Genomic DNA, 144,179 nt, shown 5'->3' with positions numbered 1-144,179 from the left:
GCTGCTGGTTTGACAGCAGGGTTGTCTAGTTTGTTTTATCGTGAGAATATTGCTGAAGGTTTCCAGAATGGGCTGCGAGAAGCCATAAATTTATACACCAAGGATGAGGAAAAAGCAGAGGCCCTGGATTCCATTCAGCGCAACCTGAATTGCTGTGGGATAGAGAGTTACCGCGATTGGTTTACCTCACCCTGGTCTGTGGAGCAACAGGCACCTAATGGCTCTGTGCCCCTGAGCTGTTGCAGGACCAGAAAAGGTTGCCTGCATGCTCCGCTCCCTTCCAACGCCAGAGGCATTTACCACAATGGATGCTTCAGCAAGGTGCATGACTTTGTCAGCTACAATATGTTCTACATTGCCTCAGCTGCACTCGGTCTGGCCCTCATGCAGGTTGTGGGTATTATCCTTTCTTGCCTCCTGGCTGCACGTATCCTGCCTCATGCAGAATCACCCGGAGGGGCCATCCCACACTGAATATGGAGTCATGAAATCCTTCCTTCCGAGGCGCTGTAGTGTTTTTCCATCAAATCCACTTTGCAGGACCAAATTCTCCAACCTTACACATTGCCTCTGCATCTCAGACTCTTCTAGACTTCTGTTGCCCCTTCTAGCAGCTCCAGATCCTTCGGTGCTTCATTCTCATCCTCATCCCCATTCTTCATCCTTCTTATCCTTGTCACCATGGCAAGGAATCTACTTAATATCTCCCCTTCTTCTCTTTTCTTATAAGATAGAACAATGCTATTTTGTCCTTCAGAATTCTTTTTTTTTTTTCAATTAGCTTCTTTTTTAACTCCTTTAGTGAACAGAATTGGCAGCCCCTCTGTAATTCAGCTGGAATTTTTTTGGCTCACATCACAGATAATTAAGCTGTAAAGCTATTCTCAGTTGGATGCCTTTTTAAAGCCACTTCCTTGTATCAACAGTGCTGAGAAGAACAAAACCTCCATTTTTTTCTTGTGTCAGCCAGTGAAACTTTTGTGATAACAGTTTGCTAGGGAAGGGAGGTGGAGAGAATTGAGAAGATGACACAGATTTATGTCCTAAATTAGTCCCAGTATCATGATATGGATGTGGGGGAGGGGGGTTATAACTTATTATAATTCAGTCATAATATATTGTGATACATTCCTTAAAAAAATAATGCCATATGCACTTCTGCTTAGAAGCATATCCTATTGCTTCAATAGAGTTTGCTCTGAAGGAAATCCATAGGATTGCAGCCTAAGTGGCAACCGTCATACACCCATGAAAAATATCTGGGGCATCGTGTTGTAGGTCTTAATGCAACAACTGCTCCTGCTTTAAATTGTAGTCTCTCTGAGAAGTGGTTTATGCACATTATTTCAAAATGTGGTTATAGGGCTTAAGATGTTTAAGATAATTCTTCTAGCCTGTCCACCTGACATCTATTACTTTATACAGCTGTTATTACTATATATTAAGTATGTCAACATCACAGAGTTCAAAACCTGGGACTTTTTTTAATTAGCAAGTGAAAATATTTCTGTTTAGCAGCATTATATCTTCAGAGTTTTTCCTTTTATTTCTTCTCAGCCTGTCCCCATTCCTTGTAAGGCATATATTCATCATCATAATTGGACCCACAGGGAATACTTCTGGTGGCCAGCTAATAAAGTTGATAATTTGGCTACCCTCATCTTGAGCACATGGTTTTCCTTCAGTTAACTCTCCGAAGTTAAGCCTGTTCATGTGATATGTCATTTGCAAATATGGGTCTTTTTCCTTCCATAGGAGTGAATAAGAACCTTTGGGCACTAAAGTTGCTGATCTTATCAGAAGGGCACAAAGTTAGCCTCTTTCCTGGCAATTTTCACAGAGAGAAAAGGTGAAATATCCTTCAGAGCAAGGCCTTGCTATCTAAGAGAGGAGAAGAGGACTTTGAATCAATGCACTTTCTGGTTTTGTTATTTATAGGGATTCCTTTGTTTGATTCAGCTTCTTTTAAACTACATATTGTCAGATCAGTCAATGAGTAATAACTTCTCAATGACTGGGATGGCTACATTTATGCCTGGCTTTTCAAGTGGCTTGATTGTCACAGACGCTCATATTGTTCTATTCAATAACCAGGAACTTAGTCTTAGCCAGTTGTCATAGGTTTGGTTTAAACCAGTGTTTTTCAAACTTGGCCACTTTCAGATGTGTGGACTGCAACTCCCAGAATTCCCCAGCCAGTATGTCCACACATCTGAAAGTGGCCAAGTTTGAAAAACACTGGTTTAAACAGTTCCAGGGTAACTGCATTAAATTTGTAACCATTAAAATGACTGCCTAATAAAATAAAGTAATTTCTTCTATGGTTGTAAACTGAAATGATCACGCTGAGGAAGGAGAGCAAAAAGGTGTAGTAGTGTCATTCAATGAAAATATAGCATGTGAGTTGTCTGTTTTTAAGTTTCTTGTGTGGTTATGAAAATTGAAGTTAGCTTACAAGTACATTTGAAGGAATTTTTGTAATATCTAAGGTATTACATTTTTATTCTTGATTAGTGTAGGGCTGGTCAGCTTGCCATGTTTTACTGCATATGTCCAGCTAAATGGTAACTAAAACTTTAGCATATGTGGCAATTTTTTTAAAGTTGCATTTTCTTTTCTATTTCTATATAATTGTGTATTTTATGTTGTAACACAAGAAATCATAGCTATGCACTTTTTAAAGAAATCAGTGATTTTTGCAAAGAAAACAAGTTCTTTATGCAGGGGAAATAAATAAATCCCTGCAAATTGCAATTCTATTGAAAAATGGCTTGCCTTTTGTGTATAATAATTAATATTATCCAGGTAGGGTGACAACATTCAGAAGTTATCTTTGACATTCATTATATATGTTCAATTAATTCTAAGATTTAAATGAGGCTCAACGCTCATCTTACTATAAGGAACAGTACATTCGTGACCCTTGCACATCCTTCCACCACTATGTACAGAATTACATATCATACCATGTTTCATAATTGTGATTGCACACAGTTGAGTATAACAAATATTGCAATGTTTTATATTAAGGCTTGTCCAAAAAATAACATTTTCTTTTTCTCTGCATTGATTTAGTGCAGTCTTCATGATATGATATGAGCCAATAAAACACCGACATCTTGAATGTGACCATTTTACCAAAATTGGGTTCTCTGAGTAAACAGTGGTATTATGTTGAAATTGTGAGCAGAGTTGTCTCATAGTTGTGGAAAACAGCATAATTCTCATTCACGTAGCTGCTTTGCCATGCTCCGTTTCCATCCTGGAGCTGGCAGGGAAACATTCCACCCTAAATCTTGTCAAGAGCCAGTTTGGTGTAGTGGTTAAGGCACCAGGTTAGAAACTGGGAGACTGTGAGTTCCAGTCCTGCCTTAGGCACGAAACCAGCTGAATTGCTCTCTCAGTCCTAGGAAGGAGGCAATGGCAAACCACTTCTGAGAAGTGTTGCCAAGAAGACTGCATGGACTTATCCAGGCCATCACCAGGAGTCAAGACTGACTTGAAGGCACAAATAAATATATTGCTACTCCCCATCCCCCTATCAACCCCTACCATGCATTCAGAATGAGTATGTGCTATGCACCTGCCCCCACAGCTTTGATGTGCAACATTTCAAAGGCTGTGATTGGTCGTTCCCTTGGCAGAAATTCCAGCCCCCCCAACATTATCTACCACATGAAAACCCTTGTCCAACCCTCAGGTTACTCCTGTATTCCCAGATTTTTTTTTCTTTTTTCTTTCTTGTATTGTCAACTGATTTGTTTAATACCGTATAGCTATGGGTCAACTAAGTGGTAGCAAAGAGTTCAGATTTTTGCATCTTGGATGCCTTCTGAATGCTACTTTGGTGGGTTTATCATATGAAGAGGCAAACAAACCGCATGCATAATAACACAAAGAACCTTTTTTTCCCCCAGTCACACTTTCCTTGGGGTTTGTGAAACTGGGAACAGTATAGCCAATGTCAGATGTGTGCATGCTCTGCTCCTTGACCAGACCACTGCTGAATCAAGCCATTTACAAAAGAAAAAGAAAGGGGCTCTGGGCAACAGTCCCCATCTGAGCTGAAAGAGGACTGGGGTGGATGAAAAGGTCATGGGCTGGAGTGAAAGGGTTGGTTCCCCAGGGAACTGGCAGAACCAGTTGGAGCAACAGGATTGTCAGCATGCAGTGTGTCATCACTGGCTGCCTTCCCAATGGGCATCAACACATCCTACATTGTCCACACATAGTGCCTTTAGATGAAATATTAGGGAAAACAGCACTTCAAGGGCAGAGCACCTTAAGTTGTCCTCAGGCTGCCTCAGCTGTGGAAGGACACTGAGATACAGGTGGATGGATGAGTATATGCGCTCAGGAAAAGTTTAACAGGCTGTACAGGTAGTCCTCGCTTAATAACCATTCGTTTAGTGACTGTTCAAAATTACAACAGTGCTAAAAAAAATGACTAACAACTGGTGCTCAAAGTTACAACCGTCCCAGCACTCCTGCGGTCATGTGATCGCAATCTGGGCACTTGGCATCAGCTTGCACTTAAGACGGTTGCAGCGTCCCAGGGTCACATGATTGCTATTTGCGACGTTCCCAGGAGGCTTCTGACAAGCAAAGTCAATGGGGGAAGCTGGAGTCACTTAATGACCAAGTGATTTGTTTAACAACCAGTGCAAAAAAGGTCATGAAATTGGGTACAATTCACTTAACAACCGCTCCACTTAACAGCCAATTTTCTAGTCCCTATTGTGGTCATTAAGCAAGGACTACCAGTAATGTGTGCTGGAGCAAGGAGGACAGGTGAATTTGCTCCAAATAAATGACAGTGTAAAAACCCATTTTAATTGTTCCATAATTAGTTTCATTAGTTGCAAAACTAAGGTTAGATTGGCTTCTTCTTCCCCATCATATAAAATAATACATGCAATATTATGCTGTTCAGAATTTTTCTTCTCCTGCACCATTCCATTCACAGCCTTGCCATGCACAGTATTTCTGGAGAAAGAGGATGACTCTATTGACAGTCAACACTGAAGTCAAATGATGAGTGGAACTGGGTGCAATTGGTATTAAATACAAAACTATGCAGGGATCACTCATATTCTCCAACTTATATATATCCAAGTGGTATGCATGCACTTACCAAAAGCAATTCATTTACCCAATGAATTCAATGCATCTGCTAAGTACACATTGTGGGTTTGCTGTGTTGCAGAACTCTGGATGTTGTAGAGCAGGACTCCATGTTTCTTGGCAACCCTTTACTGTGTTTCTATTCAGCTAAAAACAAAGAAGCTTCCTGTGATTGGTGCAGGCATTTAGGCATTGTGTCTGCCATTGGAGAATATGGCTGGGTTCCCATATGACGCTAAGCCATAGTATGCTTTAATGATGGTGTTGTTGAACAAGCCAGAAAATATGCTGCTAGACCACAGCATGCAAAGCCAAAACTAAATATACCATGCTGTGGGTTACTATGATGTCTGAACCCAGTCACATTCCCTTCACCATGAAACAAATAGTACCATCTGGTGAGAAGTGAGGGGCAGCAATCAAATCTTGTAGCAGCAGAAAAAGGCAAATGGAATGGAAGAAAAAGTAGCCTAATCCATTTATTTCCTTTCCAAACCATTCCTAGATTTTTAATATTCTGATATTAAAATCCAGATTAGAATTCTCCATTCTGATGCAGTTTGAATGAAAGATGGACAAGTACTAGTGAATTTTCTTGAAAGGCCAATCTTTCTCAGAAATGTCTAATCAAATTACAGGTAGCATTCAACTTGCGACCACAACAGAGACCCGAAAATTTGTTGTTAAGAGGTGTGGTCATTAAGTGAGGCATACAACATTTTTTACAGTGGTCATTAAGTGAATCACGTGGTTCCCCACTGATTTTGCTTGTCAGAAGCTGGCTGGGAAGGTCGCAAATGGTGATCACATGACCCCCAGATGCTGCAACCATTGTAAATACATGCCAGTTGCCAAGCACCCAAATTTTGATCATGTGACTGCAGGGATGCTGTGATGGTCATAAGTGTGAAGATGGTCATAAGTGACATAAGTCACTTTTTTCAGCACCATCGTAACTTCAAACAGTCGCTAAATGAATAGTTGTAAGTCGAGGACTACCTGTATCACTTTTGCCTTTCTGTTTCTAGAATATGTGCTAATGCTGTTTCAGACTTGGCTTCAGAAGATATGGAGTTCAAAACTTGTTAATCAAACTACTGAAATGCATCACTGCTGAAACTCACTACATCAAGCCTTTCTGTGAGAATATTGATGGGATCATAATTCTGCCCCCACCCTACCCCCAGTGTGCTTGCATGTTATTAGCTCTTGCTGCTTTCTGTTCTCCCATTTGTAGGGAACTATACTTCTATTTATGTATAACTGATACTTGAATTTTACAGTTTCTTCCAATAGCAATATTCATTCTGATCGTTGCATGGCTCATTTCTGAGCACAAAAGCCAGATCAAGTTATCCTACAAAAACAATGCAAATTTTTTTTAAAAAAAAAATAAAAGCAGCACTCACTTAAAATAAAAATGTGGCATTCAGCAACTCAAATCCACCCCCAGTAGCTGAAAAAATAATGATAAATTTGCAATCATGGAGGATCAAACCCAGGCATTACATAGACAACAGGGGAAAAAACTTCCTTAAATTCTTGTTTGCCATTCCCACTGACTAAACTCTCTCTACAATAATCTTACTTTAGAACTATTATTGATTTACAGATTAAGCTTAGCTTTGTAATTTTTACCCTTTGTCTATTGATACTTTAGAACAGAGTTCCTCAACCTTGGCAACTTTAAGACGGATGGACTTCAACTCCCAGAATTCCCCAGCCAGCCTTGCTGGCTGGGGAATTCTGGGAATTGAAGTCCACCCATCTTAAAATTGCCAAGGTTGAGGAACCCCACTTTAGAATATCAATATCAGTTCCTATTGCATTTGCACCCTGCTTTTGGGCATCTAGTGGGCTGTTAATCCAATATGGCTTTTCTTGTAGTCTTATGTGGTCCAAAGCTTCGTTTTGGTTAGAAGCCCCTCCTTCTCAGCGGGGATATCTGCAGTGCTGTGGGGGGCAAAAAAGTCAGGGCAGCAGTCCAACTTCACAACTGAAGCCTTGTCTTCTTTCTGTTTGTGTTGCATGTGCAATGCATGCAAAAATGGGGTGGGGCTTCTCATTCATGGTTGTGGTTACCACGTTGACCCCTGACCACAAGGTGCCAATGGGGAATTTCATCCCCATAAGAACATTAACTTCAGAGGATGGATTTTCTTCAGAAAAGTAGAGAAAAATGTTTACAATCTCCTCTTTTTGTTTGCAGTGATCCTGTTTATAACGTTTCCCAATACTAGAAAGCAGAATTAAATGCACTGCTTCATAGGATTAAAATATGGAGGTAGACTTGTCTTTTTCTAAAGCCCAAGATGGCCATGAGTAAAATAAGGAAAATGAGAAGGGGTTTTCCTTCTTAAAGCTAGAGTTGCACTGAAGTAATAACATTAACAGAGAAAAATATGGGAATATAACATTTTTATAGCATTCCCTACAGTGCAACCAGTGCATATGTTTTAAAGAGAGATCAAGACTGTTTTAGTTATTTCTGTTGCTCAGCCATTCTGGTGCTTCAACCATTTCCCCACTAGTGATCATCTAGCATTCTGAAGTGACATAAACTCTGTCCTCAATACATTTGGGTTGTCATAACAATGAATGCATGACTCTAGTCACCAGTGGGAACCATTAATAAGTGAGGAAACAGTCCCCTTTGAATGTCACTAACTCACTGCAAATTTCCAGCCACTTTGCTTTTCTTCCTGACAGCATCAAGATCCTTCTGAATTACTAGCTCTCTAAACAGAAATGAATTCCCAGTGAAATAAGCAGATGCAACTGTAAACATCAGGGAGCTTCAGTAGCACCCGCATTAGTTCTTTTGTTCCAGCGAAGATGCCTTTTTTCTGCCTCTGACCTTTTTCAGGTGATCTAATCAAACTGTCATTTTCTCTGGTGTCACGGAGCACCATAGCTCATAGCCCTGAACACATATTTTTTTTAGAGTCTATAAATGTCCATGGATGACTGTATATTTCAGAAGGTAAAGATATGTGGAACAGCATGTTTCATTATGATCTGGGACAATGAATGACATGTTTGTTTTAAAGTTCATGTTCATCCTGTTGTTAAGCCAATAGTTATTTCTTGTTTATATAGATACTTTATATACTTTACCTATGCTGCCTATTCCCGAAGGCTCTGGGGGACTAATAATCAAAAACATCATGGAGCAACCCCCACCCGCCAAATAATAAATCCACCCATATAATAAACTAAATACATCATAATTATGCAAAAAGCAGAAATGTACAGAAACAGGCATCCACCTGATTCAAATCTACAATTACACCTCAGTATGATTGATCAGTAGAGCATCTGAGGATCCAGACAACTTATTAATTTATTTAGTCACTATGCTTGCATGATGCTCATTCCCAGAGGAATTGCAGGCACAATAAATGGTTTAACACCTCTGCCGAAGCCCCAAATATATACGAAATCGAAATCCATATAAATAAGCTGTGTGCACTGCAGGTCCCACCTTCATATTATAAAACACCCTCCTTCCTTCTGTACCAGCTGGGAGAGAAAAGTTTTGATAAGTTTCCTGAAGCACAGGAGCAATAAAACAGGCCAAAGCTGTACTGGGAGAGAGTTCCAGAGGTTGGGCACTGATGGAAAAAGCCCACTTCCAAAGCTCCATCAGATGACAGTCCCACAGGGACAGGACCTGGAGATAGATGACCCTATGAGGTCTTGTTGGATGGACAGATGACCACTGGAGGATACATTGTCTATATTGTGAGATTTGCCCCGTTCGACAGAGAAACTCTCGTGACACGTGTGGTTCACAAAGAAGGTTTACTCATGCGTAACGTAGTAGTCACAAGCAAAGCCAGGACTGGCTTGGTACAATTGCATCACTTGTTATATTCCCCCCTTCCCGCGCTTTTTCCCGCCTCGTGATCGCGTTGCGGCTGTGGGCAATTAGGCCCCCCAATGTCCCCCCTGATCGTTCATGATGGCAGGGTCGGTCAGAGTCCATTGTCCTTGATTGCCAGTCCCCCTCCGGCTGGGTTGGCCCCTCCTTGCTACGTGCAGACCCGCGGGTTCTGTGCTGCGTTGCGATCTTGTTTCGCTGCCCTGCGGCCCCGTTCCTTGCTTGCTCGCGCCGTTATCAGTTCGTAATTAAAAGCTTCCGCTGCGGTTTTCCTGTTTAGCTGGCCGCAGGTGGCTCGTTAATTAGCGGCGCTTTCGGTTCCTCTTTTCCCCGCTAGCTACCGCCGGTGGATTCCGCGTGGTCTGGTTGCGAGCTTCCCTGCAGCCCCGTGCTTCCCTGAAACCTCGTGCTGACCGAACCTGACATGCCGCCCCCCTGACGACAACTCCCCCCCTCGGTCCTATTTCGGCTTCCCGGGGTATTTACTGTAAAAGTCCCGCACTAGGTCCGGCGCCCTTATGTGGGCTTTACTCACCCATTCGCTGTGGGACTTGGGGAAATGTTTCCATTGCACTAGGAGCTGGGTCTGCCCCTTGTGCCTCCGGGCGTCCAGTATCCGGTTGATTTCGAAATGCTGCTCCCCCCCGACCATGATGGGTGGTGGTACTCCCTCCGCCTTGTGCCAGGCGTTCCCCGGCTGGTGCAACTTTAGCAGGCTGCAATGGAACACCGGGTGGATCTTCCCGAGGCTTTTCGGGAGCGTCAGCCTGACGGTCACCGGATTGATGATCTCCGAAATGGGGAACGGCCCCACAAACCTCGGGCTGAGTTTTTTCGATGCCTGGTGCGTCTTTAGGTTCTTGGTTGACAGATACACCTGGTCCCCCACTTTCCACTTTTCCTCGGGGAGCCTCTTGCGGTCCGCGTGCTTCTTGTAGTCGGCTTTGGCTCTTTGCAATGCCGCGTGCGCCGCTCGCCGGGTCTCGTCGATTTGGGCGAACCAGGCGTCCAGGGAGTTGATCTGGGATCCCGGCTGAGGCAGCTCCGGCATGGGGACGAATTCTCTCCCGGTGGCTACTTTGAACGGAGAGAACCCGGTGCTCTTGTGGACGGCGTTGTTGTATGCCACCTCCGCGAATGGTAGTAGCTCCGCCCAATCGTCCTGTTGGTGCCCCACGTAGCAGCGCAGGTACTGTTCGAGCACCCCGTTCAGGCGTTCCGTGGCTCCGTCCGTCTGCGGGTGCGCCGCGGAGGATAGGGCTTGTTTCGTCCCCACCCGCTTCAGGAACTCCCGCCAGAACCGCGCGATGAAGTTGCCGCCCCGATCGCTGACGATACGTCGAGGTGCGCCGTGGAGTCGGTAGACATGTTGCACGAACAGTTTCGCCAGCCCCTCGGCCGTGGGGACTCGCCGGCACGCTACAAAGTGCGCTTGTTTGGAGAATAAGTCCGTGACCACCCAAATGGCGGTCTTCCCCTTACTCTCCGGGAGCTCCACTATGAAGTCCATGGCGACCTCTTGCCAAGGGCCGTCGGGTTCCGCTACCGGCTGGAGTAGGCCTCTAGGTTTGCCTTTGGCTCCTTTCGCCGTTGCGCACACCGGGCAACCCCCGAGTACGCCTCCACGTCCTTCCGGAGCGTGGGCCACCAAAACTGCCGCCGGATTAAGTGGAGTGTCTTTACGAAGCCGTAATGCCCCGCGCTCCGGCTGTCGTGGGCTCTCTCCATGACCTCCCGTCGGCAACCCTCGGGCACGTACAGCTTTCCTTCGTGCCACCACAACCCCTCTTGGCCGGTTAGCGCCTCTCGGTTCTGCTTGAGCCAACCGTCCCGCTCCGCTGCCTCCGCGAACCCTTGCCTTACTTCAGACGCCGCGTCCCGTCGCTCCCCCTTGGTCTGGCTTCGGGTCACCGCCTTTGCAGCCAGCCTGCTGGCGGGGATGACGGAGTCCACGATCTCCTCCCGTAGGCTGGCGTGTTGGGGCATGCGAGACAGTCCATCCGCTAAGAAGTTGCGCTTCCCGGGGATGTGTTTCAGTGTGAACCTGAACCTCCCGAAGTATTGGGACCACCGTGCCTGTTTGGGGGATAGCTTACGCGGGGTCTTCAGGGCCTCGAGGTTCTTATGGTCCGTCCACACCTCGAACGGTTCAGTTGCCCCCTCCAGTAGATGCCTCCACGTGGCCAGCGCCCACTTGACCGCGTACGCCTCTTTCTCCCACACCATCCACCTCCTCTCCGTCTCGGTGAATTTGCGGGAGGCGTAGGCGCACGGGTGGATGGCCCCTCCGGGCTGGGTTGGAGCAGGACTGCTCCCGTTGCCACGTCTGATGCATCCACTTGGATTATAAACCGCCGGTCTGGGTCGGGATGGCGCAGGATCGGCTCCGCGGTGAACCGCTGTTTTAGTTCCTCAAACGCCCCCTGGCATTCTGCAGTCCACGCGAGTGCCATGCTGGGCTTGGGGGTTTCCCAGTGCCCTTGGTTTTTAGCAGGTCGGTTAGGGGAAGGGCGATTTGGGCGAAGTTCGGGATGAACTGACGATAGAAGTTCGCAAACCCTAGGAAGCTTTGGAGTTGCCTCCGGGTTCGCGGCGCTTCCCAACCCAGGACATCCCTTACTTTCGCCGGGTCCATCTCAATTCCCCGGCTGGATATTCGGTAGCCGAGGTAGTCTAGTTGCTCTCGATGGAACTCGCATTTCGAGAGCTTTGCGTACAGCTGTGCCTTCAGCAGTCTCTGGAGCACCGTGCGCACCAGGCTCACGTGCTCCGCCAGGGTCTCGGTGTAGATGAGGATGTCGTCCAGGTAGACCAGGACGCCCCGGTAGAGTAGGTCGTGCAGCACCTCATTAATTAGCTGCATAAATACCCCCGGGGCCCCTTTTAATCCGAACGGCATCACGGAAAACTGGTAGCTTCCGAGCGGGGTGTTGAACGCCGTCTTCCACTCATCTTTTGCGCGGATCCTAACTCTGAAGTAGGCTTCGCGCAAGTCCAGTTTTGTGAACACCCTCCCCTTCGACAGATGCGACATCAAGTCCTTCATCAGGGGGAGGGGTATTTGTACTCCGTGCTGATTGCGTTCAGCCCCCGGTAGTCTACGCACATACGGAGCGAGCCGTCCTTCTTCTCCCGGAATAACACCGGGGCCGCTAATGGTGACTTCGCTGGTTGGATGAATCCCCGTGCTAGGTTCTTGTCTATGAACTCGCGCAGGGCTCCCATCTCCCTCCTCGACAGGGAGTACATTTTTGGCTTAGGCAGGGTCGCTCCTGGCTCTAGCTCGATGGCGCAATCACTGGGCCGGTGTGGTGGGAGCTGGTCAGACTCCTTCTCCCCGAACGCTGCCGCCAGGTCTCGATACTGCCTCGGGATTCCGCCGCCCGTCGGGGGTTCCCCGGGTCCGGCCCCTCGCTTTGCGGTTGCCTCGCCAGTCGCCGCTGCCTCCCCTCGCCTCGGGATCGTGGCGGGTCTCCGGGGTCCCGGCGCTGCTGCTGCTGCTGCTGCTGTTGCTGTCGCCGCCCGGGTCTCGGGCCCCATCTGCTCTCGCCCCGTCTCCCGGTGTCCCGGACCCTCCGCTTGTCCGCCGGTGGTTGCGGCTGCCTCCGTCTCCACGGCTCGGTCCCCTCTGCTCTCGCCCCTCGCCGGTCTGTCGACCCCGAACCGCACTGCCTCCGCCGTCCAGTCGACTCGTGGGTTCCGCCGCCGCAGCCACGCCAAGCCGAGTACCACCGCGTAGTCGGCCACCGGGACCACCACGAACCTCAGTTCTTCCCGGTGACTCCCGATCGTCATCTGGACCGGCTCGGTGTAATACTGAGCTGGTCCCCCCCCTGCCAGCGTGCCATCTAACTGGCTGAATGAAATGGGCTCCCGGAGGCGCCTCAGCTGTAGCCCGAGCCCCGAGACCACCGCTGGGTGCATCAAGCAGTGGGTGCAGCCCGAGTCCAGTAGCGCCCGTAGCTGCGCCTCCCCTCCGGATCTCACCCCCGGACGTGTATCCTCACCCGGAACGGTGGGCAGTCCTCGTCTCCTATTGGGTCCGCGCGCCTCGACTCCCCTGCTCGCACTGGGACGCCGTTCAGTGCGAGCGCGCCTCGTTTCCCGCCGGCTCCGAGTCCTCTCCGGAGGATGCTGTCTCCGGGGTCGACCACCCCCCGCGTCCTTTCTCAGTCACCGCCGCCACTGCCCCCTTCCGCGGTCGGTCACCGGTCCTTTTCCCGTTCGCACGCGGGGTTTTGACTTCGGGCCGTGGTGGGGCGCCTTCCCGCTCCGTCGGGCACTGCGCCACTCGGTGGCCTCTGCCTCCGCATCGGAAACACAGATTCGGGGCTCTGGTCGCCTCTCGCCTCCCGGTGGACTGCCGTCGACCGCTCCGTCTCTCCTCGGGGTCCTCTCCCTCGGCCGGTCCCTCGTCTGGTCCCGTCGTCTTGTGCTCTGTTGGATCTGCCGCCACGCCGATTCCGCCGTTCCGGCCAGCCAGATCCAATCCTTCACTGTGGCCGGGTCGTCCCGCCCCAGTGCCCGTTCCAGGATCTCTGGGTTGAGTCCCCTCTTAAAATACTTCACCTTCAGGGACTCCGGCCAGTCCGCGAGCTTCTCGGCCAACCTCCGGAACTCCAGGGCATATTCCGATACCGATTTGCCCCGCTGCCTGAATTGTAGGATGTCGTCCTCCGCCCGCTTGGCGCTCAATGTGTCCTCGAATCTGTCCCGGAGCGCCTGCATGAAGTCCGGGAAACTCCGTAGTTCCGCCGCGTTGGCATCGTACAGCCCGATCACCCAGCTGGCGGCTTGGCCATCTAGCAGCTCGGCCACGTAGGATACCCTGTCCTCGTCTCTAGCGAATAGGTGACCACCCCTCTGCATGAACCCCCTGACGTGCGTCAGAAAGTGCGGCAGCTGTTCGGGGTCCCCTGAGAACTTCCCAGTGATACCTCGAAGTCTCAGGGCGTCTGCCGCCCGTTGGTCCTCCGACCGGGGCGCCGTGGGTGGTGCCGGCGGGGGTGTCGGACCGCCCCCCTGTCGCTCGCCTCCTCGTTTACCGCCGGTGGCCCCACTCTCTGCAGTAGGGTCTGGAGCATCGCCTCCACGGCGTCTAGGCGTCGCTCGACTCTCTCCTCTAGTCGGGCGAATTTCTCGCTCCACTCACGGTCCCGGAACCCCGAACCCCGGGTCATCGTAACGCCCGAATCGTCTGGTCCTTGATTCACGCCCATCGACCACCGCTCGGATGGAGTGCGCCCGGCCCTGGCCGCTGCCCCGTCGCTCCCGGGCGGCTCCGACCGCCCTTCCGCGAGCCTGGATCCCTCGCGCTCCAGCTGACCCACGGATTCCTCGTCGCTGGTCATGCCTGTATTGAGAAAGAAAACGCTCCTCGGTGGTACCGGGTAGCGCTGACGGTGAGTCCTGGCTTTATGTGAGATTTGCCCCGTTCGACAGAGAAACTCTCGTGACACGTGTGGTTCACAAAGAAGGTTTACTCATGCGTAACGTAGTAGTCACAAGCAAAGCCAGGACTGGCTTGGTACAATTGCATCACTTGTTATATTCCCCCTTCCCGCGCTTTTTCCCGCCTCGTGATCGCGTTGCGGCTGTGGGCAATTAGGCCCCCCAATGTCCCCCCTGATCGTTCATGATGGCAGGGTCAGTCAGAGTCCATTGTCCTTGATTGCCAGTCCCCCTCCGGCTGGGTTGGCCCCTCCTTGCTACGTGCAGACCCGCGGGTTCTGTGCTGCGTTGCGATCTTGTTTCGCTGCCCTGCGGCCCCGTTCCTTGCTTGCTCGCGCCGTTATCAGTTCGTAATTAAAAGCTTCCGCTGCGGTTTTCCTGTTTAGCTGGCCGCAGGTGGCTCGTTAATTAGCGGCGCTTTCGGTTCCTCTTTTCCCCGCTAGCTACCGCCGGTGGATTCCGCGTGGTCTGGTTGCGAGCTTCCCTGCAGCCCCGTGCTTCCCTGAAACCTCGTGCTGACCGAACCTGACATATATAACCAGGATCTGATCCATTTAAGGTTTTAAAGTTGACAGCCACACCTTGAATCACAGTAATTCTTCATAGGTAATAAGCTAGTATGAATATTCTAGGTATTTTCAGACCAGGAATGTCTCAAAGTGTAAATTTACGATGCAAATAATGATCAAAATTATTCTTCCACCTCATCATCTTTTTGCCTTTAGTGCAAGAAATACAGTGGAGCGATGGCCAAAAATGCAACCAAGCCCCTGTCTTGTTGTCAAAGCGATCACATGATAGATTTCTATTTGTGCCTATAATGGATGTTTTATTTGGTCCTTTGTATTCCACAAAACAGTTGAAGTCAAAATACATGCCTAATGATAAAACTGAAAACCAGGAAAGTTTTCAAATATTTTATTAATCTGATGAACAGGAGCATCCGGGGGGAGGGGGGGCAAGATGGAAACCCCAAGTATGTGACCGAGGCTAGGTAATCTTGATTTTTTTACCCCACTGCACAGACACCTCTATTGATTAATAATTTCTTTTAAGTTAACATTTCTATGACTGTTCTTAATAAGCTGTGTTTACTCTGTGTGTGTGTCGGCGGGTGTTGGTAAAACTCCTGTATGATTTAGTAACCAGTGGCAAAGAAGAACGTTCTTTGCAAGTAATGTTTCTTGTAAAATACAAAAATGTACATACATAAAATACGTAAATGACAAGCATATGGAACTGACTTTCTCTCCCTGATTATTTCTAGAAAAAAATCCGTATTTAGCATATAAGCATATGCTACAACCATCTTGAAAACTTCCTAAACCTCTGTGTTTCCTCTGTCTCATTTATTTCTGAAATACACAGAGACATACATAGATACAATTAAACTAGAGTTAATTTGTTAGGCAGATAAAATGTAGTATAAATCATCACTGCCATGATCATCCAATTTGGTCTTTAAAGCCATATGCTCTATGTTTCAGAACTCTTTAAATGTTTATATAATACATAGGTATGAGTTTAAACAATCATATTTATATGGATCTGTGCTCAGGATTTACTGGAACTGCTCACAGATACAAAATGTTGGGAAAAGTAGACCTGAATGTGCTCCATTTCTTAAATCAGCTGAAAATTGTAGCTGAAAATCAGTGGTTTGGTTTCCCACCATTGGGGTGGGGAATGACAAAAACTACAGTGTAGGACAATTATATTTGGGTTCCAAAGATCTGGATGACTAGTACAGATATATATTACCTCTGAGTGGTTGTCCAGATCTTTAACTGTAAATGTGGCTGAACATTGTTAAAAAAACAAAGCAAACTCCATAATTCCTTTCAAAACATAAGGGAAAAATCTTGATCCTGCCCACATGTGTAAGACATGCCTTTTGCATCATCATGTATTTCCCACATCACTTAAAATATAATTAGAAAAACAAGCTATTTAGCTGTCACGAGCCTTCTCTTCAAAGCAAGCACAATGGCAGAGTGCTTCATCTTTGTGGGGAAAAAAAAAAGGGAAGAGATAAAGTTTCATTATTTCAGTCATAGATCTGCCAATTCATGTCCATAATAACTCAACAAAATCTACCACAATCACCCACCAGATGCCCAACTATCTAACAAAGTCTTCACTGCCTTGTAAAATAACAGCTGGGAGGCAGTAAGGTATAGCTGTAAAGGCAGGGGAGTACTGAGGAAGGACTGTTTGGGAGCCCATATCCCTCTGTGCTGACCCTAAGCCACCTCTCCATACATGCACATACAGGCCAGATAGATTCCATATGGAGGTATCATGAAGCCAAGGCATGTAGGGCTTTACAGATCAAAACATGCACTAAGAATTGGACTTGGAAACTTCTCAGTAACCAGTGAAGAAACTGGAGAATACATGTTACGTTACTGTAATGGTTCACATTCACTAGTGTCCTGGCTGCTGCATTTTGCACCAGCCATAGTTTCTAAGTTGTGATAGTGCTGAAACTTATGGAAGTGTGTCAAGGGGAAAACAGCAGCTGCATCTCTGGCCAGGTAGAAGAAGATTGCTCACAGCTCTGGGTCTCCTCTCCTGTTTTGTAAGCTGCTGCTATTTTTTAAAAAAACATATTTTCTATGAAGAACCTACAGAGTGGAACACATTCACAGTAGGTAGATAATGCAAAACTGTGCAGATAACTGAGCAACTCCCATGTTTCACACCCAAGTGTTGCTAAGGCATGTGAGGTTATATAAGTGTTAAGATTGCTAATATCATGTTGGTTTGATATCAGTCCCCTGGACCTTGTTGGCTGTATGTGCCTTCCGCATGCCCTTGTGGCCTGTTGCATTTAAAAACACAAAGCCTTTATTCATGTGGTTCTTGAACTTTGGAGATGCATTTTATCCATGTTTTTGTGACATGCTATACAGGCAGTCCTCGATTTATGATCATTCATTTAATGACTGTTCGAAGTTATGATGGCACTGAAAAAGGTGACTTACAACTGGTCCTCGCACTTACAGCAGTTGCAGCATCCCAGGATCACATGATTGCCTTTTGCGACCTTCCAGGGGGCTTCTGACAAGCAAAGTCAATGGGGGAAGCTGGATTCGCTTAATGACTGTGTGATTTGCTTAACAACCATGGCAAAAAAGGTTGCAAAATTGGGTGTGACTCACTTAATGACTGCATTATTTAGCGATGGAAATTCTAGTCCCAATTGTGGTTGTAAGTCGAGGACTACTTGTAATGTTCCTGCAGTTCCTGCATTTAAGAAGCACCAGCAGGTATGAGACATCTGCAGGAGCTTGCAGCTTACATCAGTATTCTAAAAGTTAAAGACTCATTCAAGTCAAGCCCACTTCCTGGTGACTACATTACATGTTCATATAGTTTTCTTGGACGCTATACTTCTCAGTGTTGCATGCATAGCTCCCACCATTTGTTTTTCATCAGTTCAGCCTGCTCTTGTCAAAAAACAACATTCTAAAGGCCATCAAATGGCACTGTAAAAGTGCATTCGGTAGATTCCAGTCAGTGGATTTTTTAGACTTCTGGCTATGGATCTGCTCAGAGCATCCAACAATGCCACCATTCACCTTTAATTCCTCTTTTAATACGCTGGCCAGACTGTGTTTCCTTTGAAAGTCAAAGTGGAAGAGATTATAGGATCCACAGAAATAGGAAACCACTCCAGCTTTTTCTGCCAGAAAAAACAACCGTTGCTACCATCATCAGAACCCTTCTTATTCCAAGCTTACAGAAACAAACAATGAACAGGATTCCTCCCCAAAGCATGGGTTACAAGACAAATATCTCTAGCTTTGACATAACTCAGGATGGAGGAGCCTGTTTGACCTTGTGCTCTCTTCTTGAGTCCTTATGCAATAGTCCTTATTTGTTCTTTGTGTACCCTTTCTATGTTTTTGCTGTAGTCCAATATATTACAAATACATAATTACCAATTTACAATGCCTTCTTCTTTCAGAATCAACACCAATAAAAACCTGATATCAAGAACAGTTTGACTTAAAAACACACACACACACACACACAAGGACAATTGTTCCCTTGCTGTCTCCTAATCATTTTGTTTTTGACAGCAATACCCTATATTTAGTATATGGGTTCTTGGATAATGTTTGGACTATGGCAGTGGTTGTGATCTGGATGTAGCTGAAAGAGGTATGCAGAATTCAGAAAATGAGGTTCTTTCTAGAATCTGTTACTGTCAAGCAATTGTTCGAAGTTGCTGTACCAAAATGCAACTGGCCACTTTCTCACCTGGAGATGTCAGGAAATGAATCCAGGACCTTTTGCCTATAAAGCAGATGCTTTATCACTAAGTTATAATCCTGTGATTGATAAAAGGGAGCAGCTGAATTATTATTATTAATATTGATTAATATTGATTAATATTGATAAATGAAACAGTTATTAGCGTTATTAATAATAGTATTCAGGTTGATATTGTTAATAAACAGAACAGCTTTAGCAAGATTATTACTACTAGTAGAAATAAACAAATAATAATCACATTTATGCCTCTAAAGGGCTAATTATTGATTTTGTATGACTTGAGGAAGGTGAAGGAACTGCAAAAACAGGAAGAGGTGGATGTTAGCAAATGCAATGAATGATTCAGGGCAACGGACAATAGCAAATTGCTTGGTGGAAATGAGTTTCAAGGATCTCTTTTCAGGTATCTGAAAATACTCCATAAGAGTGAGTTTAGTAAAGTCACATTGAGAGGGGGACATTAGAGAAAGACATTCTTACTACTGAAGCATTACATTGTTATTTTTTCCTCTCTCTCTCAAAACCAACAAATGGCTTCAGATGGTGATTTGCACCAAAGTGCCTACAATAGAAGAAGCAATCATATTCATGTCAGGAAACTTTTGACACTGAAAAGGGAATGTTTATCTGACTCTTTGGCTGTCTCTTATTGAGAATGTATATTATTATTCAGCTGGAACTAATAATAAAACAAGAGCAAGAGTATTTATTGCTATACTTTCAACCTGTCTGTCTAAAGAAAGCCAGTTGAAAAGGGCAATTCTTATTTCATGCAAGAAAGCACCCTGAATCTTGACATCTGTGGTTGCATCTAGCAAAACAATTCTTATCTTTCATGCTAAACAGTGCAGTAAAAATATATTTGAAACTCATTTCAGTAGAATAAGGCTTAGAACTAATGGAAATAATCCAGTCTCTGTTTCTGTCAGTTACTGTGGTTTGTGGGCTATGCTTCTGATCCACAGAAATGTCAGAGCAGGTCAACAGATGGAGTAAATATTATTCGGTCTTCAGATGTGCAACTTGCTATTTGCAACCATACAAACCCTCCAGTTGTTAATTATTCTTTCAAACTTCAGGTGGAGTCTATAGGCTGAAATGCTTCCTGATGCCCAAATTTCTCTGCATTTCTTTAGGGAGAAATTCTCCAAAGAGAGAGATTTCTACATGTAAGTTTTTTCCCCCAGTTGAAAGAAAAGAACCTTTCCATTTCTACACGAAGGACATTTCTGCTGCCTCTTTGCACTTCACACTTTCACTCCTATTTGCCAGAGTAAATTACTCAATAATCTTATTTTAAAAAGAGAGGTAGTATTTTAGAGTCCATGTCACATGCAACTAACAAAGTAGTTAAGACTGTGGTTCTTTTCAGACTTAGAGGTGACCCCTTAAGGGTTTTGCAGCCTAAGCTATAAAAATCGAGATGTTCACTAAATGGCAGTCAAGATATGCTGGAAAAAAAATAACTTTTTACTGCTATGTAGTGATCAACCAGGACTTTGCTCTTTGGTTACAGTGCCTTTACTCACTAAGTTCATCTGAACTTTACTTCTCTAGAGAGCTCTGCTGCACAACTGGCTTTTTTGCTCAGGATAATTTGATTATAGTAATTAACCAGAAGGGATCAAGTTTCACTTTGCCAGAACAACCAGACTGTATTTAGCCCATCAAAAAGAAAGAGGGACTGTTTGCTTGATCAACAACATTTTTTCTCTCACCACAACATTACCCCTTTTGAGGTGGCCCTGGCAGGCTTTTCCTATTTCTTGAAAACTAATCTTTCATTTATCAGTATGCTTAATATTCTCTTCTTGACACCAAACTCTGTTTTCTTTCTACTCTCAGACAGCATTCATGTTTCCTACATGCTGAGAAATGGAAAAAACAGCTTGGAATGAGTTAAATTACAATTCATTGTGTAAAACGAGTTAAAGTGCATTTTGAAATTAACCTACTTTTTAAACTGATTATATTATTGAAGCAATATATATATATACACATATCCAAAATTAGCATAAAGTCATTAAACAGGAGCATTTGACAATGCTGCGTGTAAAATTATAACTGAGTAGTAAACTGGAGAGGAAATAGGATAAGGAATAGTGTAGGTACTATTTCTGAAGTGTTTTTCCCAACATTATACCACACAAATAACAACAACAATAAGAGTAAATGAGGGACCAATGAGTTAAATAGATATTTAATATCATCTAATGCAAGTAAGAATGACTGTTTAGTAATCATTCACATGACTGCAATGTTAAACATATAGCTTTCATTCTGCACCTTGTTCTATTTTCATATCCAGAACTCAAATTTGAGAAAAGATTAGTGGTGATAAATCTTCCAATATTCCCATATCACAATTAAAGGTCATACTCTAATAGCTCTTTTACATAGCTGTTGGGACTTTTTTAAATTCAAAACTGGAAAGAAGCACTTAGCTGTTAAAATATGTTCTGGTAAAATATAGAGGTTTGCTGAAGCCAGCCTGGCATTCTCTTGAGTACTTCTAATCCTTATTTTCATATCCCTCTCTCTCTCTCTCTCTCTCTCTCTCTCAGATTCCCAATCAACATTGCCTTTATCCTTCAGATACTTTATTTATTGATTGAACCCCCTCCCATTTTTCAGACAAAAGTTGTTAGTAATAATAAGAAAGTCCATAGCCACAAGTTCACAGTCTAAATAGTATGACACAACAGAAAATAAGGAAGGCAAGAAGTGTGAATGTATGTGTATATATGCATATATACATGCATATACATGTATATATGCATCCTGGATCATTGAGAGAAATGTTCATACTATCAGATTAATAAAGCAGAGGAAAAAAAGAAAACCTGCTAGAGTAATTTTTCAGCTCCTAGTCTGGCACTCATCACTGCAAATGGTTATGATTGATGTTCATTAAAGGAACCAAGAATGGATCACCTTAATATTTTGCTTTAAGTGGGCTTTCCAGCAGAATAGAAGTGCTTTTCCATCTTGCTATTCTGAGCTGTTGCAGTGTATTATCATCTAATTCAACCTCTCTTTTCTTTCCTTTCTAAACCATGTTCTTCCATTTGTTGCTAGCTTTTAAGGACTCTCAATCTTACAGTGCCTGATGAGTCTTTGGTCAAGTGGCATGACACAGAGAGAGATTTATTGATGTACAGCGTGAGAAGACCTCCTGCACAGAACCCATTGTCAAGGGCTGCTATCATTTCTTGAGTAATCAGGGCCATTTCTATAGTTGAAACTACCATACTGCCAATTTTCCTTTCATTCCTTTAAATGAGTTTTTTCCCCCCTCAGCAATATAAGCAAAATCACAGCTTAAGACCATCTATGCAGTTAGTGACCTATGTATACTATGATGTAAAATGTGCTTACTGGATTTGCTTCTTCTGGGGAGGCCGAGATGTCAACAGGATGGTCAAAAGTGAAATAGCGGTGAAGACCATTAAAGTTTTGTGCAAAACTGGTTTGAGATGGCTCTGTGAAGCTTAAAAGGACATGAGCCACACATGAAAAGAAGTGTATTGTGGAAGACTTCTCTTTTCCTTGTATTTATAACCATCCCCAGAATGAGAATGAGAACTTGGACAACTAAACATATGTGCATGTTTTCAAAATGATTCAGAAGAAGCGGTAGAGGGGTGGGGTGTCAAAATGGAAAGGTGGCGGATGCATTGACATGGGATAAGCCCTGCCCATTTGGTCTGCCATCTTGTCTATTTGGAACACGCCCACAGGTGCCCTTGACCTGGAGGTCAACAGAGGGAGGTAAAAAAAAGACAGCCACAACTGCAGAGAACTTCCCTCCTTTTTTACATGGGTTGCATACCCAATGCACATTAAAAAGGTGCGGGACTTTGATTACATGGTCATAGTTGCCATTGTGACTTTTTTTATTATCCTCGCAGATATAGTTCCTTATTCCAAATAATTTTTAAACTGCGCCTAGTTCTAATATTGATATATGTTGAATGAAAACTGAAAGTATGCATGTACATTTATACTTACATATTTTACCAGTCCAACTGACTTTAACATTTTTCTAAAAATTACTCTTTTTCATATGATTACTTAACTAGTATTTATGCCTATGGAAGCACTTCAGTTGTAAAATCAACCATCTGCATTTCATTAAAGCTATTCCTGGTCCATAAAACTGTTCTTAGGCTAGTCATCCATGCTAAACTACTCTCATCGATGTGTCTCAAGAGCTGTGTGTTTCTTCTTTTTTAAATCAACATATAGAAACAGCATAAATCAGCATATGAGAACTAATTAAAAGTAACTATTTGCAGAAGCTATTATTAAACAAAGCTTGATAGGGCACTGAATTCAATTACAATTTATTCAGCCCCATCTGGCATTCTTTATTAAATGCTTCTTATGATCTGTAGACATAGCTTATAATTTAACATTTAAAAACCTGATATGCTAATTAAGGACTCAAGGGAAACTACACTCAAGTGACAAAATAAAAAATAAAACCATTTTGATGGAATACTGTAGTATTATAGTATTCATATTTACTCAGAAGAAAGCACAGTTAGATGAATAGGTTTTATTTTCTTATTAATTTTGATGTCTTTCGCTATTATTGCATGGCGATGTCATGCTTGTTTTGCTCCTGGTTAAAGCATCGGCCTAGAATAATTTTATGTCATCTTATATAGAGCACTGTTCTGAAGATGTGGAGATATGATGCTGTGTATGTGTCCAAAGATTATTTTGAGATAAATACCATCAGTTCCATATTCATTGGCTAGTTTTGGCATGCAGACAAATTTTTAGAGCAACAAGAGATACCATGGTGCCATCCAGATGTTTTTGACTTAATTCCTATAGATCTTTGCCATTGGGTCTGCTAACTGAGGATGATATGACGGCAATAGATTATCTATTAATTCTGTATATAATTGTGGGTCCAAACAAAATCTTGGGCCAGATGGATTCCTTCATATTGCATAGAGCTCATGGAGAATAGAGCATGAATCAGGCTGGCTGAAAGGTTATTGTAGGTTGCACAGTTCCTCATTCAGTTTTATATATCAGCTCTTACTGTCTTGTACCCATAGAAGGGGTTAACCCAGATGCATTTCTGTGCTATTTCAAAGTGTCTTTCCCCCTTTTATGTTATGGTATTAATAGTTGGGGAAAGCCCAAAGTTTAATATGACATCCCAGGAAGTACCCAATGTGCTGTATGATGTCATATTAGGTCATATGAATGGCTACATTTATCCTGTGTATTAAATACATTGGGCTTATCTTAAGGTTGTAAATCGAATCCAAGTATCATACATATATAGGCAAATTCATGGCAAACAGTATACAGAGGAAAATTCACATACTGCATTAAGGTTGTATTAGTGACCTTTCTCAAGCCAGACTGCTCCTTAAATACCAGCAGACTTTGACTCAACTGGGCCTAATTAGGTCTAGCTTCCTCCAGCAGGTTACTCTTGAGTATTTATTTTTTAATTTGATTTGATTCCAGAGCCTGATTCCAAAGTGGCTCTGACTGGCTTGTAATACACCAAACAGAATAAAAATAACTTAATAAGAATAGACAGACAACAAAAAACAAAATGATGGATTCCACAGACAAACCAAAACATACCACAGCATCTAGTGGGGGGCTCTAGCCACCCTAACCCAATGCCTGGGAAACAGCCAGGTTTTCAAGGCCTTCCAGAATGCCATCAGGGTGGGAGGCATTCAGATCTCATTTAAGTTGAAGTAGCACAATTCAACGTTCTGTCTTCCCCTTCATAATGTGAGAACTCTGAATGTCAAGGATCCAGAATACATATCAGTAGATACACCATGTATGACTGATCTAAACCTTTTATTTTTCTAGGATCAGATGTACTTATAAATGTAAGGCTAGACAAATATAGAAACATCTATATTTAATCTGTAATTATTCTGAAATTCTAAAGAAAGTCATGTGTAGTTTCTGATGCTTTCCTTCTGGTGAGAATTGGAAATAGACAGGAACTAAAAATAGATTCTATGACAATTAGATTTTATGTTCCCAAGTTATGTGGCATAAAGAATAATCATTTATTTTTAAAAGTTCTCCATTAAAAAATCAGCTTAGCCACCAGAGGGATAACAAGAACAGTTTGTCTGAAGTGATGAGATGAATTTAATAAAATTTCAGTTCCAGTTAACTCTCATCCATTAATTATTGCAGTAAAAACAGCTGTTGGGGTTAACAATAGTATTGCAATTTTGTATGCCCTTAAAACTTAATATAATTGGTAAATAAAATAAGAGAATGTTTCTAAAAGAAGGCTTTCTGTTTCTATCCTGATGAGATTCAGGTTAGGATTGGTGGGACTCCAGATACAAAAGTTTGAGAACAATTGATCTAATCCAACCTCCTGATGTAATGCTAGAACATTCAAGATTCCTCCTGAATCTTGACACATGATCACCCAGTTTCTGGTTAAGCACTTCCTTAATAGAGTAGAATCAAGTATTGTTTGTCATTTGAATGTTTGCATTGTCAGGAAATTCCCTTCTAATATCTAATCAACTTTGTCATTTGAACTTGTTGATTTGGCTCCTTCCTTGTTGAGTTGTAATCCTGTTTATTCTGAAATATCCCACTGAATTTAAGATTTCTGACTACACTTGCATTTTAAACTAGTGATATTGACCCATGCTAGTTCAGTTCAGTTGCAAAATTCTGTGTACCTTATTTCTATATTATTGTGCTTAAGGTTGTAGACCTAGTCCTGACTAAGGTAGTTTTTAAACATACTTCCTTTGCTGGATTGGAATTGACATAATCTCAGTTTTGACAGAGGGGATGGTGGAATTTCATCTTCAGTTGAATGCCTTTATGGGCTGAAGCTTGAGTTCCCAGCTTATATAAAATTTAGACTTTATCCATAGCCTTGTATGGCTGATAGAGAATGAGAGGTCCAGTCACCCAGTGGTATCTATGACAGAAGGTAGACTTGAACCCAACACCTTGACAACTATACCATAGTGGCCTTGGAATTAAAATAGGATGTTTGTTTGTTTGTTTGTCAAGTGAGCAGCCATATAAATTTAGCAAACAACTCTGGGTAGCTAACAAATAACAGAAAAAACAATAAGAAAACCAATAAAAACAAATAAAACCCTAATTCAGTTGGAGCAATTCAACCAACATATAATAATAATAGCAAAGCCGGCAAGGTTGGGAGCTATATGAACTCAGGATAGGGGAGATTGTATGGTGTTCCATAGGACAAGCGCCATGACAAATGAAGGCATACTTCCTGGGTCTTATGACATGCCATTGTTTAATGGAAATGACATCATAACCACTTTCAGATAGGGTGATTTATAGATTTTGACAGCTTTCTTGATACATTAAAATCAACAGGAATTTTGCTGTTGACTTCAACAAGAGTAGAAATGTGCAGTCTTGTGCAGCCTGGATTTATGATATACACTCAGATATTCCTAGCCCATCCAATTTTAGCTGTTTTATACAGTATTAGAAATATAATAGGCACATACTAAAGCTGATCCAAGGTACTTTGCTGCCTGAAGTGAAGCGGATAACAACCTTCATCCTCTGTTTCACCTGCAGAAGCTAAAGCAACTAGCAATTGAATCTTACTTCAACATATCCGCCACTACATTTGAATGCCAGAGAACAGCTTGAGAATGCAAGGAAGATTGAACAAGGGTCCAACAGAAGGAACCGAACAGCAGGTTCTCACTACTTAGCTTCCACACCATTTACTACCTTAAGCCTTCCTAACTGTAGGGCAGCCCACCAACACATACACAGCTTTGTAGTGTCCATCCCTCAGATACTGAAGCTGAGGCAGAGATGAATAGCTCTTTCAAGTCATGAGTGAATGAGACTTTTGTTCAGATAATGAATTCTGTCACATGATCCTCCACTGAGGTGAACTCGCCTTAAAACATTTTTATGCCATTGTGTCTTTTCCCTGCAGGGAGACTCCAAGAAATGTTTAGGACTTCCCCCAGGGCTCTGCTGTGAAACACGCCTGGGAAGTAGAGGGCAGTTTTACTGAAAAAGAACAAAGTACAGGAAAAATAGGGAAAAAGGCATGTTTGTTCTTGGTGTAAGGTGGAGCACCAGAAAAAAAGTTCTGGGGCTGCCCAAGAACCAGTGTTTGGGTATTACAGTAGATATCTAGGGAGCATCAGAGCAGAGGTGTCTTCAAAATCAGGATGATTGAAATGAGCTTTGTGATGCATGCTCCACACTTTAGATATAGGCTATGGAAAACTTAGCTACCTCCACATATCCATTACCTTGGAAGGACTGGAGGAAAAAACCCTAGAGTTTAAACTCTAGAGGATAGAGGATGTCTATATCTGAAGAGGATCCAAATTTTCTGCACTGCAACACACAATCAATGGTTGGGTGGGTTTCATTTTTATCTGCAGTAATGCATATCTTAGTTATTTGATTTTCAGTTTGACACTTCGAATAATTTCATTGAAATTTGGTAAAGAATATTGCACAGTATACTGAATATGCTTTCCAGAAACTATGCTAGAACTTTCTAAGAGACCCATGTTGCAAAGTCCAAGGAAGGGCCTGGAGATGCCCCATTCTCCAGACCAACTTTTACAGGGCATGTTTTGTCATTATTCGCATCATGCCCAGCACCATTTGTGATAAACCATACTACTAATTACTATTATCTAAAGTTTTTTTTATTATTATTATTGATTATGTGCCATCAAGTTGTTGATTCTTAGCGACCACATGGATAAATTTTCTCCATGACAATCTATCCAAACCTGGGCCTTCAGGTCTGCCAATGGTATTATATAATTCTGAATACAAAACAGCAAACATGAATTGTACTGAGAATATTTATTTGCTTTCAGTGCTATTTTCAATAAATACTGGTATCATATTTATGTCTGAGGTAAAATAAATTAACAATCAAGAATCTAGACCTATAAATTTATGCAGCATTATTTCTTAACCATCGTACAGAAATGTTGTATTTTCTTCCGTGTTGCTTCAATAATATTAAAAACTTTTCCTTTGCTGAAAACTGGTAAAGAATGGTTATTGCATGCTAGATTTCCAATGTGCTTTTCGAAAATCACACTAGAGCTATTCTTAAGAACATCACATCAGCATTACAGGAAGAAATAGGCCATAAGGATGCACTTTGGGCCAATCAAGGTAAGCACTGTATGAAAACCACAATGCTTATTACATTCTTATTATCTTCTTAATGTATGGCCTGGAATAGCAAAGTGCTTGCAGGTATATATTGTCAAAGGGTTTCATGGCCAGCATACAATGGCTGGTGTGGGTCTTCCGGGCTGTGTGGCCGTGTTCTTGAAGTTTTGTTTCCTAACGTTTTGCCAGCACCCACAGAAGGGTCACATCACCCTGGGCACAGAGAGAACTGCTCCTGTCTGTGCTCCTGCACTCTGAAGATGCCGGACACAGGTGCTGGCGAAACGTTAGGAAACAAAACTTCCAGAACACGGCCACACAGCCCAGAAGACTCACACCAGCCACTGCTTGCAGGTATCTTCATCTTGAACAGATATGCCACTGAAACTGGGTTTTAATGGTGCACAAGTTTATGGTTTTATCTTTAAATGCTACACCTACATTTAAAGCTCAGGAGGTCATAAAGTGGTCTGCTACATTAGACTTCTCCACCTGACAGCTTAACACAGGCATGTGCTTCGTGGAAACTGCTTTAATCAGAAGCTGACCTGTAGTATCTACACTGGGGAAAAAAGGAAGAATAGAAGTACTGTATGGAGATAAAACCCAATTCTTTGCCACCATAGTAGTTATCAGCGGTTGATCTGGATTGTCTTTTCTTCCTTGTTTGCTTGGAATGGGCTCATACCAGAGGTGTTGGGGGGATGGGGAGCTGAAAAAAAAAGTCAAGGTGGCAGTTGCAAAAACAGTAATGAAGCCCTGCCCTTGTGTATGTGCAATGTCAGTTTATGTACAAAGAGTGGGACTTCAATTGTGCTGTGCAATCACCATCTCAATTTTTTTGATACCCCTCCCCCCCCATTAAGAGGGATCCACTGGATGATGGCCAGCTTGTGAAAGGTCCAAGCCACAATCCATACAGGTTGTTTAAGAGGCCTTCTACAGCCCACTTACACTCTTGCCCTACCTATGGTTGAGAACTTCCCCTGAATTTCAGCAATTGCTTGGCCTTAAGTTGCCGGTCTTTTCTTCCTCTCTGAAATACATCATTTTGACTCTCTTTAAGCACTTTTGAAGGCAATGCAGGTCCCATTCGTATGAAAAATGGGAAAAGAAGCAAAGAATGCTAAAGAGCTAGGAGGTGGGAAGGCAGCCATGGCAGATCTTTGCATGAGGCATTTCAAGCAACAATAGAGGCATTTTCAAGCATTTGACACATTTCAAACATTTTGGGGTAGGATTGTATCAATTGCTCCACTAAACTGACAGCTCTTCTTGATGTGATGACCAGTTTGTAAATCTAGAAGTTTTTGTCAACTCAAACTAGCAAATTTGAATAGTTAATTCCATTATTTAATTTCAGGATTTAATTATACACAGTATGCCAATTTTAACTTGATCTGTATGGAACCATAGCAATTGTAAATTTGAATCTCACTTTAGTAATGTCAAAAAATTGATTGGAATTTCTACCCAAAGCAATCTTATCCTTCCTTTCAACCCCTGCCTTTTCAGGCTTAGTGTAAGAACTGGCATTAATAGACTTCTATTAAATTTTATACAGGAAGGCTTTTTTTTTTTTTAAAAAAAAGAATTATTCTAATACAAACTCTTCACCATCCAGTTCAAGTTCTGTATCATGAAAAACCTGTCTAGAACTTGTACATTTGGCCACCTGAACTTCTACGATGGACAGAATTTCTCAAGTGGAAGGAGAAATTTCCCCAAATGTTTTTTGGAGGATGGAGCTCACCAGCCATGGTAACAGTACTTTGGCTTCAACTTTGCAACTTCCACACTGCTTCATCCCTACCTTGGTTTGGGGACAGTGGGACAGCCAAGTGAAAAAAGATGGCAGATTTCTGAAGGAACTTCATTGATCTCATTCATTTTTCCTATGCTCTGGTTTGTTCAACATCATGCTTCTGCATGTTTGTGCCGGCTTCTTTTCCTTAGCAGCATTCCAAGAACCAACCATTGAAACAAAATCATCACATGCTTGATGTGTCAAAAGTGTTTGTTTGGCTTGTGTTATGCTGTAGTGTAGGCAAGTCCTAAAAAAGATTTGAGTAACTACCATCTAAAATCTGTATCATTGCAGTAATTAACTCATCCATAACATTTTAGCAGCACTATTTGAATACTCTTCACATCTGTAAAGCTTTGTCTTAGAAAGTTTTAACCTGGGTTTACAAACCTCACTCTATTGACAAAAATATGCAGCTATAGGCAACCCTCTTCCCACACTTTGGAAAGATAATATCTGATTCAAAAACTCTCATTCACAATAAAATAGGCAATAAAAAAATAAACTCTTCATTTTCATCATCTCTTAGCACATAGAAACATAGTAATGATTAGGGTCCAGCTCTTGATTTCTTCTTTATGCTACTGTCGGGGATGGGAGGGAGCCATGAATACCCGTGAACCACAATTTCATCATTAAAAAACTATCATTTTTTTTAAAAAAAAAACCTTAGAGAGACAAACCACATTTTTACACCTGCTTTTTTAAAATGGAAGAATAAGTATCCTACACATTTACGTCTGTTGCTACTTTACATGGTAAGCTGGAATTTCAAGGCTGTAAGTGCTTTAAGAAACACTGTGTGACATGCGTTCAAGCACTTCAAATATTTGGACAGTTGTAGTAATCCGAAGTGACTTCTTGAAGCTACAGCTAATATCTCTTGTGCTTTATTGCATGTGTTTCCAAGCATAGAATAATTTGATTGGCTTATTATTATTGTCATATTTGCAAGCTATCAACATTGGCCAAGACACTACCCTGAATAACCGATCTGGAGTATTACAAACCGTATGGTCTGTGTTTCAGCACTCCATGCTCATGCAGTAGTTGACATTTGAGGGGTAACATGGTTCATACTACTGTAGGTGGACCATCAGGTTCAAGCTTTGCTCAACAGCAGTTCTGGATTGTTCATCAAAATTCTGCAGAATTCACTATTGCCAAGGGTTCATCAAAAGTTGCCAACATGATTTGTTTTGTGGAAGGTATAGAAATGATATCTCCAGTTTCTGTTGGAGAGTGAATTCTGTTGTCTAAAGAATCATCTATAAGGTTTGAGCCCTCTTCCTCATGATCTTCATACAGCGTATTAATGTGCAGAAGAGGATGCACAGGGTTGCAATTCAGGGCAGGCCCTGACTCTACCTTATTGGTCTGGGGCAGAGAGACTTTTGTTGCAGCACCAGAATTAGCTATATGGTTATGGGTACAGGTGAGGAAAACCCCTGTTGCAGGCACTGTCCTGCAGGTATCATGGGCATAAAGAGAATCTTTTCCAGGAAGGGAAGAATCTGAAAGAGAAGCAAAACACAAAATTAATTAACTGATTTTCATCTTTTCTCCAAGAACAAAAAGATAATTGATTAGGTGGGGGACTCTTCGTTTTGCTTCCACAACAACTCAGCGTGGTAAGTTGGATGAGAGCAACTGGTCCAAAGGCACCTAGTGAGTTTGGTGGATAAGGAGGGGCCTGAACATGGATGTCCTTCTACCCTCCAAGTTCTGGTTCAAAAGAGGTTTATTTTAGAAGAGAGCCATTGTGGTGTAGTAGTTTAAATGTTGAACTAGGAGTGGCAAGATCCAGGTTCTACTCCACCCTCAGCCATGGAAGTTACTAGGTGACTTTGGAACAGACGTTTTCTCTCAGCTCAGCATATGTCTCAGGACTGATGCTGGTAATGTGCATATAAATGATATCAAATAAAAAACTACAATTCCTATATTTTTACTCAAGGCCAAACTATACATGGCATTAAATGTGATCCTGTACTTATCATGCAAGTTTTATACAATTCCAATAACATCACCTAGAGAGGGATCACAATTAATCCCATGACACCTTAACTCAAATTTGAAATTCCTAACCTTCTAGCAAAAATATGTTATTTGTCCTCAAATCAGGCTCAGACCAGGACAGCAATTTTTAAAAGGGACCAAGAGGGAGATCCTGGAAGCTATAGGCTGGTCAGCTTAATATTTATTCTAGGGAAATTGATAAAAATGATAATCCAAGAAATATATATATATATATATATATATAAATACACACACACACACACACAGACGCACACACACACATACACATAAAGGAACAAGCCTTGTGGAAAGAAAATCTGAAGGCCTCTCCAAACTTTTCACAATTTTTGAGAATATAAAGATGCTCATAGATGGAGGTGATCTTGTTAACAGTGAATATTTGGATTTTCAGATGCATGGCATGAGTAAGTATCTTTATTGCAAGCCAGAATGAAGCTGTATTGATGAGTTAAATACTCTCAATTAGCATGAGGGTGGGTGCAGTCCCACTCTTATACCCCAAACAGTTTAAACCTGTTTGCTTCTTAATGGACTCCTTGCCCTGAGCTTCATGGCCTTGAAGCTCAGCAGTTGTGTTGTTGACACAACAGGTATTTCTGCTCAGAACCACCTGCTCTTGGTTCAGCTCCCTACTTTGTATATTGTACTATTCAGGATGATAAAAACCAAAAGTGATTTTGAAAAGCTTCAGAAGGATCTCTTTAAATAGGCAGGGCAAATGGTCGATTGAATGGCAAATAAGGTGTGATGGACTGGAATGGAGGAAGGGGGGTGAAAACGGTGCTCTTGTCTCCAGAGCAACGCTCTGGAGATAAGCGGAGAAAGCTGGCACATCCCTAAACATTCCAGAAGATAGTGAATAGCTGTGCCTGGAACTAGTGGTCAGTCTGAGAAGATTGATGTCAGGCCTAGCCCAAAGAACTCCTGGAGACCATGCAGGTTCAATCAGCCAGGTTTATTAGCCAGCGCCTGTTTACAGAAATCTTCTCAGACTGACCACTAGTTCCCAGGCACAGCTATTCACTATCTTCTGGAATGTTTAGGGATGCGCCAGCTTCCTCCGCTTATCTCCAGAGCGTTGCTCTGGAGACGAGAGCACCGTTTTCACCCCCCTTCCTCCATTCCAGTCCATCACATAAGGTCAATTGAAGCAAGTGTAAAATGATGCTTTATAAGTGGTGCACATTTCAACTATACACTGATGTCATCTAACTTGTCTGAACTAAACTTGAAAAAGAATTGGGGTCATAGTGGATATATCTATAAAGTTGATTCCATGTGCAATAGCTGCAAAAAAAGGCAAAGGGCAGGTTAGAGATCATCAGAAAAAGGATTGAAAATAAAAATTACAGTATTGTAATCCCTTATACATATACATGGTATGTTCGCACTTGGAATACTGTGTACAGTTGGGTCCCTGGGCTTGGAAATGAAAACAAAGCCAGAAAAGAAAAAAAAGGACAACCAACATTATAATAGGTCTCAACACTTTCAAAATGAGAAAAAAATAGGGTGTTTGGGACTCTTTAGCTTGGAAAAATGGTGATTGAGGGAAGATATGATTAAGATGTCTAAAATCATTCTTGCCATGGAGAAAATGGATAGAGAGAAGTTTTTCTCCTATTAAAATAAAGTCAGTGGCCACCTAGTGACACTGATTGGAAGGAAATGTAGAACAGACAAAAGAAAGCATGTCTGCACCAGCCCAGCCATAATGAATCTGTGTAATTCATTACCACTAGACATGATTATGGTCATTAACTTGGATAGCTTTAAAAGGTGGTTGAATAAATTCATGGTATTTGGGTCTGTTATGGACTACAAGTCTTGAAGATACACTGTAACCTTGAGGCTGGTGCTCCATGTTGTTAAATAGCAGGTGTGAGGGAATAATGCCAGGAAAGGGCTATGTCTCCCCCTCCTGCTTGAGAGGACCCCAGAAAGATCTGAATGCCCAATGTGAGGACTAAGATGGGCCTTGGACTGATCCTGCAGGGCTTTTTTCATGGTCTTCATCAGGATCATGGCAGATGGGAAGGAGAAAGGGATCTCTAAAGAAAATCCTTCATCTAAGGCTGGTATTTGCATTGGGAAGAAATTTCCATGGACATCAGTGAAGGATCATTTACACACACACAGACATCTCAAATACCAGCTTCAGAAAAGAGATTCTCTTTAGGTCCTCTGGGGGATTACAGTTCCCCAGAACATTTGCTGAAATCTCAGTTTCATTACAATTACAACCCCCCTGCATAATTAATGCAAAGACATATTTATGATCACATCATCCAACTTGTCTCTCATACAAGTCCTACCAGATCTTCACTGGCCCTCATGAATGAGTTTGTTCCTTTCTCATAGTCATGGGATGAGCTAGAGTAGATTTCATGGATTCATTTTTGTGAAAGCCCGCAGCATTTTCATTGATCATAGACTTTTGTCATTGCTGGCTAACTTGTAGGATGTTATATCTTTCCATATGGCTCACTGGCTATGTGACACAGTAATCTCTTAAAGAGTCTAGCTCTCTGTAATGTCCACGAGTGGCTACCATCTCAGTGTTAGAAAGCTTCCTTCCTATCTTTGTCTATCAATGCTCACTGATCCTTATTTCACTTTTTTGGGGTAGGAGGACACATAAGCTCTACTTCATCTTCCCTCTGTGTTCTTTCTAGTATTGGCTATTTTTAATTGCATTGGGGAAGAGGAGAGGAAAGACCATGGAAAGCCAGCTGACAATTGAAAGAACAGGGAGGCAAAACAAAGACACTAGCTGATTTGTTCTCCACTGCAAGAAAATGATCTCCATAATTGTGGTTGTGTGGTAATCATGGCTGTCTTGATCTGAGCACTTTTAGATAATGCTGGAAGGATGGAAATAAACGTTTAATTAAGAAGTGAATGTGGGAAACCTATTCAGATGCTGAATAGGTAGCACAAAGGAAGACAGAAAAATCTAGAAAGCTGTTTGGAGGATACTGTTTCATCATCAAAGTACTGACTAAGATATCCCACAGAAAATAAATGTGCAGAATTCTCCAAGATCTCTGGAGAAAGAATGCCAAAATAAGATAAAGCTATTATACCCCCATGAACATGTTTGTCAATTAAGGACTTCATCATAGGCCTCAATTATCTGAAATGGGTAGCTCCTGAAAAATCCTTTATTATGACGGCTCCCAAATGGTGACACTCCTTCTTTTCATTACTATTTTTAGGTACAGCTTATTGTACAGGTTATTCCAGGCTTTTTAACAGCAATAGATGGCTCTTCAGGAAAACTAATTCACTTTCATTTGGATAATTGTGTTAAAGATTGTAGAGTGACTCACAATTCTTTGGAAAATACTGCATGGTTTTGCTGGTTTTTTTTTTTCCTTTTTTCTTTTTAAAAGAAGTAGTAAGGAACCTGTGAATGCTGGACTACAGTGTTTTAAAAAAATACACAGAACAGTAAGTATTTAAATAAATGAAAATTTGTGATTTCATAACCAATAATATGAAACGGTCACAGCCAAACTGTTAAGAAAGATGATGTAGCATGATTAATAAAAGTAAACTAATAAAAGTAAATCAAAAAACAAGCTTTAAGAAAAGAAGACAGCGTAGATTACTTGCCCAAGTAGTCTCACTGAAGCTAATGAGGTTACTTAAAAGTCTCTGATTTGGCACAAAATCTTCAGGGAAGCTTCAAAATTATATTTCTATTACAGAGTTAAATTGCTTTAACTATGCACTCTCCTCAGAAGTTTAAGAGAAGCCATAGATTACTGTCAAACTTCATCTAGGTATTCAACATAGTGACACTGGCAAATATTTGAGTGTGGGCATTTTCTGAAATCCTATAGAGGTAGGATTTCAATGATTATTCCAAATACCTTGACACTTCTATGACAAGTAAAATCTGAATTATCACAAGCAATGATAATTTAAGCCATTTGAAAACTAGATCAATAGAATCCAGAGGTGAAATTTCTTCTTTGCCCCGTGTTCCTATGATATTCTTCTCAGTATCTTCCCTATAGTCCCTGCTAATATCCTGCATTTATTGTGATTTTGTTCCAATTCTGAGGTCCATGTATTTCAAACTGCAGGAAACTTCCCAAGAAGTTCAGATTTCATGAGAAAGATTTTATGAGAAAAAAATGAAATCAAAACTGAGTCGCTGATTAAGGGTCACAAGGCCAAATATATATGCTAGGTAAGTTTTAAATGCTAGAGAAGTTTTAAATATACTTATAAAAATTACAGGCTCACAAATGGCTCACACATTCTAAGCTTAAGAAGATGATCCTCAACTAACAATGGGCTCTACAAAGCTCTTGTTGACAAGTTTCAGGTTAGCAAACATCCCATTTGTAATGTGGCTGCCATACTATGTAGTCAATATTTCAGTTTGTAGCTGTCTTATTTTCCAGCGCTCTCTCTGCCTGATGCATGATTTCCAGCAGAGGTTACAGCTATCATGCAAGATATCAACAGTATGAAACGAGGAATCCCAGTCAACCCAACCACACCATAAACATTCCAAAATAAGGAGCAATTTTGTAAGCTGCAACTGTAATGGAAAAAGTAGATAAAAACATCTCTATACCTTTGAGAGAAGAAGTGACGCGGACTATGGCTTTCTCTTCCCGGTTTAAAAATCCACTCTCTTGGCTTTTGGATGTTGCCATAGAAGTAATGGGTGGAATTTCTTGCTTGGGTTTCTTATTACTCAGTATATATGGATGGACATCTAAGGAAAAATGACGTGTATGCTTCTTTTCATTACCTGCGTTGGACAGAGTACTAGATTCAGTTTTGTGAACTGAGGATGGTTGGGAATTTTTTGAGTTGGTCTCGAGCAAAGGTGCAATCAGACTATCAGTTGCTGTCTTCCGACGCACTGGTTTTGGCTTCTCAGGTTTGTTGTTCTCCACCTTCATAATAGCTAGTTGCTCCTTGAATGGCTGGGGAAGGGGATTGCTACTCGGGATCCACTTCATTTTCTTCCGAGGACGCTTGATGATCAGTGGCTCATTAGGGTCAATGTCTGTAGGGTTAATGCTGGGGTCTATTGTTTGTATTCCAGAATCACGCACAGTGGGGGTAACATCATGATTAGACTGGGCTAGAGCTGCCAGCAACTGACGCACAACGTTGTCATACATCAGATCGCTTTCGTTGGTAATGAAATCCAAGCGGTTCAGAGACTTGATGTGGTCGCGATTTTCATTGCAAAACATAGCCAGGATATTAATATCGCAGAACTGAGATTTCTGCCACTGTTTCTTGGTCTTTATTCCAACCTTGTTCAGCTTGTCAAATATGAAATTGGACTTGCGGAATATGAAAAGGTGAATTAGATTGATGAGAATGATCAAGTTCATGAAACAAAGGAGGACAATGTCCACTCCGGCAATTATGCGTTGCAGCTGCACAGAGGGTAGCTTGCAATTCACCCGAATGAGCAATTTGGAATTGCTTGTTTTGTCAGGAGGTTCTCCTAGGGCACACGTAAATTCATTTTGTTTCTGTGTGGCATAATAGGTGGACAAGTACGTGATGGGAATGATGCTTAAAAATATGATAAAGAGGTGCCTTGCCAGGTAAAGTTTGGCTAGGAAATTGCTACGCCCTCTGCGTTCCAGATATTTCTCAAACAGGTTTTGCTCTGGGCTCTTTTCCTTTTCCGCATTCTCAATGATTTCTCTTCTCTCACGTTCTGTTATCCCGGGACCTTTAGATTGGATTTGTTTTTCGATTTTTGGTGCGCGGCCTTCAGCTGCTCGGTGATAGCAGTTATCTATCTCCTGGAGCAAAAAGTTAAGTTCAGAAGTCAGTCTGGTGGAAGCCAGAAATTCCCATCCAAGGGCTGGAATGTACATAATGCCAGCAAACGCCAGCAAGGCGTATGGAAGGAATTTATGCTCAAACAAGGAAGGCCAGTGGCTCGCATTTACACCTGGCAATGCATCTCTTAGCTCTGTCCAACAGTATCCTCTGGCATACAAGGCTTGATCCCGGGTGAAGTTGTGTGGTGTGTAACAGTATATGGGCTCCTCTGTATAACAGAGAGAAAAGTCACTGCTGTGCATTTAACGTACAAAAGGAGCTCTGCAAAATAAATATTTTCATAAGCTATATCAATTTTTGTCTACCGCATGTTCAGCATGGCATCAAAACTGCCCTGTTTCCGTAGAGTTAAAATCTGCCTTCCCAAGGCATGAGATCAATGCAGAAAAATCTGTACACTCAAACATACAGTGACACCTGAAGTGGGAATGATGAATTACATTTGGAGAAATGGTTTTGGAGACTCGTTTTCATACTAATCATAATCAAATCTGGACAGCAAATCAACAAGAGAGCACCATGATGTAATAATTGGGGGATCATCCTATGAAACAAGTATTTCACATAAGTTCCTCCGTTCACCTCTGCATATTGAACATTAAAAAGAATGGCTATATTTTTAAAATCTCTAATTTGTGATTTCCTTTTTTCTTTTTATGAGACGAGAAGCAGGCTAAAAGCAAACTGGTTGGAGGGTTTTTTTCCTCACACCACTGAAACTCGGAAAGGATCAGCCTGTGAAAGTGTTATATTTTCTGCTGTGCTCTTAAGAAACTTTGGCTGCATAACAGTGCATTTAAAAAATGCAAAAATTGCAGTTGCATAGTTTCAACATATTTCAGATTTTTTTTTTAACTGCATGAGGATAGTTATAGGGCAAAATGGATGGTTTAAGCTTTGAACCACCCCATAATGATAGAGACTTTAGAGTTCTCTTGAAATTGCAAGCTTTGATCAAGTTTCTGGTGAATGAGGGGCAGAGACAGCGAGATAGGCCATCTCAGCAGAAAATCCCGTAACTATGATTATCAGCAGGAATCCCTAGAGGACATACTTCCTAGCTCCCTTCTCTTAAATGTTGTCATCTAGTGGGACCTAAGAGAAGTGTCTTCTCCGTAGTGGCCCTCTGCCCTATGCAACAGCCTCTCCTCTGAGATCTACCCTCTTAGCTTTCCAGAAAGCTGTGAAGACCTGCCATTGGATCAGGATGGGGGTTGAGCCCAGCAAATGTGGAAAAATCAGGCTTCCCACCATGGCACCATAACTTCACCATGAAGTTATGGTGCCATGGTGGGAAGCCTGATTTTTTTGTACAGTGTGGAATACTGTTTTACTTTTTTATGTTCTTATTGCTTACTGTTGTAAGCCACCCAGGGCTATTGTATATAATATAGGTGGCCATATGAGTTGAATAAATAAATAAATAAATAAATAAATTCTTAATTTTCTAAAGTATATCTCAATAGAGGAAGATTGGTATAAAGATTCATCTCCAAATATATGGATAATGAATATGTGATAATCTTAAGTAGAGAGAGCATATTCAATTCCCATTTAACAGATGTACTCAAATAATTTTTTGTTTGTTTCCTCAATGCATGTGAATGATTGCTACTAAGGAGGGGGAATACACTTCAAATTCAAACTGTTTTGAGATAGAAACACTCTATTTGAGTTTGAAATTATTTCATATTCAGTATGGGCTGTTTTGATCATTTTGGAAGTGTTTTACCTCAAAACGGAACCATTTCAAGCTTGAAACACTCCCCAAATGATTGGACCAGTTGACAAAACAGGGCATTTTAAATTCAAAACTATTTGAATTCAGAACGTTTTATATGTAATTAATTTGCTTCCCATTCAATAGGGAAAGATAAAACATTGTGGACTTCAAAGTACAGTTGAAAATATCTCATACTCAATGCCCCATATTATAATGAAAGGAATACTGCAGGGTTGTGTACAATTTATCCAGGACACAATCACAATCCAGGGCCTGTCATAATGAAAAGCAGTTTCCAGATCCTACATAATTATTGCTTAGAATAGAAATAATATGAATGGAATTCAGCAGAGTGAAATTTAATTTGCCCCAAATATCTACAATATGCTACTAAGTGGGAGTTTTGCATCTGAATGTTGCCATTTACAATTTTGCAAATATTCTCTTTCAAAATTTCTAAAAAATAAAAATTACAGCTAAACTATGCACAATGACATGATAATTTTGGGGCCAGGTATCTGTTTGGATGAACTTGTTTTGAATTTAAGAATACTCCTTAACTGACTAAATTATTTTCAGTCTCCTAAAAAGAAACTCTAGATGTTAACATATCAGTAGTTGTCTCTAGGGCTGCACAGTGAAACCGCTCATTGTCGAATGGGTATGGACCGCAATCACACATCCACAAATCAGGTTAAATTAAAGGGCATCATATGAAAATCACCACCTTTTATAAAAATACAGTCAAAAGCAATACATTCTATGATTTCCAGAAAGTCTGCCACAAAATACTTTTTGGGATGAGTTGTGTTAATGTCACACACACATTAATTGCTCCATGAAAATATCAGTCCTGAACTATCTAAGCAATAGATTTCAGGATTATCTTCAAGCTTAGCATTCAACACTAAGTCATCACAATCATTTGCAAAAAGAAATAAAGGTAAATGAATGCAATCTATAGAAACTCTTGCAACTAATAGGCTAGTGTCAGACATCCTGCGCCTTAAAATGAAAGAAACAGTAATTCACTGGTATTCAAAATCCAATCAGTCGGGTCAAATTCAGACTTAGTATAACACAGACTAGATTTATTTAATTCTACATGGATTATGGTAGGCATTACTAACTTGCCTCATGGATTTTTATAGTTCTACTCTAAGCAGGACTAAAATGGGGGATTGATCCCTATTTATCAGAGGTGTCCGCAGACTCCAAAACTTTTGTCAAAAGGATGCAAATGGCATCTTAGGTCATGATGCAAGTTCTGCCTCTTCTATAGGGACACAGGTTGTCATGACACACATGATAAAGGGGTGGGACTTGCATTGCAGTCATACAAGGCTGCCATTTATCCCCCTACAGCCCTCTCCTGCAGACCCCTCTACTAATTATGTAGCATTACTCTCCACCTTTTTAGACGGTATTATCCAGTAATAAATTAAGAATTAAACAAGAAAAGCAAAACTTGAGGGACTGAAAACTTGAAAGACTGGAGAGAGTGATAAGCCCAGTAAAATAAATACATCTGGCACATCTGGTGAGTGCCATATGAGTAAATTCTAACCTTAAAGCAGATCCCCTGCTTTAGGGTTTCTGCTGAACAGTGAAAAGGAGGCTAATTTTTTTTTTAAAGTAATAAATTAATTAATGAATAAAGAGCTTCAGCTTTTGCTTAACTGGGTTCTAAAGAGCATTTTAATTTAAACAGCAGATTCCAATTACAAAAGCAGTTTGCAATGAGGGGTGGAGAACTTCTGGCGAAGAAACAACCTTGAAACCTGACATTTGTATAGAAATAAAATACATTTTTCCTGCCCCAATAAAAATTACATGGGCAAAAAGTGGCATTAATTCATCACATTTTGTTGATGCAATTTGGGAGTATAAAATGAGACCACAACCTACAGGTGGTAAACCTGTCCCTGCTTTGTGTCTGTAGCAACAACTAGATTTTGCTGGTAAGTATCCACACATCTTTAAATATGAAGTTAGAGATTCAAAACCTATATAGGTTCCAGGTACAACAATCACATTGATTCAAATCCCTTTTCAACCCTTGCTTTTTCCACTATGTTTTGGCTCCACCTTCTAGTTCCCTGGGTTGAATACTAAATTTATATGTAAATCTAAGTACATGCAACTGAAATAACTCATTTAATTATTGGTTGTCACTATGTGGACTTCCCTCCCCTTCCTGCTGTTTCTGAGATTGTAAGGTCCTCACTCTTTGCACATGGATATCAGCATAAAATACCACACCGATCCTAATAATTCCCAAATATTAACGTGACATGACCTGTCAAAAGTCAGGCAGAAAATTTTGAACATTCTGAACTTTCATTCATGTATGAACTGTACATATAATCTTACTAACCTAAATTATACTTGAAGAAAACAAAACCATGAATAGGTAAATCAAGAAAATATAGCATGCTAAGCAACGCCAAACTATTTTACTGACAATTTTGATTATTCAGAATTGTTCCTTTCCTTATTTTTAATTCATTGAGCAACTATGTTTGTTTGTGGTGAAACCATTCTCTCTATTCTCACTGTTTATACATCTGCTACATACCTCTGTATGTGTGTATAGATCCAGGGGGGTCTGCAGGGAGAGTCAAAAATATCAAGATGGTGGTTGTGTTGCAAAGGGATGGGACTTTGACCAGAGTTGCAGCCGCCAAGAAATGGCCCTGTGCAGATCTCACCACTAGCTGACCTAGCTCCAGAAATCTTAGAAGGGTTATTAAGTTCTGTTACATAGCCATTGGTTGGGGGTTAGGGTTATAGTTTTATTTTCCTTTTCACTCTTTCTCTCTCTTTGTTTTTAGTTAATATTAAGTTAGTTTACCTAAGATGGTTATTTTATTTATTTATATTTCAAATTTGTCACCGCTCATCCCTTTCTTCCTTTTGATTATCCTCCTTAAAGTTTCCTGTGAAAATGATAGCTGATTTTTGACCGTAAAGAAATGTTATACTTCATATGATTACACCTTTGGAATAAAGCTTACAGGAACATCAGGAAAGGCAAGAATTAATTATGATATAGTTACAAGCAATTAAGTTGGCCATAGGGTTGTTTCCCATTAAGGAGTGAATTGGATTGATTTCATCTTGCCTGAAATGGCATCTTCTCCAGTATAGTCAAGAGTTTTACAGCTTTTATGGCTTATGGTGCAGCAGCTGGCAGCACTGAGCCTGCCTTGGCCAATTCTTAAAAAAAAAAAGAGAGAGAGCTAAACTGGGTTGCTCCTGAATAGTACTTGGATGGGAAACTAGGAAATCCCACATGGCTGAAAAAATCTTGGAATGAAACAGCAACATACTTCTATATTGCTGTGAAGAAAACTACACTGATATAGCCATGAAGTCTCACTGGGAGATGAGATGAAGTCGAGATTTTTAAAAATTAGGGTTTATATGGCAAGGATCCAGAGTAAGCAAGTATGTATTTCTTGGGTCTAAAGATATTCTATAGCAGTGTTTCTCAACCTTAGCAACTTTCAGATATGTGGACGTCAACTCCCAGAATTCCCCAGCCAGCCATTACATAATGCTGAACTTGGGTATGGTTTGATCTTTGCAACATGAACATAGAGCTTTTGCATGCAAATAAGAGACTTCATGTATACCCCCCCCAAGTAACAGTGCTCTGTTGTTTATCATCCACCTATAGTTGGTCATGCAGAAATGCTCCTGTTAGATCATGACTGTAATACACCACATGGTTACAGCAATTAGATACAAGCTTCCCAGCACTCTTAGGCCAAATGCAGTTCACAAAAATAAGAATACAACCCGGCACATGAATTCTTTGATTTTTTTTTTTTTATTCAATGAAAAGTAGCTATTCCTTTGTTACTGCAAATATTTTTTAAAAATCCCAGATCCTCTTCTTTCTGAAAAATAAATTAAAAGTTGGTTAATACAGTTCAAATAATGTTTGTATTTGTCTGCTACAAAATAGACCCTTATCGCTTAAACAAATGTGGGCCCACCACTTATTTATCAAAGCAGCAGGTCCCTTCACATAATTGTTATTAAATAAGTAGATAAATGAAGGACTTTAGTGATCATCCCATTGGCATAAACATAGTAGTGGTTAGATATTTTTGAGAAACAATGATGCAAGGTATGTGATTAGTCCCTTGGACTTGGGAACCACTACCTAGTTTCAGCCATGAAATTTTGTCTGGCTGAATACTGATGGTTTGGGTTGCTTGATATCCTCCCAGTTAGAATCAGAGAGTTTAAGCATTGGACTACATCATGCAGTCCAATTCCTCACCTACTGCAGGAATCCACTATCACAGCATCTCTAACTGATGGCCACGTAGCCTAAACATCTCCAGGAAAGAAGAGTCTACCACCTCTCAAGGAAGTTTGTTCCATTGTAGAACAACTATTACCATTAGCATTTTTTTCCTGAGGTCCAACTGAATGGAATGTCTAACAGACTGTGGGAAAGCCCAGGAGGAAGCAGGACTGTTGCAAAGAGACCTCTCAGCCCAGGGCAAGGGTGAAGTATGAGAAAGAGACTCAGACCAACTCCATCTTAATTATGCCAGGTCTAAGTTGAGTAAAAAACTGCTTCCATAGGCTTTCCAGATTCTGTTGGAGGACCCTACAGGCAATAAAGACCTTTTGAGAAATCCAGGTGGTTCTTGTTTGCTAAGTTGGCCAGCCTCACAGGGCTTGACATCAATTTCTCTGTAGTTTAAATGCATTGTCTCTTGCCCTGTCTTCTAGAATAATTCTGAATAGTTGTGTCCTGTCTTCTACCTACAGATATTAGAAGACAACTATATCTCCTCACAGTCTTCTCTCCTGCAGGTTAATCATACCTAGTGCCTCCAACTGTTCCTCATAGGTTTTTCCACAAAGGCCCATAATAATCATGTATGCTCTTCTCTGGACATAGTTTAATTGATCAATGCCCTTCCTAATATGCCATGCCCAGAACTGGATGCAATATTCAATGCAATAAGGAAACAATTAAACAATGCAAAACAGAGAGGAACTATGACTTTTCTTGATCTTCTTGAACTATGCTATCTTAGGATTGCTATCTTAGGATTCTTGTGGAATCTACCCATCAGCTTTTTCACTAGCCTTCTAAGAAGCCAGTAACCTGTTTTTCCATGCCACATGCAGAAAAAAAAGGAAAGCCCTTTCTCCATGGTCAAAATGGTACTAGCCTCTTAGCAGGCTATTAAGAAAGTCTACTTTTTACCAAGTGAGAAGGGTTCTACTCACTCAACGAACTCTTTCCCTTGTCTCTTATAGTAGCAAGGCAAATTGTCAAATGCCACTGACCCACTTGTATTGCTTGTTTCATCCTATGTCCCCAGATCAAATATTTTGGATCATCCTTTGGCTACTGATTTAAATATGAATTATGATTAACCTCTCTGATCTCATGGCCTGTAGTACAGATTCTTCTCTTCTTCCAGGCTTTCCCAAGAAATTAATCACATTCACACATTATTAAAAACTAGAGTTGCTGGTTAATTGTGAAGAAGCAATGTGCTAGAACGTGCAGCCTACCTGCTCTGCTTCTCTCTGCATGAACAGATACTAGTAACTCAGAAGCCATAGTCTATTATGACATCTACTTTTGAAATTGTGGTTGATTACTCCCCAAATAATTGAGGAGTATAAGTTAGAGTTTACTGTTGGCCATGCTCACTATTTTGGCTTGCTTGGAAGAAATTAAATAGGCTTCTGGATCTGGCGATCATAATAAACTATCACTTCCTGGTTAGTTTTACCCACTGCATGAAATGGGAAGCAAATGCCCATGTGCATAAACAGGCAACCCATTCATCAGTACATAATGTGCAAAGTCTGCCAATATCTGGTCCCAATTCCAATACTGTCTATGGTTCAGAACTGGCAGTACTCCATACACCAAACACTTCCATATGTGAGTTAGACTCACAGAGCCAATCCAGTTTCTAGACAGGCAATCTGCCTGTGTCCTTATAACTGCATCCTCCAGTCTGCTTGGCTTCCAGATATGTGGATTTCTACTTCTACAATCCTGAGTCTGTATAGCCATGGCTGGAGGATGCTCAGGTTGTGAAAAGCTGCTCCATTGTATTAAGATGTACAAAAACATAGAGGTGGTATATAAAATCAGTAAATAAAACATATGTACATCCCATATTCAGGATGAAGGATTCAAGATTTTTTAGTTCCTAGGAAGACAAATCAGATCCCTTCAAATATTAAGAGGCTACCACATTTTCCCCTTTCAACATACCTGTCCCATAGCTCATCAGAGCAGGTACCACAGCCCTGAGACAATATGAGATCCTCTTATACTGTTGGGGGTGGGGGTAGAGGTGGAAAACCACATTCTTCACTGACTGGGGCCTATGCCAGTGACATAATCCTGAGCATTTTTTATAATGGGAAGGAATTAGCCCAATTGGAGGATATTTTTTTTATTTAAGTCACCCATTGTTTCCCTTTTCAAGCTCCCCCACCCACCAAGATTGTAAATGGTGGTTCTGCCTAGGCTGCAGATGGGGTAATGGCGGCCACATGCAGTCTGCAGGTTGCCTACCCCCTGCTGTAAAGAATCCAGTAAAAGGATGACAGAATTTTTGCAATACCCTTAGCCTGAACTAGGCTTCTTACTGCTCTTAATTAAAAGAAACAAAAGATACATAGATCAGAACAGATTTGGAATCTGGCATGCAAGTTGCTTGATTCCATTAATTGTCCAGGCAGAGGACTCTAGCCTGTTCTTGCAATCTGCTTTCTCCATCTTCTTCCCTCCTCACTGATTAAACAAACTCACACATTCTGAAAGCAACTCTATCTTTCAGTTCATACAAGTAGTACTTATTACTGGATAAAAGGTAGGGTCTCCTTCACGTTGTGCTTGACTTTTTGTGATTCCATTGGCAACTCCATGTAATTTTTTGGCTGCAATATGGGAATAGTTTGCTATTTCCTTTTTCAGAGGTTTTTTTTTTTTTTTTTTTAACATCCCTGGATTTTCCAACAGTCTCCAAATCAAGTACTAGCCAGGTCTGATCCCGCTTAGCTCTCCTCAAGATCAGTCATGGACAAAGACCCTATCTCATGTATTTTTCTTTCCATATGTTAGTGAAAGGGTAGAAGAGACATACTATTTTGAAGTGGGTACTCTATAACAAAGTTAAGAATTTGAAGTTAACAAAAGTGACTGCCAGAGGATCCTGTCCAACTAGAATTCTGTAAGCTAAGATTTCTATCACCTAACATTGTGGATACTCTGAGGCAATGCCTCCAAGCACCAGAAAAACAGGTAATTTCTATTTGGAATGCAACAGCTTAAAAAGGCAGCAGATGGAATAACATTTTGGAAATGTGTTTGTCATAGTATCTGGGATAGGCACTGACAGGGGGGGATTAGTCATTCTTCTTTGGCTGGAGTCAAGGAGAGGGGAAGGGTGAGATTTCTGTAGAGCACAAAGACAGTTTGTTCTTGAACCAGAAAATGGGACAGAAAGTAGGCTCTTCTCTGCAAAAATCCAATGGAATTAAGGCAGGAACAGACAACCTGCTGCCTCCATACAGCCCCCCTCCCCCACCTAATACCCCTTTTGTGGCCTATGGAACTTCCCAGATTGCATGAGGCTGAACATCTTAGACCTTTTTTTCTTTTTTAGCTTGGGAGATTTGGAGGCTTTTGAAAGGGCAAAATAAATTTTACGTGACTAGCAAGATTTTAAGACATCCACAGTACCTGTAAAAATCTCAAACCTAATCCCAAACCTTACCAAGTTGGGCTGATTTTTTCTTTCTTTCTTTGGGGGGATTAAGGAACAATATAGTAACCTTCAGCCTCATCAATTTTAACTTTTATTCCTCCCCCCAAAAAAGAACAACAAAAACCCTGGGTTTGAAAACATTGGTCCTACCCACTCTGGTGGCTTCATAACATCATTAGCCATACTTCCTCTTGACTCCAAGAAGAGGAGAAGGAAATATGGTCCTTCAGGCCAAAGAAAGTCTCACTCAAATCTCCCTTGTGAATAGGAATCCACTACAGGGTTAGTGCTATGCAACTTGTGTATTTATAAATAAAATGTATCATGGAAATAGCATAGTCTCCAGTATCATAGAATTTAGGCTCTTCTGTGCAATCCCCTATGGTCAATCCAGAAATCCAGATTAAAGCATTACTGACAAATGTCCAGCTTCTGCTTGAGCATGTCCAGGAAAAGGGTTCACCACCTCTTCAACTGCTGAACAGATTCTATTGAACCTCTCCTCTGGTGAAGAGACAGACAGAATCCTGACCCCCTGTGCATTATTTCTTTCCTAATTCCAGTGGGTTAGAAAGAAGACCAAGATTGGGAAAGCATGAGGAACATGGCTTTTAGAATTCTTTCCAACCCCATTATCAGCAACAGCCCTAGTGGCTTCTATCTTTTCTTCTGTGTAATGAATACATTTCCTCAATTTTTCCTAGTAGGACTTAATTTCTAGTTTTTTGTAGTTATGGCATGGCGTTGAATTTACATACAGTTTGTGATCAATTACAGTTCCAAAACACTTTTCTCATATATTATCACCAAGCCAGGTATCCACAATCCAAAACTTGTGCATTAAATTTCTTTTTCCCAAATTATACATTTTTCATACATCTGTATCAACCCATCAAGGTAATCTTCAATCTTGTTTTTTATGACCTTCCACTCTTTTTGTATTCCTTTTTTCATTAGCTTCATTCAATCTTATTATTGTTGTGAAATTACTGCAATCTGCTTTCTTGAAGTCCCAGGTACATATTTGACTACCTTCAACTTTCCCTCAAAATCAATACTTATAATATTTAATGGATATTTTAAATTTATTTTTGGAAATGATCATGAACACGTTCTGTTTTGCTGGGTGGTCTGTAGTAGACACTATTTCCCCCCCATTTATTTCAACCCAGTAGCACCAAGTTCATATTGAACTTCTGTACAGATGTAGCTTTTTAAACATGGACACATATTATGCCTACAGTATTAAATAATATTTGCCTTTCAGTAATTAGCATTTAATCTTATCTTGTTTATTTCCCATACTCTGAGCTTTATTATACAGGTAATGAAGGCCATAAACTTTAAGAGTAAGTGTGCTTCCTGGTGGTTTGGGAAACACAGAACCTTTTTTTCAAGGAAGCTTATATTTCAATAAATGCTTCCTCCTGAAATTTTAACTGCTCAAAAGATGGGGCTATTTAATAGCCTAAATAGTGAACCTAATCTGGATTAGAGGCTAAATCCTATCATTAAAAGGTAAAAACTGCCAACAAAAGTATCTGTATTAAAAAGTGCTAAAGAAAAAACTTCTAGTGGTCTTGCACCAAGATCCAAGAAGTAAGTAAGTAAGTAATTTATTTAGGTAGGTAGGTATGATCAAATGCTAGGCATGGCAGTGGTTTTTGGATTTAGCCAGCAGAATTTCTAACCTTTCTGTTCTTCCTGAATAACCTTCAAATATCAAGTAGTATTTGCCACACCACTTGAAAACTTACAGGTCAAGCAAAAAAAGCCGGAAGACCTATCAGGTATGCAAAAACATCTGTGTAATTCTTCGCATTTCTGTTCATGTTAAGAATATGGGAATACAGGTGCACTAAATTGAAGTGGTTATACCAATGCTCTGTTATTGCCCAAAGGACCACAATGATAGAATATTTTAAATAATGGTAATGTTTTGAATGCAAATGACTGTGTTTTGAATTCAAAATGCCCTGTTTTGAATGCAAGACAGTTGCTTTTAGAATGAAATGAGCTCTTTTGATCACTTGGGTAATATTTCAAATTCAAAAGTTCAACACAGACCTTTCAATGCTCAAAATGGGGAGCACCAAACTGGAAACAATATGAACTTGAATTCTTTTCCAGTGCTTTATTTCTGAATGTAAATGTTTAGACGTTTTCAAATTTATTCCATTGAAGGGGAAAAAAAAAAACACACACATAGGATTTAAGAACCATAGATATATTCAAATTAAATATGTTCAAGTTATAATCTTCCTGAACTTTTCTTTGTGGGGCAAGTAGATTGATGGTGGTTAATTTCCTGTCCCCCCCCCTTTTTTTAAAAAAAGCAGTTGCATAGATCCAGAATCTAATTTTAGCATATGAAAGCTGCAACTTTCATTTGACATGGCATCAGCTCACTCTGATCATGTCACTATCCTTTCTCTTCCTTTTATTATTTCAGACTAAATTGATGCTGCACCATTAAGCACAACCTTCATCTTGTTCAAACAGCAAATCATCTTTCAGCTAAGACTGAGACTGAGAAAGAACACTGCATGACACTTGAAGATATTTTAGAAATAGGCATGAGTTACTAGAACTCACTTACATGCATATTGGAAAGATTTATGTATCTGTAGATTTCTGGGAACCAAGAATAGCAAAATACTGACAAACACCGAAACTGTGAAATTCTACCTACCTACCTACCTACCTACCTACCTACCTACCTACCTATCTACCAATCACACACTTGCTTACACTCAAATATGCACAAACTCAATTTGGAAATACTTCATTATTAAAATAGATTATTTTTTATTATTGCTCGATGGCTACTATAAAGTACCCACCCAATATTGCTAATAGAAAATTGGGCAGTGTTGGTTAACTGTAGCTTAATCTAAAGATTACTCATTTTTGGATGGGGGAGGGAACTATTAGATCCGCATCCTGTCTTTCCTGCATTTTACTCAGAATGTGGTTATTGTCCTGTGAGGCAGGACTATAGCTGGAGAAAAGCTCAAGGCAATAACCTTTGCAGAGCCTGGGAAAGAGGATGATGATTTGTGAAGTATTTACAAGCGGCCACTAGGGATGGGATGTATGAGACATATACAGGTAGTCCTTGTTTAGCAATCATAATTGGAACTGGAAATTTGGTTGTTAAGCAAAGTGGTCATGAAGTGAAATTGCGAGTGTGCTTATGATCTTCCTTCAGCTTTTCTTTGCTTTACAGACCTGCAAAGGTCATAAATGCGAGGATTGGTCACAAAGTTACTTTTTCATCACTGTACTAACTTTGAACGATCGTTAAATGAGGCAGTCGGTAAACAAGGTCCACTTGTACAAAGAGGGCAGGCTGTGCGTGCCATTGTAACTTTTTTGAAACTCTTGTAGACACTGCCTGCTAGGGGTCTGACAAATAATGAGGTCTGGTAACTATTTACCAACCAGGAATGTACAAAACTACAAGCAACAAAACATGGATAACAAGGATCACCTGCATACAGGATAAGCCTACATAAAGCTTAACAGTAAATATAGTCCAAAAATATTACCAGGTTACAAGTGAATATAATATATGAGTCTGTTCAAAAAGCGTACCATATAATCAACTTTTAATTGTGCAAGAACCTATCAGAAAGTACAGGTGGTCCTCACTTAACAACTGCGATTAGGACTGGCAACTCCATCGCTAAGCAACACAGTTGTAAAGTGAAGTGTCACATGACCATGCCCAACTTATGGCAGTTCATCAGTTCTGGATGCAGTCATTAAGCGAATCACCACAGATCATTAAGCGTGATATCACACGACTGTGACTTACTACTTCCTGCTGGCTTCCCTATGGATTTTGTTTGTCGGAAGCCGGCTGTGAAGGTCACAAATGGCAATCACGTGACTGCAGGACTGCTTGCCAAGCATCCAAATTGCGATCATGTGACTGTGGGGATGCTGCAGCCATCATAAGTTCGAGGACTGGTTGTAAAACTACTTTTTCAGTGCCGTTGTAAGTTTGAACGGTCACTGAAAGTGGCAGTTGTTAACCGAGGACTACCTGTAAAACAAAACCAATAAAGTTGACTGATCAGTCATATCACTTACTCTTGTCTCCACTATTTTCTTCATGAGAATGGAAGAGGGCTGAGCTAAGGAACTGCTAAGAGATACAAAAAGACGGCATTCATGAGCTTTCTCTGCTGTAATGAGGCCATTTCAAACACATGCAATAAGAAAGTGGAAGGCAAAACATGCGGATTGATCTAAGCGTAGTTTATTTAGTTTGTCCATCTTAAAAAAATAAAACAAAACTATACTGCCAGGACACATTTAGAGAAAAGGATCTATACTAAAAAGAACTGCGTGCCTATGCAATCTTTTCTGGATCTCAAATACAAGATAACAGCTTAACATTATGCAAGTGGTTTCGTTTTCATATCTATCCTTCTGCTTCTTCGAATGCTGTAATTCCAAAATTACTTACCAATGGCAGAGATAATAACAATCTGTCCTTTCACTTGGATGTTGCAGCTGCTAGGAAATGAAACCCTGCTTTAAAGCATGATGAATAATTTACCATAATGAGCCCCACAAATCCAGATAGAAATGGTCAGAAATGGAAGTAGGGAGCTGAAATGTAACATTTTAATGGTCTCATGCCCAAGCTCAACCACTTTCTGTTCTTTTCTTTTTTTTAAAGGTAAAATGGTAAAAGTCTGGCAAAGTTGCCAGATCTCATGAGATTTCCAGTGAGAACAGTAACTTCTTTGATAATGGGCAATTGTGGTCCCTGCAGGCATTTCCTACACTAGAAAAAGAAAAATCCTTTTCTGTTGATTTGGGGAGTAATTATTTCTTTAATCCAGCTATTAAGGTTGCTTCATAAGGCCATTCTGCAATTTCCCTGTTGCTACTTTATCACCCTCTAATTCCTGAAAGGCTGAAATCAGAGTTTGGGTTTTCTCTGCATCCTCTTTCTCTACAGCAGTCTTTGCCAATATATTCATGTGGCGGAACTGCACTTCCCCAAATTCCCAGCTGAGTTCTTCCAAGACTTATCAGAATAACTATTAAGATTAACGGGAGATAAAGGCAACTTATAAGACTCTCCCTAATGGAAACCAGTTGCCTTTTAGGGTGTTTAACTTGATCTGGATTGTGCTTTGTTTTTTTCTCTTCTTGTTAAAAGGCCCTATAAACAAAGATGGGTACATTATACCTGGTACCAAAAAGACATGGTTTGTCAGCACTTACACAACCCTCCATAGAGCCCTTTGCAATAGGGCTTTCCAACAACATAGAATATTACAGTGAGCTAATTGAACAACTAGATGTCAACTCTATGAGGTATTAGGAAATTTTACCCGACTTAATCATTCCAGCATTTAAGGGCAAAAACTCATCTCTTCAACCAATCTTTTAACTATTCATTGATTTTAAGGATATTGTCCTTAATTTGAATTGTACTCATTTTATTGTCAAGTTTTACAGTTTCTATCTTAATTGTTGTGAATTCCTTTGGGTGCTTATATAAGCAGAAAGGCAAATTATAGACCCAAAGGTTGATTGATTGAATCAATCAGTCAATCTGCTGGTGACCTGTTTGTAGCCTGAAAAATCTTAGCATTATTTATTATTTTTATCCTACCTTTTAAGGACCCAACTCTGGTGGCAACCTTGGCTGAACTCAAAAAACAACCAAACAACACAAACCCTATGACTGAAGTTAAAAAAATTAGATATAAGCAATGATAAACCATTTCCATAATGTTGCCAAGAAAGCAATAGGAATGTATCCAGGCTCTCTCCATGAGCTGCTCTTGGCTCAAAGGTGTTTTTTTTCTTTAACTCATGGTGGTCTTGTAAACAGGATGATAGAAATCTACTTGTCCAATGGCTTTTTGTGGACTTTACTGCTGGGACGGAATTGGAGGGTGGATTTTTCACCAACTCAAACATTGTGCTCATTCCTTATTTAGTTGCTCCTCCCCCATTTATACTGATTATCTAAAAACATTCACTGAAATGTCATTAGCTGCCCCAATCTCTGAGGGTACAGTTAGCATTTAGAAAAGTTCGAATTGCTTTCTTCTTGGTTATCTAACACTGCAGTCCTAATTATGCCCATCAAGAATAATGCGTCGTATTCCCAGTGATATTGCTAGATAATTTAAGATCCTATAAGCACCATGTTCTTACAGAAAAGAAGTACATAAGAGCATCTGTAATTGTATACCTGTCCATCCAGAAAGCAATAAGCAACACTGTCTTCTTAAGCCAGAAGAAGAGAATGCTGGGGACAGCAATGTCACTCTAGTGGGAATGTTTCTGCTTAAGCTGTTTAAACAATGCAATCTTAGAAAACCAGAAGCCCTATTAATCAGTCAGATTTATTCCAAGATAAATACATATAATACTGCTTTTGTTTGAATGGATGACTAGAGAAACATCTCTGAATTTGTATCTCAAATCAGATTACAACTTTTTCTTCAGCCAGAAGTTCTCTCTGCTACATCCAGGGAGCAAAGAGTAGAGCTTACCAACACTTCATGGTCCCCAGGGCTCCCCCAAATGGACAGAGCAAAAACTGTGTTTTTTTTGTTTTTTGCACTGTAGGTGGTTGGGGCAGGTTTCCGAGGCAAAACTGTGTGGTTTCAGTCTCTGTAAGACTTCAGGCACCCATTTCCTTCCTTAACAACACCGAAATTCCCAATTCCAAAACTGGGCCCTGCCCCTGGTACCTTTTGAGTGTGGCCTTCAACATCCCTTGCCAAGCCTAGTGTGGTCCTCAAGCCAACAGAAATTGTACACCTCTGTCCTGTCATGAGTCTTTACTGATTTGGCACTACAGAAATTGAATGAATGAATGAATGAATGAGCCAAATCTGAGCCACTGAGTTCAAATTATAGTCATTTGTGGAGAGCCAGTCAATCACCATCTGAGTGTCTATTCCAACCACCTTTGCGTGGCTGGCTGACTGACACTTTCTGGTTTATTTTTAACAGCTCACAGCCAACATAGATTTCACCTCTCTTACATGCCTGCAGGTGATTAAAATGAGAAAGAAAGGGGAAAAAGAGAGAGAGGGGGAGAGAGAGAGAAGGACTATTGGGATGCTATGTATCAGCAGTTTCATTCTGCAATCGCTTCAGACTCACATCTTCAGTAGATTAATCACACACATCAATTCAATCTAGGTTCAAATGTCATGCAAATGTCTAACCCTAGAATAAAACTTGGGTAAAAACTGTGGTTAAGGCAGTTTAGCCTATGTCTGGATTTGGACATCATACAAGACCTAATCACAGCTTTTGTTTATCCTGGAGGAACCCTTGAAATAATGTTCAGGTCTCAGGAAACTCTTGCATAAAAAATATATCTACAGCTCACAGTACTGTAGATCAGAGTTCCTCAACCTCAGCAACTTTAAGATGGATGGACTTCAAATCCCAGAATTCTTGGGAATTCATGCTGGCTGGGGAATTCTGGGAGTTGAAGTCCACCCATCTTAAAGTTGCTGAGGTTGAGGAACCCTGCTGTAGATCACGATAGCATGATCAGTAAGCTGAGTTGAGGTGGATAAAAATTCCCACTAGTAGAAGCACTAGCATTTTATGGCATGCAAAGTTCAAAACAATGTTTTTTTATTTATTTTTAACCATGATCTTTTGCGGAACCCCTAGTGGCCTCTTGTAAAACCCTAAGTTGAGAAAGGCTGGTTTAGAGTACCATGGAACAGCTTGAGGCCTCTGGTAAAGAGATGTAATTTTTTATATAAAAATATAAATACAATAATTAATAAAATAAAAATAAAAATAAGTAAATTTTTGTAAGAGTTGTTGCTTACCAATAAGTTTGGGGTAACTGCATGTTGGTCACTACAGTAACATGAAAGTAACAGGCTTTGTTAACTTCTATAGATAATATTCTTTTCACATGCAAATTTTGTTTGATCAGATGTGAACTGATTACAGTAACCTAGAGAGCTCTCCTGATGAAGCTGTTCATCAATATACAATTCACAAAAATCGAAAAATACCAATTTCAAGAACAAAACATGGAAATGGCTATATGTTGTTGAAAGATGGGCACCTTTTCCAGTTCATACAGAACTTTTTAAATTCAGCAGCCAATCTATTATCACACCAACAGAAACTAGTCCTAGAACTTATTCTGGCTACTACACAGCCCAGTAAAAATACCCCAAGGAATTAAGGTTACTAAACTAAATGGCTTCACTAGAAATCTAAACAACTTAATGGTTAGGTAGATTTCAGCAGCCAAGATGATTTATTTTCTAAGGGCTGCGAAATAGATGAAACAAATAGGCCAATCAAGCTGAAATCATAAAGTCTTTAAATATCTCAGTACAGATTTATGTAACATCCATAGCTACTGCTACAGAAAACAATAATTTCTAACTATCCTTCTACTTAGAACATTCTTATGAAACCTTCTTTTTAAAAAATAAAAATTCAAGTTCACAACGCACAGAATTTCACATTCATCTGACGTTTCTAAAGTGACTATAATACGACAGCAGCTCTAAAAAAAATCATGATATTGCTATCATTTTAATGAAACACATGAAAGCCACAAAATCTGAAGGCTGCATTTCTATGAATACAATCAGTTCAATATGAGAAAGTCAGTACGGGATCAGAATACTTCTCATTTATTTAACAGGTCACACACATTATCCTTCTGGTGGCCTTATGTCAACCTGCAAGAGAGACTGTATACAGAAGGTAGGGCTAAGGCAGAGACTACTACTACATAGTGAGTTCAAAGGAAAAAGCAAGACTCATAGTAGCACTGCATTTGTATTACAATCTTTTAGGTAAGTTTGCCTTTAAGATAAAGGCAGTACAAGTAAACACGTCCATCCCTCTTGGAAAACAAAATTCACTCCAGATGCCTGGAGCAACAGACTGTTATATACAGGTAGTCCTCACTTAATGACCACAATTGGGACTGGAATTTAGGTTGCTAAGTGATGGGGTTGTTAAGTGAATCATCATGTGACTGGACCCAATTTTACAAACTTTTTTGCGGTGGTCGTTATGTGAATCACGTGGTTCCTCATTGATTTTGCTTGCCAGAAGCTGTCTGGGAAGGTCGCAAATGGTGACCACGTGACCTCGGGTTTGTGCAACCCTCGTAAGTGTGACTGGTTGCCATGTGCCCAGATTGCAATCACATGAACACGGGGATGCCATGACGGTCATAACTTCAGGCACCGGTCGTCACTTTTTTAGTGCTGTCATAACTTTGAATGGTCGCTAAATGAATGGTCATTAAGTGAGGGCTACCTGTATGTAATACACGGCCATATCTTCTGCTGAAGATATAAAAACAGTATCTTCTATTGCTATAGACCTACTATTGTAGATGAAAAGAATCACGATGCCTGTGCCATTATCTATTTACTTCTTGCCAAGTCAAAACTGAAAACACCCTTGAATGCCTTTAAGCAGTCTTTCCAAATCAGGCATCTTCCAGATGTGTCAGGACTTTGAATTCCCAGTGTGAGAATTACCAGAACTCCCAGTCAAAGGCCCTTCTTGCTGGGGAATGTTGAGCACTGCAGTCCTCACACATGTGGAGAGGGCCGAGGTTGGGGAAAGATGCCTTTGGCCATGCAAGAAGGCACTTCCTAGCAAGTCTTACGAATGACAACTGCAGATCAGTTATAAATACTGTAGCCACCATGAAAGCAATGACTAAATCACTGTGTTAAATCAGAACTTAAGGAAATGGTTTATTCCAATGGTTTTCTTCCAAGGTGGCAAACCTATGTAGAGTCTGCATCACTCCAAATTGGCAGTGGAGCCACATAACTGCCTACCTTTCCAAAAATGCTATCCACGTTAAAAAAAAAATCAGATGCAAGGAAGAGCATTAGACTAGCTTTCTAAAAGGCCAAATCCAAGACACTAATGAGTTGGAAACATAGCAGGGAATGACCCACAAAGGATAGAAGCAGTGACCATTTATTTGGCACCTAGTGCATCATTTCTTTTGGCTCATGTAGGCCAAAGCACGTGGGCTATCATGCATTAGCTTCCCTCCGGAAGTCAGACTGACGCCAACTTGAGTGGCCTTCCAAAAAGCTGCCAAGGTGGAATTGCTCTGCAGCGCTCTGGGGGTTGAAGTTGATGTCATCAAACTCCAAAGTTTTGATCTTGGTTATTTTAATTTTTATGTTGAATTTGTATTGTAGTTAAAAAAAAAACATTTGTTATGTTTCAACATGAAACAAGTTGTATGAATTGGGGGCTACATAAATTAAATCTTCTCTGCCAGTGCCAGGGACATCCATGGCGGAGTATTGAAAAAAATCACATTGGTGATTGATTGAAGTCTCGTTCCTTTTCATATGCGTTGTGCATAAAGAGGAATGGGTTCTCAATCACATAAGTGCAGCCATCTTGACTGTTTTTGGCCCCCTCTCCCTATGGACAACCCTGGCCAGGGTGATCCTTTGACAAAACTACTTTAGGAAGATCATTTAAAAATGGAGGGAACACAGCTATCATGAATATGGCTGTTCTGGGGAACAGAATTCTGCCTCATCCTTCCAGTGTCCCACTATCACATATTACATGTGATGTGTGACCCACACAAACACAAGACTGCAGTTTTCTCTGCCATTCCAACACTCTCACCATGTCTTCCACTGTGTCCTATCATGGGACAAACAGGTCTCAGCAACATCTTTATGTCTGTGTGTGTCTCCTCATGAGGTTACCTTCATCTCGGCTCCAGCCATGAGTGAAACAGACTTAAGCCATCCTTAGCTGTACAGGTTGTCATTAAATGGCATTCTTCCTCTTATTCCAACACTGCCTAAGAGCAGCCATGAGTGAGTAACATGTTTTGTCCCCTGTTATCTCGGAGGAAAGTCAGTGACTAGAAGTGGCTGTGAAGAGAGCAACAAGAATAGGGTAGGAATTGGCAAGAGGGACAGCAAATTCCATGCTGGCACCCCACCAAGGAGAGGTGGAGGTCCATAACTCAGGAGCGAGGAAAGGTCTCCTGATCACATTCCCTGGTTTGCCATTCTATCTTCTAGTCCCAGCAGAAATGTCCACAGGGCATCAAAAAAGTGAAGATGGCAGCCACAACCATGCAATCAAAGCCCCACCTTTTTTACACACACAATCTTGACTTTTTTTTTATGACTACCATGTTGACTCTTTGGCCCCTCTGCGGACACCCCTGAGCCCCAGTTTTTCTTGTTACTCCCTTTTCAGTTGCACCCTTACTCTAACCATCAGCCTTGTTGGCAATCTGAATATAATGTTCACACATGGCTTTTGCATGTCCAAGGCATTTAATATACCAAAGTAGCCAGTCCTCTTGATAAAACAAGACTGCAAGTAGGGCACCCTTACTGCTGTCAAAATGCAGATGGGGAGCTGGGAGGCCAAGAATTGCGACTCTATTGAATTCATGGCTGTGATAAAATTCAATCAAGGGAGAACCTTCTGATACACAACTTGGGGTGAGTCTGTAGAAGAGTATGCTGTGTGCCCATCTTTCCAAGGGCATCCAGACAATATAACATCATCTACCTGTGACCCCTCTGTCTTCTGCCACCTTCTCTTCCATCTTTCTGACTTACAAGGAAGGAAGGAAGGAAGGAAGGAAGGAAGGGACCCCATCAATACACAATGACTTTTCTTCTATAGGGCCAGGATTTGCCTGTCTGAAAGCACCCCTCTCCACTCCAGGCCCCCTGGACTTCCCATTTCTTTTCTCCTGCTCTTTTCAACCCCCATGAATAGGCTTTGCTCTACAGGATTGACTCCTCATTACTGAAAAGCCAGCAGGCCCTTGCTTTATTTGCCAGGCTCTTGCTGCAGCTCCAGCTCGCTACTCTGGAGTATGTGCACTGGCACTCTATGGGGTCTCCTTCTGCTTAGGTTCCCGACTTCAAACAGCGGGCTGACAGGCAGGATTTCAACAGGTGAAGCTGCTCCCGGTCTTCAGATCCCATCGCCTGTTGGATTCCTCCCTGCCACGTGGTCCTTGAAGCAGCACGGCCAGCAGAGCCGGCCGGTCCCCCAGGCTGCCCTTACCGGCGAAGTTCTTGGTGAAGACCAGCGTGACGAGGAGGATGGGGATCAGGACGGTGCCGATGGTGACCACGCGGTCGAAGGGGAGCTCGAGCTTCAGCTGCACGAGCAGCGCGGCCAGCGAGCCCGCCTTCTCGTCTTGCTGCCCGGGCAGGATCAGCTCCTTAAGTTTCTCCCCAGCCAGCAGCGCCGTTGCCATGTCCGGGTGGTTTTCGATGATGTGTTGCATAAGCGGCGGCGGGTCGGAGGGCACTCACCGGGCTCCAGCGGCCGGAGCAGCGGCGCCGTCGCCTCGCTGGAGAAGAGCCGGAGCCCGGGATGGGCTCAGCCTGCGGGGAGGAGACCAATGAATGCGCCCGAGCAGGCCGAGGTGGGAGGGCGGGCGGCGGAGGACGCGGGCCGGGCAGGCACCATATTCTGTGGCGGAAGAGCCCGGTCCCTACCGAGACTGCGGCACCGAGGCCGGGAGACTGCCTGCCCTTGGCGTCCGCTGCCCGCGATCGGAATGCCCGCACCCCGCGCTCCCCGCTTCCCCCGGCAGCTGCCGCCGGGGGCAGGAGCGCGCCTCGGCACCGGCGAGGCTGGAGCCAAGCAGCCGCCCCGAAGCGGGGCTCACCGGGAAGGCTCTGCCGCAGCCAGCGCGGCGGACGAGCTGCCAGGGCGATGCCGCCGGCGTCCGACAGCCTCCCGCACACAAGCGGTGGAAGAGGCACAAAAGAGCACCAAAGCCAGACCCCAGCGCAGTGTCGCGGCTTTGCGGGGTCGTCAAACGCCAACCGGGCGCGGGCGGCACGAGAGAATGAGGCTTACTGCAGAACTGGAGTTGTCCTAGTTACCTTGTGAAGTTTTGGAGGGGGGCAGGGAGGCTCTCCCGGCCCACGGAGGAAGCGAAAGGACGGCTCGCGGAACAAGGTGGGCATGAAGAATAGCGGAGCTGCGGCAGGATGGAAAACGCCGGCCTGGTGCTTCCTCTTGGTCCAAAAGGGAGTCTGTCCCACCCCAATGGGAAGCTGCTTTTTTCCTCCCCCTCCCCAGGAAAAACAAAAAACAAAAAACACAGCAACAATCCAACAAGCCCGGCCGATTTCTTCGGGCTCAGTTAGGTTGGCGCAGACGCGGGCTTTGCCATCGCAGGCGGCAGCCGCTGCAGCGCGCGGAGCAAGGTTGCGGCTGCGGCTGCTGCTGCTGCGGCGGCCGCCGCGGCGCTGGCGGCGGGAGGCAGCCGACAGGCACGGAAGCGCCGGGATACGGTCGCGAGAGGTCCTTTAAGGTCTCCGCGTCCACATCTGGAATTGGCATCGCTTGGCCGCGGCGGGAGGCGGAGCCGGGAGCTTTGCGCCGGGCCAGGCGGGAGATCCGCGGAGGGGCGACCGCGGCTGCCTGCATCACAGCAGTAGCTGCCGAGTCACCCGACGCCACCCCTGGCGGGAAGGCGGCGAAAAGCTGGGCCCCGTCCTCCGCCTGGAGCGGCGGCGGCGGCAGCCAAAAGCTTCCCCCAGAAACGCTCGCTGCCCTCCCCGCGACCCGCCTCCCCCCCCACCCCCGATTTTGGAAGCTGCCAACAAAGGCGGGGGTGGCGGGGGCAGAAAGGAAAACGCAGCGCCCGGCGGCAGTGAAACATCGCTAGAGCAAACCCGGCGGTCGGCTTGTTTGGTTCTCTAGCTGCCCGATTTTCTCCGACCTCCCCATCGACACTAGTTCGCCCGTTCAATTCCTGCGGCGAATCCTTGGCAGATTCACCTAGAAATTCATTCCAGAGTTCGATGGTATTCATGCGCATGCGTCAAATCAGCGGTTCAAAGCTCCAGAGCAGTGTTTCTCAATGGCTGGTGTGGGTCTTCCGGGCTGTGTGGCCGTGTTCTGGAAGTTTTGTTTCCTAACGTTTCGCCAGCACCTGTGACCGGCATCTTCAGAGTGCAGGAGCACAGACAGGAGCAGTTCTCTCTGTGCCCAGGGTGATGTGACCCTTCTGTGGGTGCTGGCGAAACGTTAGGAAACAAAACTTCAAGAACACGGCCACACAGCCCGGAAGACCCACACCAGCCATCGTATGCCGGCCGTGAAAGCCTTCGACAATATAGTGTTTCTCAACCTTGGCAACTTCAAGACGTGTGGACCAACTCCCAGAATTCCCCAGCCAGAATTCTGGGAGTTGAAGTCCACACGTCTTGAAGTTGCCAAGGTTGAGAAACTTGGGAGTTGAAGTTGCCAAGGCTGAGAAACTTGGGAGTTGAAGTCCACATGTCTTGAAGTTGCCAAGGTTGAGGAATAGAAAAAAAAAAAAAAGTTGAGAAACTGCTCTAGGCGTTCTTGCACAGGTTTAGATTCCTGGTTCCAAAGCTTTTCTGGATGTTCCTTTCTGGCAAATGTCTGAAACTTAGGTAAATCCAAGAAGTATAGGCAGACACGCTGGTGCTAAAGGCTGAAAGGAATGGGCAGGATTAAGTTACAATACAGCCAAAATAGTTTTAAACTTGATCCTTCCTAGAATGGATTTGCCCATCCATTAAGCTAGGATATGTTTGGGTTGGTTACGGGTTAGTGTGGATCCAGCCACGCTGGTTGTTCCATAAGCCATGGCTAAATCAAACCATAGCTTACGGAACCAAATCAATGATTAAATCAAAACAAATTTCTGAATAACTCATTTAAAAATACATTGATGCCTATCAACCTGGGAAGGTTAGCAAACCATTTCTACCTCCAGGGCCACACCAATCTTCAGTCAGAAAAAGTCTTGAAACATTCACGCAGGTGAACGAGAGACTGGATGAAGGACAATTTCAGGGCTGGTGTGGGTCTTCCGGGCTGTGAAAGCCTTCGACAACACGACGGCAATTTCAGCGGTTTGGAACAGCCAAGACAAAGTCAACTCTTAAACCCTATAGAAATTATGTGGCAGGACCTGAAATGGATAGCTAGCACCAGAAAACCTTCAAATGTTGTTGAGTTGAATGGACAAAATTCCCATACAGAGATGTAAAACACCAGTTGAAGGAAGCAGTTTAATTTATAGTTATTGCAGCTAACAGTCGTGCAGCTAGTTTACTAATTCTAAGAGTGGAATGACTTTTTCATACTCGCACATCACATATTGGATGAAGGTAACTCCCCTGGATTCATATTCTTTCTGCCAACGAGAAGATCTGTATGGAAAATGCATCACCATCTACAATTTATAATATTTTGCATGAGGAATTAGAATTCTACAATCTCTGGAAACCCTGTTGTTTTCTGTTGAACCTGTAGCTTTCCAACATTACCAGCAACATCAAATGAGCTTCTGGTGATGATAGATTTTTTTCCCCATAGAATCTAAATCTCCTGATAATAATGTAATAAACATGATATAGCCTAGCTACATGAACTGTTTTTCCAATAAAACCATAGCAGAATATCTGCACCAGATATTTTAATGTAATGGTAAACAGGCAATGTATGTCTCCTGAGTCACTGAATGACGCATATATGGTTGTTGAGGGGGACGAATTGCTTAGGTAACACAAATAGACTTACCCAAGAGCTAAGAAATTCTGCACCTCTATGTATGAGCATTAGAGGCATAAATAATTTATGCCAATGGAAGTCATAACTATAGATGTTGCCAAGGATGCAGGAATGCAATGGTGAGCAACCCAGGCCTGCTGTTGTTGAGGTCTTCACTCCACTCCACCAAAGCCTGGTGGGCCTCTGACTCTTCTTCAGAGAAGGAATTTAACAGCTGTTTCACAAAACCAAATCCCTCCTCTCAGGGTCTACGAGGACTCAAATGGTATGGAAGAAGGAAGCTGACATTATATTTCCAGTTCCAGGTTGTGCCACCTGAGCAGCAAAGTTGGATTTATTGGACAAAGTGGACAAGCCTCAATAAAGTTGAAAAGGGGTGAGTCACGCAGATACAAATGTTTTCAAGGAATATGCAAAAGGTTCTACGTGCAGGTCTGGGCAGTCCATATCCAGACTGAAACACATTTATTTCATCACCCTGGAACAGGGTGTGCAACGTATATGTTTGGTCTGGACCCAAAACATGGTGCTCTGGGGTTGGGAGAATGGAAAAAAGATAATTGAAGGCATCTGTGTACAAAGGTAGTTATGGGAAGGTAAGGAAAAGGAGTGGGAAGATCTGAGGAAGGATAAGCACACAGGACATTCAGAAGAGAATGGATGGGAGGGATGAGGGGCACCAGCTTTGCCCCACTTGCTCTGTAAGACCCCTCTGGATTTGTCTTGGCCTAAGCCCAGCACAAATAAGACATTTCAGGTTTTGGTTCAGCCCTCAAGGTCCAGCAGACTTCAAATCTACAATGTGTTTGTTCCACATACAATCCCCCCCTCCCATTTTGTGCACCTCTACTTCATATAGGGGCTGAATTTCCACTACACACTTTACCTGGTAACTGAATGAATAGGTAGATGCAATATTTTGAATTGTAAACTAACTAAATGAATTGAGTCCATACAGGAAGCTGTTACAAAGGCCCAACCAAAGATCACTAACCAAGCTTAGCATGTTGAACCCATGTAGCTATTAGATCTTCCACTGATCAATGTGTTACGCCTGGGAAGACATCCATTAGATAATTAAAAAAGGACTGGATTGCACAATATGCAATGATGGTTATTCCACACCAGGGCTTAGGAAAAAAAACATGCAAGTAAGGCAGTGACTACTGGTCATGATGGCTATATATTCCCTGCTAGCTCTGAATGCCAGTTGCTAGGGAACATGGAGAGAGCTGTTGCATTCCTATCCCACTGTGGGTTTCCTGTGGACATCAGTCAGATGCTGTGGGAACTCCCTTTGTTGGTTTTTCTTGAGCCTATTTTTAGACTGTAAGTCTCTTGAGCTGCAGGTCTTCCATGGCTGTTCTCTGAAAGCACCATGTACAAAGGGGGCCCCACAGAGGGGAGACATAAATAATTAAGGGAAATCATTTCACTTGCATTTCTTTCATATTTGGAAATAGTTGGTAAAAAGGCAAAATCTGTGTGTTCTGGAGGAGAGACATCAAATTCCACAGGACTAATGCTACATATATAGTGAAATTCTCTTAAATGTATTTATTGAGCTTTTCCTAACAGAATTAGTACCAAGCCTTTCATGCAGATTATATAATATGCCATACCCTTGCAACATAGCCTGTCCTGGAGGCTGACATCAATAAAAATCTGCTTTTAGAAGCTTTGTTTTTATATAGGGCAAATAACTGTTAATTATGATTCCAAATACAGTACATCCTATTTAATGAAGCTAACAAGGTACCCATTTGTCTTCATGGTGTCTCAAGAAGTCAACACAGGAAGTTTTGTGCTATGGAAAGGTGACAATAGAAGTGTTAAGAGGCTATAGTAGAGTCCCTGGGGGAATATAGTTTTTAATTGTTTGTGAAACAAATGCCACAGACATTTTAAGATTTTTAGCCACCCCTTTTTAATTATTAAATGCAATTAAATAAAAAAGAGAAAGGGGGTCTTCTCCACAACTTACACAAAAATACTATTTCACCCACAGCCTCCATGCTACTGGCTATGACAGCTTTTCACAGGATAAAGTGATGTACCAATAGAAGTGAATATGTGTAGCTCAGGGTTGAACTGTGGAGTCCTTGGGGTTCTCTGAGCTTGGTTCTTTTCTTGCAAACATTTCATTACCCAGCTAGGTAACATCTTCAGTGCTGAAGATGTTACCTAGCCAGGTAATGAAACATTTGCAAGAAAAGAACCAAGCTCAGAGAACCCCAAGGACTCCATAAAGTGATGTGCAGCTAAGAATGTAAAAACAGGAAGTTTGTATGTTCTTGAAAACCTACCATTATCCCTCCTTTCTTCCATTCCTCATACATGGGAGAACATTAAAGTTTGATAGGCTTCCTTTGGATATCCTGCAGGGCAAATTTTGAAACATCCCCTATAACAGTGTTATGGCTGGCTGGGGAATTCTGGGAGTTGAAGTCCACCTGTCTTAAAGTTGCCACGGTTGAGAAACACTGCCCTATGAGGAACGGACCTGCTTTTGTGGATTGAGAATGACATAAAATGCTAAAATGTTTTAACTCCACCATACCCTTTAATAGAGATTACTGCACCAAGTACATCACACTTTTCTTGTTGCATCGTTAAGGCCAATGAGAGCAATTCTCTTCACTGTTTTCATACAAAATTGACTTTAATGCATATAATATTGCAACATTCTGGACAGCATACAGTACGAGATAGTGTGTGTAGAATTGCGACATGAAATATTTAGGCTGCCTTTGTAAAGTGGCCATACAATGGCTAGCTGATCTAAACTTGCATCCTGTCTTGGTGTGGGTTTAGACTTCAAATGAGTATGTGTGGATATGTTCAGCTAGATTTTGCAGGTGCATCCTCTAATCAGTTATATACTGTTTTTACATTATTATTTAGTTTGACTAAGCATTTTACTTGGCTGGCCTTTGGTTATATAGTAATAGGTACAGGTCTGGGCAGTTCATATCCAGACTGAAACACATTTATTTTATCACCCAGGAACAGGGTGTGCAATGTACACGTTTGATCTGGACCCAAAACATGGTGTTCTAGGGCTGGTTCTTTTGTTTATTTATTTTGTTTATATAGCTGCCTGTCTCACACAACGTGACTCTGGGCAGCGTACAACAATTAAAAAATAAATACATAAAACATATTAGACTTAATAATGAATTTAGTTTTAGACATATAGAATAACAGAGAATAACTGTTATTCTTATTAAATATTTACATTAGTATATCTTATGGACTGCATGTATCATTAAGGTAAGTTAGCAACGGCACTATGTGTATGCCTGTAGTTTTATGAAATTTATACCAATCTCGGGTTGAAATAAAAGATCTGTTGTTCCCATAGAAGGACTTGTTCCCATAGAAATTATGTGGCAGGACCTGAAATGAATAGTGCCAGAAAACCCTCAAATGTTGTTGAGTTGAATGGGCAAAATTCCCATACACAGATGTAAAACACCAGTTGAAGGAAGCAGTTTAATTTATAGTTATTGCAGCTAACAGTCATGCAGCTAGTTTACTAATTCTAAGAGTGGAATGACTTTTTCATACTTGCACCTCACATATCGGATGAAGGTAACTCCCCTGGATTCATGTTTACCCTCCCTTTCTTTCTGCCAACAGGAAGGTCTGTATGGAAAATGCATCAGTATCTACAGTTTATAGTATTAGAAGATTATAGAGATTAGAATTCTACAATCTCTGGAAACCCAGTTGTTCTGTGTTGAACCTGCAGCTTTCCAACATAACCAGCAACTTCAAATGACTTTCTGGTGATGATAGATTTTTTTTTTCCCCATAGAATCTAAATCACTTGATAGTAATTTAATAAACACAAGATAGCCTAGCTACGTGAACTGCTTTTCCAGTAAAACCATAGCAGAACATCTGCACCAGATATTTTAATGTAATGATAAACAGGCAATGTTTGTCTCCTGAGTCACTGAATGACGCACATACGGTTGTTGAGGGGGAAGAATTGCTTAGGTAACACAAATAGACTTACCCAAGAGCTAAGAAATTCTGCACCTCTATGTATGAGCATTAGAGGCATATGCTTCAGAAAAGGGGGGAGGCAGCTTTTTCTAGACTCTTAACATCTCTCCATCTCTTCCATTTTTAAAAACAATGATTTCTCTGTTCTTAATAACTGGCCAAATGCCTTCGTTAAACATGGCAGAAGCTATTGGAGCTATGCAGCTGAATGGGTCATTGCACAAGATCACTGTTATTAGGGACTGGATCAGACTGAAATAATCACACTATGTGGGAATGAGCCTAATTTCCTATTTTAAAAAATGGTCACAGGCAAATCCTAGTAAGGGCTTTGTATCTAAACAGCTCTGGACCTGTCTGATCTCACAACACCTGTGAGGAACTTTTAAAAATGCAAATAACCAGGCAAATGCACACACTGGCCAGAATTCACAATTTAATTTCATTAATTACTACAGATTCGGTGAACTAAGAGTCTGGCACCATCTTGTTCACTAATATGCTTAACATATTTGTTTTATTTTAAAAAGAAATGGAAACATTGAAGCACTAAAATAGTAGGACAAAGGTTTGGATTCTTCAAGTGTTGTGATGGGGGAAAAAACATTTCGGAGAAAAAATGACGTGCTTTTAAGGTGGGGAGAAAATCAATTACAGCAAAAGAATACCGTATTTTTCCGACTATAAGACGATACTTTTTTCTAAAATCCTTACGCTAAAAATTGAAGGGCGTCTTATTCAAGGAAGTAAGCCGAGGAGAGAACCACGCAGTTGCAAAACTGCCCATACTTTGTCTCTGCAAACAGGCTTCCTCCAATCAGGAGCCTCCAATCATGAGTGAAACTGCCCATACTGTCTCTGCAAACAGACTTCCTCCAATCATGAGCCTTATGTAACTGATGTCAGCTGATGCTGAACAAACCAATTGGAGGAAGTCTGTTTGCAGAGACAAGCTATCGGCAGTTTCACTCGTGACTGAATGTAATCAGTTATGCAAAAGAGCATGGAAATAGAGCTGCAGAGAGACGGTTTGGACCTCCTCCCACCGAGTGTATCAGGTCAATGTTACCTGATACTAAATAAAAATGTGTTCTGCACTATCTTTAAAATATTGATTTCTTAATTTTGGGTTGGAAAAGTGGGGGTCTTGTACATGGGGGTGTCTTATTGATGGAAAAATATGGTAAGTGAAAACTGCCCTGTAGCCAAAAGTGAGGCATGGGTGGAAGCTGTTGCTTGCTGTTCTGCTTTCCAACCAAAGTAACAGGGAGAACATGGAGACAGGATAATTTCCTTTAAGGTAAAGATTTCCCCAAACTGAACTCAACTTTGACACTTCACTGGTAGAACCGTGACAGTAGCCTGCACTAACTTCTTCCAAGTTTCCCCCCCACCCTTTCTCCTCTAGACTACAACACTGTGTATTTGCTTTCTTTCCCTCCAAGAACTAATCAAGCTCAACTCTGCTTAGTTTTTTTGGCTACACGCTTTTATCTAGCTGGAAAGTATTGTTCAGATATAGATCTCCTAGCAGTATCTGTATGAAGTTGAAGGATCTCAGAACAGGCTGGTTGCCATTAAAAGAGTAAAATCTAGTACTCTACTGTTAATTCTTATTAACTACAAGAAAAAAAAAACAAACCTGCAAAATATTTTAATCATATTTATTTTTACAGCATAAAAATGCAGCAACAATGAAACCATAATTATAAGCTTATAAGCACTCTATTTTATAGTATATTCTTTTAAACAACCATGAAAACAAATCTGGGTATATTTTTTTAAGGAAATAAAGTCATAGCCAGGAAAAGTGGCCAGGTATAATGGTAATTCTTCTATTTAACTGCACCTGCAGATTAACAAAATAAGACAAGTAATAAAACAGCAAGAATTGGAAAAATATTATTTTAGTTAAATAGTTAATCCAGAGTGCTGGAAATGGTACTATAGCCAAAGACAGCATAAGAAATATTTGTTTTACTAGTCTGATTTGATTTAATAATCATTTTGTCCTCCCACCTACCCTTGGGAACTGCAATTCTCTGTGCGTATGTGGGCAGGAGGGCACTAAAGTTTTCACAGAATCTTGAAGTATTCACTGAACTGATTATTATATATATTGACTTAAATGTCTAGGCAGCATCATACAGTCCAAAATAATTGGTTATTTACCTGCAACTGAAGTTCTTTGAGAGGCCATCTGTGAATTTGCACAGATGGGGTGTGTGAGTACACAATGCCTGTTTGGAATCTCCTAGAGCTTATGGAATTCTTGGTGGGACTTCTGCTTGTTGTACATCCCATGCAAATTAGGTATAGCTCCTGCTGAACCTCCTTAGTTCCTGACACTGAATGGGTAGGAGGGCAACTTGTACAAATTCAGACTTGATTACTCAGGGAACTTGAGTGACAGTTAAGTAACCAGTTCTTTATTACAGTTCTTGGGATTCACACATATGGGTGGATAGCTAGCTAATTACCTAAAAGAGGCTCAGGTAGTCATAAGGTGACCAAAGAAATGACTGCTCTTCTCAAGGCTGCCTCCTGAGGGAAGTCCAGAAGATGGTGGAGGTCCAGAAGGTGGTGTTGAGTGAAAGCTGAGCCCAAGTGTAGCTCTAGTAAAAGGATACCATGAAGGCAAGATGTGGCTGTTGTAGCATAAACATGAACTCAACGCCAGCTCAAAACAAAGTTTGATGGTTGCCATTCTCTATCTGGACATTATTGGGAAAACAAACACAACATTTTAGATGGGCCTTTAATGGCCAAAATAGATATTGGGCTTTTCAAACAGTATTGTTCAGTTCAAGCCGAAGAAAAGTGCTTTGAGGACATTAAAAAAACAGAGGAATCTTTCCATTCATGACAAGAGACTGGGAAATAAGATGAGAAAGTATCAAGGCATGAATCATGGAGATTCTGGTAGAGAGAGACAAACCAGGCTTTTAGTGAAGGGCTTTTCCAATGCATTATAAAAAAATGAAGGTGCCATCCACCAAAAAGCTGAAGGAAAAGACAGCTGAGAATTATATTCTTATGAGAGTGCCAAGCCAGTTTTTATTGTGAAAGGAACATCAAAACATAATGAATCTAGTATTATAGGAGAGTGAACTGTTTTTGTATGAAGTCTAAAAGGATTTCTACCCAGCCACATAAAAACTTCGCATGGAGGGTTTCTGAGAAGCCAGATCTCCTCCACCTAGACCTATAAGGGAGACAGGACAGAATCCTCCAGACTGAGATGGTGGGAATCAAGAACTGGGTGGTATATACATATCCCTGATGAATGAGAGTAGATCAGGATGGTTTGGGAGGTAGTGATATCTCCAGCAAGTGACATCCAAAAGAGAAGTAAACTACAGCTGCAAAGACCACCATTGTGTGATGAGGACAGAGTTCACTGAATCTCTGTGGATTGTTGAAGGAGCTCTGGTTAACAGGGGAACTGTTGGAAAATGATATAGGAGACAAAAACGTCACCTAGAGACTATGAATGTATTCCACCCCCAGAACAAAAGCTTAGGCATTGGTGGTTCTCCTGAAGTGCAAAGAGATTGACCTTGGGTTTGCCCCAACAGGATATGAAGAAAATCATAATTATTTGATGAAGTCTCCATTTGTGAGTGGTCAACTGACTGGGGCTGGGCTATTTGGCCAGAGCACAGTTGTTTCCAGCAGATGGACTGCCAGAGTAAATATGGAACACAGAACACACGAAAGCCATATATGCAGTATGAAAGGAAAACGTGGGATCTCATGTAATCTTGTTTATCTACTAGATAGCTCCAGCATTGTCTGAAACAATTTGGACAGTTCCAATTCTTGATATGCTGCAATGCTTCTAGTATGATTCAAATATATTAGATATGAGGATAGGAAGAGATCAAAAATGTATTTCTCACCTGCCATAGATGTGCTGGTGATGAGGACCTGCATCAGGAAAGCACAAAATTACATCCTCCATGAGATTAAATGTAACTATCAGTGAAGCGACTCCACAAATCTAGGTGGGATAGAATGATGGGAGCTGTATGACATCTGAACCCAAGGGGATGATGCACAGGTAGCACACTTAGAAGCATATCCAAAGATGGGTGAAACGAATGAACAAGGCCACAACTGCCATGTAATGCAGTAACTGGAGGATGACACAAGTCTTTGCTTTTGCTGCTGGGAAGACATTGCATGCAAGCACTTCTATCATATATTGTCATGACAGTTCCTCTAATAACACTGAGTATCATTCTCAAGAACCGGATGATGTGGGAAGAAGTTTTTTTTTTAATACACTTGGCCCCGAGTATCAAGTCATGTAAAGGGAGAAATATCTGAGAAAGCTAAGTGAAGTATGACTCAGCTAAGAGCCAGTGTCCAAATATGGAAATAATAAGGTGAAGATCCTTCATAACCAGTGCCGTGAACTTAAAACCCCAGAGCCTCTAGGGGGCATGGGAAGATCAAATGGTAAAACAGAATACTGGTACTTGCAAACCAACTATAAAGTGAAGGGAGGGAAGGTGATAGGGTCCTACACATATATGAAAACAGGCACCTTGTAAATTAATAAGCATGAACCACATTTATTGCTATAGGATGGGTAAAATGGTAGTACGTAAGAATAGTTTGGTCTCCCCTGAAGATGCATCTAAAAAAGAAGGAATACCTTGGCAATGTGATGTGAGAGTGATGGCCTAAGAAACTACTAGTTAGACAACTGTTCTGAAAAAGCCTGAGCATGGTTAAATGGAAGGCCATGGGGTCTAGGTGGAAGAACACCAGAAGGATTTGGGAACAAAAAGTACACAGAGTTATCTGCATCATCACTCCGTGGACTGTGCTAAGAAATATTTATTTATATTATACAGTGGTACCTCTACTTACGAACGCCCCTACTTACGAAATTTTCGAGATACGATCAGCTCCAGGCCCAAAAATTTACCTCTACTTACGAATTCGCCTTGACTTACGAGCCATTTTCCGCCCGTGCCACATGGTCCGTGGCCATTTCCCCGCCCGTTCCACGTGGTCCGTGGCCATTTCCCCGCCCGTGCCACGTGGTCTGCGGCCATTTCCCGCCCATTCCACGTGGTCCGCGGCCATTTCCCCGCCCGTTCCACGTGGTCCACGGCCATTTCCCGCCCGTTCCACGTGGTCCGCGGCCATTTTCCCGCCCGTTCCACGTGGTCCGTGGCCATTTTCCCGCCCGTTCCATGTGATCTGCAGCCATTTTCCCGCCCGTTCCACGTGGTCCGTGGCCATTTCCCGCCCGTTCTGCGTGGTCCACGGCCATTTTCCCGCCCGCTCCACATGGTCCGCAGCCATTTTCCTCCCGTTCCACGTGGTCCGCGGCCATTTTCCTGCCCGTTCCACGTGATCTGCGGCCATTTTCCCGCCCGTTCCACGTGGTCCGTGGCCATTTTCCGCCCGTTCCACGTGGTCCACGGCCATTTTCCCGCCCGCTCCACATGGTCCGCAGCCATTTTCCTCCTGTTCCACATGGTCCACAGCCATTTTCCTCCTGTTCCACGTGGTCCGCGGCCATTTTTCCGCCCACCGGAACGGATTAACGGTAATTACACTGAACCTTATGGGAAAATTTATTTTGACTTGCGACCAACTCGACTTGCGATCAGAGTCACAGAACGGATTAAGTTCGTAAGTAGAGGTACCACTGTATTATATTTTATGTATGTATGTACATTTGTAACTTCAAGTCAATGTTGACTCCTGGCGACTGCCTGGACTAGTGCCTGCAGTTTTCCTGGCAAGATTTTCAGAAGTGATTTTGCCACTGCCTTCTTCCTGGGGCTAAGAAAGAGGGACTGGCCCAAACTGATTTTGTGCCTAAAGCGGGATTAGAGCTCATGGTCTCCTAGGTTCTAGCCTGGTGCCTCAATCACTACACCAGGCTAGAACCCAGGAGACCATGAGCTCTAATCCCACTTTAGGCACAAAATCAGTTTGGGCCAGTCCCTCTTTCTTAGCCCCAGGAAGAAGGCAGTGGCAAAATCACTTCTGAAAATCTTGCCAGGAAAAGAATTATGTACCAGCAAATGTGACAAGGATGATGCCATGAGGCCTAATAGTCAATGCTGGAAGAAAGTGAAAGCTTTTAGAACACAGAACTTAGGGAAACCCCAAAAGAATGTGATCACATGACAAGGAGCTTTAATGTCAATGATTTTGAGAGAGAAGCTGGGAAAGGTCGTGTTCCAGTCTTGGGTGCAGAAAAGGAATCTGGTGAATGAGGCCTTTGAGCAGATGTATTATGAATCCCTCCCTCCAAAACTTGAGTCTAAGGTCTGAGGGGGGCCCAAAGAAGTGGATGGTTCAGTGTCAGATCTACGATGTTCAAATCCCAACAAAGAAAAATCTCTTGAAACTCGAATCGAGTTCAAAAAGAAATTCATTTATTGAGACGTACATGCAGCTTCAAAGCATTGCTGAAACTAAAAAGCCCGCACATTCCCTGTCTACTTTTACCTTCACTTCTCACCCCCCTTTTCCTCAGCCAGTTCTCATGTTGGTATGACCTTGGACATTCCTGGCCCCAGATAACAGTCCATCTGTGTTAACGGTTTCACCTTCCTTGTTCCCCCCTCCTCCTAATGAAAAATGGCAGAAACAAAGCAAGCAACTAATATGCTGATAGATTGATTGCTGGAAGTTCTGACATTCAGACTGTGAGTCCAGTAATAGTATGGCAGCAGAGGAGATGGAGAAGACTGCAGAAAAGGACCTGTAGTTGCTGAAATCCCTACTGGAGAAGCCACAGGGCCTTTATCCCTTTTTGCCTTCATCAAGACTGAACTTGGCAGGTTTTTGGAAGGTTCAGTAATCACTGCTTATTGAGTGATTTCCACATACAATCTATTACTTATTACAGACTATCATCAATTGGTTACATTTCAGTTTACAGTAACTACAGTATCATTATAGCCTTCGGTAACTAGAGTTTTTGTTTTTTGCAGGAAATAGAGAGCTCTACATTTCTTGGAAAGAATCAAGAAAGTTCCCAGGTAGCTTCTCGCACATGATAGGAGCCTTGGGGGTCTGCTGTAGAAAAGCTACAGTAGCTTTGATGACTGCTGATCAAAGAGCTGGCTTCCAATAAGTAACTCGCACGCAGAACTAAAACTTGCAGCAAGCCTAATTAGTTAAATGCTTGGCAGTGGGTATAAGAATCTACTAAGTGACAGCAGAAGACAGAATAGTTATGCCTGTTAGAGAAAGTTTAGCTCTGTAACACTGGCACAATTGGCCATCAAGATGTAGAAAGTAAAGAAGATGATCTTGACAGAGACAGGCCAGATCTGTCAGGAAAGTGACAAGGGGGAAAACACAGCTAAGTTCAAAACAAGCAGAACATATGTGAAAATAGCTCAGACAGACTCCTCCCTAATTTACATGGGTTATATAAGAAGAGAAGGAGGTACAACACAATCAAATTTGCAAGATTTTGGTAATATAGCTCTCAGTAAAAGTAATCTTAGCCTTCCTGTGGAGCTGATTCCTGCTCTGGTCTACCTGGTGGGGCAGACACAACGCTGTAAGTCCAAGGCCAGAGGACTCTCAAAATGCCTTATCCCAAAACTCTTTAGGAAGGAAAAAAACACACAAGTAAATCAGACTAAACAGAGAGCCAGTTTGGTATAGTGGTTAAGGCATCAGACTAGAAACCAGGAGACTGTGAGTTCATCCCACTTTAGGCACAAAGCCAGCTGGATGACCTTGGGCCACTTACTCTCCCTCAGCTCTAGAAAGCAGGCAATGGCAAGCCACTTCCGAAAAACCTCACCAAGAAAACTGCAGGGACTAGTCTAGGCAGTCATCAGGAGTCAACACTTGACGTGAAAGCACCAACCGCTCTGCCCCCCAAAAAACCCTAAAGTATATCAAAATAAAATAGATGACATGAAGGAACAGAAGAAAAATATTTTAGGAAAATTGCAAGCTCTAAGAATAGATACGTCATTGTTTGTTGTGGTCCAGACGGATTAAGGTGGCTCAGCGTAAAGCAAGACTAGTCATGCACATATGTATCCTCACTAAGAATTCTGGAAGCTCTAGAAGATTTTGAACGGGTTACGCATAGGTGCACAAGTCCTAGGAGTGAATCACAGATACCACAAGGAAGAACAGAATCCTAGAGAAGACATGTATGACACCACCACAAGTCTGTAATATTATGTATCTCAGTTCACATATGCAAGAAAGAGATTTGGGAGTGTAGACCATCTTCTTTGCCCTAGAAGAGCTTCACTCATTCTATCCTATGGCCCCTATGGCAGATCTCCAGAGAAGACAGAATTAAAGTCTCACATTATTTAGTGATTCATCCATTCCAACTTATTTCTACATCAATAATATTGAAAATACACTCACTTATTCTGATTTTCAAGTTCTTGTGGCAAGTCACAGCCAATGTAAACTTCATTCATCAGACTGTATTCCAAGAGAGCACTAAAACAGGGATCCTGGCCAAAAGAAAGAAGATTATTAAAGCTGTACAAGCTATTATACTACAAAACAGCCATAGATACTACTCTGATTTATATTATTTAATACTAGCAGGTCTAAAGAATAGTATGTTTAGGACATTACATGCAGCAGATTTTCAGTGTTGCTAGGATACCTAAGATGGCAATGTGGGAGCTGGACTGTAGCAAGTATAGTCTAACTTCTTATGATTTATAATAAACATAACAAAACCCTGTTAAATTTTTTTACTGGCTTTTGGAATATTTATAATTTCACTGAGACAAATGACATATTGCCTGGTATACTGAAAGCCTTGATTTGGTGATTATCTAAGATACTCAGCACATTTTACTTAATAAAGATCCTGATAACTAGAAAGTAGTGTTACAAGATCTAAATTAGGATTTGGAAACTATGATTGAGCTGGCCAGATATCCTGGGTCAATTTATTCCCAATTCTTGTTATCCTTTGTTATTTCCATATCACTTTAGTGAAGGTGGAACAAAACCTGGCCAGCTTCTACATACTTTCTAAATTAACAATTTAGTCTAGGGATTCAATGTTGCCATGAAAACCAACATTCTTAGAAAAGGAAATTCCTAAAGAGCACCTGCATTGATTTGTTATTCAAAAAATGTCTTAAAATGCAAAACTACACTCATATTTAACTAGTTATTCCCTTTTTCCATGAAATCCTAGACCCCATTTGGAGTTAGATTTCTAACAGAAAACTCAGCAACCTTACCAAATTATGCCATGATTTGTTAGTCAAAAATTAATATAAAGCTAGTAAGTTTATAATGTAAAATTGGTGTAAACCTATTGAAGCATTAATGTTCACAACTAATTCATTTCATTAAAAAAAAACAAAATAAGCATCTTCAATCTGAATATTATCAATATTTATTTCTTCTCCCCAACTTGAAATTAACAAGAAATTGTTCCTGAAAAATAGAGATGTGCAAATGTTCTGAGCACAGAATAGCTGGTTTCAGGTGGTCTACCCCTGAACCAAAACACAATTTGGCTGTTTTGATCAAAATAGGGAACAAACTGGCTTTGCACTATGGGCCAAAATATAATTGCCCTAAGCAAAACTGTTTCAGGGAAGGGTTGGACAAAGAGGGGAAGGACAGCAGGGGAAGGACATGCTGTGCTGGAAGAACTGTTCCCGACTGCTGAGACCACCATGGAAAGGAACGGGCACACACAATAGTACACTGGCAGTGATAACATGGGAAGAAGGAAAGGAAGGGAATGGGCTTGGAAGACAGGATGGTGGGATGGTCAATAGGAAGGGAGGGAGGAAGGGAGCAATGTTCACAAACTTGACTACTCGCCCTGTAAACTCACTATCCAGATTTTGCTTTGGCCAAATCCAGGAACAACTAAAATGTTCTGGGTCTTATTTCTGCTGAAGTGCAGCCAATCTGGAATGATTTAGTAGAATTTCAAGAAAATTGTGATTTTTTTCTGGATTTGAAAGAAAACATATTTCCCATTTTGTACACAACCATATTGGAAAATACTAACTTCTCTTTGTAGGATTCCAACTTATAGTGTATTAATTACTACAGACTATCTTCAGCTGGGTGCATTTCAGTTTAGGGAGAACTCAATATCATTATAGCCCTTCAATTTGGAGCTCAGATAAATATACAGAAAACATTTTTATCTCTTGGGGTGTTTGTTGCATTATTACTAGATGTCGTACAACTTTTGGGCTATGGAAACAAGAATTTATAGTGGGCAATAAAGGCAATATGAAAAGACTAATATTTGATTTATTCACTCCTATAGGAGAACTCACTGTTCTCTTAATTATGAAAAATTATGTTAGAAGAAGCAAAATAAAATAAAGAACCATACTATATTAGCTAAAATTGTATTACTGTGAATTAGCTATAAACAGAAATATGATGTTCATGGCATGGAGGACTATTGCTGCAACTGACAACTGAATTGGTCAAATAGTATCTGTTGTACATACACAATAAATGCAATGCAATCTACTAACAAAGTAGCATATTTAGTGATAATGATACAAAGTGCGGTTGCTTTTTGGGGGGAGGGACAGTTTGATATTAAAAGTGGCATTACTTTTGATTAGGTGCCATCAAGTTGGTGTCGACACTTAGTGACCACATAGGTCATTTCCAGGACAAGGCAATACTTTATAACTCCAGAAGTGAGATGTTTAAGATCATTTATGCTATTACCCGTTACTACAAGTAAACAAGATTTCCTCTGCTGACATCACTTGGCTCCCTGTTGTACCATCATTCAATTAAGTTATGGTTGAGTTCACCATATCCCATATAATTATCCTTCCCACATTCAAAGATTAATGTATCCTTAAGAAAGGGTGGGATGAAACACTACCAAATAGCATTTCCCCTGAACTTTAAACTACAAATAGACACAGGTAGCTACCAATATCTCAATTAATTTACTACTCTAATGTGATTAAATGAACATGAATTAGGTAATATACAAGAAATTCTTACTTTGGCAAGCACATGAGGATTTCCCACAACAATGAGCAAAGCTTTGGCTCTGGTAATTGCTACATTAAAGCGCTTTGAATTAGCAAGAAAGCCTAAAAAGTATCTTTCATCACTGATTGAAGCTTCATTTGACCGAACCTGGAACATAAGCACCAACCATTTAATTCCTTCAAATATGCACAGTACTGCAGACAATTCTATAATTTGAAGATCAATATAGCATAGTGATTAAATGTTGGACCAGAACTAGGGAAGTCCAAGTTCAACTCTATCCTCAGCCATGGAAACGAACTGGATGAATTTGGGCTGGTTACTCTCTTTCAACCCATCCTTCTACACTGGACTGTTGTTACTATGGTCATAAAAGGGAGCAGAGTGTACTATTTGTGCTGCCTTTTGCTCCTGAAGAAAAAGATAGGACATAACCATGATGTAGTGGTTGTGCAGCTTCAGCCATGTACTTTTAAAAAGTTTCAAAGCCCAGAATAAACCATTCTCTTCTACCAGGTACTGCAAGTGAATTAGAACCTAAGTCCTCACAACAACCCCAGAAATCGTGGTCTAACAGCTTGATGAGTAAAGGAACTGCATCCTAAATAGCCAAATATTTAATAGTATTTCCTCAGTTAAAAAGAGCTCAAAAGAAATTTGATACCATGTACATAGTAACTGTAATCTCCAAGGTTTTATGTACTGGTATAGTACAACCAACATAAACTGACTACCACATTTTTATACAAATACACAGCTTGCAGTCTTAAGCCCACTGATCTGGACTCAGCTTCATTACGCATACTGAAAACTGCTGATGAATAATCATGCAGAGGACTGTGTTATCTGCAGTTATCCTCCAGACATTTTGGACTTCAGCTAGCCAGTATGATCAAGTAATTGTGAGAATAACAGTTCAAAATACCCGGAGGACACCAGCTGCCTATCCTGGGGTTTACTAGTCACTTGCACATGCACTTTCAGCTACTTCAGCTTGCTAATTTGGGGAATGAGATTGCCATCTGAATGCCAATATACAAAATAGCGCTTCACTACATACTGTTGAAATGATGATCACTAGGAATTCTTGCCCTTGAAACTCCTCTACTGAGCCAACTTTAATATCTGCTAGATCCACACTGCGTAAGAGAATTCTGACTTTTTCTACCTAAAAATAGAGATTATTACTTTTCACATATTATTTCACAGCAAGCATTAGGCTCAAGAAATAGAATCATGATTTGATAAAAATGATTAAAGTGCTGAAACAGTAAACATGTCATTCCTGAATTCTATTTTTGAAATTTTTGAATAGTTTTCCCGTATGAACTGAACCTCATTCATTTTCTCTATATGACCAAATCATCCAATGAATTTCTTTTGCACTGGTCAATAATTTTGGTATTCAGTCCATATTTATTCAACATCCTTTCATTCTTGACCTTATCTCTTGTTTTACCATCCACTCATCTTGACCCTGTTCCCACTGCGTTAAATTTATTTCTCCTGGGACGCCCAACTCTTAATTTCATACAACGAAGTGGGCAGAACAACATTCTTATCTAGTCGCTTTGACTTATTTCATAGTCATTCTTTGTAACAGATCGCACTCTGGGTAACATACCACACGCTACCCATTACATCTACTTGCTTTAGTTTTTTTCCCATTTATATGGAACTTGTATGCTGTTTTCCCTGTCAAATACAACTGCTTTGGCCTTTGATACATTCATCTTCAGATCCATATTCTTTTGGCATTATCTATCATTCTCTGCAAATCATTCAGGTTCTGAGTCATGCAGCTATCACCAACTTATAAATTCCTTCTTTCATAAGTACACACAATAACCTAAATTATACGATTCACTTCTGACATATATTTTAGCCCTTTTCATAATTAAACCTATGCCTTCACTTCCATACATGTTTTCATCAAATCTACCTCGCAAGATCAGGGAATGTTCATTCAGCTCTATTATATCTGTCCCCTTTCTCCTAATTTTACAAATCACACAATATATTTTTCTTCCTTTAATTTCATTTGTTAATACATATTCCCCTATATTCCAAATCACAATCCTCCATGTGCTAGGGCCTCACTAGATGGGTCCATAAATATTAACCTCAGCTCATCATGATTTTCACATAATACTTTTAGAATGCATAGAGTATATTTTACATTTTGAACAAGTGCAGAGAAGCAAATTTATAACTTAGAAGTGGCATTTCTAAGAAGCTGGAACATACATCTTGGGAACTTCAAATGCCTTGGTTTATCTATGAGGAGATTCAGGAACACCATATCTCTTAACAATAAAAAAAAAAAAGGAATGTTTTTAGTGTTCATAATTATAACCCAGTAACATAAATTAGATTCCCTTCAGGTCTTACCAAAAAATTAACATCAAAATATACAGTGTACCTGAAGATACCAAAACAAATACAAAAAGCTAAAGCACAGAGATATACCTGCTTTCGATAAGGCGTAATCACTCCAATGTCCTTCTCTGATACTGAATGGCTGATGCTTTTAGCAAGAAGACAACAGTAGCGCATCACCTGAACTGCTTCTGTAGGATTGAACCAAGAAGGATTGCAGCCTTCACGCATTTCGGTGCCCTAACATTAGCAAGGCAAGAATGAAAAACACAGAAAGCAATATTGTTAAAAGTACCTAACTTTATTTGCACAGTATCCAGATTAATAGTAAAAGTCCAAAGAGACATTGAATATCCAGAGCTGCTCCAGAAATGTTGTATTTATAACCCTGAGGAACCTCAATAGTGACTGAACATAAAACTGTAGCATTGGGGCAATTAAAAAAAGGGCTCTAAGTCACTCATTACAGACAAGCCACTATACTTTAGTATATGGTAGTCTCTACAGAAAAACTGGTCCTTAAAATAAAGATTTTACAGGGCAGAATTAACTGCTTGAAGTATACTCAGAATTTAAACAGTAATTGTTATTGTTCTTTGCTAAAAGGAATGCATTCTCTGCAGCCATTCTCAATTTCTTCTGGATCACTTACAGTTTCCCAACACAAAAACTGGAGTATATAATCTGCAGGTTTCCCAAAATTCTTTGGACAGACCCCTCCCCCAACTCCCCATACTGTTCAGTAAAACGAAATTAATTGTTTAGTGAGTCAGTAAGATGGTGGTGGAGGTTAACATGGAACGAGTAGATTTAAGAAAAAAGTGGCTTTACTCTGGATTCATGCATTGTATGTTTTGATGATGACCACTTCCCCCTGTTCTATTCACATGTGGCCTCCATCAAACTTACGTGGCCTTTGAATGTATTTTCCTTCTTTTACAGGGATTTGGGTTACTTCATACTAAATCAATTTAAAAAAATCAGCAGTAATTTCAGCCAATGAAAAATAAGAGATACAGCTAAGCATTTCCTATCACCAATAGCTGCTCCAGAAATAGATTAGAATTTAAATATCTGCCCTCATCCTTTCTAGAAGATGATCTTCATTAATGAAAACAGCTTTCATCAGCAGACTGACATCACTTTATGAGCTCAGTTTCAGTTTTCTTAAGACTAAATGTGTGAAGGCAGAAAGCTAATTAGCCTCTTTTCACATCTGGTTTTTACATAATTCTTTTAAAACTGCTAGAAGCAAAATTTAAAATATTATTTTATTATGAGTGATAGCACTCACTCAGGTTTTCCCAAAGTGGAACAGCAGATCGCAAAATTCTCTTGCTAAGATAAACACCAAGAATATATAAAATTATAGAGAAGAAAAGGAGCATTTACATCAAGTCTCTTGTATTCAAACTACATGATATCAGAACAATCTAAATAATGTGATGTGCTTATTGATTTACATACCTTTGTGTACATCTGCGGTTTCTAAAGTCACTCTACTTTTTAAGTATAATGCGGATATAGGTTTGTTTACATACCCTCATTCCATGAAAAATCAGTGGAAAACCTTTCTTTGGCAGCTTCTCCCACCCCAACAATGAGTTTACTACTGAAGGATCAGCACAGACTTCTAGCTCCTTATGATAAAATAGCCTAGATGGCAATGCAAGCAATGCACCATGTGATCTGTAATTCTTCACAAGCTTTGTAATCTGCAAGCATAGAACCAACACCATAGCATGGAAATGAACATGGTTATATTCTGAAGCGTGAACATTTAGATAGGTGAGCCCAGTTCTGTAAAGCTGGACAAAATACTGCTGGCGATGAACTCTAAATGGCTCCCTACTAGGTTACATTTAGGACATAATGAGGACATTGTTTTCAGCCACATTCTGAATATCAGTCATATGTGGTACTAAAGGGAGCAAACCCATTCCCATCTCTCACTCATCACACAAATACATGGATTCATGAACATTATCCATTTTTCTACACTAACATAACGATGTTCTATCCAATTGTGAGCTCAATCTCCATGTAGTAATTAAGCTTGAAAAATATTGCTCTTGGCTTCAACAAGGCTAATTTTTGAAGACTTAATAGTACATGGAGGTAGCAAAGGGAAGACCTGGTCCAGTACTGAAAATTTTGCTGGTGGTATCTTGTTCTCTACTCACAATTAGGAGTTTCTATCATTCAGATGCACAAGATGTTTCATGAGATAGTAATCTTTGCTAACTTGTGTACGTATGGAACACGAGTTGTTCAGGTCTGAGGAACAGAAACCTGTGTTTCTCAAAGGAAATCAGTTAATGTCTCCTATTACATGATTTAGCGGCTTTAAAGTTATAATGGCAAATGGTCTGAAAAGCAGTCCCAAAATAAATATATTTTATATATATATTTAAACTGGTCAATTAAAGCTGAAGGAAATCCATACACTGCAGCTCTGCATTTAATAAAAATTCACAAGAATGCATACAAATTTGCTATATAATATATAATGTTATATATATGTGTGTGTGTGTGTGTGTGTGTGTGTGTGTGAGAGAGAGAGAGAGAGAGAGATATTTTATTATATATCTGGAAGCTACAGCTGGTTCAAAATGCGGCCCTGTGGGCATTCTTGGGTGTCCCAAGGATGGCACATGTTACACCTTTGCTGTGGGAGCTGCATTGGGTGCCAGTTTGCTTCTGGGTCCAATTCAAGGTGTTGGTTATCACCTTTAAAGCCCTACATGGCATTGGACTGCGTTACCTGAGGGACTGTCTCATCCCCGTTAACATCAACATGTCCCACCCGGTCAGGCAGAGAAAGTATGTTATGGACCCCATTGATGAAAGAATGTCAACTGGTGGGGCTCAGAAGGAGAGCCTTCCCTGTTGTTATCCCTGGCCTACGGAATACTCTCCCCCCAGAGGTGAGGTGGGCCCCTACCCTCCTGACCTTCCGGAAAGGGGTGAAGATCTGGTTCTGCCAACTCATGTGGGGCGAGAAGAGCAGCAACCAACCCTGGGGGTGGCTGGCACCTTGAAGATACTCCCATAACCTTTATTTACCATCAGTATCTTGAAAGCCATTATTTATGTATGAACATGATTTTTTATTGTATTTTAATTGTATTTTAATTAATATTTATTCTTGTTTTACTATAAACTGCCCAGAACTGCTCTTCAGTGAGATGGGCGGGTGACTAAATTTGAAATATAAAATAAAATAAAATAAAAAATATTTAGGTAACAGTAACATGAGAGAAATGCCTTAGATTCAGGAAACTTCCACATAAAGAATCTGGGCAGTTTGAAAGCAGCTCCTGACCACTTCATTCCCACATCAGCACTGGATAAATGAGCTGTTTCTCTGGTGCAATGTAACTGAAACTAATTTGGGGGAGAAGCTATAGCTCCATTTCCCCGTTAGATGGAACTCCTGCTCATCCCTCTTGCTAGTTCCTGAAGCCTGTGCAACTTTCAGGAGGAAAAAAAAAAAGAGAGGTGAAATTAACCAAAGTGCAATTAGGCTTCCTTCCCTTTTCTTCTGCACGGACAAACCAAGTGCAAAAATGCTGGGCTACTGTGCTTTCTTTTTTTATGTGGAATGGGGAGAGGGAGGCTTTTTTAAAATTGTTGCAGGATTGGCAACAGCTTGGGAAAGGCCTACAATTTTTGCTTTTTATTCTTAGCTTTTCAAACAAGTAGAAAGAAAGGCAAGCAAGCACTGTTCCTGAGAGTTTGGGGAATGAAAACAGCAGTGCTGCAGAAGTGCCGTCTACCATATTTTGGAAAAATTCACATCACTCATTAAAAGTTATACTGGAACTCTTTAAAGGTTGTAATGATTGACAATTCCCCAGTTTCACTTACCAACAAAGGATTGTATGATCCACAAGCACCAAAAGCATCCTCATCTCGCAGGTACAGAAAGCGATGCATCAGCCTCTCCAATAAAGAGATGTTTAATCCATAAAGTGTTGCAAACTTAGATTTTATTATTGGACCTAGTTGCCTGGAATCCCCTGAAAGTATGATCTGCAGATATGAAACATTTTTTTTTTTAAATGGGACTTAATTTTCATTTCATATAATGCTTTTCATGAATTATACAGCAAAACTACCAGAATTTGGAGGCAGATGCCATCAATACAGAAATAATACCCATTTCTCTCTTTGTTTTATCAAAGAGTAGTTATCCATATCTCCCCAAGATGGGATGCCCAGGTTTTCACTTAGGGGTTCCATTCCTGGAGATAAGAGAAAAGTATGTTGTTTCCAGAACAGCTGATGACCCCACAGCGTTCCTTTCCCCATACATAAGGAATGTGTCCGGAAGAGTGCACATTCCTTGCAAGGGGGTAGTAGTTTACAGCTGCTGTCAAAAGAACAAAAGGCAGAGAAGGAGAAGGGAATTTTCCTTCTCCTCTGCTGCCTGTCTCTGTCCCCACCAGGCCAAGCATGGATTTCTCACCTTCATTCCTCTTCTCCCTTCGCTTCGTTTCCCTGCCCTTTCCTTCTCCTCCATTCTTGTTGGAGAGCATTGCCACTGGCCTCAACAGCAGTAGCAGGTCACTGCCACACCCAGACCAGGCACAGGGGTTAACTGTGGCTGCTGCTGTTGCTGAGGGAGGCGTAGACATAAGGAAAGAGGTAATGAAGGGATCGGAGCTGGGAGGATGAAAGATCTGCAGCTGGCTGTGAGGAAAGAGGGAGGCAGGCAAGAGAATGGAGTGGGGAAGGCAAGGGAGGTTACAGGTAGGAAGATCAGCTTTAAACTTTAAATGGCCTGCAATCTTAGTATATGTTGAATCCCGTTTTTCCAAGTGAACTTTCCCAGCAATTAAGATAGTCCAAGGCCCTTGTCCCTGAAGTTAACTGAATGGCTGCTGGACAAATACCCATTTTAGTAGTATCCCTCAAATTATGATAGCCCACCATAAGCATGACCATTTCATTCAACTGTTATAATCATTTAGATATTAACCACTCTTGGGGTTTTAATGAAATGATCTGCTCCTGTCTAACTGCATTGCTTTTACTCAGATGCGTCTTGTTCTGTTTGGTAGCCACTTTGAAAAAAACCGTGAAGGAAGTAGGCAGTGATCTACACTGTACTGTTGGTGTGCACTAAATACCTGCAAGAGATTATGGAATGACAATATGTGAGATTAATGCATTTGATGGCTACTGCAATGCACTTTATATGGAGCCACTTTTGAAGATTACTCAGAACCCACAACTAGTGCAAAATGCCACTTTGGTCATATTACACGTATAGTGGTACCTCTAGTTACGAATTTAATCTGTTCCGTGACTCTGGCCGCAACTCGATTTGGTCGCAAGTCGAGGTAAATTTTCCCATAAGGTTCAATGTAAATACGGTTAATCCGTTCTGGCCTCCGAATTTGGTCGCACCACGAGGCAAATTTCCCCCATAAGGTTCAATGTAAATACATACGGTTAAACAGTTCTGAAACATATGCATTTTATTTTTAAACCACAAAAACATAAAAAAAAGTACAGTACAGCACAGTATGAAGAGGGAGAATGGGGTGGGGAGGCAGTTATTGTTTGGAGGGAGAGTCCCCCTCCAAAGGGACATCGGGGAGATCTCCTTCAGGGATTTCCTCTCTTCTTTGCCTCTTAGCTGCAGGCTCAGTTCTGGGGAAAAACCTGTCTAAAGTCAGTTGTTTTTTCCTGCGCTGCATAACCCTCCGGAAATGAGAGAACCCGTTGTCGTTCATCATGTTCAATGCTCTGGTTGTCACAGTTCTGTTGGGGTGGTGCTTCTCAAGGAAATCCTGGCACTCATTCCATTTCGCCATGATGGATTGTATCACTTCACTGCTCACCTCCTCCCCCTCCTCCTCTTCCTCAGTGGAATGCTCCTCGCCAAGCGCTTTCTGTTGCTCACTCTGGAGCTCAGCAAGTTCTTCCGTGGTCAGCTCCTCCTTATGGTCCTCAACAAGCTCCTCTATGTCTGCATCATCGACAACCAGACCCATGCTCTTGCCCATGGACACAATCTCCTCCACTACCTCTGCATCAGACCCTTCAAAGTCACGTTCAGCGACACATTCTGGCCACAGTTTCCTCCAGGCTGAGTTTAAGGTCCGGCAGGTGACATCTTGCCAGGCTTTGTCAATGAGGCTGATGCAGTGGAGGACATTGAAATGTTTCTTCCAAAACTCTTTCAGAGTCAAGGATGTTTCCTCAGTGACATTGAAACACCTGGTGAAGAGCGCCTTTGTGTAGAGCTTCTTAAAGTTGCAGATCACTTGCTGGTCCATGGGCTGCAGAAGAGGTGTCGTGTTGGGGGGGAGGAACTTGACCTTTATGAAGTCATATTCGGTGTCCATATCATCCACCAAGGCTGGAGGGTGTGCCGGGGCATTGTTCATCAGAAGGCACCTTTCAGGCAGCTGGTTGTCAGAAAGATATTTTTTAACGCTGGGTGCGAACACCTCGTGCAGCCATTCCATGAACTGCCTTGTAACCCACGCTCTCGCATTGGCCCTCCACATGACAGGCAGTCTGGCCTTGTTCACATTGTGTTCCCTGAACACATGAGGAGTCTGGGAATGGTACACCAGTAGCGGCTTAATCTTCAGGTCGCCGCTTGTGTTCGCACACAGCAAAAGGGTCAATCTGTCCTTCATGGGCTTGTGCCCTGGCAGTGCCTTTTCCTCCTGCGTGATGTAGGTTCTGTTTGGCATCTTCTTCCAGAAGAGCCCTGTCTCGTCACAGTTGAACTCTTGCTGAGCGACGTATCCTTCCGCCTTCATGAAGTCCTCAAATTCTTTCTTGTAGGCTTCTGCAGCAGCCTTGTCAGAACTGGAAGCCTCACCATGTCTTGCCACACTGTGGATACCACTTCTCTTGTGGAATTTCTCAAACCAGCCTCTGCTGGCTTTAAATTCCTCACTTTCTGCGCTGGTAGAGGGGTTTGTCTGCAGTAAATCACTGTGCAGTTTCCTGGCTTTTTCACAGATGATAGCTTCATTCACGCTATCACCTGCCAGCTGTTTCTCATTCAGCCACACTAACAGCAGCTTTTCCACCTCTTCCACCACTTGTGTCCTCTTCCTCGTTAAGATCGTTACTCCTTTTGCCACATCAGCTCCTCTGATGGCATCTTTATTCTTCAAAATAGTCGAGATGGTCGACTTTGCCATCTTGTACTCCGAAGCCAGATCAGTCACACGAATACCACGATTGTGCTTTTCTATAATGTCCTTCTTCAGTTCGATCGTCACTTTTTTCTTCAAAGCCTTATTCTTGCGAAACCTGCTCTGCATTTTCTTTGGAGCCATGCTGACAAGCACACCAAAAACCTTCCAAACGCCACAAAACACACCACAAGCCTCACCGAACGTCTCCTTGCTATCGTGATCTCGCCCACAGGAAGCCGCGACCGTGTGGCAGCAGGGCAAATGGCCGCGGATCCGGTTCATAGCTTGAGGCGGAGTTCGCACGTCGAGGTAAATTTTTGGGGCCGGAGCTGGTCGTATCTCGAAAAATTTGTAAGGAGGGGCATTCATAACTCGAGGTACTACTGTACATTGTGGGTACTGCACTGGTCACCAATAAGTTCTGAGTGCATTTCTGAGTTTTAGTTTTGAATGTTAAAGCCCTACACAGATTGGGCCCTAGGTCCTGCAGCATAGCCTTCTCCAGTTAAAACCATCCTATATGGTGAGCTAATCTGATGGAGGAAGCTACCTATTTCCAGTATGTGACAGGTTAGTCTGGTGGGGTCCTTCTCTATTACAGAAACAGCCATTTCCTTATGAAACAGTTTCTTTCTGGAGGCTAGTCTGGTCCAGACTTTGACATTCTGCATAGCAGTGAAAATGGAGCTATCTTGGAGGGGTTTTGAAAGCCATACCAGCTACATTCATGGGTGCCTATGACTCATGTGTCTGGATAGGGATATTGTTTTTATTTTACTACTCCTATTTTATAGACCGCTATATAAATTTTCTTGTGTACTGACTTCATTTTATTGTTGTAAACTGATTTGAGCCATAAGATTAGATGGGATTCAGATAAAAGATGATAAAAGGATGATGAAGGACAACTTGGATGGAAGAGACAGTAGAAAGAGGAATCAGATGTGAAAGATAAAACTGTCCTTAAACCAAATAAATGAAGTGGCCATGGGGAAGACCTTGGCTATGAAGAACCACTGGCATATTTAATCAATGAAGAACTTCCCCTCTTCTCTTTTCTAAAAAAACTTGGAGATGTGGGGATGAAAACTGAACCTGTGACAATGTGGGCTGAGATATGGTTTGAAACCAGGCATGGCTGTTTTTCTAGTAACAGGCAGAGTTAATATTATACATTTTAGATTCATTAGATCAAGAGCATGCAGGCAATATCTACAAACAGAAGACTTTCCTCTTTGGAGAACATCAAACAACCTCCACACAACAGACATAAACAGCTGAACGGCTATCAATCAGTGAGATATAATAGAAACCTACATACCTGCCCAGTGACTTCTGAAATTAATCCCAGAGGGATTAAGCTTTCTGGTTCACTTGCCTGCCCTGCTTCATCCACAAATACATGTGTGAAATGTCCAAGTCTAGAATTGATGAATAAAAATTGGAACTGCTTGCAGTGTACTCTACATTCTCAGACGTCACTTTAAAAAATAATGAAAACTGTACCAAAGTAACATTGGTAAATCAAAAGTATTTCAATCCAGTTAAACCCATTATCAGATTTTGAGAAGTTAGTATGTTTTCAAGAACATTGGGATTCACAGTACAGTATTCTCAGTTGCCATATACCACTGTGCAATCTCAATGTCAAAATAGCAAGGGATGGTAATTATCCAATTTTGATTGTGGGGTTCTGAGAATGTCTTTTTGTGCAGATTAAGATATATTCTGGCCTAGTATAACTATAGTTTTCCACTATATTACTGAACTACAGTGTGAATGGATAAACATCTGCATTTTATCTCACGGTGTTAGTTATTCTTCTTGGAGGCTCATGAACAAGAAATAAAGCTAATTGTGAACTTTTAATTGCAACACATGCCTAGAAATCAGAACTGTATTGTCTTTGAAAAATGAAATTTCATTTATCTAAAAAGTCTTTGTAGCAGTATTGCCAGACCCATAGTGTGAAAGGTTGGAGGTCTCAAACCTCCTCCCCAAGAAGTCCACTGGACCTAAACACTGCTGCCACCACCTATCTTTTATAGGGTACCTACTTTATAGGGTACCTCACCTGGCATCTTTCCCCTAACCTATGTCTATGAGAGAGATATGTTTCTTTCCTGGCAAATAAAAGGGCAAAAATTAAATTAAAAAAAAATTCTATAGCAATCTCTGGGCCACATACAGTATCACGGAGGCATGTGGTTAGAGGTTTCTGCCCTTCCTTCCCACCTTGTAAATCTTGTAATCAATCTTACAAGAAATAAACAAAATCAAACTTTATTTTTAAACACCCTTTAAAAAGATGAAACATGAAACACCATTTACAAAAATACTTGTAATGTTTTTGGTAAACCACCTCATGGTGCTGGTTCACTATAATTAGGGCAGTATCTTAGCTTTTAATTTAGATCTCAGCTCATAAGAAGGTAATGAAAAATGCAATAAATCTTCTGGAAGCCAGTCTGAAATTATATAGAATGCCCTACTTGTGCAGAGCAAGATGAACAAGAGACAACATGGTTTAGCTATTATACATAGACAAAAGAAGTTAAACTTAACATAGCTTCTGACTAAAACTATTACCTAGTTCTTAATGACAACATGAATCTTGAATCAAAGTCCTCTGCTTCATTTCTCTGGACCTTTCCCCACTTGGAGTAATTCCAGCTATTTATTAGCTGTTGGGGAGGCAGTATATTGCCCATTTCCCTAGCTCAGGTATAATAGCTTCTTGCTCTCCACTCCTGTCTCTAATTTTTAACAAAAAAGAACTTTTTCTCTTATCTAGGAGTTAAGGGAATCTCCTGAGCATACATGCTAAAGCTCATGCATGAGATAAAGTGTGCATTCATACTCAAATACTTTTTGACTGGAAGGCCACAATATTGTGAACACAGGCTAACTATTTGCAGCAGCCTTTTACAATTTTTAAAATCTGAAATGTATTATTATAATCTCCCTCAATACTTGAAGTACCCTAGAAAGGTGGTGACAACAAGAGACAAATAGAATAAGGTCACTGTCATTTTTGTCCTCATGATTATATGTGAGATAGACCAACAGGCAATGAGGACATTTTGATAAAAAGTGGCATATTAAAATATTATCTCAAAACCTGTAATATCTCTACAATGAAACATACTGGGGGTGAGAAAACAGGGTTTTCTGTATGCTGAGTGTTCTTTTTGCCTTTCTAGAAGTTATTAAACTATTGTATAGGAAGTTGCTACATTTTTATATCCTACTTTTTCTGGAGTAGTCAAAAAAGCATGCATAGTACCTTATTCCTATCTGGTAGAACATTCCTGCACTGCTGCATGTCACAATAATTATTCGAAACCGAGATGCTTTCCAAATATCTTCTCCAGCTTTGCTGTAAAACTTTATTACCTCATTAAAAATCTGTCAATACAAGCAAGCACATGTGCTTTTAATATGCCTATCATAAGCTAAGCTTACATATTTTCAACTGTAGACAAAAGTCACTCTTTCCAATGCATATTATTTATTATATTATTATACTCAACTCTGAAAGGAGGGAAATGCGTCTTCATATCTATAAAGCATCCCTAATTTAATTTGTATCCCATCTCTCAATTTAGTTTTGAAAAACAGTGAGTGAGATCCTCCTCTCAAATGTTTTTGCTCTGAAGCACCATGTCTCTCCTTGCAAATCTGGCTTCTCTATCAACTGTTGTCTGCATTCTCTATCAACTTTGATCCCTTTGCATTGCTTCAGGTACCTGATTTCTCTACCTGTTCTCTTTTTATTCCTTTCTACCCTTCACTGCTGAAACGCTTAGAGGCAGGTATCGAGCACCTTCTCTAACATAGCACCTGCCCTCTGGAATAGTATTCCCCCATCCCCCGGAAGTTCAAGTAGCTCTAACCCTGCTGTCCTTTAAAATGGGTCTTGAAGACCTGTTTTTCCTCCAGGTTCTGGGTTAGGGGAATATGTGCCTTCTGTGTGCAGTTTATTACTGTGTGCTCCCTTGTTTTCACCATCTTTTATTTGCTTTAACATACTGGGTTTTGTTTTCAACTTATACACCACCCAAAATTGTTATGAGTTGGGTGGCCATATAAGTTTGATTTATAAATAAACAAACAAGTTACTACAATATTTCTCAGTATAAGATGATATAAGGATCCACTGTGTAAAGTTGTATCTGCTATTTTTCAAACTGTACAATATATTCATATAGCTCTTCACATTTGTGGTCTTTGTAAGTAGATTCTGTAACAAAATTGCAGAGGCGTAACGCAATTATGAACTAGTTTCTGTTCAGGATTCATTTCATCTGGAAGATCTATAGTTCTGAAAATATCCAATTCAAAGAAAAATCTCTATTTCTTCTATTAAGCACTGGAACCTAATAACATGTCTTTATGCCCTGATGGGAACCTTGGAGAATTATTCTCTCAACCCTTTCTACATCTTGACTCCCATTTTTCTCATTGAAAAACTGACCTATTGATTCCATGATTTAAGATTCTATCATTCAGGAGATATCACATTCAACAATTTGGGAGGGAGACATTAGAAAGTAGAATTTACAGGTGGTACGTGGGTAACTTGGAAAACAGTTAAACAGAGATAAAAATGAACTAATTGGTTATAGCTAATTCTGAGCTTCAAATGTACCATTTATCTAATGATGAGACAGAATGACACCCAGAGCAAGAAAGTCTTTTAGATACATTTTTACCTCTTCATTTCTGCTGGATGCATTAACTCTGACCATAACTCCTGGCTTTAACGACTTGCTGTCATGAAGTCGTAAACAAATAAGATCTGTTGCGCTGTTTGATGGTGCACAGACTAGTATTCGGCTGTCTGGTAAACTGTAATGTATCTAATTAGTAGAAAACAATCATTCATAAGTTGTGTTGTTAATAGATACTCTTAATAGAGTCAGCAGTTACATGGTATTTTTTAAAAATTATATTGAACTAATTAAGTTCCAATATTTTTTTTCTTTCCATGCTAGATGTGCATATACTTACTAGAATTACTGAAGACTGAGACAGGCATAAACACAATATACAGAATATTTCAGTAATCTACAATTATGCACTGGTGCTTTTTTTCTTTCTTTTGGTCCATCATAAAAGGTTACAATTATCTATAGCGTGCTTTTTCAAACATAAACAAATGCAGCGTTCAAAGCAATGCTACTGTAATTATTCCCAGATTATTTTAAGGTAGACAGAAAAGCCCTTATTATTTTCAAAGTTGCTCATGCATGTTAAAACTCTGTTATATGCAGATGAGAAAATCCATCAGCAATTTGCTATCATCCAAAGCAACGAGAATTCATTCACAAAGTATCTTCCCAAACAACATAGATGAATAAACGTTTAACAAAAAGTTAACATTACTAAAAACAGCAGAGACACGAACTGGTTACAATTCACTATTACCTGCAAAATTGCTTCAATAATTGTGACAGTTTTGCCAGTTCCTGGTGGCCCAAATAGGATATAAGGAGTTGGGCGACATTCACCACTAAGAATCCTTTTAACTGCGAGTTTCTGATGCTCATTCAGCAGAGGATTGAAAAAGTCACAGTCTTGTCTATTCCAAGTTGGGATTCTATTTACTATATCCAAAATTATGTATATTAATAAACATTTATTATAGTGCACAAAATTTAAAAAGCGGTATTTGGAAATATCTTAAAAATTACAGTAAGTTTCAAAATACATACCCGTTTAAATAGGTAACAATCAAATATAGAACATCTGCTCTATGATATAGCAACAATTGACAAGCATTTAAATGGTACCCTCTAAACCACTTTGTATTATCCCAGGACAAAATTATACCAACTTGTTTGTGTGGCAACAGTAACCATATCAGAAACAACAACTGCCCTTTCATTTTTTGGCATTCCTTTTTCGTTTTCTATCCTTTCTTCCTGGAAGCAGCAAAAAGAAGAAAATTATCAACATTTGTAATGTTTTATTTAATCCACAGCTTTGACACTCTAACCCTAACTCAAAATAGTCACATGCAGATTCTAAAAAGTTCTTGAAAAGCTTACCATCAGAAATGTTAATGTTCTGATGCATGTACTTAAATACAGCATTCATATGAAGATACTGTAGTGTACATGTGGTCATTCTGACATCGCTGAGGTTTGCTATTGATGATGATGCTGCTTCCAAGCCTAGTCAAAGCTAAGCCAGATGCTCTCACTTGCCAACACTTATGTGCTACTAAGCTTTTACTTAAGAACTATTAAGTATTCAAGACCCTACTTCTGCCAGAATGATCCTGACATTTCTGTCCAAAAACTACTGCTAAATAGTGATTATAGCAGGCTGGCCATGCAGGTTGCAAGTTACAATTTAAAACACCTCAGTACATGGGTATCTTCAGGACCCCCTTCTCCTAGGGGCCTGCTGCTCAGCCATTAAGATCTAGAACAGAAATCTCCCTCTGGGCACTAGTCCCTAGGAAATATCATCTTCAGGGATTTTGGAGGTGAATCTTTTCTGCTGGTGCCCCTTTTTGGGAACCGCATTCTTCCAGAGATCAGACTGTCCCCAACACTCTTGGAGATTTGTAAAGACACTAATCCATCTTGCAAGGGAGCATTTGTTTGGAAATGTGTTATTTCTGGTGCTCAGTTTGTTATTGATGGCTATTATTATATATTGTGTATTATGGCTATTATACTGTGTTCAAACTGTATTACAGGATAAGGTAAAGCTGTCCAGAGTTCATTAGGATTGGAGCAACATATAAGCCTAATAAAATATAGGAAAATACTGTGTTAGCTGACAATAGCAAATGAACACATTTCACATTTTTCTTACAAATGAGCCGTTTCAGTGTTAAAATACTACAGCAAGAAATTAATGAATGGAGATGCTTACCTTAGCTTCTTGTGTAAAGCTTTGTTTTAGAAGGTTGTAAGAATATTCTGAATCATGCGGCTGCTCATGGATTTGTGGTGATTGCACAATAAGAGTATCAGGAAACAAAACTTTGGAACAAAGAGCAAAAGAGAAAGAGAAATAAGAATTTAATAGAAGCTGTGATTACAGAAGTTGCTAAAATATTTATCTGTCTTTTGGGGATCTTTAAAAGAGGAAAGTTCCAACAATAACTTGCCTCAACGTGTCTTGTGTACTGAAATAGTAATAATGGGGGAAAAAATCTAGACTATTACAGTTTCAGCAAAAATAAATGCATAAAGAGGGAAGACATAGCATACCCTTTTCTCCTAAATGGATGGCTTGTTCTACTGCAAAATGGCATCTCCTGATTGTTGTCCTGTCACAAGTTCAGAATAAAAGCCAAAACATAATTGTCAAGAGATCAAAACAGTAAGCCTGATCAATATATAATGCTCAAGACTGCTGTTATATATGAAGATAGGAAAACATGTCTAAATCCATCTGTTTTTGCTCGTATTTCTTGCCTTAGCAGCTACAAAACATGCCATCTATCCAAAAGAGTATTATCCTACATTTCCCTAAATTGAGAAGGGGGGGGGGGAGGAATGTGTTATCTTTAAAAGTGCCTGGGAATGGCTCATGATTAGAACTGGTACCAAAAGAACCAGACTATTATTTAAAAGGTTATATGAAATATTTGAAATCTTACATTAAAAACGCATTCCTTAACAAAATAGATGTCATTAACAAACAGAAGCTCTGAAATGGCAACAGATACTCTGATTGTTACAGGACTGCATATTTCTGTTCCACGTGGTGCCCAACAGATAGCCCAAGAAGATTGGAATCAAGGAATGCTATGTGATTACCACCCCATTTTAAAATTTGTTAGATTGAATTATTTTGGGATCCTTTAAGATTAAAAAGTATCAGGGTGGAAAATGTCTTCCATTAAAACTTATTGAGTTTGAAATGGCCTTTTTAAAGATTAAAACAGCTGTCTCAACCTTGCTGGAAGTGCTACAATACCCTTGTGACCTTGCTGACAGCATTCCAAGTTGACATGCTTTGTGTACCACTATCAAAAAGCTGTCCGTATTTAAGCAGTTTGGTGTTCTGCAGCTTTGTTTCTGGATTCAGCATATTAATAAAAACATGAGACAATCAATGTCACTGTTACAAACAGAAAACCTAGAATCCTTATTTGTCATCATCATGCCTGAGGTGGAGTTGTCATTTTGCTCCTCTGGAATTATGAAGACTTATCTTGAACAAGTCATTTTAGCATAGAGTTGAGCAACTCCGCAAACCAAATGTCACATTTAATTACTTTGGAGGTAGAAACATTCTGTGTTTGTGTCTGTATGAATATTCCTGAGAATGGGACTCTAACCTGAGCAAGGATTAGTGCAGTTTTCATGACTATAACAGAAAGGAGAGTTATTTAAACATACATTATAGACAAAACCTAGCAGGAGGAGAAAAAGAACATGATGTGCTCCATATGTATGCCTGGGAACAAAGGCAGAAGGAAGTGACCCGAGATTACTAATCTCAGCAACAGCACAAAGAGTGATAGACAAAGAGGTGACACAGAGTAAATTCTTAACTGCTGCTAAGTCATATCCCACTACTTCCCTCCACTCTGTTCACCAGGGCTGCTAGCACTGACATTCAGGTCTTGGGTGTTCGCAGTCACTCTGAGAAGGTTCTATAGGACATTCCATATTGGAATTTTGAGCCAGTTTAGAAACAGGTTCTTACAACATCAGCATGCTACAGAGTTGAACTGATTTATTTCTGCTCAGCTGCAGAAATTATTTCAGCTCAGCTGCCAAAAGTTACTTTTGTGGGGAGGCTGTATAGCTCTGCTTCCCCATGGGGGGAAATTCCTACCTCATCCCCCCTGTTCAGGTTTTGTAAGGGGAATGCTAGCCTCACAACTTTGCAGCTGTCCCTGGTAATTCAAAAAATGACCAGTGAAGTTGGCAAATGTCTGTTAGTTTTCTCTTGTTTCAGCAGGAAACCTACACAGCATGTAAAGCACTAACTTACTCCCTGCCCGCCCCTTTTCCTTTAGTGTAGAGTGGCAGAGGGGTGAAGAATGTTGCTGTAGAATCTGCAGCAGCTTAAGGAAGGACTGCAGATTTTGTTCTTGGTTCTCAGCACTTCACATTCACAGAAGTAAAAACAATTATGGATTGCCTTCAAACTGCAATGTATTATGGCTGACCAAGAGATTTTTTGGAGAAGTTATTAAGTTGCTCCCTTATTCTTACAAATATTAGCAGGCACCCAGAGAATTCTCTGACCATTCTCAAAAAAAATTTTTTTTTTTTTAAATATTGTCAGGGCTCATATAATGATGATTAACAGGTACCTTTAAACAAAAGCAATCATGGTCTTCTGTCATGGGTTGCAAAACAATCCCTTAAGGCCCATCTTTTACCAACATGAACATTATTTTTTTATACATTTTGAATGCTTGAGAGAAGCAGGTTTCAGAATGTAGTCTCCTGAACTGGCAAGAATGTACACACTTTGCTCCACAATGAACTGAGATGCAACTATTCAAAATAGTACCTGCTAAGAGTAAATTCCACATCCATAGGTTCAAAATTATATGCCTGTTCAAATTCTGAGTTGAGTTTCAGAGTAACATCTTCATCATGAATCTATATAAACAGAAGAAACCAACTAGCTTTTACTTCATTACAATGCCTGCACTCAAGAAATTCTAATTCAAGAAAATACCAAGAGATAAATTTTATCTTCCTATACAAAATATTTAACAGGTTTTTGATTATTATACCAGCTGAGGTTTCCAAAGATTGGAGGCACTGAACATATCTAAGAACCTGATATGAAGTCATAGAAATTAAATGAAAGTTTAAATGCAGTAAATTCCAAGTTCAAAAAACCCAAAACTTTAGAAGTCTAAAGATACAATTTTATATCACTGACATGGAAATAATCCCTAATAATGCAAGAGAGTTACTTTTAAATAAATATGGCTTAGCTACATTATGGAAGACAAAAACGTACAAAAAATAATAAACCAAAAAGAATTAGTTAACTTACCTCAGTAATATATGCAACATAGTGTATTATCAGCTCTGAATAGTCTTGGCTCTTTAGTATCACTTTGTCACCTAATTTAAAATGTATATATTAAATTATTTCCCTTGGTACCAACTAATAATTAATAATTAATAATAATTCTACTCAGGGAATGGAATAAAAAAAATCTAACCATATCACTATATCAAAGGCAAAACAATTATTAAGATATTGTTCTCTATTAGCCTTCAAATGTAAGAAAATGTTAGAATTATTCTGTGGTTTCAAGAGCTTTTGAATTTTTATAACATGTGAGAGCTGACACGCACACATACAAGTAGCTGGTATTAAATTTTTACTCCTTTTGTGAAAGAACCCCCCCCCCCACACACACAAGTAACATTACTTGCAAGAACAATAATGGCTGTAGTTTATAACTAGGACAAGAGCTTCTGTCCATTCCTTTCACATGCTGCTCCATCCTATTTGCATGCCTTCCAGGTCTTGGGTTCCCAATTACGAAATTCTCTTCCCCTCCTACTATAGCTCCATATATTAATTAATTATTAAACATATAGCCTGTTGCAACCTAGCAATTCTCCATGGCTCACATAATGTATAATATGGCAAAAAAAATAAAATATTCACAGTATGATTAAAATGAAACAAGTAACAAACAAAACAGCAGTGCTAACAATAAAAAACAAAACAGAGAATAAAAGATGGTGCAGAGCACAAAGGTAGGGGTATGTTCTCTGAAACAATTCCTTTCTCCATATTTTCTTAAAGGCCAAAAAGGAGGGTGATCGCCTGATTTCTGCCAGGAAGCCATTCCAAAGTATTAGCACTGCCACAGAGAAGCAGCTTCTAGCTTCACACACACACACAGAAGTCTGGGACTATACAAAGCTGTTTCCTGGAAGATCTAGTGGGTCGGGCACCATGTGCCGATGTGCCAAGCCATAAAGGGCTTTAAAGTCAATACCAGCACCTTAAATTATGCCTGGAAACCAATCAGCAACCAGTGTAGGGCCTTCAGAATTGGTGCTATATGTTTCCAGAGCCAAGAGACAATGTGGGTCACTGCATTCTTGACCAGTTGTAGTTTCCGAGTAGTCTTTTAAGGGTAGTCCCATGTATGGTGTGTTGCAGTATTCTAACTGGGTGGTAATGAGGGCATGAGTTACTGCAGTTAGGTCCTCCTGCATCAGGTAAGGCCATAATTGGTGCACTCTTCTATCTGCTGTTCAAGCAGGAGCCATAAGTCCAGAAGAATCCCCAAACTGAACCTGCTCCTTCATGGGTAGTGCTTGCCTGAGATATCAGTGGTATGAATGGAGAATCCCAACGCACAACTGTGTATCTTTAGATACCTTTAAGAAAGATTTCAAAACTTATTCAATAGAGCAGACTGATTTGTGAAAGGGGTTGTGAGCAGATGCTGAAAATAGCAATTGTTAGATGGTAGGGCTGCTTTGTTATATTATTAGCAAAGTTAGATGGCAGAGGTATCAGGTTATTGATTTTATAGTAATATAAAATGAAATCATTTACTGTGACTGTAAATACACCATAAACACAAACATGTCAATGCACTGTTTTTATGTAATTCTAATAGTTCTTTAATTTTTGCTAATTGTGACTGAAGTTGGAATGTGCCCTGGTTGATTATAAATAAAATTCTTGCTTACTTGTTTAGTATATTGAGAAAAAAACTAAGTATATTACTAATATGGTCCATAGCCAAAGGCTTTTAATTGTGGTTCACAAAGACAGAAAACCAGTTTGAGGACTGCAGAGTATTGCTATTGTGTTTAAAGCACTACCTGGGCATAAAGAAGGGCGTCCCTCTGTGACCCCTGGCACTTCAAGTACTAGGAAATTTCCATTCTTTTTCAAGGTGACCCCATACATGGTGAACTCCTTCAATTCCATCTCTTCACAGATTTCTTCAAGCCACAAAAGAGTAGAAAAGTTTGACCGATAATTAGCTAGAGTTAAACCCTGAAACACAAGACGGGTGGAGAAAATTTGCATTACAGGAGCTGTACATCATGGAGAACGACCTGTGACCTATCAGATCTATTCTCAGAATTAGTGATGCTGCTTGGGGCTGTGGGGAATGGTACCTCAGAAACATTTGGATACTAGAGATTCCCCATACCTGCTCTAGATCCTATAAACCTCCATGGTTTATAGACATGGAAATGCAAACTCAATGCAGTCAGATGCTACTTTCAAGAAAGGCATCATGTACATTGCATCTTCAGATTGTCTGAACATCTTTCAGTTTAAAAGGTTCACACTCCACTATAAACCAAAGGGAAGAAGCAGGTCATAAAGAGGGGAAATGAATAAATGTTCCAAACTGTGTTTTATATCTTTAAAATCAATGAAAGACAGTTGCTAGGGCAGTTAAGTCTTCTCTGTTGATTTCTATAAGGGAAGGCAGAAAAAAATCAAAATCATTTCCCTCCTTCCATAATGATCATGCAATCATTTCCAGAACTTTCCATAAGTTCCTCCCTGAATTTGGGGTTTTCATAAGCTGTACGCCATAATCATCACAATTATACCAAAGTAAGGCTTGACATATCTCGCTTTGCATGTAATGCGTCTATCTCATATATTGGTTTCACCTTTTGAGTTGCCTTACTGACATAAATGAACATTTGCACGATATTCTAATTTTTTGAGTTTCACCTGTACTTTCTTATAAAAGTCCATTCTAAACCACTGTTCTTATAAGTTAGCACTTGGTTGCAAATTTTTCTCCCCTCACTGGTAGCACAGAAAAATAGTACCTTTTAGTTATGCCAATTTTTTTGCCTGAGACCTTTGTTAGACTGGACCAAAGACTTATCTGCCCTGGCATTCTGTTTTTTCACTGTGACCATCCTGAAGCTCTTAAGAAAGCAAAGGCAGGATGTTCAGGTCAAGTTTCAAGGGTTTATTCTCTACAGTTAATAAAAGACATGTATGGTCTAGTGCAGTCTTTCTCAGCCTTTTTATCCTGGAGGAGCCCTTGAAATAATGTTCGGGTCTCAGAGAACCCCTGCATAAAAATGGCAAAAAATACAAACATTTCATAATACGATTCAGTCCTATCCTAATAACATTCATTTTACAATATTTATAACAAGAGAAAAACAGCAGGCTGGCAGCTGTGTCACAGTGTGTAAAAATTCCTGCCACTGTGAGCACTAGCACTGCATAGCACAAGATGTTAAATTCCAGTTGAGAAAGGTTGGTCTAGTGTAACACACGTGCTGGCCTTAAAAAAATATACTGATGTATAATATTCTGGATTTAGTCATTCTTACTAGCAAGATAGATGGCTATAGTTATACCAGAGTCATGCATCTAAATTGGTAGAGATCTTTAGTGCAACAAGTCATCTTACCTCTCCAAGGTCTGGATAAAAAATTAATATATCAGATTTCTTTTCCACACATTTTCTTACTCTGTCTGGAATAGGGTACTGTGGAATGAAATTTGGTAGCTGCCTCCTTAAGCTTCTAAGATAATAGAAAATCAAAGTAGTAGTTAATACTCAAAATACACAAAGCAGTTCTTGCATTTAAAGTCAGCCAGTTATGGTGAAGCTTTATTTAGCAACATTAAGAAGTCTAATAATCCACTACAACATACACAAGACCATGATATTCATCAATAATTTTCTCCATACCTATCAAATTCCCTGTTGATACCTCTGGTTAATTAAACATTAAAAAATAAAAATAAAAATCATGCTCTCTGTTAGTACTTCAAAGTTGAATGCTGGCTTCCAGCCAACTGCCACTCTTATCTTTGACAATGAGTCTGGTAACACCTTTTCCAACTAACAAATTTTATTAAAAGGCATACGCTTTTGTAAACTTATTAATAAAGTTTGTTAGCTGGTAATAAAGATATTACCACACTCCTGATTTTTTGCCACCACGGACTAACATGGCTCTCCTCCTACAACATCTTCCACAAAGTCTCTGACTTTTCACTCTTAAAAAGAAAAAGATGTAGCAACTTTGAGGTTAATTTCCCCAGAAGGAAGCTATAATGATCACCAGGAGGTACTGGGTGACTCGTGTTGTCCTTATGGGGTCAATAAAAGATCACATGGTACCTCCTGGTGGTCAGTATAACTGAAAACACCACACAGAATATACACTGTGTAAAAATAAAGAAATTCCCCCTCCCCACAAGAGGAGTGTGTAGAAGTCCGGTAAAACCCTGTTCATGAGTGCATGACAGAAGACGCTATCTGTGTCTCTCTGCTCTGGGAGCTTAATGGAAAGTAGACTGTATATACCATTATGATAGCATCCCCAGAAGGGAAAATGGTCACTGATAAGATGGCATGCTTGGAGGGAACACAGTGAGAAAAGTAAGGTTCGGCATGACTTAGGAGGATGAAAGGAAGAAGTCAATTGGAATAAAGTGAGGAAGAATGCAGAGAGCACAAAAAACAAGGGTCTCTGCAGAGCCTGTCAGCAAGAGGCGGGGATAATCCATGGGGAAAGAGTCATTATACATATATGAATGTCGTGACTCAGAGTGCTCAGGTGTGAAAGAGAAACAACTAACTGCTTGTTGGAAAACCTGTATGGGAGGAGTTGGGAACTGAAGTACAGAACGAACAGTGCATTCAGAAGAGATAAACTGTGTTTTGCGGCTCAAACCAATCTTTGCTTCATGTCTACATTCTTGGGAAGTTGTCTTGTGCAATTTGATTATGTCTAATGTGGGGCTTTTGATCCCAGTCATACACACTTGTGATGACACCCATAATCCTCTCTTCAAATTTCCATTCTAAATGGAGACTCTGGACCAAACACATAGACACAGATGATTAGCAATCAACTAACCTTAGCCAAGCATAATTAAAAAGGTAACAGGTGTGAAGAATACAGAAAGGAAGATAATTATCCAGGCAAGCACATCTCAGTGGTTTAGTACAGATTCTCGCGTATTTCAACAGAGATTTTCAGACATGACGAAAAAGTCACGTCTGAACAACTGTAATGAGCACAGTTCCATAAAAACACATGGATACTGCTATTGGTTCAATGTATAACAGCACAGCTGTTCTGAAATGATTTGTAAAACAATTTTGGAGAAAGTTTCAAGAAAATGCTACACAGACAATATGCGCTTCTTAAAACTAAGCAGAATGCAATATGTTTTAAATGTTGAGAAGGTATTGCTAAGTCACCAGTTGGGGGAGATGGGCAGCACACAAATGTAAAAATAAAATAAAATAAAATAAAATAAAATAAAATAAAATAAAATAAAATAAAATAAAATAAATAAATAAGAAAACAGATACTTCTGATGGTCCTCTTTGAGAATTCAAATGTATAGGGCTCTGAGAAAATTGAAACTGAATAACTGTTTCTCTTCTCATGGTAAAGAAATGATTGATCAAAAGCACTCAAGTCCGCAAAAACAAAACCCGGGAACCTTGATTTCTTAAAGCAGGTAGTTGAAATAGACTTATTCTACTTCCTTGAAGTGACTTCCACTGATTGTATTTGTATTAATAAATCTGTGAAAGTAATCATGATCCTTTAAAGACATACACACAATCATGACACCAATGCTTAAAACAATTTTTACTGAATAAAAGCAAGCAATTTATTTAAAGTGGATTTAATCTTACTCTAATTGGCAATACCTTTTCAATTTTGGTAAAATCACTGTTGCTTTTGTGTTCTGGAGTTCAGAAGTGACTTGACATTTTCTCTGGGAATACTGCTCAGTAACTGCTATCAATGACTCTTCTTCTGTTACTACAGTTGCTTCAATGTACCGACCAATAATGCAGTCAGAAAAACACAGCAACAGAAGTTCTTTGCAACGGCCAGGATTTCTTGAATAAAAGAAGAATTCAGTTAAACCCATAAACAAGACAAAGCCTATGGTAAGGTTGTCTTTTATCCCATGATATGCCAGGCAGGAGAATAAGATGATCAGATGACAAGCATGTGAACCATATTAGTTGCTTGTTTTAAGAACAGACTGGGTGGTTCAGGCACACCAGCCTTCTCCAATCTGAACAATACCAATAACCAACACCACTCACTATCTGTAGACTTTTGGATTTATAGCAAGTACTGTCTGTTTTGCCTTTTTTGGGCCACGTTGGCTGGGAATTCTGGGAACTGTTAGATCAGGAAGGGATCACATTGGCAAAGGCTGCTGTCAACTAAAGAAAAGCTGTATAGTATGCATCTAACAGTGTTTGTGAATGAAGGCCAATACAACTAATAACTCCTTTGACAGTAAATGTTTAGTTCCAGAAGGTGTAAAGCTGACATTATAATCAGTCACAAGGATGTTAGACAGAGAGAAAAAAGTCCCTCCTAATGAACTACTGTACAAGAAAACACTAAACTGCTATTCTGCATGTCTCTGGTTATTTCAAACTACCAATGTAACTGAATTGCTTCTGCCTGTTTGTCATGCCAAATTTGTTCAAATTCTCATTGATCTTACAGGTTCCTAATGAGTCAGCTGTTCCAGTGTCATAGTTTAAGACAAGGACAGACAATCTGCTGCCCTCCAACCCCTACCATCTCAGACCAACTCCCATCAGTCCCAGCTACCATAGCCAAAAAAAAAAAAAAAAGTCCAAACATCAAGAAAGTGGATACCTGCCCTAGGTTTCGAGATTATGATCAACACAGATGACTGAATCAAGTAATAAAAACTTTGATTATAATTTTCTTCAATTATTTTACTGGTTTAACCTCACTACAAGAAAATTTTGTTGTGAATTCAGCTAGGATGAATTCAATAGACTTCAGGGTCACTGGTGAATTCCCAGACAGCTTGAACAAATTCCCTCCTGGATGTTTGCTATGTCCTCACTGAGATCAATTGCTACTCATCACTCCTAAGTTCAGATTTTGGATGAGTGGAATGTTATATCATAAATGTTGCATTTTTTTCATCCTTTCTCATGAAGCCTTACCTTACCAAGTAAAAAGCAGATACACAAACTCACAAAAGAGGGATCTAAAGTAGAATTGGCATGATAACATATAATCTGTGTTTAATGCCTTTGGGCTATCAATTTGAATTTTGGCTTCCAACAGAGAAAATCATACATTATTATTTCACAAAACTGTAATCAGAAAAAAGGAAACACACTTTGCAGTGCATACAACAATTATAGAAGTCTTGCTCCCAGAAGGTAGAGGTACATTTCTGCTAGGTCCTGCTGTTTCTTCTCCTTCATAGTCTTGGTTTTTTCCACAATTTAGATTTTCAGATTGTCCAATTACAGAATTACCATGTTCTCCAGTATTGCTTAGGTACGTAAATTCACCTTTTACAAAACAAAACAAAGCCAAATCAAGTTACTCTAACTAGGGTAGGAATGGAATAAGCTATTAAATATTAGAGATATATTTACTTGAAGTAGCTCCATCTGGGACAGTCAATGCTGAAATTCTTTTAGAGCACGTCTGGTTCTTTTCTGGCAGCTGGAGACAGAACTGCTTCTCTTTATCCCAGCCACATAATTTGCAGCTAATTAAAGAATGCGCCATTTTACCTTTGTTTCTGAAATAACACCACCACTTTGCATCTCAATATCTGAATATACTGTATATAAGAAATCATGATAGCTCAAGATGCATAATACATTTTAATAGGATAAAAAATAATTCCACAGTGGTAAGAAGATACTCTATGACAGTTTTATCCCGAATCATTAGCAATACGAGGACAAGAGACTGTATCCACTGAGGTCTTTCTATTTGCAGGGCTTTTCAGAAGGCCTCTATGAATTAAATAAAGTTAGCTTAGAATGTATTTGTGATTATATGCATGAAGCTTGTATTTTGCATACTGCTGTACATTAAGAAAATAATAAAAAAAAATCTTGGCCATGTCTTTTGGATCTAGTAGGAAAATACACTCTGTACGAAAAACATTTTTTTCCATACATTAGATAAGCATGACATTTCTCCTCAGCCTGCCTGATGCATGGAGGTCTGGCATTTTTCCTGTGCATCAGGCAAGCTAAGATCACTCTAAATCAGTGTTTCTCAGCCTCAGCAACTTTAAGATGTGTGGATTTCCACTCCCAGAATTCCCTAGCCAACATGCTGGCTGGGGAATTCTGGGAGTGGAAGTCCATACATCTTAAAGTTGCCAAAGTTGAAAAACACTGCTCGAAGTGCTTGTTGAATACACAGAGGAAAGTGCTTTAATAATTCCTTGCCTTTCTCAAGAGGAAAGACATCAGGAACCAAATTGGAACTGCACTGTTGGAGTTCTAGTTTGTCATGTGCAGCTGCTACACAGGGAAAAGGGACGTGGGTAGGCCAGCCTTGCATATCAGAGTAAGCTGTGGATTTAAGTTATGATCAACATTTTAAAAGAAAATCCTGGGCAATAACAAAACCAACTTACTCTATGCAGATTTCCATATTTTTGCTCACTCCTAATTTGAGTTTTCCAAAATCCGTCATTTTTGACACCTTAAGTCCTTCTTTGTCTTTCAATAAATTTTCATCTGACTCAGTCAGATGTATGTCTTGAGATAGCAATGATCTGAAAGCAGAAGGAATCAGAACCCATGTACTAGTATCACAAAACTTAATTTATAATAATTTAATAAAGCTATTCAGATCAAATTTATTCATTGCGACCATGTAAAATCAACAGCTAATATACACTTTTCACCCAGTATCTTTTTTTGAAACTTAACATGGACCAAACTTTCAAAAAGCAAATAAAAACACAAGCACAGCTAATGCCAATTTAATAAGATACATTTTATTAAAAACAAGTTTTTGAGAAGAAGTTAGAACATTTATTTGACTGCTGGTTGTGAGTTCAATTAATTAAATATTAATTAGTGTAAACTTTTGAAAGTGTGCCTACAAAAATCCTTTTTTAAACAGCTCTTTAAATTTTTTACTGTTACTATGAGCTATCCTTGAGTTACAAAACAAATGTGGATAATAAACATGTTATCCTCAGCTATCCTAAACCAAAACCAAAGAAAAATAAGATGGAATAGAGTACAATAGAATAGATGCTATTTTATTCAGTACTATACTTATTGTCAAATAGGAACACTTTATAAACCTGAATCAAATAATTTTGTAAGAATTATAAAAACGGCATTACCCATTTTTGTCCGTTGGAGCCATGCAAAGTGCTCTCCAAATATAACAGGACTGATTACTCTCCACAACCACAACATTGACCAAATCATGTTTATGGGGCAAATAATCATTAGGAAGCCTCAGAAAATCCAGACTGAAAAATATACTGTCGTCTACCACACCAGTTCTTCCACATACACTGGAAATACGAATCTGGAATAATTGTAGTTATTAGATCAAATAAGAGTATAAATGGTTATAATCTAATGCCCCACTATAAGCTAATTGTATGCTTAATACATGCAGATTAATCATTCCTGATAAGCAGAAATGATTAAACATGTTTGTATCTTCTGTGTTTTATTTAGCATTATGTGAGAAGAAGGAACCCTAGCTTGTTTATCTTCTAATACAGTTTATGACTTCTGGGTTTCAGTTCCTTACCAAAACTGTAAGTCACAATGTGCCTGTATTGCAGAAAGAATTCTTGCTCTACAAGTCCTGATAGCCAAACATTAACTCTAGATGCAGAACTTCTCTCTGTATCAGTTGCTAGAGATGCAAGATAGAGGCTGCTACTGGACTTGTATCCTGCTTGATTCCTGAGATGAACTTTAATCTGATCTAAAAGAACTCTTTTCATATTCTTACAGAAAAAAATTGACAACACCAGAAAAGACTTTACAGCAATTTAACTGCCAGATCTCCGCCCCCCCAAAAACTAATAACTGTACAGGTAGTCCTCGACTTACAACCATTTTTTTAACGACCGTTCAAAGTTATGACAGTGCTAAAAAAAAAAAAACTTACGACCAGTCCTTGCACTTATGACTGTTGCAGCGTCCCTGCGGTCATGTGATCAAAATTTTGGAGCTCGGCAACCAGCATGTATTTATGATGGTTGCAGTGTGTCAAGGTCACTTGATTGCCATTTGCAACCTTCCCAGACGGCTTTCAACCTAGCAAAGTCAATGGGGGAAGCTGGATTTGCTTAACGACCACGGTAAAAAAAGGTAGTAAAATCAGGTGCAACTCATTTAACGACCACATTGCTTAGCTATGGAAGTTCCACTCCCAATTGTGGTCATAAGTCAAGGACTACCTGTAATCTTGTGAGAGGATAAAGACAATTTGCTTTTAGACTAGTATTTTAGTGCTTCTACTGGATTTAAGTTGGAAGATGTTTTATTGCAACAAAGAGATTTCATGGCTATTAGACAGAATCAGAATTATTCTAAGCTGAATGCATCAAGACAGTTCCTACTGTGGTTACTGATCTCTCCTCCCACCATTAATACAGTAGCTGAAATATCAGTAAGATCTCCCAAAGTATTACACATACCTTGTCAATTCTTTTATACCTTAAGGGCTTTACAGATATGGCTTCACTGGTCCAAGTTGTTGGGTTGACAATATATTCTGCTTGCACCCAATCTCCTTTACAAGGATAAAAGCCTTAAATATAAAATAAAAAGTGGCATGGAGAAACTCTGATTCCGTTAAAAGGGAGGCAATAGTCCTGTACAAAATGGCACTGCTTGACTTTGTAGAGCTGCCTAAGTTCTGATATGAAGCTATGCCACAATATGGAAAAGCTAAGTGCTCTCCCTCAACACCTCCAATCAGAGCAGACCACTTCATTTTGATACAAAGTGTAGCACTGTTTTGCTTGACAACTGCATCACAGAAACAATTTTGTCAAACACTCCACTGAAGTGAAGTATTCCTTCCAGGCTTTGCACAGTTAATAGAAGATAGAATCTTTTCACACTGCACTATAACTTATCCAAGTGCTGGATTCCAAAAGAAAACAACTGAAGCAGGAAAAAAGATATGCACTTCAGCAGTCCATACATATTTTAATCACATCTAAAAGTAAGCAAGCTATTCAGAGATAAAGATCTTTTGCTAGTGAGCAATTTTTTTTAACTTTAACATTTCAAGATCGTAGATTCCAATCTATTTATTTATATATACATACATACACACATTTATTTATTTACAGGTGGCCTTGTTTAATGACCACTTATTCAGCAACTGTCCAAGTTATGACAGTGCTGAACTAATGGTAGTTACGATGTTGAAGTGAACTGTGGTCATGTGATCCCAATTTCCTATGTTCCCTGCCAGCTTACCACAAGCAAAGTCAATGGGGAAGCTGGCAGGAAGTCGGAAGTCATGGTTACATGAGGTCCTCACTTCACAATAGCAACCCGGACTGCTGGAACTGCTGTCACTAAGCAGTGTAGTCATGAGACGCTGCATTTTATGACCATTCACTTAACAACAGCAATTCCAGTCTCAACTGATCTCATTAACCAAGGGCTAATTGTATTTAAAACAAAATGCCATCTGAAACATAAAGGCATCTGAAACTTAAAAATTTAAAACTTAAAACTGTAACTTTAAAGAAAATAACATTTTCAAGGGTAATATACAGGTTACCTTCACAAACCTCCCTCATAGAGAAGGAGGTTGTCTGATTGATGTAGCCACCAACTCCAGTGAGAGATGTAATACTGCCAATGAGCGTTTTAACATTTGTATCCACTGTGTAAGAACCTATGCTGTTATCATCCCATTTATCACAGATGCTTTCTACCTGCAAAAGGGAACAAACTAATGTTTTTATTGACGAGAATTTTGGTGGGATGAGTGCAACCTTTTAAAAACATTTGTATTCATGGCCTGAATCACATCATGGCGTCATTCTAAAGATAAAAATAAGGACCTGAAAGCTAGGTCAACAAAATGGCAATCAAGCCCAACTGAAAGCTGAAATCAGTATCTCCTGGACATGTGGGACTATTCTTACAATTCCTAGACAGTCCTGGAGTAGAGCAGACAGCTCTAAGGCAGTCAGGCTCAATCAGCTACAAAACAGGAATTCACTAAGTTGCAGGTTATCATGGAGAGAATGAATGTACATATAGATACCTCTGAGAAACATACTCAATGAAATGTTGAACATGTGAATAAAACCACCTCACAAAAACATCAGAATGACATCATGTCCTGTAGACAAAGATCTACAGCACTGAAAGCAAACATAGATACTGCTTAAGAGATCTGAAGGGATTAGGTAGTTTTTATTTCATCTATGCAATGAAGGCTATTGGATCTTCAAATCTCTTGACACAAGACAGCAGGTACTCCACCTAAGGATGTTTTTATCAGGTAGATACCATAAATGATAAAAGACAACTGGGTGTGAAACAGAAAAGAAAGATCCTTTAGCTTCCAATCTAAAAAAAGGTATTTGTTCCAATAGAAGAGAATGTATGTACAGTAGTTCAGGGTTGAACTGTGGAGTCTTTGGTGCTCTCTGAGTTTGGATGTTTGTTTGCAGATGTTTCATTACCTGGGTAATGAAAGTCTGCAAGCAAACAACCAAGCTCAGAGAGCACCAAGGACTCCCCAAGGTTGTATGTTTTCTAACACTTGTCAAAACATGGAAGGCAGCTGAAATCTTTCAATAACCAATCACAATATGCATTTAAGCCACTGAGAAATAATTTGCCAAGCCAGCTAAGATTTTAAAGCAGCCAGGAGAGCATTGCCATTCATCATTCATACTGACAGACTGGATCTTCCATCTTGTTTAACTACTGCAGAGATATTTGTGAGATGCAAGGGAAATTAGGCCCCTTCTCAACTCCATACTGGTGATTATACCTGTTTAAGCTTTGGTGGAGCAGATAAAATGGACACTTAACTTCCCCTTCTTAAAACATTGCCTATAGATGATACTGCTGCAGTACTAGAGCATACTGTGTTGATATTTTATATGCAAGATGACTGTGAAGTTAGTTGGCTACTTAAAACTGTGGTGTCTATCACCTTTCTTCCAATGAGGATTGTATGGAAGTCTATTTTTCCACATCAGGAAGTGCTTTCTAGTCAGTGTGTCAAGAAGATTGTTTGTAAAATCAAAAAAGCACAAATTTACATTTTCTTATTTTGTATTACTGCCTTGTCAGATCTCTTTGGTTGGTCTTTGATTTTTATTGTTAGTTGTTTCTTTGAGTGTTTAGTTTGCTTTGCTTCAGTGTTCTATGATATTTCTGTTTCCAAAAGAATTGATCAAAGATAGGCTGCTAGCAACATCCTGCCATTTTATGGAAAATGTCATTCTGGTGTTTCTCCCTGTACTGGGTGCTATTCTGCTGGGTTGTTTTTCTGCACCCTTCCCCGCCCCCCACCCTATTTATCTATTTAGAAGAATTGCAGCAAGCTTCTAAAGGCATATTCTTATCTAAAACCTATTTTACTTGCCCTTTCCTACCAAAGGGAAATATCACTCATCCGCCACTAATCTTATCAATAATAAACTGAGTGATCTTCAACTTGTGCACTACGTCTGCCCCCTACTGGACCTGAAAGTATTCCTCCATCTGCAGTGTTAGCGCTTGCCTGTGTCACTGTATTTTTATACACAAACACACTTGCAGCCTATTTACATTCTTCATTCCTGTGGTATCTAAAATTATGCTTTTTCTAGAAGTGAACAACATTTCACAGTCTTTGGAGGCAAGCTCCCAGAAAACTGCTAGTTCTGTACAGTATAAAGGATAAGGAACTCCAGATGATTAAATAGTAGTAACAAAAACAAAACGAACCCATACGTTTAAATGATTAACACTACCCATACTCTATTTTTATCAGGAAATTTGGGGTGCATGTATTCCTCTTTTCTGACAATTTCTTCCCTTTTGAAAATATCTGATCCAGGTTATTCTGCCTTTGTCTAAATTTGAAATCTCTTCCCTGATGCATCTCAGTCAAAATAATACAGATTATTTTCTGTGGAGTCCTTGGGGTTCTCTGAGCTTGGTTGTTTTCTTGCAAACATTTCATTACCTGGCTAGGTAACATCTTCAGTGCTCCTGAACATGTTACCAAGCCAGGTAATGAAACATTTGCAAGAAAGCAACCAAGCTCAGAGAACCCCAAGGACTCCACAGTTCAACCCTGAGCTACATATATTCTCTTCTATTAGATTATTCTCTGTAACAGGATCAGGACAAAATCATATTCAACATCACATACAGACTAGATCAGGTATTATGTTTCCATTTTTAGGTGGTAGGAGATAGATCTATGTATTCCCAAACTTCTTTATATTTCCCCTTGGTAGGATGCTCAGTAGATCTTCTCAATCTGACCAACTGGGTGTCATGAAAAGGTCTATTTTGTAAACCAGTGGTTCCCAAACTTTTTATTTAAGAAGACCCATTTTAACACCTTTTTTTTTGCAGACCTGTACATGATAGTGTTGCAGGTCAAGTATTTGTTAAATGAAGTAAAACACAACAACAAAATGCTATTGTGAATTCAGTAGTTATCAGTAGCAGTTTTAAAGGATGTTGCATTTTATTAATCACAAGATTCACATCCAACTGAAAATTAGTATTATGTAAGCATTCTTCCAGTCTGCAGGTGGTTATGATTTTCCTCTTCAAAGGAGGAAGCCCTCTGGCAAGCTGCTGAAGTAGTCCCAAATGATAGCAACATCTCAACAGACAACCCTCCTCCCCATGCACTTATTTTCTTGTTCCCATGAGCAATCTCTTGGTGCATGCTTAGAGAAATAACTGCATCCTCTCAATTTTGCTGCTAGTAAATATAAGAGATGGTGGCAGGCTGGTGATCCTTTGAGTCCTCCATGAATCTAAGTCCCTGTGCTTGTCTGTAATGGCAGCCACCAAGCAGCTGAAAGAGCCTAACTGCAGGAACGCTGGCAGCCTACGTGAGATGAGTTATGCTGAGGCTTGTGGGGGGTCCCTGCTGCTTCTCAGCTCTGCTACTATGGCAGGAGGCTGAGACCAGCTGTGGGTATGGCCCTTGAGGTTGAGGCTCAGAGGGCTCAAAAATGTAAGCAGGCACTGAAGCAAGTAGGGTAGACTGGGAATTCTGGTGAAACAACTGGGTAGCTCTGGGTATAGTAGGTATGAATATACAGCAACAGTGCTAGTTATGGGTCAACAACATTTATGGGCAGCTTATAGGAATCATAGGCAGCATGAAGGAGAGATATGGAAAAAGCTGTGCCCACCCTCTTTACAGTAGGAGGAGAGAAATACTGGGACTGGCAGAATGAAGGAAAAATAGCCTAAATTGGCTCATCTCACCGACAGTGCCAGTAGGGAATTTAGTTTGTAAAACCCAATACCTTGGTACTCTCAAAGAGAAACTGTCTGAAATGCATTGGTATTTTACACAATAAGTAATTTCCAACTGGAACTTGAGATAGTCTCCCCCTTTTGGGGTTTTCCATCCCTCCCTTCCACCTCATTACTGGCAGTGAAGTACCTTTCAGTCCACATCTGTGCAAGAGGAAGAGCTGTGTGACTGAACTTTGCGCTTGCCTGTTTTCTATGTTTGATCCATTTCACAGACCCCTTGCAATAACTCTCTGGCCCCCTCCAGGGGTCCACAGTCCAGTTTGAGAACCACTGTGGTAAACAATTAAAGCTCAAGAAGCATCTCCAGTTGTTTGAACCTCACCCTAATTGCTCTTAATCCATGAGATATTTTATCCTCTTCAACGTGAGCTATTACTCTCTGTCCAACTTGCAGCGGCACAGCACTCATCACAGCATCGTTGGTGAAGCAAATTAAATCATTGATCATCCCATAGTCCAGACAAAATCTTGTTACTACACCTTGTACTGTTTTCATCTCCTTGACATCTAAAAGAAAGAAACATTTATGTCAATACTAAATGAATTGGCATTTGCTACAAAAAAATCCATGTGTTTTAAAAATTATTCTTGGTACTCAGACAGAATTTATTATAGAAAAGAGTACAGTGCACGTAGCTGTCTCTAACAGATCATCATTTGCAAGGGGATTTTGCAAATGAAAACAGCAAGCAAAATATTACCGCACACATTCTTTCATCTCCCTTTTATGTTCACAGAACCAAGTGTCTGCCTTATATCATATAATATGAATAGTTAACTAACTTCCTGATTTTCAACAACATTTGATACCCGGTAACCATTTTTTATAACATTTGAATTGAAAAACATTGCACTTTCACAATCGGAATATGAAAGACTGCTTGTAGTAATATCAAGTCACAATTTGGCGTCAGAACTGAGACAAGTCAAAATCTAATAATTCTATCTTGCAAGCTTGAAAGAAGGTAAGGTACTATGCTGAATCTACTGAGTATGGCATGAAGTATTTCATCCATGAAATGCCCTATTTCATCCAGTTGGACGGTCACAGTGCTCTTATTGCTCTTCCACAAAAACATTCTGTGTTGTCAAGCACTTTTGCCTAATACATAAACTGTCAACTGTATTCTAAATCTCTGTATACTCTTATTTCACAAACATGAGGGGTTTTATGGACTTCCTGGAATTTCTCTAGTTTACCATGGATTACAATTCTCTGGACAATAGCTTCAAAAATACATCTGCTCATTCAAGCATGTTGGACAAACTGTTGTCAATTACACAGAAAGTTCACACTGACAACACAGAAATTAATACTGAATCATAGAGGGTGGTGGAAATTCCTTCCCAAATTCACCACCCAAAAAGACACAATGAAAGGTCACTGGTTTTAGGAACACCAAACAAGCCAAGCGCAGACAGATGCACATTTTTAGGCAGATCTTCTTTAAAAGGCAGAGGAATTTATATAAACAAGTTTTGTATAACTTCATTGTTGTCCACACTTTCACTTGGATAAAACATTGAAAGACTGCCGAGGTAGTGTTCAAATTTCACTGGTTAGCCCACTTATATCCTGAAATGAGACAATACAATCTGTTGTACTGCATGCTGGATTTATTCATCAAACAAGGTAACAAAAAGGAATGAAAAATGCTTATAAATACTTCCCTGTATTTTGTTTTAATAAGAACTTTATTATACTGTATTTCAAAGTACAATTAAAATACAAAATAGAAAGTACAGTAAAGAGAGAAGAGAGAACTAAAAGAAAAAAGACAAACTATAATAGTGAAGACAGACAGAAAATTGAAACAGAAAATGACTTCCGACTATCTCCAATACAGATACAGTATAAATACAAATGAAAAAAAATTAATCTCCTACTACTAATTAATCCAAGTTCACATTATTTCTATCAGCACAAACGGCCTAATCATTAAAACCCACAATCAAAGCCTCATATAAATCCTTCCCTGTATTGTGATCACAAATATTTACTGAGAAATGTGACCTACTTGAATCATGCTATGGATTAACAGGACATTTTTTGCAAGGAATGACTTTTATTTTTATTCATTTACTAGATTTATATCTCAACTTTTCTGGAGGAGCTCAAGGCAACTTGCCAAGCACTTCCATTCAATTAGTTCCCAAAGAACTATGTAAGGATGGCTGACCAGAGAAAGAATGACGTGCCAAAATCATCCAGTGAGCTTCTTAGCTTGAACCTAGGTTTCCTAAAGTCTAATCCAACACATTAACAGTTACGTTTTTCTAGCTCACAAGTTGCAGAGCTGCTGTGATTAGCAAATGATTATTAAAAGCAAAGTTTTCCATGAGTCAGGTTCAATCTGATGACATTTTTTTTCTTGGCGCCAACATGCAAGCTCCTTAAGCCTACCTTTTTCCAGGATGCTTGATGTCACTGTCTAGTCCACAGGGCTGAGATTTCCTGATTGTCTCCCATTCAAATCCAGGCCCAGTCATGACCAGCCAAGTTTGGTTACATATTGAAACCTGCTGTCAGTGTCCTTATTTGATGGCCTCAAATTTTAATTGTTCAGCAACCCAGGGAGAAAGAGGAAGAGGAGGAAAGGAGACAAAGAAGGGCAACGTCACTTGTCCTTTCCCCATGACTTGAGTTGGAGTACATTCTTGGCAGCTAAAGTCACTTCCTCCAATATACCTGGACATGCCTAGTAATGTCTAAACAAGACCAGTTTAAAACCCTACAGAGCCCATTCTAGTCTGATGGATTCCAAGGCCAATTAGTCCTCACAACTAAACTATTTTAGTTTAATTTTACTTTTCAAAGTGTCATATGGCTATTCTTTTTTGCTGCTACAAACTAGCTTAGCTATCCCTCTGTGAATTGTTTGTCAAGGTGTATCTCCTAAAAATTCTGTAAAATTAAAATTCTTGATTTGGAATAGGCAATTTTGCATCCTCCAGAGGTTTAAGATTAGTCTCCCCTCGTCCTCCATTATCAGGGCTTGAGGGAACTGTAGCTCAAAGCATCTGTTGGGGAGGGCAGATTGCCTACCCTGATTTAGATTTAAATTCAGAGTATGCATTGAAGAAAGTGTATTTCTATCAGGCTGGAGACAAACAATATTTTCACAGCCTCTAGTGCAAGAATTCATATAAAACAGCAGCATACACGTGGGATACAATAATATTCACAGAATTGTATTTCTTAGAAATGTACTGTTTACTAAAAGCCAATAAACATTGTGTGACAAATAAGACAAGTTATGCAACAATTATGCAACAAGCAGTCATTACATCCCCCCAAAAGTTTAACAATTGTCAAAGTATTTCTTAGAAAGTAAGAGTCACATCTACTAGATTTTCCCAGAGACTTTATTATTGTTGACCTTTGTTTTTAATGTAATTATGCTCAAGGATACCAACGGTAGGAAACTTGCTTCTGCAGACATAGGAATTAGTAAAACAAAATGCTAATTCTACCTCTCAGAATAAGAACTGTATATAGCTACTCTATTCAAATAAAATTATATGTCTTTTGAAAAGAATTTTATACAGATATACTTTAATACTAACCCCTCATGAAATTCTACTTGGTTTTTGGAGATGCTTATTTCCTAAATTTTGTCACCCATACAATTATAGAAATGTATTAACATCATAAAGCCCTTTATGGCATGGGCCTGCATTTCTGAGAGAACACTTGTTTTCAATCGTTTCTGGCCCCCTGTACATTACAGCAAAGTGGGTGTGCTCCAGGCCTGCTTCATTAAACATTGCCACCTTGTGGGACCAAGGAAGGGTGCCTTCACTGTCATAGCCCCCACCCCCTGGAACAGCATCCCCCCAGAGATAAGGACTGCACCCTCTCTCCTAGGGTTCCGGAAAGCTTTGAAAACCTGGCTTTGGTCCCAGACCTGGGGTTGATGTTTGTTATTTGTTTAATGGCCCTTGTTTTGTTTTGTGGATTTTGTTACTAGAGCATGTAAGTCTGGGCTGTCTGTGGATTTAATATTTTTACTTGTTTTTATGTCACTTTTAGTTTTGTGTGCTGCCCAGAGTCCACTGGAGATGGGTGGCCAATAAATTTAAACAAACAAACAAATAAATAAGTTTTTTTTTTTTAAAAAAAGCTGGCTCAACATTATGGTTTCGAAATTTCTCTTTACTACGGTACTTTTATAAGATATACAACACATAATAAAACACACAAATTATGTAACTGTGTCATAATGACCATATCATAGGCATGTCCTAAACAATATGATGTAAGTAAATATTAAATGCTTTTTTAAACAACTTAATTTTACCAACTTCCTAAATACCTGGAAGGACAGTGCCATATACAGTGGTACCTCGGGTTACGAATACCCCTGTTAACAAACTTTTTGGGTTACGACCAGCTCCGGCTGCAAAAATTTACCTCGGTTTGCGAACTTCGCCTCAGGGTACGAGCAGGATACGCAGCCATTTTTCCTCCCATGACACGGTCCACGGCCATTTTTCTGCCCCTGACACGTGGTCCGCGGCCATTTTCCCGCCCCTGACACGTGGTCCGCGGCCATTTTTCCGCCCGACACGTGGTCTGCGGCCATTTTCCGCCCCTGACACGTGGTCGTAGGGAGGGGGACTCTCCATCCAAGCAATAGCCGCCTCCCTGTCCTCCACGCCAGAACGGATTAACGGTAATTACATTGAACCTTATGGGGAAATTTCCTTCGGGTTGCAACCAATTCGGGTTGCGGCCAGAGTCACGGAACGAATTAAGTTCGTAAACCAAGGTTCCACTGTATGTATCACTGAAACGTTACAAAAACCTACGCTATCATTTATTCTAGATATTATAAACATATGGAGTGAAATCCAATGTTGTAGACTTTATTTTGGACAACCATACCACTTACAGTCTTCCTGTGCAGCTCCAAAATTTTCCCCAGAGGCCCCCTTCCAAAACTGCTCCATCTTTGAACAGAAGCACACAGTTAAATTTTACCCATGATGTGCAATCCATATAACACAGAAACAAAATGGAAGGGAAAGATTAAACACATCCATATAATACCAGAGAATATATCTCTTTTCAAAAACCGAAAGTATATATTCTAATTAAATATAAAACATAGACCTAATGTAAATAGTTTTACCAGTTATTAAAAAACACTATTCAGAGTAAACAGTGTTATGCAAAGTGCAGAAAAAATAACAAGGAAGCAACAGAGGCAGGACACAAGATGAAAACAAAAGAAAATCTACGCAAATCAAATTTATACAAGTAGTCCTTGGGTTACGATGGTAATTGGGACTGAAATTTCCATTCTTCAGCGATGCAGCCATAAAGCGCGATGTCACAACTGCATTGCTTAGTGGCAGAAATCCCAGCAGTCTCTGTTGCCGTTGTTAACTGAATCCCACCAGATGTTAGGCAAGGACCCACTCTGATCCAAGCCATTCCCGGCTTGGTCCCTCCCAACCCTGAGCCTTGGTAAGATAAGGGACTGCCTCCTCTTGAACTCCCCTAACCTGCCTATCTCCCCTCCGTGTCTGCCCTTTTGGCTGCTCTGCACAGCAGCACTCCCAGGTGGTGGCGCTGGCACCAAAGTAGAGGCCTGGGGCCTTCAGCAGCCTCAGCTGGCTGCCACTGCAGCCCCAGCACCCCCAGTGAGTGCCATCTCAAGCCTCGCACCGTGGCCAGCTGCATGTGCCATTCTACAAATCATGCATGCCATTCTTCAAACTGGACATGCCCTTCAGTACTCCTCGGCGGCGGCACCAGTGGCACTAGGACTGAAGCAGAGGTCCTGGGTGGTGGCAGCCAGCTGAGACTACTGAAGACCCTGGGCCTCTACCTCAGCCCCAGTGCCAGTGGCGTTGCCACCACCATGTGCCATTGTGCAGGGTGGCCAAAAGGGGGGAGATAGGTGGGTGGGGAGAGTTGAAGTGCCTCTGCAGTTGTAAGTGCGGGCGGGCTGCCAAGCACCAAAAATTTTGATCACATGACTGGGGGGGGGGCGTTGCAACAGCCATAACTTTGGGGACCAGGCATAAGTACCATTCGTTCAGTGCTGCCCTAACTTCGAATGTTAACCGAGGACAACCTGTACCAGCAACTCTCCATCTTTGGCTCTGTCATGCTTCTGCACTGATTCATACATTGCCTTTTGTTCTTTAAACTTGTTTTCAAAATCTTATCAACTCCATCTAACACACTTTCTCCTTCTTTCTTTTTCCCTCAACTCACTCATATATCAAACAGTTCTGCAGTTCTCAGCACTCATTTTTGTATTCCATCTACAATCTACACTCATTCATTACCATTTGTTCATTCTTTTACCACATATACTTAAGTACATATTCCTCTAGCATTCATTTCTAACATATATAATTCCAGATATAACAAAGTAGATAGAAGACAGCTCTTCTACCTAGTCATTTTTGTTTCTTTGCCAGCAGGCCACAAAGTGGCCACTCCTTTTCTACAGTATTTGCATATTCTTGGAAAACTAAATTTATATTTATATCATCAAAGTGGATATTTTGCTCACCTGCACATTGAATAAGCCAGTATAATTTAAACTGCACACAAACTCAACATATACAATGTACTGTTTCAAATACATGAAAAGCTGAATGCATATCTATTTTTCTTACAATAGATATACTTTTTCTATTTTTCTTACAATAGATATTACTTAAATTAGTATTCCTAATCTACACATCCTAACATCCCACCTAGCATGAAGGTAACAAAAATACTACTCCAACATAGAGAGCCAGTTTGGTGTAATGTTTAAAGGGACTGAGCTAAAAATCAGGAAACAGTAAGTAAGTAAACGGCACAGACAGTTCTGAATGCCCCTAGGAGGGCACATATAACACTGCTGTTACGTGAGCTGCATTGGTTGCGAGTTTGCTTCCAGGTCCAATTCAAGATGTTGGTCATCACCTTTAAAACCCTTCATGGCACAGGACCGGGTTATCTGAGGAGCTGTCTCGTCCCGGTTACTTCAGCCCGCCCCACTCGGTCCAGCAGAAGGGGCATGTTGCAGACCCCACTGGTCAAGGAATTTTGACTGGTGGGTTCAAGGCAGAGGGCCTTTTCTGCTGTGGCCCCCACCTTATGGAACAATCTACCTCTCGAGGTCTGGTGTGCCCCCACTCTCATGGCCTTCAGGAAAGGGTGAGCCTAGCTGTGCCAGAAGGCCTGGGGGCCGGATGGGGGCTCGCACCAGTGGAGGTGGCTTGTGGGGTGACTGACCTTGCCCCCCCCATCATCTTGAATGTTTTTAGTATTTATGTACAGGGTTTGTTGTTTAGATTTGATTTTTAATGGATTACTTATTTTAACTATTTATGGGGGATTTTTAATTGTTGATGGGGTTTTTGATTTTAACTGTGAGCCGCCCAGAGTGACCTGTTGGGGGGAGATGGGTGGCATACAAATTTAATAATAAATAAATAAAATAAAGTTCCACGGAGCCCCACATTAGGCACAAAGCCAGCTGAGCGACTTTGGGCCAGTCATTCTCTTAGCCCTAACACTTTGGGGAAATGTTGCCAAGAAAACTGCACAGACTTGAGAAGTCATAACTGACTTCAAAACTTGTGTCTATGTATGTGTGCATGGGTATCATAGCAAGTAGAGGAAATCAAATTAGGGAAAGCTTATTCATATTTTAATCTGCATGCTGTGTTCATAACTATAGTGAAGGGGTAATGGCTCTGTGTCCTCTATATTATGCTGAACAGTAAGTCCTAGCAACCCCAACTGGCATGGCTCTGAGGAGAAACACCACGTTGTAAAGGGCCAAAGATTCCCCAGTCTTGAACAATCAATGCAAAGTAGCAGTTTTTGCATTAGGCTGATGGGGAAAGCCGTAACTGATATCTTCACACCACCACAGACCTGTCATTTGGGGCACATCACTCTCAGATGATGCTAGCCCTTAGGGCTGTTGCTGTGGGGAAAACATTTCTCCTGTATGCCGCCTTCAGCTCTCCGAAGAAAGGAGGGATATGAATGCAACCAATTAATAAGCTGCCTAATGGAGGACCAAAACCCCTAAGCACGACTAGATGAAAGGAGGAGTTTAATTGTGGATGGGGGGGGGGTTTGCAAGCCACCCAGTCTTCTGGAGTGAGTGGCCATAACAAATCGATTAATTAAATTAATTAAGCTGTACTGCTGTGGGCCTAACAGCTTGCCTATTAAACTCAGTGTTTTCTTTCTTTTTCGCACAGAAAACTATGATTTGAATTCGCCCCCTCGTTGCACTTAATTCCACCTTCCAAGCCATTATCAGCCCAAGGAAAAGGCACCAAGTGACCTCCGCTCTTCTACCTCTGGCTGCTTGGGACTCCTCTTCCATCTCCAGATCGGCTTTCCGCCAGAATAACGAAAGGCCCTTGGACAAGAGTTGGAGCATCTCCCCAAGCCTCCAGAGAAACCCCGCTCAATCGTCAGGGAGACCTCCTCTTCCTCCCTGCAAACCAAAACCCCAGGAACCGCGCCACGTGCCTCCCGCCCCCTTTCTTTTAGCGGCGGGCAGGCCGGCCGCGCTCCGCCCCCCTGAGAGGGAAGCGTTCTCGCTGGCACGCATGCGCGCAGCTGAGGGGAGGGGGCTTTCCCGTTGGTGAGGGGAGGGCTGCGTAACGGGTACGGGGAGGGGGTCGTCTTTTGCCTTTTCCGCATTTAAATCCCGCGCCCCCTCCCGTCTCGTGACAGGTGGGTATGATTTCTGTCCCCCCCCATTTTGTCCTCAGCGCTTTGGAGGGAGTACCTTTTTCCACAGGAATGGCTTCTCAGCTTTCCCGAAGTTGTCGGCCGCTCGGTGTCTCGCCGAAAACTCTGAAGCGGACCTCGTTTCCCACGTGGCGCCCCGATCGGCTATTTCCAGCTCGGCGCTCTTCCCGAGAGTGGGACTACGGCCCCCATAATCCACAGCCGTTTGTGATTGAGGACCTTTGGAAGACGCACTTTGGACTGCATTTTCATGGGGAAGCAAACTCGCTCGCACACCGAGGAGTTTAAGATAGATGGATAGATATCTCTTATATACATATATGTATATTGTGTGTGCGTGTACACACACACACGTATACATATTGTATATATACTGTGCATATTTATCATATACGTATATATTGTATATATATATTTAATATGTTATAGATATCTCTCCATATATATATATACATACGCACACATGATATAAGATATAACTGCAATTAGGAATAATTTTCTATTTTATTTTTAAAGCCAATGCTGGTGCAGGTTTTGGTAGCTTGGTAGAAAGGATAACATTCTCACATTGCGCTCGTGACAGTTGATTGAGTTCTCAGGATTCACCCAGTGCAAAGGACTCCTGATGATTGCATGGATGCAACCATGTAAGGGTTGAGGGGGTCAAAAAAGTCAAGATGGCTACTTTGCTGTGTCATTGAAGTCCTGGCAATCACCCCCTGCAGGAAATGATGTAGGTTTGTTGATGACAGAATGAAGGTGGTTTGCCTTGCCCTTTTCCAGGGTGTTTGTTGACTTCTCTAGTCTCCAGCCATGATACTGTCATGCAAGTATTAAACAGGACTGATCCTGCTTAGCTTTGCAAAATCAGCAGTTGATCAGGTGTTTCCATTGTTGCTATGCCCTAAATCATGGTTTACAGAGCACTGAACATTTTGATCCAATACCAAATAATCCACATTATGACTGAAAGCCTGGGTCCTCAACATGCCTATGAATACCTTCCCTGTTGTTTGCCTGGTTCCTTACTCTACCTGACTTTTTTTTTTTTTTTTTAACATTAGAAATAAATAAATGAGAATCTAGCTGGCTGCAAAGCCCAGCCCAGGCCTGGGGATGTGCAGAATGTCCTGTGCACAAACCAAAACATGCATGTTTGATGTTTCGGTCCATATGCAGAATGAAACGGCTGTTTTTTTCAGGAAATGAATAGAAATGTGTCTGTTTTGGGCAGAAGAGCAGGGGAACGAACGCTGAGTGCAAATATCAATTACATCAGCTGTGGCTAATGGGAGGGAAAAAAGGGCAAGAGCTGGGAAGATTGGGAGGCAGGCTGCCTGGTGTGATGTGCCATGCTAGGGCATCAATAGCAGCTAGTATGGGCACAGAGGGAAAGGAAAGCACTATAGAAATGGAGGGCAGCCAGCATACAATCATATAGAAGAAAGATTAGGGTCCTACCCTCACCAGCCTTGTCCTATTCTTGTAGGATCCCTCTGGGATCCCTTTGGACTTGGTTTCAGCTGAAATCCAGCACAACCCAATGTTTCCAGGTTTAGTTTCAGCTGAACTGTGGCCAATCAGAAACAGTTTGGCACAACGGCTGGAATGTGAGGGTTTGTTTCAAGTTCAAATCATATTTTCTGTTTTGTGCACACACAACACCAATCTCAAGTGTAGTTTATATCTCCAGCATTTCCTCCAGGGCTCACATAGACCACAGAGGCGTTCTTAGAAAATAAAAAAATGGAGAGTGGCTACAGCCCAGATTTTTTGGGAAAAGTGTGTTCCTCCCGGGGGGGGGGGGAATGAAAGATATACTGAAGTGGTAAAAGTCCAGAGTCCGCTTTTATGTGAGTTGGGGGGGGGCTATATAAATATGATAATAAATAAGCTACTTTTGGGTGGCTAGAGGGACTGTTAATGAGCAAACTTAACTGTTTGCCTTCCGGGGGTTCATGATAGAGCATCCCCAATTTATGAAACTATCCATAGGCTGCTCTCAGAAGTTCTTGGCTGAAAGGTTTATTGGCTGAAAAAAAATGCCCTAACTTAGTGCAAACCAGAAGGGTCATGACACACATAAAAAACAAGCAGAGATTTGGTCACATTGCCGTGTCCACCATCTTGAGTTTTTTTTTACCTCACTCTGTGGATACCCCTAGTACTATGTATGAACCCATGTTTGGGAGCAGGTCTTAATACACAATGAAGAAGTGCATACAAAGCTGTCTGAGGCACTATAATAAGTGAAACATAATGGCTGTGTTGACACAACAAATGAGTTAGAGCTACCATATGTGGGCTGCCATCTAATGGCCATTTGGAGTTTTGCAACTCGGATCACATAGCCCTGGTGTATGTATACAACTGGATGGATGTATATGTAGGTCTGCGATATAGGTGGGATAATACATTTCAGTACTTGAGAACGCTTGCATTTAGCTAAAAGTTATTGTAATTGTAACTATTTCCTTTTTGCCAAGAAAAAAAAAGTCTCAAAATAATTTCTCTTAAAATTCTCACAGACAAAAAGATGGCTTTTCAGGGTTCTGTGCTTGAGTTGTTTCTTAGTTACAAGGAATGTTAAGGCAGTACAAAAGACCATGTCATCATTCCAGTTAACAGTGTGCCAGTAGCTTTAGAGAAGATGGCATTTTTATTTATTTAATTTCCTAACAAGTAGAGAGACAAAGAGAGATTAAATGAAACAAAAGCATTTTACATTCCCTATGAGAGTATATTTATTTGTCTTACTTTATTTTAAATTTCTCTCTATAAAACCAGATAAAATATATAGAAATGTGAAGTTCATGTAATGTTCTTACCTAATGCACTAAATCAAAACACTGAATAATAATATTGTTCGTATTTTCACACCTTGTTCTTGACCTTTAATTTTAATGAAAGTTAAAGACATTTGAAATTAGTGAGACTTTCAAGTGGTCATATTTGAATCTCTGTCATAGAGTCACTGTCCATGTTCAAGTCCCTGACTCCTTTTTTCTTTTGATCCTTTTTTTACAACACTATTTTTATTTTGTGGAAAAATGTAATTATTTTGCAGGTATGGCATAGGACAACCTATGTGTGTCTTTTCAAACGTTAGGTACGGTAAATTGTATTAGGATTGAAATTTTAATTACTCAGTATCATAACGTGAATATGATTAAACACTATTATGTATTTTACTTCTCAGCAGCATGGAACCTTATCTTGAAATCCTTAAAGCTCTTCTTGAAGACTGTGATGGAAAAAACCTTGTGAAAACATGGTGTAGTAGTTTTGTAGTGTGTTCTCTTCATTAACATTCTGTTGGCATTTTTATGTTCCCTTGCCTGAGTTTTTTGCTGTGCTTTTGTTCCTTGTATGAATAGATCCTGTTGAAAGCCAAAGTGGAAGAGCAAAATTTTCAAAGGGTGCATGAATCACTATGCAGTGAGACTATAACAAAGTATCTGGACAGCTCTGCTCACCAAACTGTTCAAAGTTGACTATTAAACTTCTTAGTTCAAGGTATGTATGGCTTTTTTGCAGGACTGATCTATGCATGAATAAGTTATAGTAATCAGTCTATTTTGTAAGTAATTTAAGAGTTGAAAAACTGCATACAATTGATTAGTTGCGCTAATATAGCAAAGTATTTTGTCATGCAATAAGGATAATTACAATTGAAATGTCAGGTTGAGTAAAGATCCTGTGCCGTTTTTCTACTATTTGCTGATTTTCATGCCCAAGTAAAACTAAAGAAACATTACATAAAAGAATAGTTATTCAGTTCATGATAAAATTAGTCATTATTAAGAAATTGTGCTCATACATTGAAATTTACTCAAATCTAATTAATAAGATCTATTACAGTTTACATCAGCTTCTAGAGACTACTCTTTTCAGTTGCATGGTATTTTGTAAGGTACAATAGAAAACTGTGAAGTAATTTAAAAGGTAGTCAACTAAAATTAGAAATATATTTATTAAATAATTTATTCCTTAATCCAAAACAAATTGATGTGGAACTTAAACCTCTTTGACAGTGTCAAAATTTGCCATCTAGTAAATAAATCTGGGATGAGAGGTTAATATCTTTCTATACTAATATCTATCATAGTCTTTCTATGCAGTGAAATGTGTGGGGCAATATGTATGTTAGAGTTTGTAATACTGCATGATAAAGAAAACTGAAGATACTAAAAGAAGCAGGGAACACTGTAATTATTAATATTATTATTACTGGATTTTTATCCCACCTTTTTAAAAATATATATATTTTGGTCAACTCAAGGCAGTGAACATACATTTGGAAAAGAAATGAAAATGAATATTTTGTTATCTCTTTAAAGCATTATGACAAAGGAAGAATCTTACAGGGAAGAATTTAGTTATGACAGGATGCCAACTTTGGAGCGTGGAAAACAACAGAATGGAAGTTATCTTCCAGATATTAAATCTAGCAATCTTCAGCTCTCCAAAAGATTTCAACCTTGTTTCTTTTATAAAACATGGATTTATTCATTGCTGATGGGGGTAAGTATGAGAAATTATTCAGGCCTATTTTAGTCTAGATACTTTTGGTGTACCAATAAGGGAAAACAAAAATATTATTACACTGTCATCTGTTTAACTCAGGTATAGGCAGCTTAGGGCTATGTGCAGTCCTTCACTTACAGTAATTTCAAATATTCTCTGGAAAGGATCATTGCAACTCCTGGTAAAAGCATACAGTTCATTGCTTTGTGACTGAAAAGAAAAAAAAAAGGGAATCACAAAGAGAAAAGAGTGTCCGAATACAGGGGTCCCTTTTAGCACTTGTTACACCTGGTGTTTTCTTTATTCCCTCATGTGGCATTGCCATCAAAGAAAGTAATGGGCATAAATTTGCTTCCAGCACTGTCAATGCAATCTGGAAGAGTATACATTATAGAGTGTAGTTTTACCAGAGAGCAGTGCTGCCTAGGAATTATCTCCATGATGACTCACTGAAATAGATGCAAAAGGAATTCTGCACCACAAATTATTCCAATGAAGTTCATGAAGTTCTGATCACAATTCTTACTCCCAGAGTATTTTCAAGAAAATGGGTGGGCCTTATTATCCACAGTTCTACTACCCATGGCTGTACCTTTCTATGATTGGTAAAACGAGACCAGCCCTCATGATCTGTACTAACAGATTATCTGCACTTTTTGGTGTGTGATTGTGTTTGAAGGAGGACTCTTGTAGTGTTTTTAATGTATTTTACTCATGCACATAATAGCATCTGTATGTTAAAGTAAATCTTTTCAAGGTTATCTGGGTTTTCGTTACTTTTGGCTATTAGGCTAGAACAGAACCCATGTCAGTAACAAGGGACACTATTTCTAGAGAGCTTGTATTTGTTTTATGTAATACGTATGACGCTCCCTTGCTTTTAAATGAAGTAGATGTATGCCAGATACATTCAGCAATATTGTAATGTGGCTTTTGAATCTTGTGATTAAGTTTTAGGGCAAGTGTGGGTTTGTTTGAGGGGTTGGAGCTTCTTGTTCTCCTAGGGTGCTACATTCAGTGATCAGTGACATTTTCAGAAGGGACAGGGCTGATTTTTTTTCTTACCCTTTTTTGCTTGATTTTACAGATAGAAACGAGAGTGGAAGATAAAGTACTCCTACTCTCAGCCTTAACTTTCTCCAAAGCCTCCAAATTCTTTTTCTATGAATGATTTCAGGTGGTAGAGGTTTAAAAGTAGGAATGGGAGCAATTTGCATTCCTACTCCCATTCTCACTCTTAAACTACTGATGATGATGATGATGATGATGATGATTTATTAAACTTGTATGCTGCCCAACTGTCAACAACTCTGGGCAGCTCACAACAATCAAATAAAGAAATTACAGTAAAATCAATAAAACATAAAAAATAAAGATAAAAGATGGCAAGCACGATGAAGTGAGGGGTCTTACTCTCCCTTGCTCAAGGCCTTTCGTGGGTCTTCTAAACAACAGCAGAGTGGGGGCCATCTGGATCTTGGGGTGGGAAGGCATGATGGTGATGATGCTAACAACAACAACGTTTGTGGGGAAAATGGAGGAAGACATTTGGGGGGGACATGAAAAATTGCAGCACCAATATGGGACATTTAGGTTCCAGATGTCACTGGAGTGAACTTGGAGTGATAGTGGGCTGTGTAGGATGCTGGAAAGCCTCATACAGCCTATTGGTTGGCCACCCCTATTTTAGGTAATATATATAGTAAGAATGAAGATGAATTGTCTTCTCACTCCCAGCTCTTCCTATTTCTTAGAAATGTTTACTAATATAACATGGCTGTAACAATTGTGTTAATATAATTTATATATTAATACATGTACATAATTAGTGATAGTGATTTTGGCATTGAAGATTCCATCCCACTATTGTTACAGGTTAAATGTTATTACTGTTATTACTAATACTGTAGTAGTAGTACAGTGGCTCCTGAAGATTTTCTCTAAGTAATTTATGAATAAGAATGGCTTTAAAATATTTTGGAATGGGGATTATATCATCAGAAAATGTAAGCAGACTATGTCTATTTAGTTACTGCATGTGTCTCCCAAGGAAACATTTTATATTTCTTTTGCAATATTACTGACTTAATTAATTAACCTGTTGCTGAATTCTCATATTTGATAAACGAAATATAATGACAGAAATATAGTTTGCTACCTATACATTAACAACAGTTGCATAGTTAAAAATATAATGCTATAGAGAAGGGAAAAATTATATGCTTCTGTGAATCTGTATCACATTCTCAATGTATTTCTTCATATGTATTTTTCCTTAGTGTAATATGAATACTTATTTTATATTGCTGCCAGATATTATTGCATAATAATTCTAGATTTTACATAGTTGCTTAGTTTTATCTCTATATTAATCAATATATTACTTGTCATATTTCTACATTTCAGACTTGTATTCTTGTTACCGCTGGATTTTCCCTTTATTTGGGAAATGTTTTTCCATCTGAAATGGATTACTTGCGCTGTGCAGCAGGTTCAGTAAGCATTCTCAAACATTGCTGTGATTCCATGAAAATGTGAATTAGAATTACAATTTCATTATTTAATTTTCATTAAACTTTATATATTTCTGTCAAATTCTCCATATTGCAAATTATAATGCAAATCTGTACATGTATGTCTTCTTTGGCTTCCTAGCTATTGGTCACAAATAAATTATTTACCATAAAATTATTGTATTTTTTTGCCAATTAAACACATTTTTTCTTCACCAAAACAGATGTAGAATGATCCAGCAATAGCAATTTGGTTTATATATCCATTTTAATTAAGTTATACAATGAAATGGTATTATTAGCAATTTCAGGAAAAAAATCAGAGTGCCCCCCTCCCCACAAAATCCTGTGAATGTTCTCTGCTTCCACAAGAAGCTAAAGGTGGTAGAACTATTTCTGTAAGTGTATGTGTTTTATATTTGTGAATATATAAATATGTCCTAATCCAGTAAATAATAGTTAACATATGACTTAATTATAACTAATTTGTTCTGTTCATTGTAATGGGACTTTGTCTTTGTTCTATTTGTTACAGTGGGACTTTGTCATTAATATATTTGGTTGGATGGGAACTTAATGTGAATGAAACTTTACCATCAGCTATTTTGGAACTCTGAATTCTTGCTGTAGCACAGGAACCATTCAGTAGGATGGGAACTAAACACACATTAATGGACTGACACAGAGATGCTTCATTCATAGAATGCCATATAAGGACTGCAAAAATCTGGACAACCACTAGATGGAAATAAACGATTAATTTTTTTGTATCTTCTTGCTGCCATTTAATGGATTTTTGCAGCCCAGATAGGGTATAAAGAAAAATGTGTTTAAATTACCAGTAGTCTCTTAAAATCATCTCATAACTTGTAAAATCTCAGCAGGTGGCAGCACTTAGTTAAGGTTGTCAGGGTTCAGAAGCTAAGTAGAGTCAGTCCTGCTTATGACTGATTTGGAAGACTACCAGAGAATACTAGAGCTACAAGCTGGGCTGGGAAGTTGAAAAATATCCTGGAGGAAGGCTCTGGAAAACTCTATACAACTCTATATAGTTGCCAGGAAAACTATAAGGTTGTGTCCATGTAGCCCCTAGGAGTTGAGTTTGTCTTGCGGTTGTCTATTTTTAAGATGCAAAAGCCCACAAGCACATCTAAAGTATGACTTTGGTATAAACTTTTTGTTAAAACAGCTTTGCATAATTTTTAAAGATATTATATTGTTTAATTATCCCCCCCAACTTAAATGATTGGTATAGGATTTCAGCAGTTTAACTATGTTGAAACAGAACTTGACTTTTCTATCATATGTTAAGTACCAAGTTGACATGAAATACATATTATTTTTTAAGTTGTTTTCTTAATGTTTTTTGGCCTAGTGTATTCCCTCAGCAGCAGTGAGTTTTGCCATAGCCAGAAACAAAGCTAATGTGGTAAGTCCTTTAAATTTAGAAAGATGAGTAACATGTTATTTATGTATTATTTTAACTAAATGAGAAATGCAATGTTCTTACTGTTTTTACAGATACCTGATTTTCAGTTTCTGTTTGTTTCAACATTTGCAATCACAACAACATGTTTAGTTTGGTTTGGATGCAAGCTTGTCTTAACACCTACAGCAATAAATGTGAGTTGTAAACAACAAGTATAGAATGTTTGAACAAATCAATTAAGTGTTGTATCAAATGATTTGCTGCGCATTAAGTGACCATTAAATAAATTAAGGGATAGATAAAATACAATTGTCTATCAATAGAATATAGCCAGTAGATTGCATCCACTTGTATGTTTCATTAAAATTTGTTGAAGTTAGAAAAGTCATAACCAATTTTTCATACAAATTTCAATTATATCAAAGCGTGACTAACTTGTTTTCTAACCCAGACTTTCTGCTCAATACCTAATTTCTTTGTCAAGTATAATCTTTTATTATTTTACTTTTAGATGACTTAATGTGCCAGGTATTATGCTTTACTACATAGTAAATTATCATTTATATCTGAGGGCCAGTCAGGGAGGTTGGTTCACACCATTATATATATGTTTAGGCGCATCAGAATTTTTGCTGATAGTTTTACAAATTACAGGTTGATACCGAAATCCTTTGGTTCTTAATTTCTGTATATATTGCTTGAGATCCAGAAGTATTTTAACATTATTTCAATGTATAGAAAACTAAAATGAAACATTTCTTCACCATCTATGTATCTTTAGTCTAAAGAGATAGTATAGGAAAACATTTGTGATTTTTAAAATGTTGGGGATATATTTGGGGATTCTACTTCTGCTTCTTTTCTTGCTTCTATTATCTTTTCTTGCTTCTATTATTCTTGCTTTATATATTTGAAGCCATGATATTATAAAAAATAATTCTATCATACCATGAGCTTAAATGTGCTGATAATTTCTCCTTCTCTGCTCAATCTGGCTGAGCAGATTGAGGCTAGACTAATTTAACATATCTTCTCATCATTACTCTCCAATGTTAGCAGTTTGTGCAATTCCAGCCTCGTTGTATGCAGAGGATATAGTAATTTTGTCTGTCTCTCAGGTGGGAATGAGAAGGGCATTGAGGGTGTTGGCTTTCTTTTGCCTAAAAGAACAACTTGTAGTGAATTATCAAAAAACTAAAGTGCTAGTGTTTGCATAACACAACAGTAGATTACATAAATTGCAAATTGATGGGACTCCAGTAGAGCAGATATGTACTCTTGGGCTGCAGTTCCAGGCTTCCTTATCTTGGAATGCACATTTCTCTTATTGGGCAAGTATGGCCCAAAGTAGCTCCACAGCTGTCTTAAGATTCTTCTGTTCAAAGGAGCACATTGTATTTCTGCAGCTTGCAAGGGTTTTCTTGCTAAGGTCATCTCTCATCTTCTTTATGGTGCTCCAATCTGCATTTTTACAAAGTTTAATATCTTGGAAGCTATCCAGTTCAAATGTATAAGAGCAATACTCACAGTTCCAAGATGCACTAAGAATGCTGTTTTATGGTTAGAGACAGGTTTGGTTTCTCTGGGTGCCAGAGCCTGGTTCTGTCTCCTTAATTTTTGGTTGAAATTGATTTTTTCTCCTGTGGGTCTGGCTCCATTGGTTCTGCAAGACCATTTTAAATCAACCTGGCTAACAAAGCTAATAGCAAACTCCAGTCCTTAGGACTATCTTTGAAAAGTCTCTGTCCATTAGGGTTTGAAAATGCCAGGAGTCATCTTAAACAACGTATCTGGGATATTGATTTTCAAAGCAGGTTAAGCCTAGTATCCAACCCTACAGTTTATGGATTCTTTTCAAATGGGCATCTACCATCATTTTATTTCTCTTCAATTTCGTTCTGAATTCTGAAATTTCGTTGGACTTTCACCTGGGCCAGGTTGGATGCAGTTCTGTAATTCTGTGGGGGTGGTATATAAACATCCCTTTTCAGCAGGTCTTATGTCCATGTGGAGATGACTCTATGGAATCCCTAAGCCATATGCTCCTTTGTTGCTCTCTCTATAGGGAATCAAGGAAGATATATAGTTGTCCTACTTTAAAGAACTACCCTGGTAGAGAGCACAATGTCTATCTGTCACTGCTTCTATCTGACCAGGACCCTGACATATCTTTCCAGGTTGCCTAATTTTGTGCTATCATTTGTTTTATCCAACCTACCTTCAGTTGACGTTTAGCACAAATTTTGGTGATTGCCCTGCTATTTGTACTACAGTTACTACAATAATGTATTTTATGTAATTTTATGGCATTTTAAAAGTTTTATTAATAATTACAAGCCTGTGTATTTTATTGTTCTGCTTTCTGGTCCAAAGGCCGTAATAAAGGTTTAATGATGAACGTATGGGAGACTCCACAGTTTAGTAGAATACCTGCTTGGTATGCACAACGTTCCATGTTCAGAAACCATGGAGAGTCCTGTCAATTAGTGATAGGGGCCATACTGTGTTACACCACAGTTTGTTTAACCATGACTCATTAAATAAGCAACAGTTGACTAAGCCAAAACTAAAATACAATATGTCTTAGCATAATGTAGGAAACCAGCTGTTCTCAAAAGTACTATGCTATTTATTTGTTTATTTACTTTGATTAACTTATATCTTACTCCAGTTGCTTTGAGGGGCATATCCCCCTGCAACTTTGAGGGGTATACATATCCACCATCTATAATTCAGGTTAAAATAATAACAAAATTACAATTAAAAAATCAAAGCATATCTACATATGAAAACACCAGTAACATCAATTACATTAGACAAATATTCTGAAGCCAGAGGGAACAACATTACAATATCTCAGTCCCCAAGGACTGCTGGAACAGCCAGGCTTTAATGTCCTTCCTAAAAACCAGTTGGATGGTAGAAGTCAGATTTCTGGGGGATGGATCAATGGACACTTTATGGCAGTTTCATCTGCTTCTATATTCCTAAAAGTTACATTTCCAATACCATTGCAGTCCAAAAGGTATTGATCTGGGTACTTCCAGATGGAGCTGTTACTGTACAAATGTCATTTCATTCATGGAATTTTACTGAAGTGGTGGTACTTCAGATCCAGTTTTTTTCAATAACGGCTTTCCCATATTTTCTTACTATCTTTCCATCAATTTTCTTGTCACAGAAAAATCCATTAAGAGGGAAAGATGAAATTGTCACACAAAGATTTTTTTTTTATTGATAGCATTTAGGGGCCTTTTGTTTGAAAGTACTGTCTTCCTCTTTGGGTATATGTGCAGATGGTTTCCTGTGTGATTCAGAATTCTTTATTCATGCCTGTGGAATTCTTTAATTTTGAGGGATTGTACTGGAACTATTCAAATTAGGCAAAAGATTAATGCATGAGAAGCCATTTCACATTAATATCTTACTACGGTATCAGGATACATTTGTAATTACTGCCATTGCAAAGATAATGATTTAATCTAATTCAAAAAGCAAGGTACAGCAATAATTGTATCAATACAGTTATGTTAATATAAAATATTGAAAACATTTTGTCCATAGATAAATTTCAACCTGATTCTCCTGATTCTGCTAGAAGTTTTCATGGCAACTACTGTAATAATATCTGCTAGATCTAATGAGGAATGCTGCAGGAGGAAAAGGGTAAGGTTGCCTTTTACTATTTTTAATACAGTCTAATGTCTTCTTTCCACATGTATTACATATCCCTTTTTTCAAATCAGAATAAAATGTTCCTTTCTTTATTTGTGCATAGGGATTTGGAGAATATATTCCCTTTTATTTCACAAAAAATATAGTCAATATACTGTTCTCTCGTGCTACTGGAAGTTATTCCTTGGGTCCCATTTCATTTAAAATATAACTCATAAACACCTATTTTATTCATGTCCTTCTAATTTCTGTATTTTATATGTGCATTAAATTTTTGTGTACAAACATATGGCTGACGTTAAGATCAGAAGCTTCCTTCTTTCTTTTGAAATAATATATTTCTTAAATGTTAAGTCCATAACTATGTTGTAATCTTTCCAAGAAAAATCCTGCCTTAATCATTTTGTTGTAAATGTATTTGTGTGTGTATCTCAAACCTTACAGAATATAACACTTGCAACACCTGTAGTTAGTGAACATATATAGACTCATAATTTAGTGTTATAGGAACGCGGTGGCACAGTGGCTTAATGACGCTGAAAGTTGCCGGCCAGAAATGGTCGACGCTTCAGCGGTTCGAGTCCAGCCTTCGCGTTAGCAGGGTGAGCTCCTGTTTCCTCCCTAGTTCCTGTCAACCCAACAGTTCGAAAACTCACATGAGTAGATAAATGGGTACTCTCACTCTGGTGGGAGGAAAAATGCTGGCGGCGCCTTGCAAAAGGAGTCGGGAGCAGTTGCCGGTAAGCATGAAAAACTGTGCGTGCCCGAAAAGGGCGCGAAGCGACGGAAACCCCGCCTCCTGCGCTCGCCAGCTGGGCTCTGCTCTAGGAAGGAGGCTCTGGCAAACCACTTCCGAAACAATTGCCTTGAAAACTGCAAGGACTTGTCCAAGCAGTCACTGCAGAGTCGGTAACAACTGAGCGCAGATTAAAAAAAAAAAAAAATAGTGTTAGTTTATTCTGAAAATACTATAAGGAAGCTATGACCTTCATTTTGCTCATCATTTTGCAGAAGAATAAAGCTATATTTCTTTAACTGTAACTTCTACTTAACCAACCAAGCTTGAATGTAGAGGTGCCTTACGTGAGTAATGGTACCTACTCTATGAGGGGGAAAAAAAATAAAACTTCAGCACAAAGCCTTGAGAAATCTCTTGCAAGATGTCTCAGTATGCATTTTTTAACCAAGTCTGCTAACACAGTGTGTTGCAAAATATGCACAAGGGCTTGCAGTACCTCAAAGGTTTTAATGCTTGCATTAAAACATTTTTACTTTACTCTTTAGCCAAAATGGCTCTCAGGGTAGCTTACAAAAATCTGTATTATGACAGTACCTGCCTATGATTTACAATTTTAAATGTATGACTTATAAAGGAAAATAGGTGGAGGAAGAGAAGGGAGGGGGGCAGAGAAGGAAGGTCAGACACCTTTTGAAAAAGAAATGCATTATTATTAGTGTTCAACAGGGAAGAATAGTTCAGGTAGCTTTCTGGAATAGTTGCTGTCAGATGATAGCTGAGAGAGGACCACATAAAGTTGTAATAGCCAGCTCCATAGTGTTCCTCCAGGTCTTGTGGAACAGTTTTTTGAACAATCCACTGCCACAGTTTCTTAGACTGGTGCATTTCTGAACATCTAGTCTTGTGTCTAATCAAGCTTTCCCCACAGATTTTTTTTAAGACTGTCTGTGATTTCACATTCTGAACAGTCATCTGACCTTAAGGAATCTACTGTCTTGATCACATTTGGAATATTTTCCACTATCATGCATGCTTTGTAAGAAAGATGCAGTTCCGTTTTGAACATTCCTCAGGGCCTTCTGGAGACTGTATAGGAAATATGCGCAATTCCTTATTAATGTATGAATATTAATGATGATGTATAGATCATGTACATATTTGCTACAAAACATGAATATACACAATGACAGGTTGATATATACGCTATATGTTAACAACTGATCATACAATACGTTGAAATAGAAGAAAGAAAAAAATGTTGTAGCCAATGTCTTATATCACAGTAATTTACATTACTTTTCAAAACATATGTACAGAGGACAGAATAGAAGAAGGGAAATTTTTTCTCATATAAAATATGTACAAAGATAAGTGCTGCAGTAGTGATGTGTCTTTAAACATAAGAATCCTCTTTTCTCAATATATGCATACTGTATGCTAAAACGTTAACAGTATACTTCTCTGTCAATAGCTTCTGTAGATTGATTGTTAGTGTTTGATATTTTTACTTGCTTGCTTACTTTGATAATCTTTTCCCTTTTAGACAACTATTTATGATAATAGTAGCACATTGAATAATGTCAGCTTCCCAATACGGATCCTAAAATCCTATTCGGTAAGGAAATTGTTTTATCATTCTCTAGGAATCTTCTAGGAATCTGTTGCTATAATCAAATTCCAATCAAATTACTCTTTTTTTTTTAAGGTAGTAGAAGTAATTATTGGAATTTCTGCTGTGTTTGGAGGAATAATTGCCTTGAATATGGATGTATTAATCTCAGGCCCGTACCTTTCGGTCACTTTTTTTTGGATTTTAGTTGCTGTAAGTATTACCCAATTGAATGTAACTTATTTTTATTTTCAAAAATTAATTATCAACAATTACTGTCATATCCTCTGGATTAGGAGGTAAGAACTCTTATAGTATCTATAAACTACCTTGAATATTTTCCAATAACTTGTCTCAACAAATAGAAATAATTGGAGGACATTGTTGTATCCCAATGTACAACAATGTTATAAAAAGGGATCCTTGTCCTTTGTAGGTAGTTTATGCTTTCCATCTGTTTCATTTTACTTGAAACTCTTGTCTCAAAAAGATATATAGTGTATCAGGAATGTGAATCACAGCAAATAATATATAGCTTGTTAAAAATATATTTAGATAGTTGTTTTTTTTTTATCTGCACTCAGTCGTTACCGACTCTGCGGTGACTGCTTTTGGACGAGTCCTTTGCAGTTTTCAAGGCAAGGTGTTTCGGAAGTGGTTTGCCAGTGCCTCCTTCCTAGAGCGGAGCCCAGCTGGCGAGCGCAGGAGACGGGGTTTCCGTTGCTTTGCGCCTTTTTTCGGGCGAGCGCGGCTTCCGCGCTACTGGCAACTGCTCCCGACTCCTTTTGCAAGGCGCCACCAGCATTTTTCCTCCCACCAGAGTGAGCGTACCCATTTATCTACTCACGTATGTTTTTGAACTGTTGGGTTGACAGGAACTGGGGGAGGAAGCAGGAGCTCACTCTGCTACGTGAAGGCTGGGCTCGAACCACTGAAGTGTCAACCATTTCTGGCCAGCAACTTTCAGCGTCATTAAACCGCTGCGCCACTGCGTCCCCTTTTATTTAGATAGTAAGTGAAATTAATTACCTCAAATATGAGTTAGATATTATATCTCCCCATGATGGCTATAGTTACTGCACATTTTCCTCAGACAATTTTTCTGAGGAAACCAGTAGGAGATACCTTGGGGGATAAGAGTTTCTCAGGCCAGGGATGCTGAAAATATCAACAAACAACTACCACCTAGCACTAAGCATGAGACGCACCAAACCACATTTCCATTAACTAATGAGAGAAAATTTAAGAATTTTAAGAATGGACTACAGTTCATTTGCACAGAGGGTAATCAGCTATTGGAGGTCGCTTCAATCTTGGTATATAATACTGTAAAGATTCTTTCTTAAGCCATACCATGTCAAGGACAGAGAAGCTTCAACTAAGCATGAGATTTTACTCTGAGTTGTCTGGGTACAAAAAAACAAAATTGTGAAAGTACAACATAATAGGATCTGCCATTCTTTTGAAATGTAGCTTTCAAGGATTCTGACTCTGAACATTTTCTCATATTTGATTTTTTTTCTTAGTGTTTCCCCAGTGCCATTGCAAGTCATGTTGCTGCTGAATATCCAAGCAAATGCTTGGTAAGTCCACTGTTAAACTAACTGGATGATAACGGATGATAGCCTCATAAGTGTTGCTGGAATAAAATAAATTGGTCCTTTAGATCTATCTGCATGTAAGCAAAAATTAGATTGGTCTTATGTTTTTACCTCAAATGTGTTTTCTTTTTTCACACAATCTCTAATTGGGAAACTCTTTTATTGGGAGATATCATAAGATGCACATTGGTCCAATAAAGGTATTGCTGCATTGTTTGGGATCTTCTTTTTCATTGATCAAAAAGTTATTTTTTAAATTTCTTTCACATAATTTATGAAGGTAACTTAATGGACCCATTATTGGGGCCATGTGGAAACTGATCCCACAAGAGTTGCTGAAAAAAATGGCTCTACAGGATGTGATACTCTTCAAAAATGTCTGTCCAGATATGATTAGTGGGACAAAATGGTTGTATATCTTTCCATCTTCAAACATTTCAGTCCCTATTTCTTGTAACTATTGTGTTATTTACAGTTTTGCTGTCTGTTCTCTGTTGTTTCCCATTCATGTACAATTTCAAACTTCATTATTTTTACTTTAAATCTGCTCTTTTGCATGGCTCTGTTGCTACATATTAATTATACACCTCTTCTGTACTGTATGTTATGATATAGGCTAGCAGTGATTGCGGGGAGGTGTCAAAAAAATCAAAATGGCAATTGCAGCAGTGTGATGAAGCCCTACGCTTTTGTATATGTATGCAATGTAGATGCACATGCAAAAGGAGTAGGATTTTGATTGTGCTACCTTGACTGCCAACTTGACTTTTTTTACCCCCACCCCCCACCCCCAAGGACATCACTGATGTATTTAAAGTAGGGACGCCTTAAATAATTTAATAGCATATGCAAAACAACTTCCATTGCATGCCCAAGTTTGTACAGGCTTGCAATCGAAATGAATTCTAGTCCAGTCAGAATATATATTGTTTTACTTTCCTTGTCATCCACTTAGTGGTTGCTGTCAGAACCTCAGCTGAGCTTAGTATTAAGTTCTGACTTCTTTTTTCAGCCATTTTTGTTTGGATATTTAGTTCAATCAATCAATCAGCTTTATTGATTAGTCTTACAACCATATCAACCCAGAGGAGAAACATCAGCAAAAGCAAAACAAATATCTAATACACAAAATCCATAATAGGTTAAAATATATAATAATAAAATGAGATATCACTGAGTGGATATTTAGTTGTTTGGGGTATACATGTTTTAATATAAATACCTGAAATATTCATCTGTTAATTTTTAATATTCATTGTTCATTTCTCTATGAATATAGCTTAATTAAAATCTTTGTGTAAATAAATCATGGTATAACACTTCTGATGACTATAAAAAAGTGCAGATTAATGGATATCTCTTCTTAGCAGCTATATATTTCATAACATTTTCTTTAATTTAGGTGGAAGTTCTTATTGCCATAAGCAGTGTTACGTCTCCATTGTTATTCACAGCTTCAGGATACTTGTCTTTCAGTATAATGCGCATTGTGGATATGATTAAAAATTATCCACCAACAGTTCAAGTATGTTTTATTTTTGAGTTAATACATAATAAATATTCTTGTATGTATATTGTGTATAGGTCATAATGCTCTGAGCAAATAACTAATTTCTAATAAAAGAAATTCTATGATTTATTAAAACAAATGTGACTTGACAGCATTTTGGAACAGAAATGGTAACTCACACACATTGTGTGTTACAAGGGCTTTGGAGAGTAGAGTTAGAAAATGTGAGCTGGGAGCTAAAGGGACAGCAAAATCAAAGAGGAAAGATTGAAAACTTATTTAAATTAACGAGGAAATACTTGGCTGCAGGTCTACCAGTTAACGCAGAATTTTAAAGAAACTGATGGATACCAAGTCAAGACTAGTGTATGTATCTAGCAGTTGCACTTGTGCAATTTCTAGTTTTTGTAATGTTTTAGAGATACTTATCAGTTGACTGAAATCAATTTATGTATCAACAGGGAAAAATATTTGCTTGCAAATTTGCATACTGCCAAAGACATTCATTTAGGAAAGAATTTCAGTCACTCACAAGTTTCTTCTTGCCAGCTGTGGTAACATGTGCTAGTATTTCTAATCACAGATGTCCAGAATAAATGTTTCAGACACAAGTATGAAATTAGGAAATCTAGTGTATTCATCATTTTTAAATATGTTGTTATATAAAACCTAAATTTGTTCAGGTAAAAAAGCGGGGAGGGGGTGCTGTAGCGCGTTGCCTGTACCAAAGCTTATTTATTTGGGGTTCAATGACCCTGTTAAAAAGAACAAATTTACTCCTAGTTGTCTTTCTTGGAATAAATATACTATAACACCGTGTTGCAGAATTCAAAATTCTGTAAGGAAATAAAGAAAACCACTATCTTTATTTTCTACAGGACAGAAACTCTTTTTTGTTTACAAGGACAAACTAAATCTGTTAAAATGTAACAACTCAGCAGCTTATATATATTCTGTATGTAAATATTCCTGAGTGCTTGTGTTTAATACTTAGGAAACTCTTGCTAAGAAATGATAACAAAACATAGCAAACTAGCCTTCAAGAACACAAACATTATTAATCATTGAACTTGAAAAATGAATGATCTTTGAATGTATAGAATTGCCAGAGCCTAATACAGGTAATCCTCGACTTATGACCATTTGTTTGTGACTTATGACCAGTCCTTGCACGTAAGACCATCGCAGCGTCCCTGTGGTCATGTGTTCAAAATTTGGTCACTTGACAACTGCACTATGACAGTTGCAGCATCCCGAGGTCATGTGGTCACCATTTGCGACCTTCCCAGGGGACTTTTGACAAACAAAATCAAAGGGGAAGCCTGATTCACTTAACAACCATGTGATTTGCTTAATGATTGTGGTGATTTGCTTAACGCCCATGGCAAAAAAAAGGTAGTAAAATCAGGTGCAACTCACTTAATGACTGCATCGCTTAGCGACAGAAGTTCCGGTCCCAATTGTCATAAGTCGAGGACCACTTGTACATGCCTCTAGAACCAGTTTGGTGTAGTGGTTAAGACACCAGGCTAAAAACTGGGAGACTGTAAGTACTAGAGCTGCTTTAGGCATGAAGCCAGCTGGGTAACCTTGGGCCAGTCACTCTCTCTCAGTCCTAGGAAGCAGGCAGTAGCAAACCACTTTAAAAAATGTAGCCCAAAAAACTGCAAGGACTAGTCCAGGCAGTCACCAGGAGTCAACACTGACTCGAAGGCACCAACCAACCAAAATGCCTCTAGCAAATTTAACATTTAGATACAAAAGTACATAATGTTTAGCATATCTAAAATGTGTTTTGTATATTTGTTGATTTTTAGCAGTCTTATGATGTGCTACTTTTGCTTCTAATGCTGATGCTATTAGTTCAAGCTTTTTTGACAACTGGGACAGTCATCCTATGTGTAAATTTCAAAGCAAAAATGAAAATGCATGATTCGTTGTGGGCAGGGGCACTAACAAACAAACAAGAATACAAAACAACAGAGGTGAGTAATATTGACAGATTAAATTTCATCACAGAATATTGTTAATAATTTTAATTTTATTGTTCTCAAGATTGCTGAATGTTGGTACCTATATTCATATAGATTTGTTGCAATTATTCATTAAAATGTGCAGAATGTTCATTTATATAAGAAGTGAATGCTTTACATCCACAATTCTTTTTGATATGCATATGTCTATATCTAGCAGAAATAAAGTCAAATTCACCTGTTTTATGCATTCATCCCAAATTTTATCTGTTATTTAAGACAGCACCTTTTTCTCTATATATTTATATAGCTGTGAACTTGGTCATATTCATCCCTTTGTATTGTTGTCTTTCTCTTTTAGGAGTTCTTACTCTGAAGTCCATAAACCTCTTGGGGGTCCATGGATAGATTTTAAGGGGTCCATGAACTTAGATGGGAAAAAATTACAATTTTATTTTCACTACTTTATTTTATGCATTTAAATACATTTTTCTGAGAAGGGGTCCATAAGTGTCACCAGACTTTTAAAGTGGTCCATGGCACAAAAAGGTTAAGAATTCCACTATACTTTGTTTTTCTTATATTACTTGACTTTTTAAGCTTTTTAATTACTTGACATAAAAGTATTTTTTCTTGCTTGTCTTACTTTTGTAAAATATCATATACACTAAAATTGTTGCATAAGTAAATATGAAAGAAGTTTAAGCCAGTTTATTAGAGTAGACTATGGATTATTTTTATAGATTATAAGAATACATTAAAATTTTATACACAGTTATTTCTGATAGCAATACATGCATCATAGTTAAGGAAATATATCTGTGCACTTATTGCCTCATGTATTTATTAATCAAACAATATAAATCAGACTTGTGATTAGATTTATTCTGCATTTTTTAACGTAGCAGAAAGCTTGAAACAATAGTGCATGGGAAAGGATTTTAAAATATTTCTTAAATGCCATTTTAGAAATTGAATTGGCATCCTGAAATTTGCTTTAATTTGCCTCAGGAGGAAAGCTGACATTTGTGCCTATAGTAGCTACCAAATTAGAGCAACTTGCTGGTTTGTTCAGGAAAATAGTGGAAAAGGTTAAAATCCTCTTGCAGCCCTGATGAATTAGGGAGCTATTGTATTTATAATCATGGAGATATGTAATCATTTATCTAACTTATCAAATCATGATTCCTTATTATTATGGATTCTTCTGCACATTATTCTCTGTTCCATTCCTTGATATCCTTTTTTGTTTTAGGTCTCGAATAACGGCATGAAGGACTTTGACAAAGAGAAAGCTTGGAAAGCTGTTGTAGTGCAGATGGCTCAGTAATCTGCACTTGGGGAACTGAGCCGGGGATATGCTAGGGAAAATTAATTTTTGTATTTACAAGGGCTGTGGTCTTAGACATGAAGCAACTCATTTCACAGCAGCTCCATTGACCAGAATGGCTTGAAAATCTTTCTTGCATCAGAATATTCTCAATAAATAATAACATCCTTTAAAAGTAATACATCTTGTTATGATAGTATGTGTATTTGATTTTAGTTTAACATTTTAATTTCAGTGACTTTATTTGCAAACTCTGATTTTACAGCAGTCATTATTAATTAAATTTTTTGACCATATGAACAGTTAACACAAGTAACTGAATTAGTTTTGTTTATGGCAAGAGACTAATGTAATTGCTGGTGTTTAGTTAATACGCAATTTTAAGCAAGTTTGTAACAAATACATTTTACCATTAATGCTTTTGTTGATGAATTTTTAAAGAGTTTAACTTGTTCTTTTGGATAAAATAAAAATCTTTACTGTAAGTCAGTTCTAGTTAATGGATTGATGTTGTTTTAACTAAAATTGGAGAAATACCACAATTTCTGATAGATGTCGCTTGCAGATCTGATCATACAAACACATGAGGTTGGGTTCATACATTATACAAAACCAGAGTGTGGTTTTAACATCAAAAGGAGAAAATAAATAAGCTCATGTTTGGTTTAGGGCAGAAATCCAAAGTTTGAAATCATGCTTTTATTGATTGCAGCTTAGTGTGATGAGTGAATGGTGATGCATGTTTTTGATTTGCTTTTGTATTCAATCTACCACTTTGATTAATGCTCAAGAATGTAAGGCAAAATCAACTAAAAGAAACCAAGAATTTTTTAAACAGTGTTAATTTTGCTTCGCTGGAGAATGAAATATGGTTTGTTTCTACTTTAGCCAACAAACCTTGGTAAAAAAAAAAAAATGCAGCCACAATTGACAGTGGGAATTGTAACTGTGGAGGTCTAGCCATATTTTTTAGATGAGCTGTTTTTTCCCCCCTTGGTTTTTAAAGTAATAACAGGTTTCTTCTTTCCCAAACTGCAGCCTGTTTATTTTGTATCGCGTAACTTTATGGGAGTCTTAGAACTGGAACAGCTTCAATTTTCAGTTTTTCACCTTAATTATGCATTTGTGTACTGAATACTATTTTTGGTATAATGGCCTTATAATAGTACAGTAAATGCTACTAAAGTCTGGTAGTTGGCTATTATGTATGTGGCAAAAAATTAAAAAAAGACAATGTTGATAGCTGGAAAATATTTGAACTTCCTGAGTAGTAAGTGGTTTGGATAACATATTAATTTATGTAAAGTAACATCATAAATGTTTTAATAAATAAGATCATTGTACTTTGACTCTTAGGCTTTAGGTTTCTCTGATGGGAGCTTATTCTTAAAAAAGATAATTAAGTACAATAGAAGAAGAGAGCATGAAATTAATGCCATTAAAATATAATTGAGCAGCAATTGAACAGAAAAGAGTTCAAGAACATTTAAAAAATGGATTATGTCCAAGAAAGCAGTAAGAGAGTGAGTCAACCAAACTTACACTCCAGTTACTTTCATGGCTTGGATGTCACTTTCAAAAAGGTAATTCCCGGGTACCAGTCATCCATATCTCCAGTGATACAGAATGTGAAGTAAAGCCTTAGAAGTTAAGCACTGTCATTTAGCAGAGGTGACCTTTTTGATACTCTGGTTTCAAATCACAGAAAACTTTGCTGGTAATAATGAGAACTCTAAACAGTGAACAGAAATGAAATGGAAAATATACAGTTTAAGCAAATTATATTATGCAAAAAGGAGCAATGATGCCTGATGGATTTTATACTTAGTAATCATAATTTTATAAGGGAAGATGCTGTTTCTATCTGATTTTTCTAAATAGTATTAATAATGGGATCAAATGTTTATATATGTACATAAAAAAGAGAATGTTTAAAGCATCAGTACCAGACAAATTTGGTCTGGATTTCAGAAGAATATGATTAATCAAATAATATATACTGTGCAAAGTATAAATTGAAATATTTTT

General features: G+C 39.8%; 3 protein-coding genes and 1 pseudogene across 6 annotated transcripts; 2 read left to right on the top strand and 2 right to left on the bottom strand.

The window, feature by feature from the left end:
* LOC112540561 (tetraspanin-7 pseudogene) overlaps positions 1–474 on the top strand; it is a 738-nt pseudogene extending 264 nt beyond the window's left edge.
* Positions 475–27,524: 27,050 nt separating this feature from the next.
* Positions 27,525–61,042, bottom strand: PANX2 (pannexin 2). The gene is made up of 4 exons (XM_007427564.4): positions 60,017–61,042; positions 59,184–59,509; positions 36,367–37,818; positions 27,525–31,246 (listed from the first exon to the last, which is right to left on the bottom strand). The coding sequence occupies exons 2-4, from the start codon at positions 59,407–59,409 to the stop codon at positions 30,870–30,872; spliced, it is 2,055 nt and encodes a 684-aa protein (XP_007427626.1). The 5' UTR covers positions 59,410–59,509; positions 60,017–61,042; the 3' UTR covers positions 27,525–30,869.
* A 7,298-nt stretch (positions 61,043–68,340) lies between these two features.
* On the bottom strand, positions 68,341–120,982 carry MOV10L1 (Mov10 like RNA helicase 1). Of its 3 annotated transcripts, none has more exons than XR_015796366.1 (26): positions 107,672–107,878; positions 106,352–106,542; positions 105,629–105,769; positions 104,625–104,773; positions 104,360–104,537; positions 102,882–103,076; positions 100,611–100,725; positions 99,034–99,211; positions 97,229–97,299; positions 96,731–96,822; positions 94,465–94,523; positions 94,124–94,233; positions 93,072–93,159; positions 92,663–92,841; positions 91,948–92,094; positions 90,519–90,640; positions 88,554–88,653; positions 83,931–84,095; positions 81,602–81,775; positions 80,151–80,300; positions 78,742–78,849; positions 77,691–77,828; positions 75,087–75,178; positions 70,604–70,704; positions 69,182–69,415; positions 68,341–68,550 (listed from the first exon to the last, which is right to left on the bottom strand). XR_015796366.1 is itself a non-coding variant. In XM_088141654.1 (26 exons), the coding sequence occupies exons 1-26, from the start codon at positions 120,926–120,928 to the stop codon at positions 75,083–75,085; spliced, it is 3,486 nt and encodes a 1,161-aa protein (XP_087997780.1). In that variant the 5' UTR covers positions 120,929–120,982. The 3 variants fall into 3 exon arrangements, 1 of the variants encoding a protein (XP_087997780.1); XM_088141654.1 differs by lacking the exons at positions 68,341–68,550; positions 69,182–69,415; positions 70,604–70,704 and adding exons at positions 108,775–108,931; positions 112,837–113,021; positions 120,844–120,982 and having other exon boundaries at positions 75,083–75,178; positions 107,672–107,784; XR_015796365.1 differs by lacking the exon at positions 68,341–68,550 and having other exon boundaries at positions 68,557–69,415.
* Positions 120,983–121,125: 143 nt separating this feature from the next.
* On the top strand, positions 121,126–142,624 carry MLC1 (modulator of VRAC current 1). 2 transcript variants are annotated; one of them, XM_088141653.1, is made up of 14 exons: positions 121,166–121,227; positions 124,445–124,519; positions 124,623–124,761; positions 125,586–125,769; positions 128,179–128,268; positions 129,661–129,714; positions 129,807–129,908; positions 133,279–133,380; positions 135,672–135,743; positions 135,834–135,950; positions 137,264–137,320; positions 138,741–138,863; positions 140,666–140,833; positions 142,077–142,624. In XM_088141653.1, the coding sequence occupies exons 4-14, from the start codon at positions 125,590–125,592 to the stop codon at positions 142,149–142,151; spliced, it is 1,140 nt and encodes a 379-aa protein (XP_087997779.1). In that variant the 5' UTR covers positions 121,166–121,227; positions 124,445–124,519; positions 124,623–124,761; positions 125,586–125,589; the 3' UTR covers positions 142,152–142,624. The 2 variants fall into 2 exon arrangements, with proteins under 2 accessions (XP_007427622.1, XP_087997779.1); XM_007427560.3 differs by lacking the exon at positions 124,445–124,519 and having other exon boundaries at positions 121,126–121,227.
* The last annotated feature ends 1,555 nt before the right edge of the window (positions 142,625–144,179 follow it).

This window comes from Python bivittatus, unplaced genomic scaffold, assembly GCF_059951505.1.
Source record: "Python bivittatus isolate LINGU-HERP-01145 unplaced genomic scaffold, Pbiv_v1 ctg000330_np1212, whole genome shotgun sequence".
Classification (NCBI taxonomy): Eukaryota; Metazoa; Chordata; class Lepidosauria; order Squamata; family Pythonidae; genus Python; species Python bivittatus.
Note: the sequence above shows the minus strand (reverse complement) of the source record. Positions and strands in the feature narration are given on the sequence as shown.

Bases quoted from the DNA above. Each gene is read 5' to 3' on its own strand.
- PANX2 (XM_007427564.4), bottom strand. From the start codon at position 59,409: ATGCAACACATCATCGAAAACCACCCGGACATGGCAACGGCGCTGCTG. The intron at 37,819-59,183 runs GTAAGGGCAGCC...TCTGTTATACAG, and splicing joins CTTCACCAAGAACTTCGCCG to AGGAGCCCATATACTGTTAC. The intron at 31,247-36,366 runs GTATAGAGATGT...CTTCTCTTTCAG, and splicing joins CGTCACTTCTTCTCTCAAAG to ATTCTTCCCTTCCTGGAAAA.
- MOV10L1 (XM_088141654.1), bottom strand. From the start codon at position 120,928: ATGCTCCAACTCTTGTCCAAGGGCCTTTCGTTATTCTGGCGGAAAGCC. The intron at 113,022-120,843 runs GTAGAAGAGCGG...TCTTTCTTTTAG, and splicing joins GGAGTCCCAAGCAGCCAGAG to ATGTCAAGGAGATGAAAACA. The intron at 75,179-77,690 runs GTAAGAATTTCT...TCTTTTGGCCAG, and splicing joins ATCCTCATGTGCTTGCCAAA to GATCCCTGTTTTAGTGCTCT.
- MLC1 (XM_007427560.3), top strand. From the start codon at position 125,590: ATGACAAAGGAAGAATCTTACAGGGAAGAATTTAGTTATGACAGGATG. The intron at 128,269-129,660 runs GTAAGCATTCTC...TTTTTGGCCTAG, and splicing joins TGCGCTGTGCAGCAGGTTCA to TGTATTCCCTCAGCAGCAGT. The intron at 133,381-135,671 runs GTAAGGTTGCCT...TTTCCCTTTTAG, and splicing joins AATGCTGCAGGAGGAAAAGG to ACAACTATTTATGATAATAG.